The sequence below is a fragment of the Schistocerca gregaria genome, chromosome 6, assembly GCF_023897955.1.
Source record: "Schistocerca gregaria isolate iqSchGreg1 chromosome 6, iqSchGreg1.2, whole genome shotgun sequence".
NCBI lineage: Eukaryota > Metazoa > Arthropoda > Insecta > Orthoptera > Acrididae > Schistocerca > Schistocerca gregaria.
This window is the reverse complement of record NC_064925.1, coordinates 451,701,987-451,846,165: the sequence shown is the minus strand read 5'-3', so window position 1 is coordinate 451,846,165 and position 144,179 is coordinate 451,701,987. Positions and strand designations below refer to the sequence as shown.

Below are 144,179 nucleotides of genomic sequence, written 5' to 3'. Positions count from 1 at the left end.
TCAGAACGTAATTTGCAAGTTAATTTTTACGTTGCGTCTAGACGGAGTGAGTTCTGTGAAGTTGCATATAGGACACATTAGGGGTCATTTACTTGGCTAAGTGATTATTAAACTGTGTTTCCAAGGAGTGACTTATTTAATGCATATCGTTAAGTGTATATCCCTATCATATTACGAAGCAGTGCGTAAGCTGGTTTCAGACACACGGTAAATTCAGCAACCGTCTGTGCACCCTGATGTAATCGCCAATCCTCTTCTCTCACTTGTCCGATAGCTTAGAGAACTATTAAATTAAAAAAGGGTGGTTACACAGGAACCAAAGTCGAGTTTCACCCCTTGTGAGTCAGAACCGGTGTCGAACCAGACAGGAATTGCTGATGTCAGGGTATGCACGTCCACTTTAAGCAGTATCTCAGCTAACATTACAAAGGGAACTGCATGCAGCGGGCGTTTGGAGTTCGGTACCTCACAATAGGCCGTTGCTCACAGTGGCACATTAAAAGCTGCACGCGTTGCGTGGGCCAGACAACACGAAAACGAAAAACACACTGGTTGACTATAGGCGACAGAGTGGTCCAACGAGTTGCGATTTTTCCGCTTTTCTAATGATGCAAGATGTCGAGTGGATCAATGAGACGTTCAACCTGCAGTGTGTGGAGGGTAAAGTTTAGCCCTGAAGCGGTTCTGTTGTGTTTTCAGGCTGAACAGAACCAGGACGTTCATTTCCCCATACTCAGTGTCAAAGTGTTGCATTTTTCTAAATTTTCGTGATGAGTACGCTGTGGACACTCCTGGTTTCCAATACGATCACACCTGTGTTCACGGGCCTCCACGTATATGTTCCAGGTGCGACAAACACGCATTCACGCCGTAGCGCCACCTCTGGCCCGATATTTCCAGATCTAATCCCATACAAATGTTCGAGAGTATTTGGAACAGCAAGTAAATCACAACAGTCAACATATCCGTAATTTGGTGACTCTACAGGATCTAATCATCAACGAGTAGCTTCAGCTGTATATCATACACATAAAAAAACTTATTGAGTCCCTTCCTCGCTAAACAGAGGTTATTACCAGGGCTAGAAGTTGTGTTACGTAGTGCTAGAGTGATTTATCATGGGCGTCACTGTATGTTCTGCAGTGTTCTTAACAACAAATATAGACAGACACATACAGACACACTCGAACAAGGACACATCTGCCCAAAATAAGGTACATAATCTGCCTCAATTTCGATTTCAAAAGACTATCCGCGGGACTTGCCATTTTTCAATTCGTGAACCAAGTTATGCAAAATGTAAATGACAAAACGCTGCCAACTGGTATTTTCTGTGATTTGTCAAACGCATTGGAATGCGCAGCTCATCATTTCTCCTCTAGAAGCTCAAGTATTGTGCTATTAGACATCTTACCGTTACCTTTCAGCCTAAATAAATTTTTGCACTAAGAACTCAAACGGGGCACACAACGAAACAGTATCTTTGCAGAGTGGAATAATCACCACGAGTGCACCACACGGGTTGATATTGAGTCTGCCCTTGTTCTTATTTTATATTAATAATCTGTCACCATACATCCAAGTCCCTGTAAATAGAATATCAAATGGTTCAAATGGCTCTGAGCACTATGGGACTTAACATCTGTGGTCATCAGTCCCCTAGAACTTAGAACTACTTAAACCTAACCTAAGGACATCACACATATCCATGATGAAAATTTCCTTTTTAAATAAATCTTTTTTTAAATTAGTAATTTTTAATCGGATAATTTACATTGGTTTGAAATATTGCGTTATTATAGAAAAGCAATCAGTGCTATTTTGATGAAAATGGCGCCATAAACGAGCAACAAACGTATGACAGAACAGTTGGTACATCACTGCTGAGACAACGATGTCCTCCCTGCGACTCGCCCCCACCTGGTCTGTACGGCAGTGTCTCTCTGTCGCCGTCGGACATCCGCTGTATTGCAGAATCGCACCAACACTAGTCATTTTTACAAAATCACGTACCAATGAGGTACACTGCTTCATTAGCCTTTAAAGATTAAAGATTTGTCTGCCATTTCTATGAAATAATGAAAAAGAAAGGAAATTATGGCGACAGTAATAAATTAAAAACTTAGCAGCAGTTCATTCACAGAATACAATAAAAATGTAAAGTAGATGATCTGCTGCCTGTGTTTACGTAATATACGTTTATCTGCTTGCAGCCCTTGAAAAACGACTAATTAATGTGACAAACAGAGTTCTGTTCCCTCAGTTTTCACCTTTAAGCACTGACCATTCATAATGCCCAAATAGTGTGTGATCCCCACTTAGAACATGATTTTTGAATAGAGTTTCAAAAAATTAGAACCAATAAGAGAATATTGGTATTTTTTGTCGTATTCATCCATTTACCACTTTTCGAGGAAAGCAGCGAACGGTGGACGGACAGTGTTTGCTTTTATTTACCTATTAAATTTCATATTTTGATTCGATGTATTTTGAAAACGGACAGAACCCAAATTTTTCAGTCTTTGTTAAATTTCTACGTTTATAACAGGAAATAAGAGGAATAAAAAATCAAAAATTTCAGAGACTGGTTATTTTGAGCGGTTTTAACAATCAAGTTAAAGTGCCTTGGAACCGAGAGCCGGTTGTTTAAGCGACAACCGCCATCCTTTACTGAAATGAGTCACGAATTCAGCCCTAAAGAGTTTTGACCACCTACCCAGTGATGTAAAGAACATAACAGACAGTGAAACGTCAAACACAAACTGAAATCATTTTTGTCTCAGAACACATTAGCCTTGGATTATAATTGCATTCTCGAGAGAGAGAGAGAGAAAGAGAGATTAACACAATAGAAATGAATAGATATTAATTTTCAGCATATAATTCGTTAGGCTGGCAACATGTACGTAAACAAACCAAACAGGACGAGACTTAAAGTGAAGTTCCAGTAGTTAGGACTGCAAATCACAGTTTTCGATCATATATCTAGAACTAGTGATATAAGACTAGCAGTGCTCTACAAATGGCTCTGAGCACTATGAGACTTAACATCTTTGGTCATCAGTCCCCTAGAACTTAGAACTACTTAAACCTAACTAACCTAAGGACATCACACACATCCATGCCCGAGGCAGGATTCGAACCTGCGACCGTAGCAGTCGCGCGGTTCCGGACTGCGCGCCTAGAACCGCGAGACCACCGCGGCCGGCAGTGCTCTACAGAAACAAAGGCAAGCAATGTGAAAATTGAGAAGAAAAAAGTTCGAAACATGAAAACGTGCTTATGTTTCGGAAGTGAACTTACAGCGCAACCTCCAGTATGTGACCAGATGAGAGAAAAACAGATGCCACCCAAAAACGCGAAGAATTGTGAATAATGACTTATTTACATAAAAAAACGAGATGTGAACTGTTTGATTATTTGCAAATATCAGATATCAAAACAATACTGTATCGTTCTAGACCCCACCGAAGATGCTTTAAAGTAAGAGGCAAAACTCATCTGGAAGAAATAAAATACATTGTAGCAATAAAACGTGGTTCTTAATTACGGAACGAATATTTCTGTGCTTGCTACGGAAGATTGCCAAGCAAACTTGTTAAAAACTGAACACCCGTCACAACGGGACCATGGAATGCCTCCAGTCAAAACTGATGACCAAACACGTTTAGGCATTTACCCCACTGGGAGACGAGACGTTCAGTTCCTGTTTTGCAGAACTCCGTCGGCCGCTGACAGATCCACAACCGCACCCGCTCTTGCACATCCTCGACCATCTGAAGTCGATGTCCTTCTTCAGGTCACCAAAGACGTGAAAATTACACGGTTAAAGATTTGGGCTCTAGGGAGGATATTGCAGTATATCGTTCAAGTGTAGCCTTCGTCCCATTTGCAGTATACGGGTGGATGGTACCGTGCAAATGGATGGTTTGTCTGACAGCATTCCGACAGGCCGCGGCCCAGTGGCCATCCCGTAACGCCTGTCCCCACACTGCAAACCGGACGAAGGGTACTCTTCAGTCATTTGGTTGTGAAACACTGCGACATCCTCCGTAAAGGCCGTATCTTTCGCCGGGTGAGTTTCGCATCTTTGACGACCTGAAGAAAGACACTCGCGGACCAAAATTTCAGTCAGACGAGGAAGCGCAAGAGCGGGTGCAGTTTTGGATCCGTTAGCGGCTGACCGTGTTCTACGCAACAGGAACAAAGCGTCTCGACTCTCAATGCGATAAACGTCTTAAAGGACGTGGTAATTACTTTTTAATGGCGCCATCCAAGGTCCAGATGCGGCTTTTCATTTGACTGTCCCTTATAAATATCGCGATTTTGATAAATCGGTTGTTGCCTAACACAGTATCAAGTTTATCGAAACGAAAATTTTGTTCCATACATCTACCTACTGGGGATCTTCCACCAAAGATGCCTTGAGGTGGCAATTTCCACAACAGCTTTAACTGGGACAGCGTCTTTATCCTTCGTACTGCGTGGAAATAAGTGCTACGTGCTGAAAAGCTATAGAGAAATGTGCTGAGTTATCTAAAGGACTCAACATCGCAAGTAACATTCCTCCATCAGAGACATCGGCACAATATCTGGTAGTATAAGTGATTTCCTCACATGTTAATGACAAAACTCGGTCAGCTATAAGGTTCACTCAAATGAGAAAGAGACAGTTGGAAAAAAGGAAGTAAATCGTTTATTATTTGCGCATTAATTCCCATAACTGTTAATATATTTATCCCAGTGTGAGACAAGACGGTCAATACCTTCATGAATAAAACAGCCGCCTATGCAGCTGTAGCCAGGATTCACCTCTATTTCCGAAGCAAATCGACAGCCACGAATATCTTTCTTCTGGGCTCCAGAAATATGGAAATCACATGGGGAGAGAGTAGTGTAAAGGGCTTCCCAGCGAAACTCCTGCAGCGTAATCCAAAAGGCTAGGAATGTCGACGAACGGCATCATTCTGTTACCGACACGGTGCTATGGTGGTTTCGACTGCAATGCAGAAGCTTCGCTGGAAAGTCTTACATATCTTCCATACAGTCGCGATCTCTTCCTGTGCGATTTCCATGTACTTGGAATCCTGAAGAAAGACGTTCGTGGCCGTAAATTTGATCCAGATGAAGAGGTGCACGGCTGGGTAGGAATCATGGTTCCGAAGCCAACCACAAACATCATTCAGTGAAGGCATTGACTGTCTTCTCTCGCAGTGGGATAAATGTATTAACAGTTATTGCGATTACTGCGCAAATGATAAACAGATAACTTCCTATTTTTCCAACTGTCTCCATTTCATTTGACTGCACCTTTGTATACAATGGCGCCGCACTGCCGGTTAGCAGTACCCAGCGGATAAAGTAGTTCAGAATATCCAGGATGCCCTCCTCCAACTGCAACGACTGGGGAAGGAGATGTCTTAATTTTGGGTACCAGGGCACGGCGGGGAACGAAGGGGTGGATCTAGCAGCCAAGGGGGCGTGTCTTCATCCTCAGTTCTATCAGTGTGACATCCCCCTGCACGCTATCACCTCACGGTTGAGGTCCAAAGTCTCGCGTCAATGAGAAGACGTGCAATAAAGCTCCGTGCAATAAAGCCCACAACTCGGCCGTGGCGTACCTCTTTCCAATCACGTCGACGGGACGAGCTCCTTCTTATTCTTGTCACAGGCCACAGTCCTATGACGCCTGGCTTCTTACTCGGGAGACAAGACCCTCCAATGTGAGGTGCTTTTGGCGTACAGATAACTGCGCGCCACATTTGATTGGACTGAGTTTTATTTTTCGACCCGCGGCCCGGTCGATCTTGACGATGGCAGCAGAGATAGGCGTTGAAATCTTGAGTCAAACAAAACTGACAAGAAAACTGGGAAACGCTTAGCGAAGAACAACGCCACAAAAAGCTACGTCCACTTAGTTCATGTCGCTGTCAACAAGGTTCATCTCTAAGAACATTTACCGAGCAAGGTAGATCAGCGTTAAGGTGCTAGGCTTGTGTACCGGATGTTAATGGTTCAGGTCCACCCTCTTGCAATCCAGATTTCGGTTATCCGTGATTTTTCTAAAGGGCTTGGCACGAATTTCGTGTTGATTCCTTTGAAAAGCCACGGCCGATTTCTTTCGCCATCCGACCCTAATCTGAACTTGCGCTCCATGTCTGGTGACGTCGTCTTAGACGGGACGTTAAGACCTAATCCTCTCACCCTCCTTCCTTCTTTCCTTCCTACAGATCAACAGATTTCAGACAAAATTTTGTAAAAATCTCTGCCATTAACTTTGCTTCATTATTTCAGTCAGGTTACTGCTATTCTGGAAATTTCTCCATGCAAACTGCTGAAGTTTAGATGAAATCTCATACAGGATGTTTACTGTTTGTCATCATGCACGCGCAACTGTTTTGGATTGGACTGTTTGGGGGAAGAGACCAAACAGCGAGGTATTCGGTCTCACTGGATTAGGGAAGGACGGGGAAGGAAGTCAGCCGTGCCCTTTGAAAGGAACCATCCCGGTATTTGCCTGGGACGATTTAGGGAAATCACGGAAAACCTTAATTAGGATAACCGGAACCGGGATTGAACCGTCGTCCTCCCGAATGCGAGTCCAGTCGCAACTGTTGTTCTTAAACATTTGAGCCACTTGACTCCTTATACTTCTTATTATTTTTCCCACCGAAGGTTTTAATCAAAGTTTTTCCTGTTATCGAACTTACACTTCTTAGGTCTTGTCCACACTTAGCTGTGCTGAATGTAACTTTATTCGAGTACTTTATTCTGCCTATCTCCCTTCACAGTGTGGTCTATTGCCCCTCTTTGTCTCTCACTTTACCCTGACTTGAAAAACGCACGTGTGCTCAAATCGGAAAAGTCGCTTGTCAGCACGACAAATGTGTACCTCCGGAAGAAGCTGACCTCTTGTAGATACAGCATCGTTAAAATCCTCATACCATTCATGCATTACCTACACAATAATTCTTCACAAAGTCTCTCGCACTCTTGAGCACATCCGCTCCCACGCAGGTAAGTCCTTCGTCATCTGTAGTGACTACTTAAGCAGCCTACAAGCTCTCGACCAGTGCTTCCCTCGCCATCCTTTGGTAATGGATACCGAGGAGTCTCTTTAAGCCCCCTGAAAACACTGGATGTTCAGTGTCCTTCATTTGGACCCCAGGACGTGTCGGGATCCCGAGCTTTGCTGACAAGGTGGCTAAACGGGCTACCTTTAAACCGAGCCTAGAGATGGGCACACCGCAAACTGATCTCCGATCGATCTTACGCCATAAAATTTTTGGAATCTGGGATAATAAAAGGCGCATCCTCAGTACACAAAATAAACTACGTATTATCAAGGAAACAACAAGTGCATGGATTCATCCATGCGACCACTCGCAGAGACACCGTTGTCCTTTGTCGGCTCGGCATTGGCTGACTCACGGTCATCTCCTACGTCGTGAGGACCAACATCAGTGTCGCTGTAGTTCCCACTTGACTCTGGTCCACATCTTGCTGGACTGTCCGACTTTAGCCACCCTGTGGCGAACTTCTAATCTTCCCGCCACATTGCCTACGGTGTTAGGAGACAAAGCCTCAATGGCTTATCTAGTTTTAGGTTTCTTCGAGGGGGAGGATTTCATAACTCAATCTGAGGGTGGGCGCCTGGCCTTCTCTCCGAGGTCTTCATCCTCCCTCCTTTTTTTAACTCTTCCTCGCTCTTACTTTGCTCTTTGTTCACCTTGATGTTCGTCTTTTCCCTGTTTGTGCTTGTCTAGCCTTGTGTTTTTCGGCTAGAGATTTTAGTGTGTTGCAGAGTGGCTGCCTTATCCCTTTTTATTCTTGTGGTCAGCCAGCCCACGCCATCTGCTATGTTATTTTAATACTTTCCATCGCTCTTTCTCCGTTTAGCGCACGTTTCCCATTTTGGTTTGCTTCTTTCGCTATCTCTTTCAGTGTGATTCCCGGTTAGTTGTCCGCCTTTTTGCTTTCCTCGACTCCTTTTGGGGAGGGTGTTAACCTGAGGCCGGTTAGCGTGAAGAAAAAGGGGCTGATGACACTGTAGTTTGGTCCCTTACTCTCCAAACCAGCCAACCAACCACAGTACTCGGAACATGGAAAGTACCCGTTGTCGTGTATTTACGGCGGCCTGCGCAGGATGGATGTAGATGTAAATTCCGAATTCTGATAAAGAAGTGTCCAAAACAAATTCGATCTCTCCCTGTCTGTGGCTGGCCGTTGTTGCCGAGAGGTTCTAGGCGCTTCAGTCCGGAACCGAGCTGCAGCTACGGTCGCAGGTTCGAATCCTGCCTCGGGCATGGCTGTGTGTGATGTCCTTATGTTAGTTAGGTTTAAGTAGTTCTAAGTTTAGGGGACTGATGACCTCAGATGCTAAGTCCCATAATGCTTAGAGCCATTTGAACCATTTTGAACCCTGCCTGTGTGTGGTTTATTTAACAAATTAAAACCTAGAGGTAATTCAAAACACAACTTACTTATGTAAAAGGATCAAATGTAAATATACAGTGTATAATATCACAAAAAAGTACTACACGTGAACCAATTCTCACCTTCTCATCATAACGAGACGGTGCCACTAATGTGACGGCGATTATCGACATTACGATGCGTCCTGTTAACGCAGTTCTGGGTGTTGTAGGCGGAGCAGCAGCGCCTGAAGTATGCTGCCAGGATGGCTGTGATGGTGGGGGGCGTGGTGCGGACCCATCAGCTTTGGTTCCTGTGCACCACCAAGGCAGCCACCGGCAAGGACAAGAAGAAGAAGAAGTAGCACGAAAAACTGGCCGATTGACTGCGTATAGCGATTGTTTGTGGTCTACTCCACAATTAATGACTATGTGTGTTTTTGTGCTTACAATATAGTTTACACATTTCTTCAACGAATTTCTGTTTCATTATTGTAAGGAAAAATTTAAATCTTACGCTGCATTCATCTACAAAGCAGTAATAAATGCGTCTCTTAATACTTAAATCGTCTTCTTCTTCTTAAAATATTACTGGCGGGAACATGTCGCTTGTACACCATTTACAAGGCGTTTGGCTTCATACCTATCAATTACAAATATTTATTTCATTAGTTAATAATGAGAACTTTTCCTTGGTACGGAGGTATGATAAATAATGTCTTAAAACGTTTTTGTGTTGCTAAGAAATACGGTATTCGTATAAAATTACTACAAATAATAACTGTATGCTGGCCAGTACTTAATCACTAGTAGGCGAAACATTTAGAACTGCCCATAGACACACAGAAAAGTATTAGGCATTAGATAAATTTTGGGGCTGTTTGGTTCTTCTTACACTCCTGGAAATTGAAATAAGAACACCGTGAATTCATTGTCCCAGGAAGGGGAAACTTTATTGACACATTCCTGGGGTCAGATACATCACATGATCACACTGACAGAACCACAAGCACATGGACACAGGCAACAGAGCATGCACAATGTCGGCACTAGTACAGTGTATATCCACCTTTCGCAGCAATGCAGGCTGCTATTCTCCCATAGAGACGATCGTAGAGATGCTGGATGTAGTCCTGTAAAACGGCTTGCCATGCCATTTCCACCTGGCGCCTCAGTTGGACCAGCGTTCGTGCTGGACGCGCAGACCGCGTGAGACGACGCTTCATCCAGTCCCAAACATACTCAATGGGGGACAGATCCGGAGATCTTGCTGGCCAGGGTAGTTGACTTACACCTTCTAGAGCACGTTGGGTGGCACGGGATATATGCGGACGAGCATTGTCCTGTTGGAACAGCAAGTTCCCTTGCCGGTCTAGGAATGGTAGAACGATGGGTTCGATGACGGTTTGGATGTACCGTGCACTATTTAGTGTCCCCTCGACGATCACCAGAGGTGTACGGCCAGTGTAGGAGATCGCTCCCCACACCATGATGCCGGGTGTTGGCCCTGTGTGCCTTGGTCGTATGCAGTCCTGATTGTGGCGCTCACCTGCACGTCGCCAAACACGCATACGACCATCATTGGCACCAAGGCAGAAGCGACTCTCATCGCTAAAGACGACACGTCTCCATTCGTCCCTCCATTCACGCCTGTCGCGACACCACTGGAGGCGGGTTGCCCGATGTTGGGGCGTGTCCGGAAGACGGCCTAACGGTGTGCGGGACCGTAGCCCAGCTTCATGGAGACGGTTGCGAATGGTCCTCGCCGATACCCCAGGAGCAACAGTGTCCCTAATTTGCTGGGAAGTGGCGGTGCGGTCCCCTACGGCACTGTGTAGGATCCTACGGTCTTGGCGTGCATCCGTGCGTCGCTGCGGTCCGGTCCCAGGTCGACGGGCACGTGCACCTTCCGCCGACCACTGGCGACAACATCGATGTACTGTGGAGACCTCACGCCCCACGTGTTGAGCAATTCGGCGCTATGTCCACCTGGCCTCCCGCATGCCCACTATACGCCCTCGCTCAAAGTCCGTCAACTGCACATATGGTTCACGTCCACGCTGTCGCGGCATGCTACCAGTGTTAAAGACTGCGATGGAGCTCCGTATGCCACGGCAAACTGGCTGACACTGACGGCGGCGGTGCACAAATGCTGCGCAGCTAGCGCCATTCGACGGCCAACACCGCGGTTCCTGGTGTGTCCGCTGTGCCGTGCGTGTGATCATTGCTTGTACAGACCTCTCGCAGTGTCCGGAGCAAGTATAGTGGGTCTGACACACCGGTGTCAATGTGTTCTTTTTTCCATTTCCAGGAGTGTAGCTAGGTTTAGGTTAGGTAAGGTCACAGACCCAGAGATGAAGGGGTCCATCTTTTGTGATAAAGCACATGCAGAACTGTCAAAATAACGTGCAACGTGAATGTGACTATGGAACTCGGTAGGAGTCGATAAATGAAGAACTTTCGAGACACCTTTTTGTATTTTCTCGTACTTCGTCGTTTTCGTATTATAGCATGCGTGTTATGACAGTATGCCGTCTGAAGGCAGCTATACATTGAAGATTTATCACAAACATGTCACTCATCGCACGATTTCTTATGATTAAATGTCAGTTAATTACACGTTATTAGTACAAGCCTTCAGGAAATCCCAAAATTAACAACACTGTTGTTGAAAGTTGTGTGTGTTCCTTGTGGTGAATTGGTTAGGGAGGCAGAGAGATGGAGAGGAAAAATGCAAGTTCAGGTCAGGGTATATACTAATCTTTTTTCATCTCTATGTTTGTAACACATTCTGAGACTTCCTTCTTACTGTAATAGAAGTATGTTCTGCAATATTCGATATCATTTACGTACAACAGCACTCTCTCTCAGGAGTGAGTTTGTTCCATTTTGTGGCTTTATTTTGATCAAAACACGACAGATTGAATTGCTGTGAGTGAAATGAGCAGCAATGACATTTATATTTTTGCTTGTCACAAGTATTTGGTGTTTATTTCCGAATGTGTCGCAATTTCAGATGGTGTCGAATGAAAGAGAACAGCTTAAATACCTGTGAGGAAAATAAATAGCAGTGACATTTATATTCTTCCTTGTCGCAAATGTTTAGCTGTTTTTTCGAATATGTTCCGATTTCCGAGGGTCCACTCACGCACAGCTCACAACGTCGACTGCTGTCAAATTTCGAGGTCGCACTGAATGAGGCGTCATTTTGACAGTACTTCACAGTACGCCAGGAACGAAATATCTTTTCCACAAGTAGGTCCCTAGTGTTACGAGAAAGAATATCACGTTGAATGGCTTAGCAGAAAATCTGGGAATGGTTCCCAAAATACACTTTTCGCTGTGTGACAAACTATGTGCAGTTGTGGAAGTCACTCATATACTGGACTGTTTGGAAGTTTAAAAAAAAGATGAAATAAATTTAAATTATTTGCTCAGCAAGTAATAACTAAAAATAGACAAAGCAACTGCGGACGAATAGCAGCATGTTTCTGTGGTTCATGATAGAAATGCTGATCAGGTCTCTCAGCGACATCTTCTTATTACATCTTTAGAATTGCAGGTATTTAGAGATTATGCGTAAATTTTGCTCTTTGGTTCAAAATGCTTCAGGAACGAACAAATTAATTTTTTAAAATTCTTGGATGGGCGAAATGGAAAAGTAATGGGTCTCAACATAAGGTAAATACTATTGAGCAGTCTGTAACTGCTACAGGTCTCATGTACAAAAACATCTGCTTGTAAATCGTAAGTAGGCCTATTGAACATTGTCTTACAAGTAACTGATAGACCTGCAGTACCTGTCAACAACGTGAATTAGACAATCTATAATTATTCAGTACAAAACTCAAATGATTTATACTGAAAAAATCAAGAACTTAACAGCAAAATAGAAAAAAACTTTAGGAGAGTTGACATATCACCACGTCATAAATAATAAGTTACACATTTTCCATCGATCAACATGGGAAAAAACTGTAATAATTTAGAAAAAGTCAGAAGCAAGGTAAATGTTTTCATTGAAATTCATGTGATAGGCACCACACGGCTCTTGCTACAAAACATTATAGTTTTCTTACAACCAGGAAGTCATCAACAAATAGCGTAATTTTCTTGCCACTAATAGATCTACATTTCGTATCAGTTGACTCCAAGATGCATGTCATCCATCCTCACACCACTTTTAGAAACACTCATATGCTTAAACACACATAAACGAAAAATGATGAAATACATTCTAGTTGCACCTTAGCCAACTCGAGAGAAGTTTTAAACGTGTAATCTTCGTCATCTATCAAAAATACAGTGACGGCAAAACATTCGCAACGCCAAAAAATAATTAATGTAGAGTAATGAAATTTCGGGAATGCATTTATCTAGGTAACATTAACTCTGCAAGATCACAGATTAATGTAAGTGTGAAATAAGCCATTGCAAATGTGAAATACTGGAACATTGATAACCGATGTAACAGTCACGCTGACTGCAAGCATGCAAATGTACATACACTGTGTTGTACATGTGCTGGGTATCAGTTTGTGGAATGGAGTTTCATGCCCGTTGCACTTTGTTGGTGAATTCAGGGACAGTTGATGCTGTTTGTGGATGAGGCTGGAGTTGTCGTCCTATGATGTCCCATCGTTCTCGATTAGAGACAGATCTGGTGTTCGAATGAGCCAAGGCAACCTGTCGACATTCTATAAAGCATATTGGGTTACGACAGTGATATATGGGCGAGCGGTATCCATTGGAAAGCAACCTCTGCAAGTCTGTTCACGAATGGCAGCACAACAGCTCGAATCACCAGACTGACGTATGAATTTGCAGTCAGGGTACGAGAGGGCTCCTACTGTCGTGTGAAATTGCACACCAGGCGTTAACCCCAGGTGTAGGTCCTGTGTGTCTAGCATGCAGACGGGTTGTTTGCAGGACCTCAGCTGGCCTCCTGCTGACACACTGTATTCCGTTAGAACTTGTGCAAAAAAATATATGGATGACAAGAAGTATGAGAAACTCTTCTGAATGTCTTATGTATTTGGTATCCATGGAAAATATAAACAGTGACTTAATTTTTTGCAAAATAAATAAAATAAAATAAAAATTAAAAAATACAAGAAAATTTACAGATAGGTACTGTTAGTTGCAAAAAAGCTTTCAAACAACAAAATGTTATTGAAGGCAGAAAACAAGAATAAAACAGCCTAGAACATTATCAAGCAGGATACAACACTGTCGAGGATATACTCCTGATGATGAGAAGGAAAAAATGATAAACAAAAAAAATATTCGTGAATAAGTCCATTTACTTATGTACAAACGAATAAATATTTTATTCAGTCTTCGGTAGACTATGTTTTGCGGAAAAAATCGCTCACTCGATCGCACGATAGTAGAAGAATGCCAACACTGGAGTTGGGTCACATACACAACAATGGCAGTTTCACATGAATCAATAATACCACCAGTGACGCCGATTACACTATTCCAAACACAAAGACAATAAAAGAAAATACGTTGCAGCAAAAAGTTTCAGAATAGATAAAAGAAAATTCCCTCTGGCCATTTTGATCCATCGTGAGTACTAATCCGTCGTAATTCCGGCTGTGAATGCTTCCAGAGAGAAGCAGAACGCGACTAATTAACGCACACGCTATTACTAAATATGGAAACACAGAGAAATGTGTGTGCACGAGGCAACTGATTACAACAAACTGAGAGAGTCAAAGATGTTCTCCTGTGGAGGCCAATCTCGCTGCTAGAGTGGTTTTTTTTTTAACATTTTATATCATCGATGGTGAGGTCCCCAAAGAGCTCTCCCCCCCCTCCCACCCCTCCACACTCTGTGTGGAGGGTAGAGTGTGGAGGGTGATCGCCAAATATCGCAATTACTGACGCCATCTTCGCGCAGTTGTGCATGACCAGCCAGGTGGCATAGCTGGCTACAATGCAATAAATAGTTCAAATGGCTCTGAGCACTATGGGACTTAACTTCTGAGGTCATCAGTCCCCTAGAACTTAGAACTAGTTAAACCTAGCTTACCGAAGGACATCACACACATCCATGCCCGAGGCAGGATTCGAACCTGCGACCATAGCGCTTGCGCTGCTCGAAACTGTAGCGCCTAGAACCGCTCGGCCACCCCGGCCTGCGACTACAATGCAGTCCACGACTGAACAGTCTCATCGAGAAGAAAAAATATATAGTGCCGGTGTCCCTCTCTCCTTCTTAGTAAATGAGTAATGGCTAAGGTATGGATGGGGAGGGAAATGGATGTCGTCGAGGACGACGGTAGTGGGATTCCTGGTCGGCTTTGAGATTATCAAGTTGTGGTGGCGGAGTTTTCGGCTGTGGAAGTGAGTCAAGGGGAGGTGCAGTATCACCTGTCTCTGTGTGTTCGCTGGCAGCCGTTTTCCTCTAGAAACAGTGATCATTAGGAAACTACTGGCTGATAGCCATGATGTCTTCGCTGCAGGTTGAAGTCTGTTGGATAGTTTATAGCATCGAGTGAACTGTGTGGAACGAGAAGTGTTTTTACCTGTCATTTCTCATGCTGTCCTTCATGCTCGATGGAGTTGTCTACCAGTTTCAAATGTCGCTGGAATTGTTGCACATCAGAACTCACCTTGAACGCATTGTCAGTAGGCTCAGTGTCTGATGTTTTGTCGGCAGCAGTTTTAGCTGATTGTAGTCTGTCTGGTGCCAATCTGCCCTGTTTGTAGCAGACTGACGAACCTGGTGTATTATTAATTTATGTCTGGGGTATTTGGGGGGGGGGGGAGGGAGGAGGGATGAAAGGAAATTGTGGGTGATGTATTTTTGATGAGTCATGTACTGCAGTAAGCCCGAACGTATGTGCATGTCATCCTCTTTCATCACGGCAAGTGCTGTCTCGTTCACATTGGGGGTTTAAAGACCATAATTCTGTTCCTGTTTTTAGTGGCATCCAGTTCACTTCCTAATGAAATTAACTTTTTTACAATTCGAGATTTTCTTCAAGAACAGTGAGATTCTCCTTTCTCACTGCTTTACAAGTCGTTGTCTTCAAGTACAGTGAGATTCCCCGTTCTCCCTGCTTTACAAGTCGTTGTCACTTTTTGTAGTTCCTGTTCTATTGCCTGACAATCATCAAGCAGTTGCAAACGGGTGTTGTGTCTAGAGATTGAGAGAGGTGCTCTCGGAATAGTTTTTGCGGTCAGCCAGAAACAAATCAAGAACATACTGACTATAGTTTCCAGTCTGCAAGTCCACTTTCTTGTCTTGCCCACTGAAAGAAATGTTTCTACTCTCTATTTACTCAGCGGGATCAGGATCTATTATTGTAAATAAAAATTTGGAGTCCTAATTGATAAATATGTTTGATAACTTTCACACGCACAACATAGTAATATTCCTCATGATAATAAGAGTAATGTTGTCTCTATCATAAACAGCACCATGAGCAGTACACAAGCAACCTCTATGGCAAGTTCCCAAGAAATGATTGTTCGCCCTGGCTTCTAATAATCTAAGTTAATTGCTCACCACAAAAGTGGAAAGTAACCTCACCACTTGGCACGCAGTTTTGGTATCATTACAGGTGGCACACAGACAGTTACTTCCATGAAATCGAATTATCCAGGACAGTGCTCAGTCCTCTCGAGTTCACATCCTATTTGTACCGAAAACATGAGTTAAGTTACAGTCTAGTTGTGACGGCACCCGAGGCAGCACGTAAAGTGAAGAAATCACTACCTCTCAGGCAGTATTTATATTTGGGCGCAGTGGACGGCCAAGGGAACACCTGCCGTCATCCAGTCTATGCCCCGGTAGTAGCCTCTAAATGGCCACTTTCTCGGACACACAATATTTTATAACACTGTTGTGTACTGATTTTGAATTTTCGTAATTTCTGTATGAATGTAATTAAGTTGGCTATAATCACAGAAAAAGATTTAGCTCTACTGCATTTTAACTTTGCTGTCTACAATTTTTAGAACAGAACAGACAGTAGAACATGACCTCTGAACCACAGCTTTAAGATAACTTGTATTGATTGTTTTAATAATAATCAATACAAGGTTCTTAAAGTTGTAGTTCAGAGGGCATGTTCAAGGTCTTGAAACTTGTTATAGTTCTATTATTTCATGGGTCCTGCTTCTTCCATATCCAAATGAACTGTGCCATGTGACTCTATAGGCTGCAGCATGCTCTTTGCTTCCACAGATGCTACTTCAGCGAACCACAACGTAGCCCTACTTTCTATGCCTTTCAGAAGTCTTGTTCACAAGAATCGGACGATAACTAACCAGGGAAATCCGTAAATCGTCAGGAAGACATTCCAGAGCGACGGCTACAGTGACACAGAAAATAAGAAGGCAATGTGAACAATGTGCAGCGCCGAAATAACACAAGAAGAGGGTGGAAAATGGCGTTTCTTCCAAATGTAGGGCCAAAGACAGCCAAGATCGCAAGGATTCTAAAGAAATATGACTTAAAAACACTCTTTCGACCACTACAAAAGATTATACATGATGTTGGCTCTGCCACAAGCTTGGGGCATAGTACATTAAGCATGAAACACTGCTACTTGGATCACACCAGATACGTTCATCTCAGGCAGGAAGGTAAATTACACAACAACATATGATGACTTTGAAAACTAAGAAAATGTCTACCAACTGAGCTCTACATAGAACCCATTACTGGCCATGGTACTCTGGAGCACTCCAAACTGAGAGACATCCACGCTACATCTGAGGTGCAACCTGCAGGAGGACATTAGTGTTTATTGTCCCATCGATGATGAGGTCATTAGACACAGACCACAAGCTATGACTGGGGAAAGATGGAGAAGGAAATCGGCTGTGTTTCTTCAAAGGAATCATCCCAGTATTTACCTCAAGCGATTTAGGAAAACCATGGGAAACCTATATCAGGATGGCTCAACACATGTTTGAACCATCATCCTCCTGGATGTGAGTGCATTGTGCACCTATATACGCTGTTTCGATTTCGTATCGGTTTTTCACATTGCACCTAGATATATGTGACTGTGTCAAGCAGCATGCCATCAATGCTGTATTCGAAAATAATATTTTTTCTAGTCTTAATTAACTTACATGTTTTTACTTTTAGTGGAAGATGGCATTCATCACACTAACTACAAATTTTGTTTAATATAATATGGTGTTTTCACTTTGTGTTGTAACAGCACCACCACATCTTCATCTGATATCTCATAGTCTGGCTGTATGACCGTAATTTCGTGAATATTTGTAGGTTCATCTAATTTAAGGAGGATTATGGTAAACAAATTAAACTCCTTTTCTATGATCAGTTTCATAAATTGTAAAATTCAGTTATTGAGTTTCTCCATTGTCCAGAGACCAGCAATCCTGTTTAAACATATACTCAAACAAATCAGTGAATTGTTCATTTCTCTAATGTACACTTGAACATAATTATTTTCAGTCTTAACTCTCACGCCTGTGTACCTGAGTATAAAGTGCGCCAGTCGCAAATAACTTCGTCTTGTGCCATTCAGTTGTCGTTTAACTATTGTGATCACATACCTTTTTCTTCATTATTGCCTCAGTTAGCACAATAATATGCTGTGTCATCACATGTGCAAATGAGTAACAGTAATATAAAATAAACAGCAAGCTAGGTGAGAAAAAATTTGTACCTGTGCAAGAAAATGATTCAGATTTCGAACTTGCACCACAATCCCACTGTTGTTGTTGTTGTGGTCTTCAGTCCTGGGACTGGTTTGATGCAGCTCTCCATGCTACTCTATCCTGTGCAAGCTTCCTCATCTCCCTCTACGATTTTTACCCTCCACGCTGCCCTCCAATACTAAATTGGTGATCCCTTGATGCCTCAGAACATGTCCTAGCAACCGGTCCCTTCTTCTGGTCGTCCATGTTTCACTTCCATACATGCCTACACTCCATACAAATACTTTCAGAAATGACTTCCTGACACTTAAATCTATACTCGATGTTAACAAATTTCTCTTTTTCAGAAACGCTTTCCTTGCCATTGCCAATCTACATTTTATATTCTCTCTCCTTCGACCATCATCAGTTATTTTGCTGCCCAAATAGCAAAACGCCTTTACTACTTTAAGTGTCTCATTTCCTAATCTAATTCCCTCAGCCTCACCCTACTTAATTCTACTACATTCCATTATCCTCGTTTTGCTTTTGTTGATGTTCATCTTATATCCTCTTTTCAAGACACTATCCATTCCATTCAACTGCTCTTCCAAGTCCTTTGCTGTCTCTGACAGAATTACAATGTCATCTGCGAACCTCAAAGTTTTTAATTCGTCTCCATGGATTTTAATACCTACTCCGAATTTTTCTTTTGTTTCCTTCACTGCTTGATCAATATACAGATTGAATAACATTGGGGAGAGACTACAACCCTGTCTCACTCCCTTCCCAACCACTGCTTCCCTTTCATGTCCCTCGACTCTTATAACTACCATCTGGTTTCTGTACAAATTGTAATGGGGCCCCTTAGGGATATGGCGGCTAAGGAGGGGAAGAAATCCAGTGTGCACTCCGTGTGCATTCCGGGAGGAGTCATTCCTGATGTGGAAAGGGTCCTTCCGGATGCCATGAAGAGCACAGGGTGCAGCCAGCTGCAGGTGGTGGCACATGTCGGCACTAATGACGTGTGTCGCTTTGGATCTGAGGAAATTCTCTCTGGATTCCAGCGGCTATCTGATTTGGTGAAGGCTGCCGGTCTTGCTTACGAGATGAAGGCAGAGCTCACCATCTGCAGCATCGTTGACAGAACCGACTGCGGACCTTTGGTGCAGAGCCGGGTGGAGGGTCTGAATCAGAGGCTCAGACGGTTTTGCGACCGTATTGGCAGCAGATTCCTTGACTTGTGCCATAGGGTGGTGGGGTTTCGGGTTCCGCTAACTAGGTCAGGAGTTCACTACACTCAGCTGGCGGCTACACGGGTAGAGGAGGCTGTGTGGCGTGGACTGGGCGGTTTTTTAGGTTAGAAGGCCTCGGGAAAGTGCGGGATGGGCTGCAATGTCAAAGGGTGCTTGGCAATTACAGGACGTGCTTGGATCAAGGAACAGTCGGAATTATAGTTGTAAATTGTTGTAGTTGCGCTGGAAACGTCCCTGAGCTTCAAGCGCTAATAGAAAGCACAGAAGCTGATATCGTTATAGGTACAGAAAGCTGGCTAAAGCCTGAAATAAGTTCTGCAGAAATTTTTACGAAGTCTCAGACGGTGTTCAGGAAAGATAGATTAGGCAGAATTGGTGGTGGAGTGTTTCTGTCTGTCAGTAGTGGTTTATCTTGTAGTGAAGTCGAAGTAGATACTCCGTGCGAATTGGTGTGGGTGGAGGTTATACTTAACAGCCGAATTAAGTTAAAATTGGCTCCTTCTACCGACCCCCAGACTCCGATGATACAGTTGCGGAACAGTTCAGAGAAAGTTTGAGTCTCGTAACAAATAAATACCCCACTCATACGGTTATAGTTGGTGGGGACTTCAACCTACCCTCGGTATGTTGGCAAAAATACTTGTTCAAAACCGGTGGTAGGCAGAAAACGTCTTCCGAGATTGTCCTAAATGCATTCTCCGAAAATTATTTCGAGCAGTTAGTCCACGAACCCACGCGAATTGTAAATGGTTGCGAAAACACACTTGACCTCTTGGCCACAAACAATCCAGAGCTGATAGAGAGCATCATGACTGATACAGGGATTAGTGATCACAAGGTCATTGTAGCTAGGCTCAATACCATTTCTTCCAAATCCATCAGAAACAAACGCAAAATAATTTTATTTAAAAAAGCGGATAAAGTGTCACTAGAAGCCTTCCTAAAAGACAATTTCCATTCCTTCCGAACTGACTATGCGAATGTAGACGAGATGTGGCTCAAATTCAAAGATATAGTAGCAACAGCAATTGAGATATTCATACCTCATAAATTGGTAAGAGATGGAACGGATCCCCCGTGGTACACAAAAAAAGGTCCGAACGCTGTTGCAGAGGCAACGGAAAAAGCATGCGAAGTTCAGAAGAACGCGAAATCCCGAAGATGGGCTAAAATTTACAGACGCGCGAAATTTGGCACGTACTTCGATGCGAGATGCCTTTAATAGGTTCCACAACGAAACATTGTCTCGAAATTTGGTAGAAAATCCGAAGAAATTCTGGTCGTATGTAAAGTACACAAGCGGCAAGACGCAGTCAATACCTTCGCTGCGCAGTGCCGATGGTACTGTTATCGAAGACTGTGCCGCTAAAGCGGAGTTATTGAACGCAGTTTTCCGAAATTCCTTCACCAGGGAAGACGAATGGAATATTCCAGAATTTGAAACACGAACATCTGCTAGCATGAGTTTCTTAGAAGTAGATACCTTAGGGGTTGCGAAGCAACTCAAATCGCTTGATACGGGTAAGTCTTCAGGTCCAGATTGTATACCGATTAGGTTCCTTTCAGATTACGCTGATACTATAGCTCCCTACTTAGCACTCATATACAACCGCTCGCTCACCGATAGATCTGTACCTACAGATTGGAAAATTGCGCAGGTCGCACCAGTGTTCAAGAAGGGTAGTAGGAGTAATCCATTTAACTACAGACCTATATCATTGACGTCAGTTTGCAGTAGGGTTTTGGAGCATATACTGTATTCAAACATTATGAATCACCTCGAAGGGAACGATCTATTGACACGTAATCAGCATGGCTTCAGAATACATCGCTCTTGTGCAACGCAGCTAGCTCTTTATTCGCACGAAGTAATGGCCGCTATCGACAGGGGATCTCAAGTTGATTCCGTATTTCTAGATTTCCAGAAAGCTTTTGACACCGTTCCTCACAAGCGACTTCTAATCAAGCTGCGGAGCTATGGGGTATCGTCTCAGTTGTGCGACTGTATTCGTGATTTCCTGTCAGGAAGGTCGCAGTTCGTAGTAATAGACGGCAAATCATCGAGTAAAACTGAAGTGATATCAGGTGTTCCCCAGGGAAGCGTCCTGGGACCTCTACTGTTCCTGATCTATATAAATGACCTGGGTGACAATCTGAGCAGTTCTCTTAGACTGTTCGCAGATGATGCTGTAATTTACCGTCTAGTAAGGTCATCCGAAGACCAGTATCGGCTGCAAAGCGATTTAGAAAAGATTGCTGTATGGTGTGTCAGGTGGCAGTTGACGCTAAATAACGAAAAGTGTGAGATGATCCACATGAGTTCCAAAAGAAATCCGTTGGAATTCGATTACTCGATAAATAGTACAATTCTCAAGGCTGTCAATTCAACTAAGTACCTGGGTGTTAAAATTACGAACAACTTCAGTTGGAAGGACCACATAGATAATATTGTCGGGAAGGCGAGCCAAAGGTTGCGTGTCATTGGCAGGACACTTAGAAGATGCAACAAGTCCACTAAAGAGACAGCTTACACTACACTCGTTCGTCCTCTGTTAGAATATTGCTGCGCGGTGTGGGATCCTTACCGGTGGGATTGACGGAGGACATCAAAAGGGTGCAAAAAAGGGCAGATCGTTTTGTATTATCGCGTTATAGGGGAGAGAGTGTGGCAGATATGATATGCGAGTTGGGATGGAAGTCATTACAGCATAGACGTTTTTCGTCACGGCGAGACCTTTTTACGAAATTTCAGTCACCAACTTTCTCTTCCGAATGCGAAAATATTTTGTTGAGCCCAACCTACATAGGTAGGAATGATCATCAAAATAAAATAAGAGAAATCAGAGCTCGAACAGAAAGGTTTAGGTGTTCGTTTTTCCCGCTCGCTGTTCGGGAGTGGAATAGTAGAGAGATAGTATGATTGTGGTTCGATGAAACCTCTGCCAAGCACTTAAATGTGAATTGCAGAGTAGTCATGTAGATGTAGATGTAGATGTAGATGTAAATAGCCTTTCGCTCCCTGTATTTTACCCCTGCCACCTTCAGAGTTTGAAAGAGAGTATTCCAGTCAACATTGTCAAAAGCTTTCTCTAAGTTTACAAATGCTAGAAACGTAGCTTTGCCCTTCCTTAATCTAGCTTCTAAGATTAGTCATAGGGTCAGTATTGCCTCATGTGTTCCAAAATTTCTATGGAATCCAAACTAATCTTCTCCGAGGTCAGCTTCTACTAGTTTTTCCATATATCTGTTAAGAATTCGCGTTAGTATTTTGCAGCTTTGACTTATGAAACTGATAGTTCGGTAATTTTCACATCTGTCAACACCTGCTTTCTTTGGGATTGGAATTATTATATTCTTCTTGCAGGCTGAGGGTATTTCGCCTGTCTCATACATCTTGCTCACCAGATGGTAGAGTTTTGTCAGGACTGGCTCTCCCAATGCCGTCAGTAGTTCCAATGGAATGTTGTATACTCCGGTGGCCTTGTTTCGACTCAGGTCTTTCAGTGCTCTGTCAAACTCTTCACCCAGTATCATATCTCCAATTTCATCTTCATCTGCATCCTCTTCCATTTCCATAATATTGTCCTCAAGTACATCGCCCTTGTATAGACCCTCTATATACTCCTTCCACTTTTCTGCCTTCCCTTCTTTGCTTAGAACTGGGTTTCCATCTGAGCTCTTGATGTTCATACAAGTGGTTCTCTTATCTCCAAAGGTCTCTTTAATTTTCCTGTAGGCAGTATCTATCTTATTCCTAGTGAGATAAGCCTCTACATTCTTACATTTGTCCTCTAGCCATCCACGCTTAGCCATTTTGCACTTCCTGTCGATCTCATTTTTGAGATGTCTGTATTCCTTTTTGTCTGCTTCATTTACTGCATTTTTATATTTTCCGCTTTCATCAATTAAATTCAATATTTCTTCTGTTGCCCAAGGATTTCTACTAGCCCTTGTCTTTTTACCTACTTGATCCTCTGCTGCCTTCACCACTTCATCCCTCAAAGCTACCCATTCTTCTTCTATTGTATTTATTTCCCCCATTCCTGTCAATTGCTTCCTTATGCTCTCCCTGAAACTATATACAATCTGTGGTTCTTTTAGTTTATCCAGGTCCCATCTCCTTAAATTCCCACCTTTTTGCAGTTTCTTCATTTTTAATCTACAGGTCATAACCAATAGATTATGGTCAGAGCCCACATCTGCCCCTGGAAATGTCTTCACTATGAGGCAATAACAAGCAGTTGGCAGGGATCTGATACAACTGTGCTGCTTAATGCTTCTAGTGGGTTATTATTGTGGGGTAACACTTGTATGCAGCAGTAGAGTGATATAATGAAAGGTTTATTTTATTATTGTTTTATTAAACAATGATTTATAATGTAAGTTTATTTTACCATAGTTTGATTAAATTAAAAGTAAACTGTGATTTTGCTCATACATATTTTCCTTGGTAACATAAAGACAGCTATTCTTTACATGTGTACAAAGTGCGCCACGTGGCTGCATATGTTATGAAAAATGGCGTCTACTCGAGTGTTAATAGAGTGGAGGATTATTTCCCATGTAATTGGATTGTGTACTTTCCATCAACATACAGTTTGTAGCTTTTTCCTGTCCTTGAAACACCAAAATATTGTTCTGTAAATTTATGATGTCAGAGCATTATAAAATCAGAGCTATACTTCTAACTCTTAGTGCTTCCCAAAATCAAATAACATTTTCAACTGCGCATAACCAGTTAATTAAAATTTCATGAGAGTCACTACTGAAATATTATTCTTTGATTATGAGGTAGACTGTATCATTCAGTGAACATTATCTATTTTTCATAAAATATTTTCAGATGACATATTTTCACCTATGATATACAAGGGTAGGCCATGTAATAAAATGTCTTAACTTGTTCCATAAAATGACCTCGATTCAACAGTGGCCAAGACGAGACTGAATACTATATAAAAGGAGATAAAATATACTTCAGGTTTCCTCTTGAGGTGGACAGACATCAAACACTTGTGTGCTGTACCCTCTGATGTGAGAAATTATAGCCATATCACTGTGATGTGTACATACAACAAGTAGAAACAAACCAACAAGTAAATATAAGCAAAACACTTTGTAGTTTAAATTAAATAAAACGATTATTATTACAAATTTAGTAGGTTAAATGAAATCAGTACCAACCATTATGTAAGTGTCAAATTTCACTGTGACACTGTACAACTTCTGTATCACTACAGTATGCAAATGACAGTTGCCTCATATAAAATACTGATTCAAGCAAAGAGCTGCAACAGAGTTTTTCAAAATATAAGGCACAAAAAACTTTTTTCAGTCAAAATAATCCATTTACAAATGCTATGAAAATTACACAAATGTAGTGCATATTGAGTCATTACATACAGATGTTTCCGTGATTTCCCTAAATCGCTCCAGGCATATGCTGGGATGGTTCCTTCGAAAGGGCACAGCTGACTTCCTTCCCCATCCTTCCCTAATCCTATGAGATCGATGACCTCGCTGTTTGGCCTCTTCCCACAAACAACCAAACAACCAACCAACCATACAGATGCGGCTAGGCATTGAGGCAGTAAGGCAGGCATTACTAGATGCGTATAATCCGTTTTGGCAGTTGATAGGGCACAACATGACACAAATGAGTGTCACTCACAAGAGGTAGGGACCAGAGTCATCTGCTTCACATAATGGACAACACTTTCTCTCTGTGCAATTGGTGTAAATGAGAGGCCACGAAGTAAGTTGGCTGAGAGAAAGACAGCAAGTAGCCTGTAGCATTAGTAACAGAGGGGAAAACCCATGTGGTTGACAGTTGCAGATTCTCAATGTGATGAAGAGCTGACATTGTGTGGATTCAGAGCCCGAAATCCCATTTCACAGCTACAAAATACACAAAATCCCATCTATAATAATTGCAGTTATTAATAGCACATTATGACAAACTATCTCACTAATTAAAATCTAAATAACAAGAAAAAATTAAGGACCACAGCTAAAATCTAAGGACAGCACAGAAATGCTAGTGAGATTCTGATTGTGACCAATATGTAATATGCACAGTAAGAATAATTTAAATGTAAATTTGGGGAGTTCTCAACAGATCTCGTTTGTATAAAGTTGGTGACAGTTCAATTTGAGAGTTGACCAAGGTCAGATATACGAATGAATGTGAGGCATGTCTGTTATAGTTTTAAGTGACAAATGTTTCGTGAAACTGTAAAATTTTATGTAGGTGTTGTGAAAACTTAGAGAAGTTCTGATAGTTGATTGTAGCTGTAAGTGTGAATACTTACGACTTGGCCTTGCAAATATTTTGGTTCCTAATCTAATGAATTTTAACTTTTATACAGAATAACATTGGCACCTTTAATGTTTTAGATGTTAGTGTCTTGGACTGCAGCTGTGAGCTGAAACATTTGGATTTCTAAAATGTTTATATCAGATAGTTGATGAATTTATAAAAAAAATTTGACAGTTACTTTCCAGAACATTAACACTGAACAGTAACTAGGTGTGCCACATTCAGTATTTTTATAATTATGAGGGACTCCATCTCTCATTGTGTTAATTATACAATCTTCAATGATTAACAAATATATTTTATCTCTAATCATGAGCCATTTGGTTTTTGGAATATTACTATTTTTCACCACTGGCCACATCTGGCATGTATTTATTAATTATAAAGAAGTTCACATAACTCTTTATTGGGTACTGTGATAGGTGTGCGACCAATCTCCTAGTCATTACAGTATCCAACGAACATTAAGTAGAAGGGAAGATCTTTATCAAAGGGAGGTGTGTTCACATTAGTTGTTTCATTAACCCAACATCACTGCAGTTAATCTGGTACTGAATGGCGATAATGAGTTTATGAGATGCTAGTTCAAGATAAAAAAATCTGAGTATTACATCAGAATTGAGGCTCACACTAGACAGAATGTCAACATATCAGTTTTCTTAGCCTAATTTCAAAAGGTGAAAGCAAGGTTGTGTGATATCATCCACGATACAAAAAGTCAGAGAACACTGTCAGAACCAATGAAAAAGTTTCTTAATGGTCCAATCAACTTCATAACACAAGTGATTGATCAATTTTGTGAAGTATCTGTAAACTGCTGAGAAATGAAACAACATTTCAAAACATCAACAGTTGTTTGCTAATGAAAATATATACTACAGCAGGGTGGGTTACAAAAATCGTTTGGCATACTGTTCAAAATAAACGTCCACCTACCTCAGTATGGCTTCTGCTCGATGTCCCTTCACTCTGCTAGCATAGATACTTACTAGATGGTGAAAAAGCAGCATTGAAGAAAACGCCGCCTAATATCTGTCCTGCAAAGTTTGCGTAAAATCTAGTAGTATTTCAGTTCCTGCAATCCCACATATATCTAGATTTCGGGTAGTGATATGATGCATTTTTTCTCACTGTAAATGTTCAAACAATTTTTAGATAAGCCTTTTTATTGCTTTTAGCACACAAGAAAATGGTCTATCAAGTCCGCTTGTATCTAACTAACGTATCTATTGTTCTCTGTTCACAGTTCATACAACCAATTTCACACTCAAAGCAGCCAGAAATGTATACAAGTGTGACCCGACTGATGATGCGATCTCACAGTCACAGGTCCGCTATTATAAATGAGTTTACTCTCGGTCCTTCTCAGTGGGTTTCTTTAAAAGAAACTGCTCGCCAGATACTCCATAACTGAATACAGAATACGCCACACGGAATTTTCATAAAGGCTGAAAGATCACACTTGACTAACTTTCCAACAAAACACTCCCGAAACTCCAAGCTTTCATCAAACTATTCGTAACTACATCACCGTTAGTCACAACACGTATTAAATGTGAGGAACTCAATATTCCTTCGTTTTACACATAATAAGAATCATCACATTTAACATGTTCTTTTGCGTTTGAAGCTGGTGAGTGACTCTCCCGATACTGCCTCACTCACAGCATATCTAACTAGCTGTGTGTGGGAATTACGTAATTCTGATTGGCTGATCAGTCTGACGGACCAATCAGAATGATCATTCTCACGGAAAAACTCGCTTAAGCCAATCACTGTTCAGAACGTAATTTATGTCATCCCAAACTGCAAATACTAACACAATGTTTAATAAAACAAAACGAAATAAAATTAATCTTGATAATAATTTAGAAAACGATTGCACTTTAAACTGATATTCTGGCTGCCATCTTACAAAAGCAATCCACCCCTAGACATACATCATCATCAATGTGGGTAAATTACATCTTTACCACATTCTAATAATGTAATGTTGTTCATAATAAAATATTGAATTTTTTCGTATGAGCCACACACACCATCTCACTCATTCTCATTTATTCACACAACAACATATTAAACAGATACTATTTTTTCTGAATTTTTATACTACAAAATGAAGAATAACTAAAATTTTGGAAATAAAAATCCAAACTAATTGACTTGGTATATTGAGAACTGTGATTTCAAATGGTAACAAAAGACAAACGGTAATCGTTCCTAACTGAATTTTTCACACTGAGTGACGGTTTGGTGGATTTTAGGTAATTTTCTGAACCTCCAAAACTATTATATGTACAGCTTTGAAATTTGGAGATCTTCTGAATAAAAATATTAGTATACCATATTTGAAAATGTTTTATTTAGATTCGTAGGGGGTATGAATATATGGTCGTTCTAAGTGTCACAGAAGCCCGTTCTCATACTGGCTAGTAGAGACAGATGTGCTATGAGTCATGGCTAAGACACAAGTTTTCAGCCTCCTGTACGTTCGCCAGGCTCCAGGTTTATGTATCTTACTGCAATAAATGTTATCCTATAATAACTGCGACATCACAATATCAAGCACAATTTCTGAGGGAATATGTAGAGCCTATTTACATTATGTTTTATTTTTCATATATAGCAAATAACGTCATAAACAACTGTATTTTGCCCTTCAATAAACTGACTGATTCACTCAATAAAAGTTTATTTAATGAAAACTGCTTCATCAATTTATGTTGTCATATATACACAATGTAGGCATCAGCTTTGTTCAGATATTGTAAAACGTAATTAATTTTTGGCATTAATTATCTAGTCTCTAATATGGAAAAACATTCAACTGAGAAAATGTTCATGTCGTCCTGAAACATTGACAATTGGTCACGAAAACAAAGCAAAATAATAAAGCAAAGGCTAAGAAGAAAAAAAAGCGCGATATATACTATTATAATATTAGTGTGCGTGGCGAAAATAAATTAAATTCAGATGTCAGCAAACGACGACACAGTCCCCACACAAATATCAGTGTCTGACCTTTCTTTCTCAGAAATCTTGACGTTGGTGTTCCATTGAGTCCCTTCCCTTTCTGTTCTGTTAACGGCTTGTGTGAGTACCTCATTGTGGAATATTAAGATGTTCCATTCCATCCTGTTCCATTCTTTCAAAGGGGAATTGACCTTTAAGGAACTAGCAATGGTAGTAGACTTTATTAACAGAAAAATCAAAATTCATAAACGAAGTTCTTGACAAAGGTGGTATAGTGAACTTTCCACACTACTGAGAATCAAAAAAATACGAAAGTATCGTCCAATCATTAAAAAACCTCAAATATATTTTTTTTTCGAAAAAATATACATCATACATATCAATACATAGAACAATATTTATATGTTGCTTTTTTTGTGAGAAATTGCAAGTGTTCCATGACGACTTGGATATTTTGCCATTGAGTGCTCTTCTGTAAGAGAGGTCTGATACTGACAGTGAAATATAATTTACATTTTACAATACCTGTGCAGAGCTGATGCCTACACTTCGTGTAAATGGGAATATAAGTTGATGAAACGGTTTTCATTAAATAGCCCTTTATTAAGGGAAAAAAATCAGCTCTGTTGAAGGAGAAAAATACTGTTGGTTATGACGCTGTTTGCTTTGTATGGAAAATCGAACATAATTAGAAGGTAAACAGGTTCTATGTATTCCCCTATAAAATTTTGTTAGATGTGTTTAAGTATACAGTATATAGTTTCGCTAACGAATAAATGTCGATGTTTTGAAATGTTGTTTCACTTCAATGCAATTTACAGGTGCCATACAAAATTGAGCAGCCACATCAGTTATGAAGTTTTATTTGATCATCAACAAATTTTATCGTTGTTAGTTCATTAACTCCGATACTATTCTCCGACGTTTTGTATCACAGATGGTATCTTATAATTTCAATTTCGCCTTTCAGTACTGGGCTAAGCAAATCGACATAGTGTACACGTTCCATCTAGTGTGAACCAACGACTTACAGTTGAGTCGGCAAAGTTGATCTCTGGCAGCCAGCTTTCAACGACCAAGTGCTGATGGTAAAGAGTGAAGACAGTGGCTGTCTGTAGAGCCCCAGCAACACTGAGCCGTTAGCATAGAGACATTAACAAAACTGTGTAACGTGATTGGTTGAAGGAGGTATGCGGAGCTGCTGCGCCCAGACCACTGGAACTTTTTACTGCAACACACACACACACACACACACACACACACATATATATATATATATATATATATATATATATATATATATATATATATATATATTCCTTTTTGGTCTGAACTTTATGCACAGTGTATGATTTTTTGTTGTTTGGCTGTTATAAAAAGTAAATAATTTTTCGATCTAGACGTTTCACCTCTTTATGGAATAACACTCGCAGGGAAAAAAATGAAACTCCTCCTACACCCTTGGCAATGTGTCCCGAACGCAATTACCTTTGGCACACTGTGCGTGCGTTATCTTTGCAACACTTGGCATAGTAACTTTGATGAGCCCTTATCAAGATTAAGCCAAAGATATAGTTGTACAATATAAATATGTCATATGCCTAAACGTGTAATAAACATTAAATTATTTGCCGATATGAGTGATGTCGTGCATCAAATAAGAAAAGCTTTTTTTTTGCCCCCTAACCTGCTTGTATATTATTCTCCCTTTTCTGCGCCTAATTACGTGTACCGAGCAAATAAAGTACGCTTGATGTTGCCCAACATGAGAAGACAGCGTATTGTTTAAAGGTTCGCCGGTTACCAGGAAACGTTAAAATGCTAGCGAAGCAAGTAGTCAGTTGCAGATTGGTGACGTACGTACAGGAAGTCAGAAACACTCTGGCTTTACGGCTCTGTGGTAACAATGCCTATACGGGTCTTTCCGTAGTTAAACGCCGTAGCACCGAGCTTGTGAAACACGTCAGGGCTCACGAAATGCTCTTACCGGTGCCTACCGTTGCCTTTCGATTGACGTTTGTGTAAAGGTGATGAACTAGTAACAATGTCGTTGCGAATTAGTTGGAATGAACTGTTCCCCACGAAATGGAGCGTAGTGATATTCATCGCGTACATGGTGTTGTTTATAAATCAAGGTTGGTGATAAAATCAATATGAAATATGCTTTACGTGCAGATAAATCACTCTGGAATTAGCTGGCAGTCATTTATGCGTGAGGTGTGCGTGCTTGTGTGAATGAAGGCCGTTTGTGTCTCTTGTTCTAACGAAGTCTGTGGCCGAAAGCTTATGTGTAAATGTCCTTTTACTTGTGCCTGTCTGCAACTAAACGTGTCATCTTTTGTTAAAATCCATATTATTACTACTTTTTCAAGACTGTATACATTTTATTGAACTGCTCCTCTTAATTTCTTTGTTGTCTCTGGCAGATTTACAATGTCGCAAGCAAAACGTAAGCTTTTTATTTCTTATACGTGAACTTATAATTCCTGCTCCAAATTTTTCTTTAGTTTGCTACTTTGCTTGCTCATTGTGCAGATTGATTAACGCCAGTGATAGGTTACAACTTTGCGTCACTCCCAACTCAACCACTGTTTCCTTTTCATACCCTTCCACTCTTGAATTGCAGTCTGGTTGCTGTACAAGTTATAAATAACAATTTGCTCCCTGTATTTTATTCATGCTGTTTGTTGTTGTGGTCTTCAGTCCAGAGACTGGTTTGATGCAGCTCTCCATGCTACTCTATCCTGTGCAAGCCTCTTCATCTCCCAGTACCTAATGCAAACAACATACTTCTGAATCTGTTTAGTGTACTCATCTCTTGGTCTTCCTCTACGATTTTTACCCTCCGCGCTGCCTTCCAATGCTAAACTGATGATCCCTTGATTCGTCAGAATATGTCCTACCAACTGATCCCTTCTTATAGTCAAGTTGTGCCACACAGTTCTCTTCTCCCCAATTCTATTCATTAATTCCTCATTAGTAATGTGATCTACCCATCTAATCTTAAGCATTCTTCTGTAGCACCACATTTCGAAAGTTTCTATTCTCTTCATGTCCAAACTATTTATCGTCCATGTTTCACATCCATACGTGGCTACACTCCATACAAATACTTTCAGAAACGACTTCCTGACACTTAAATCTATACCCGAAGTTAACAAATTTCTCTTCTTCAGAAACGCTTTCCTTGCCATTGCCAGTCTACATTTTATATCCTCTCTACTTCGACCTTCATCAGTTATTTTGCTCCCCAAATAGCAAAACTCCTTTACTACTTTAAGTGTCTCATTTCCTAATCTAATTCCCTCAGCATCACCCGACTTAATTAGAATACATTCCATTATCCTTGTTGTGCTTTCGTTGATGTTCATTTTATGTCCTCCTTTTAAGACATTGTCCATTCCGTTCAACTGCTCGTCCAAGTCCTTTGCTGTCTGTGACAGAATTACAATGTCATCGGCGAATCTCAAAGTTTTTATTTCTTCTCCATGGATTTTAATACCTACTCCAAATTTTTCTTTTGTTTCCTTTACTGCTTGCTCAATATACAGATTGAATAACTTTGGGGATAGGCTACAACCCTGTCTCACTCCCTTCCCAACCACTGCTTCCCTTTCATGTACTCGACTCTTATAACTGCCATCTGGTTTCTGTACAAATTGTAAATAGCCTTTTGCTCCTTGCATTTTACCCCTGCCACCTTTAGAATTTGAAAGAGAGTATTCCAGTTAACATTGTCAAAGCCTTTCTCTAAGTCTACAAATGCCATAAACATTAGTTTGCCTTTCCTTAATCTTATCTTCTAAGATAAGTCTTAGGGTCAGTATTGACTCGCGTGTTCCAACATTTCTACAGAATCCGGACTGATCTTCCCCGAAGTCTGCCTCTACCAGTTTTTCCATTTGTCTGTAAAGATTTCATGTTAGTATTTTGCAGCCATGCTTTATTAAACGGATAGATTGGTAATTTTTACATCTGTCAACCCCTGCTTTTTTTGGGATTGGAATTATTATATTCTTCTTGAAGTCTGAGGGCATTTTGCCTGTGTCATAGCTCTTGCTCACCAGATGGTAGGGTTTTGTCAGGGCTGGCTCTCCCAAGGCTGTCAGTAGTTCTAATGGAATGGTGTCTACTCCCGGAGCCTTGTTTTGACTTAGGTCTTTTTGCAGTTTCTTTAGTTTTAATTTACAGTTCATAACCAACAGATTGTGGCCAGAGTCCACATCTGCCCCTGGAAATATCTTACAATTTAAAACCTGGTTCCCGAATCTCTGTATGACCATTGTATAACCTATCTGAAACCTGTCAGTATCTCCGGGCTTCTTCCATGTATACAACTTTCTTTTATGATTCTTGACCCAAGTGTTAGCTATAATTAAGTTATGCCCTGTGCAAAATTCTACCAGGCAGCTTCCTCTTTCATTCCTCACCCCAATTCCATATTCACCTACTATGCTTCCTTATCTTCCTTTTCCTACTGTTGAATTCCAGTCACCCATGACTATTAAATTTTCGTCTCCCTTCACTATCTGAGTAATTTCTTTTGTCTCATCATACATTTCATCAATCTCTTCATCATCTGTGGAGCTAGTCAGCTTATATACTTGTACTATTGTGGTAGGTGTGTGTTTCGTATCTATCTTGCTACCTTCAGAATTTCAGTGATTGTATTCCAATCAATGCAGTGAAAATATTCTGTTTCGTCTGTGGCATTTGTCTTGCAAGGATATCGACAATTTTGAGGGTCGTTGTCTTCATCTTCAGGTGCGTTGTGTCAACTTGGGTATTTCAGTGCTGTCAAGATTCCTCTGCTGTCAAGATTCCTCACACAGTATTGTATCTCCCATATCATCATCGTCATCTACTTCTTTGTCCCTTTCTGTAACATTTGTCTTCAAGTTATCGTTTCCTTTTGTTTTCCCATAGATAGCCCCCTTTTTTCCTGTAGTCATGCATGTTTCTATAGTCTTGCATTTGTCCTCTGCCCATACTGTTTAGCAATTTTGCTCTTTCTGCCAATAAAATTTTTAAGCTACTGTACCCTATTTCCATTAGCATGTTGCATTTTTTGTATTTTCTCCTTTTGTCTGTTAAATTTGGTTTCTTGTGTGTTACCCAAAGATTTCTCCTGAGCTAGAGCATTTACAGTTCTTTGAATTCCTCTGGCCAACAAAGCAAGCTGTGATTTGCAAGATATCTCAGTAGGGAATCTGTGTTGATTTTCAGTGAGGAGATGTTCATTCACCAAAAAGATCATAATGTGTTAGCATGAAACACATTATGTAATTGTACAACATATTGATGTCATTAATACAGGACTACAATTATGTACATCTGTCTGATGACACTTATTGAAAACTGGATTGACCTATGCTTTTTTTCCCTTACCTGATACTATTTCAGTGCTCCTTCGGGGGGGGGGGGGAGACTGCTGCTAGAGGTGAAGCAACTTCTTTCATGTGTTCTCTGTAGAATTCAACAGATATCTCATTTCTCAATATCTGCTACTTTGGCTTTCACGCAATGATTGAATGAGGAAACCTATCGTCTTCTGTAGTGAAACTGGCGGTTCAATTCTCTGTTGTGCCTTTCAATTTATGTTTTCATTAAGTTCCATAAATTCCATAAGGTAAATGATGGGATGGTTCCTTTGAAAAAGACGTAGCCAGTTTCCTTTCCCAGCCTTCTCAAATCCCCCTTGTCCTGTAAAGGGCCAGAGAAGATATAGGCCCTATGTTATAGTTGCTTCAAGCATCTGTCACTACCAATCACTTAATGATCTTAATGATTTTTCTTTTACAATTCTCTGGTAACACTTCACAACTGCAAAGGCCTGCATTAGCAACCTCGGCTACGGAGATGGGTGAAGCATCAAGTGATGGTTCGTCTTACAGGGAACCCTACCTTTGATCAAGTCCTACCAGTGATGATTCCTGACTAGTTAGTGGTTGGAAAGTTACGTTCATAAGAGTGGTATGAACTACTTGGCAGGGAAAGTGACCTAGACAATAGTGCAGGGACTGTTAATTAAAGATACTGTAGCAGCTGTGCTGGTATCGAAGAAGTTCTTATGGTTGTCTGAGATGTGCGAGTTGGATGCCTCTAATTTCATAGACTAGATTTAGGCAATTTTAGCCCTTATAGAGAAAGTAGCATTACAGGCCAGAACAGCTCTTTAATGTTATGGCACATAGTATAAAAATACAGAAGTTACTAGTACGAAAAGTATGCAGCCAACTAATGGAAAATGGTTTCAGTTTCATATAGTAACGAGAAAAACTGGTATGAAGACTATCTAAAGTTCACTGGAACTTATTCTTTATAGATTTTCTGTTAGATTTTACTGACTCAAGAATGTAGAATTTTGTTTGTGTCTAGCATTGGATACATTCTACAGCCAAATTGAGGGGCATATGTTGAGCACTTATCAGACCCCATTTCGGGAAAGCGCCGGCAGACAGGCACATGAACAAAACACACAAACGCACACACAGAATTACTAGCTTTCGCAACCGATGGTTGCTTCTTCAGGAAGGAGAGGGAAAGACGAAAGGATGTGGGTTTTAAGGGAGAGGGTAAGGAGTCATTCCAATCCCAGGAGCAGAAAGACTTCCCTTGGGGAAAAAAAGGACAGGTGTATACACACACACACACACACACACACACACACACACACACACACACACACACATATCCATCCGCACATACCATATTTGCCCTAAATATGTCTTGCTTGTGTCTGTGTATGTGCGGATGGATGCGTGTGCGTGTGTGTGTGTGTGTGTGTGTGTGTGTGTGTGTGTGTGTGTGTGTGTGTGTGCGCGCGCGCGAGTGTACACCTGTCCTTTTTTCCCCCAAGGGAAGTCTTTCTGCTCCCGGGATTGGAATGACTCCTTACCCTCTCCCTTAAAACCCACATCCTTTCGTCTTTCCCTCTCCTTCCCTCTTTCCTGAAGAAGCAACCGTTGGTTGGGAAAGATAGAAATTTTGTGTGTGTGTTTGTGTGTTATTTTATTGTGCCTGTCTACCGGCGCTTTCCCACTTGGTGAGTCTTGGAATCTTTGTTTTTGGTATATTTTTCCCATGTGGTAGTTCTAAAAACAAAGATGATGTGACTTACCAAACAAAAGCACTGGCAGGTCGATAGACACACAAACAATAGTAGTTACCTAGGCCTACTTCAGATTGCAACATTCAGACTCTTAATGATATTACTTGGAAAACATTTGATTCTGCATTAAAATGGCTTTTAACCAATATACATGTTTGTAATTCAGACGAAACAGCCCAAAAACTTTGCCTAAGCACACGAAATACATGATTTACAAGTAAAGATAACAACTCGCCAAACAGTGTGTGGTAGTGTCTCCCCATCCCCCACAAAAAGTGCAAGTTGAGAAATGTGTTTTGTAGTAATTTTCTTCATTTGCATGAATCTGGATGCTTTCTAAACACTGTGAAGTTCATGGTGGAGGGTACAGGGTACATCCCACTGTACCAGTTATTAGGACTTTTTCCCTGTTCCATTCACATATTCAGTGCATAGAAAAATGATTATTCCAATGCCTCTTGTAAGCAGTCAAATCATATGCTTACAATTACTGTGGCAGCTTTATGTAGAGGGTTGTAATGTATTCCTAGAGTCATCATTTAAAGCCAGTCCTCAAAACTTTGTCTGTAGACTTTCCTGGGATATTTTCAGTCTATCTTCAGGAGCCTGTAGTTCCATTCTTTCAACATCTCGGGACACTTTCCTGTGGGTCAAAAAAACATGTAACCATTCATGCTACCCTTCCCTGTGTAAGTTCAATATCCTCCTGCTAGTCCTATTTGGTACGGATCACACACTCTTGAGCAGTACTCTAGGATAGGTTGCACAAGTGATTTACGAGTGTTGGAACTTAAATAGTGGCAACTATTTATTCACAACTGATACAAAAGAGTTACATGTTTGCACCTGTTACTGTCCTTCAAAGTATCACCAGCATTGTGTAGAATCCATTGCCAGCAGCGTGGAAGGCTTAGTATACTGTTAGCAGAGCCTGTTCTGTTGATGGTGCGAATGGAGTGGTCTACTGCCTGTCAGATCTCTGGAACAGTCCTGAAGAGAATGCCACAAAGTGGTTCCTTCACCTTCAGAATCAAATCAAAGTCGCAAGGACTTAAGTCCGGGGTGGATGGTGGATGCTACAGTACTTCCCAGTCCCATCGACTGAACAGAGCAGCCACAGCTTGCGCTGTATGTGCCCCTGCATTGTTGTGCAAAATGATGGGTGGGTTGCACAGAAAGTGTCGCCACTTCTTCTGCAAATCTGGTCACAGGTGATGCTCCAAAAATGAACAGTAATACTGTGCACTGACGGTCTGCCGTGGAGGAACATAAAGTGTTAGGATAATACCATCACAATCGTACACAGGAATCACCATAACTTTAGACCACTCCATTCGCACCATCAACAGAACAGGCTCTGCTAATGGTATACTATGCTTTGCACATCGCTGGCAATGGGTTCTACACAACACTGGTGACTACTTTGAAGGACAGAACAGGTGCAAACATGTAACTCTTTTGTATCAGTTGTGAATAAATAGTAGCCACTATTTAAGTTCCAACCCTTGTATAAGCAAACTACTTCGTAAAATGATTGTGTTTTTGTAGTTTCCTCCAATAAACTAAAGTCTGATACTTGCTTTACCCATGACTGAGCCTCTGTGATCATTCCACTTCATGTCTCTACTAAGCGTTACACCCAAGTATTTATATGAGTTTTCAGATTCCATTTGTGACTCACTAATATTGTATTCATAGTATACTATGTTTTTTAGTTTTGTGAAGTGCACAATTTTACATTTTTGAACATTTAAAGCAATGTGCCAATCATAGCACCACTCTGAAATCTTATCAAGGTCAGAGTGGATATTTGTACAGTTTCATTTAGATTGTGCTTCATTGTAGGTAACTAAATCATCTGAGTAAAGTCTAAAGTAACTATTAATATTGTCTGCGAGTTCATTAATATACAACTAGAATATCAAGGGAAGCAACACACTTCCCTGGGGTACAGCCGAAGTTACTTCTACATCTGTCAATGACTCTCCATTCGAGACAACATGCTGCATCCTCCCTACCAAGAAATCCTCAGTTGTGGCACATATTTCTTCCGATACCCCATATGATGATAATTTTGATAATAAGCGTAGGGGTAGTACTGAATCAAATGCTTTCCGGAACTCCAAAAATATTGCGTCTACCTGACTGCCTTGATCCGTAGCTTTCAGGATGTCCCATAAGAAAAGTCCAAGTTGGGTATCACATTATCTATGTTTTTGAAATCCATGCTGGTTGGCATGGAGAGGGTCATTATGTTCAAGACACCTCATTACATTTGAGCTCAGAATATGTTCTAGGTCTCTACAACAAATGGATGTTGAGGCTTTGTTCAATTTTAATGGTTTCAGTTGTTCCTCAATGACACTGGCACTAACATTTATTTCACTCATCTTTTCAGTGGTATGAGAATTAAATTGCAGTAATATACCTGAGTTTTCCTTTGAAAAGGAACAATTGGAAACAGATAAGCATTTCTGCCTTTGCTTTGCTACTCTCCGTTTGTTCTTGTTCATCCATGAGTGCCTGTTTGGTGTCATTAACAGCCTTTACATATGACCAAAATTTCTTTGCCTCTTGTAAGAAGAGAACACCACTTGATAATTGACACAAAAAGCTTTATTAAGTCTTAAGAACAGTTTATTATAATGGGTACGCTAGCCACAAAGTGACTCGCAATAACAATCTCATAACACATATGGGTAGAGGTAAACATGTAACTGAGTTAGAGCTGGCTGGGCCCGTCTCTAAAAGGCATAGTCCATATCAATTCAGGCAGGCCTTATCAGAGGCTGCCGCATATTGATTTACAAGCAGCCTCTCCTCTGTGCACTCTACTGTCCGGCTGACAGTTTTTGGCATAATCCATATCACTTCAGGCAGGGAGTTACCTTCATAGTCTTGGATGTTATTGAATTTAGCCTATGTTAAAATGAAGGTCTAAGTAAGGAACACACACATTTTTATTTTCTCCAAAACAGTTTCTGCTCCGAGCTAAAGCCTGCCAAAGATGACACTGTGCATACCATTCCTAAGATGCGAATTTTGGAAAAAATTTTAAAATCCTTTATCTCTGGAACACTGGCTTTTCTTTCTTATTTTCTTTTTTTTTTAAGATAATTGCTTTATGATCAAAAACAAATCCTCCATGTGGACTTATCTGTCAAAGTTCTTTTACTATAGTGTTCTGAACTTTTTTACAATTTATGGATTTTTTTTTTTACAAAAATGCCAATCCCTAAAGTTTTGATTTTTTTATTAGTACCATATAGTTCTACATTCCCTGAAAAGGAGAGCTTCCACCGTTAGGTTGGACAGGTTTTATAACCAATTGTAATTGTTACCAATCATAGAACCTGTTTTATTATCACATAACAGGCTCATAAAAATCAATACATTTAACAGAATTTTAGTTTTAAAAGATGAGGAAGGGACTCATTTTTTCAAGCATTTTAAATGGTTCCAAAATGTAAGTGAAAGACCCAAAGACTGAAATGTTTCAATTTATACAACTTCCATGCACTGCGCTTTGTACTGAAATTAGCCAGTAAAGTAACTAAAAATGTGTTCTACTGCTTCAGTATCTTCCTTTGATATACCGGGTGATCAAAAAGTCAGTATAAATTTGAGAACTTAATGAATCACGGAATAATGTAGTTAGAGAGGTAAAAATTGACACACATGCTTGGAATGACATGGGGTTTTATTAGAACCACCCCTTATTGCTTGATGTGTGAAAGATCTCTTGCACGCGTTGTTTTGTGATGATGGTGTGCTCAGCCGTCAGTTTTGTCTTGCTTGGCCTCCCAGGTCCCCAGACCTCAGTCGGTGCGATTATTGGCTTTGGGGTTACTGGAAGTCGCAAGTGTATCGTGATCGACCGACATCTCTAGGAATGCTGAAAGACAACATACGACGCCAATGCCTCACCATAACTCCAGGCATGCTTTACAGTGCTGTTCACAACATTATTTTTCGACTGCAGCTATTGTTTAGGAATGATGGTGGACATATTGAGCATTTCCTGTAAAGAACATCATCTTTGATTTGCCTTACTTAGTTATGCTAATTATTGCTATTCTGATCAGATGTCTGTCAGACATTTTTTGAACTTTTGTATTTTTTTGGTTCTAATAATACCCTATGTCATTCCAAGCATGTGTGTCAGTTCGTACCTCTCTATCTACATTATTCCGTGATTTATTCAGTTTTCAAATTTATACTGACTTTTTGATCACCCTGTAGAATGATGCCTTCCTGTTGAACCATTAGGAACCGGAGCACTTACAATCTTCAAAACATTGTGAACAGGAAGTGAGCATTGATGGTGTTGTTGCTGTCCTTCAGCTGGAAACCTATATCCAGCAGCTGGTCCATGTGGCAGCATAAAGTTCACTACAATTTCGTTTAACTCGTAACTGGTGTCTGTAAACTCTGCAATTCAGTAGTCACAGTCATACACACATGTCATAAACATCCCCCTTCTCAGGTTGTGAATCTGAATATTATCCTGCTGTTTCTGAGGTGTTGGCTGAAAGAACGAAATTTCTTTTCTTGCTCTTTAAAGTGCGTGCAATATGAGAAAGCCAATCATTTTGAGTCCAAAAATGTGGCTTCTGAATTCCTTTCACAGGAGTAGTTTGTTTGGACCATTCTTCCTTTTTCTGCTCGTAGAATTCTTCAGTTTCCTCTTTGGACAAAATAATGAGTGCTGTGGATGTGTAAAATTTCACGACTCTAGTAAAATCCTCAGCATTTCGAATCACAGCTGTATTTGGTCTGGAAAGATGTAGCAGGGGGCTTCAGCAGGCCTCCTACACCATCACAAGGCCCCTTCCCATGACCAGTAGCTTTGTATACCCAGTCAGTTGGCACAAGTGACTTACTCAATTCAAACAGCTGGTAACGATTTTTAAAATAACTAGGAACACAATCAGAAATAATGATCATCTTCTTTGACCCTGTTTGCAGTTGAAGAATTTTGCACATTGCTAGTGAAGCATTTGCTAAGTCATGTCCTGCACCATCACTTTTAATTGCAACACTTGTGGTCTTGTTTTGAAAATATATCACTCCTGTAAAAACTGAAATTACAGATCATTTGCCAAAAAGCACTAAACATAGTTCTTCATCCTGTACACACACTTTCACTTCTGCAATGTGTTGTTGTTACAATTTCTTCAGAGGCTGGTGTGTTAAAGCTTTCACTGACCATTTACCAAGTTCATCAATGAAACTGTCAAAGGCAACAGTTTTCTTGATTAGTTTATTTTCCACTCATGTCATGTATGTAATTTCTGCAGAGTTATCTGCTACGTCTTCTAGGCCAAGTGTCTGTAAAGACAGTTCTCCCTTTCCAGGGCAGTCACCACATTCTTGAAACAAACACGTCTCTCACTTTACGCCACAGACTACTAATGACTTCACATGCCCAACCAAGGTGTCATATGTCACATGCTCCAGTAAATTCTCAAAGTTACCACACAAAGTTCAAAATTCGTGCAGTACACACATAAATAGATATCTGTAGGTGAGTGTAGAACTACCCACTTAGGTCATAGTGCATAAAATTTTGATCTTCCAATATGTGAGGTTGTATAGCTGCTCTCATAAATTGCAGAAGTTTCTTTAATTCTGCAAGTCATGCACCTCTTCACTTTCACAACTGTTTGACCTTCAACTGTTACATTTATAGTATCTTTATTGTTGGCATTGTGGCGAGAACAGTACCATTTATCTTCGAGATAAAATGACTGTGCTATTTGAACTTGAGCTACTTCTACAGGATGACCATAATAGGGATCTGGTCATCCAGAGACTCCTTTTACAGACCTCACATTTCTTGATTTGTCTATCCTGTGCTTTGATACTGATGGAATGTGGTTCAAAATTGTTTTCTTTGAAAATGTCTTTGGAATAATAGTTAAAACTTGTACCTTTTCACTGTAGGGTGCACAGTACTCAAAGGCTGATTGATATTTGTGAAAAATTCCTGACAAGAGGTGCAAGACTGCATTGGTTCATTTTCGTCTGAAAGTGGAATTTCTACTTTGAAGAGTGTGGTCAGTTTTGTGGTTGGGTATTCATCCATAGCTTTAGTATTTTATCTGCGCTTTCTTGATCCTAGAGTGTATGTCTTGAGTTCACTGACCACTGTTTCTTAATAGGATTAACACCTACTTCTGTAGTTGACTGATTCAGGGTATTTAATTCTTCCTCTATTGATTCAAATGGGAGGCTTCACCTTGTTCAGATACTATCATTATTGTTATTCTGTCAAAACATTTAGAACACAAAAAGTCGTCAGTGGAAACAGCTTCAGTTTGAAACAGTCATCAAATGAGAACACTTATCCCCAAGCTGAACAAAGTCTGTTTTTTGTTTGTGTTACATTTCTTTCTTTTATGGATATGCAAGTAGTCAGTACACCTCACTCTCTTGAGGCCCCAGTCAGAAGACATTTCAAACAGTTCTTTCCATGAAACACATTGCAACTGTGTCAACTTGCAAATGCCTCATGAAAACACAGAGCTCACTGGATGGTCTCAGATTTCTTAGAAGCCTCTTCAGCAGAAAAATTAGCACTGAACAACTACAATACAGAAACCTGCAATGAACAACCACGACATGGAAATGACAAGGAACTACAACAAAGTGTAAGAAATAACTGCAGCAAAGACAATGGAAATAAACATTGTAACAAAGAAATTAGTTAGAAACAACTCCAGTGAAGACACACATTACCCTTGAAAATTAAATTAAAATTCAAATAAAACCTGTCCAATTTAAAAGTGGAAGCTCTCCTTTACAGAGACTATAGTACTACATGGTTCTAATCAACAGAAAAAACTAACTTTCCTGGATTGGCATTTTTGACAAAAAAAAATTGTGTGTAAATTATAAAAAGAAAATCAAAAGGCATCAGTAAAAGACCTTTGACAGGTGTGTGCAAACAGATACCAGTGCAATCATAAAACAATTATCTTTAAAATACAAACAAACTCAAACAAAATATCTATAACAGTTGCAGAGATACAGCACTTAAAATTTTTTTCCGAAATTTGCCTCTTCAAAATGGTGTTTGCAGTGTCATCTTTGGAGGCCTGTATCTCGGGGCAGGAAAATTTTTGGAGAAAACAAAAAAGATATGTTCCCTACTTACTCCTGAATTTTAACATATGCTAAATTCAATAACATCCGAGGCTATGGAGGTAACCCCCTCTGCCTGAAGTGATACAGATTGTACCAAAGGCTGTCAGCTGACTAGTAGAGTGCACAGAGGAGAGGCTGCTTGTAAATCCATGAATGGTGGCCTGTGATGATTGTCGAACTTCTAGCTCCGTCTACCAACTTCTGTGGCGCACCTTTCAACTGTGCGCCAAAATTTCGGGTGTGGATATGTGTGAGTCGACTATATAAATCCTGCAAAGAGTCACAATCAAAATGCTCAGATATGACTAAAGACATTACAAAAATCGTATGGATGCTAAAAAATGATAATTCTTCAGACTATTTCTTGACAGATTGAAATATTCAGTACTGATTTCTGTAAAAAGTTGATAATTTAGTTATTGATAACCATCAAATATGTGTGACAAATTGATGGTGTCAGCCGTAACCATCATATCGGATAACAGTAGTCTTTGAAGCCTTTCTCTTTCTTTAGCAGTTATGCTGTTAGTTAGTTACCCTTAAGCACTATAGATCATTTGCATAATAAATCATAATGATATATGGAACAAGTTACATTCAAATAAGAAATTAATTTTTTAGATATCACTCCTTGCTGACCATTGTCTCTAAATATACAGATGTAACTTAGTAATTCCTACCCACCATCATCTACATGTTACAGTAATAGAAATTATTCTAAGGAATAGAAGGAGCTGTCAAGGAAAAGCCCTCTCTGTTTTCGAAGTGCTATCTGTCAAGACACCTTACATGAGTAGAGTGCACAAATTTTGGTTGCAGCATTGTGCACTCCTTTTCATGCTAAGAGCAACCTTAATGTGGAGTAATGAGTGTCTTTTTTTCTTCTGGTATTGTAACTATGTGCATTATTGTTCTTTTGAACTGCAATGGATTACTTATAGTAAACTTCATGATGGAATACATATGCTGTGAAGCAGTGGTCAGAATGCCTGTCTCCTTAAACAGATGTCCAGAAGCAGATTGTGGGTGAGCACCACATATTATATTCCTATTTAGCAATGACCAGCTCAAGTGACCAAATCTTCACTCAACAGCAGGTACTACTTCTTGTTGAGCCTTTACATTCTCTGTATGTGATAGTTGAGATATGAGCACTTGAAGCTAGTTCATGACTCCCCTTAACATGTGTTTTCTGGTCCTTAGCAAATCTTTTTTTTTCATTGTCCACACATATTAATGTTTATTTGAACCTCACCCCTTGTTTATGCAATTGACATGATTTATGCCAGTCAATAAATATAAAAAGCATAGTGGTCATTCAAATGATTTGGTAGTGTTTTACTAATTCTGGAGTAGTAGTAAAGAATTTGCTTTGGTATAACCAAACCATTAAGGAAGCTCCCAAATGGTGCAATATATCTAATGAATCAATATAAGAATATGTAGCAAAAATTGAGACTTGTCAAAAATTTTGGGAAATGTTATTTCTTGAAAGGTTCTGAAAAAAAAAAGCATATGATGTAAACTTTCTCAGAATCACTGGTGATTATAACACACACACACACACACGCACACACACTAAAAGCAGCTCACATGCACGACCATACCCTCTGGCTGCTGAGGTCACACTTAAGGCAGCAGTGCATAATGGGGACACAACCGGATGGTGGGGGTAGGAAGGAGGCTGGAGAGGGAAGGAGGAAGAATAGAGGGACAAGGATGGGGATGGTTAAGTGCTGCTGTGGGAGCATACAGGGACGATGTGAACAGAGGGTAGTGCAGCTAGGTGCAGTAAGGGAGTTAGACGGAGGGCAAGGGAGGCTTAGTGTAAAACGAGAGAGGTGAAAAGACTATGGGTGCATATGTGGAATAGAGGATTGTGTAGTGCTCGAATGGGAACAGGGATGGTGCTAGAGGGTAAGGACAAAGACTAACAAAGTATGAGACCAGGAGGGTTAGGGGAACAGAGGTTATATTCCAGTGAGCAATTCTGAAAAGCTGCTGTTGGTGGGAAAGATTTGGCACAGGGTGTGAAGCAGTCATTGAAATCAAGAACATTGTGTTGGCTGGTGTGCTCAGCAGTGGAGTGGTCCAGCTGCTTCTTGGCCACAATTTGTTGGTGGCCATTCATGCAAGCATACAGCTTATTGGTTGTCATGCCAAAATAGAATGCAGCACAGTGGTTGCAGCTGAGCTTGTAGATCACATGACTGGTTTCACCGGTAGCCCTTCTTTTGATGGGATAGGTGACACTTATGACTGTACAGGAGTAGGTGGTGGTGCAAGGATATACACGACAGGTCTTGCATCTAGGTCTGTTACAGGGATATGGACCATAAGGCAGGAGGTTGGGAGCAGGAGCAGTGTAGGGATGGACGAGGATATTTTGTAGGTTCGGTGGGCAGCAGAATACCACTGTGGGAGAGGTGAGAAGCATAGTGAGTAGGACATTCCTCATTTTAGGGCATGAGGAGAGGTAGGCGAAACCCTAACAGAGAATGTGATTCAGTTGTTCCAATCCTGGATGGTACTGAGTCATGAGAGGAATGCTCTTCCATGGCCGGACGGTGGGACTTTGGGTGGTGATGGGTGACTAGAGAGATATGGCACGGAAGATTTGTTTTTGTACAAGAATGGGAGGGTAATTATGGTCAGTGAAGGCCTCAGTGATATCCTCGGTGTATTTGGAAAGGGACCGCTTGTCACTACTGACGTGACAGTCACGGGTTGCTAGGTTGTATGGAAGGCACTTCTTGGTACGGAATGGTTGGCTGTTGTCGAAGTTGAGCTATTGCTGGTGGTTGGTAGGTTTGATATGGACAGAGGTACTGATGTAGCCACCTTTTAGGTGGTGGGCAACATTTAGGAAGGTGGCTTTTTGAGTTGAATAGGACCAGGTAAGGCGAATGGGAGAGAACATGTTGAGGTTCTGGAGGAATGTGGTTAAGGTCTCTTCACCTTCGATCCAGATAGCAAAGATGTCATCACTGAATCTGAACCAGGTCAGGGGTTTGAGATTTTGGGTGTTTAAAAAGGATTCCTCCAGAGGGCCCATGAATAGGTTGACATAGGATGGTGCAGTGCGAATGGCCACAGCTGTACTCCAAATTTGTTTGTAGGTAATGCCTTCAAAGGAGAAGTAATTGTGGGTGAGGATATAGTTGATCTGGCAACTATGATGAGGTTGTAGGTTCAGTATTCGTCAGGTGTTGGGAAAGGAAGTGTTAAATAGTGATACAGCCATGAGCATTACGGATCTTAGTGCAAAGGGAGGTGGTATCAATAGTGATGAGCAGGGCACTGTGTTGTAAAGGGACAAAACTGTTGAGAGTCAGTGAAGGATATGTTTGATGTCTTTTACATTGGATGGTATGTTGTGGTAATCAGCTGAAGGTGTTGGTCTATGAGAGCAGAAATTCTCTCAGTGTGGGCACAGTAACCAGCCACAATGGTGTGTCCAGGTGGTTCGGTGTATGGACTTCAGGAAGCATGTTGAGGGTAGGAGTGTGAGAAATGGTGGGGGGTGAGCAGAGAGATGGACTCTGGGGAGAAGTTCTGGGATGGGGCTAAGGATTTGAGGAGCGACTGGAGATTCTGCTGGATTTCTGGAATGACATCACTGTGACAGAGTTTGTAGGTGTATGAAGCTGACAGTTTTCAGAGTCCTTCCACCAGGTAATTCTTTGCAGTTCAAAACAAAAGTGGTGGAGCCTTTGTCAGCAGGCAGGATTATAATGTTTGAATCAGTTTTAGGTGGTGGATTGGGGTCTTTCTGTGAATGTAAGGTTAGTTTACTTGTTGAGGGGTTTGGGGAATGATGGTAAGTCAAGGTTTGAGGTTAAGATGATTCTGGAACTGTTAGTCGGGGGGGAAGGTCTTTATTTGGGTGCAGTAGGAGTGGATTAGGGTGGATGGAGGAGTTAACTGAGTCATGCTGGGTCCAACATTGGTCTTTGGTTGAATCTGAGTGGCAGGGCTGGTGGCGAAAAAGTGTTTCCACTGTAGGGACTGGAAGAAGGTGAGAAGGTCTTTTACAAATTCTGCATAATTTAATTTGGGAGTGGGCCAAAAGGTGAGGAATTTCGAAAGGACTGAGACTTGCTAAGGCTTTTCGAGGAAACCTCTCCCTGCCCCTATAGTGGAAACACTTTATCGCCACCAACCCTACCAATCAGATTCAACCAAAGATAAATGTTGAACCCTGTCTGACTCAGTTCACTCCTCCATCCACCCTGATCCACCCCCACTGCACCCAAATCACCCCCCCCCCCCCCCCACCCCCACTCAAGCAGTTTCAGAAACTTCTTAACCTCAAACCTTGCCTCACCATCATTCCCCAAACCCCTCAACATGTAAACTAACCTTACATCCACGGAAAGAACTGCAATCCTCCACCTAAAATCTGATCCCAATCTTTTAATGCTACCTGCTGACAATGCACCACCACTGTTGTTTTGAACCACAAGGTTTACCTGGCAGAAGGGCCCTGCCCACTGTCAGATTCATCCAGCTAAAAGCCCTGCCAAAGCAACCCCATTCCAGAAACCCAAAAATCACCAGTCTCTCTGCAAATCCTTAGGCCCATTCCGAAACCTCTCCCTGGATTCTCTCTCTCTCTCCTCACCCCAAACACTTCATGCACTCCTGCTTTACCGAGCAGGGTGGCGCAGTGGTTAGACACTGGACTCGCACTGGGGAGGACGACGGTTCAATCCCGCGTCCGGCCATCCTGATTTAGGTTTTCCGTGATTTCCCTAAATCACTCCAGGCAAATGCCACGATGGTTCCTTTGAAAGGGCACGGCCGACTTCCTTCCCCGTACTTCCCTAATCTGATGAGACCGATGACCTCGCTGTCTGGTCTCCTTCCCCCAACAAACAAACCAACCAACCACTCCTGCTTTCTATGTGCTTCCTAAAGTCCATAAACGTAACCACCCAGCATCATGGCTGGTTACTGTGCCCCCACTGGGAGAATCTCTGCTGTCATAGACCAACACCTTGAGCCTATTACCTGCTACCTATCCTGACTCTCCGAAGTTCTTGTTCCTTTACCATGTGGTGCCCTGCTCGTCACTATTGATGCCACCTCCCTTTACACTAGTGTTCCTAATGCCCATGGCTGTACTGCTATTTAGCACTACCTTTCCCGGTGCCAAATGGATACTGAACCTACAACCTCATTCTTAATCACCATGACCAACTATATCCTCACCCACAATTACTTCTCCTTTGAAAGCATTACCTACAAACAAATCTGGGGTATGGCTGTGGGCATTCGCATTGCACCATCCTATGTCAACCTATTCATGGGCTCTCTTGAAGGAATCATTCCTAAACACCCAAAATCTGAAACCTCTCACCAGGTTCAGATTCATTGGTGACATCTTCACGATCTGGATCGAAGGTGAGGACCCCCTATCCAGATTCCTCCAGGACCTCAACACCTTCTCTCCCATTCGCTTCACCTGGTCCTGTTCAACTCAAAAAGCCACCTTCCTCAATGGTGCCCTCCACCTAAAAGATGGTTATATCAGTACCTCTGTCCATATCAAACCTATTAGCCATCAGCAATAGCTCCACTTAAACAACAGCCACCCATTCCATGCCAAGAAGTACCTTCCATACAACCTAGCAAACCATGGCCATCACATTTGTAGTGATGAACGGTGTCTCTACAAATACACTGAAGAAAAAAAAAGAACTTCCATGAATTATCTTTCCAGTCACTCGTCGTCTGACCACAGAGGAGCATTCCCTTTGTGACTCAGTACTGGCCAGGCTGGGATCAACTGGACCACATTCTGCACAAGGGTTTCAACTACCTGTTGTTGTGCCATGAATTGAGGACTGTTGTAGCCACTATCCTTCCCACCCCTCGCACTGTTGTATTCCACCACTCACTGATCCTACAAAATATCCTCATCCATCCCTACACAGCTCCTGCTCCCAACCTTCTGCCTTATGGTTCATATCCTTGTAACCTACCTCCAGTACAGTCACAAGTGTCACCTATACCTTCAAAAGAAGGGCTGCCTGTGCTTTGCCATCCCCCACCCCTACCCACTATCCCTCCCCTCCCTGCCACCCGGTTGTGCCTCCCATTATGAAGTGCTGCTTGCAATGTGGCATCAGCAGCCAGAGACTGTAGCTGTGTGTGTGTGAGTTGCATTTGCATGTGTGGTTTTTTTTAAATCTCTGAAGAAGGCCTTGTTGGCTGAAAGCTCATTTTCTGACAGTCTTTTAGTTGTGCCTATCTGAAACTCAGCATATCCACTATATAGTGAGTGGCAATTATCCCTTTCATAATATTGTTGCGTTCCATGTGGGATTTTCTATTATAAAATATGATCTATGAACAAAAATAAAGTAAATAAAATTAATGCTCTACTAGAACGCTCAACGACTGATAACAGTCTGATGTTCCTGGCATGGAATTATTCTACTTCTTTCCAGTGCTTACACATTGTAGGTGGTGTGCTATCTTATCACTGTAGCTACAACAGTGTAGATGTCCCCGTATCTCCCAGATTTAGACTCACATTCTGGAGGCTTGTAGTCAAACCCACATACAGCAGTCTAATGTTGGATTTGCAGTGGCTTTTCTAATGCATGTAAGGGAAATGCTGGGATCATTCCTCTGAAAAATGACAATGCTAATTTCCTTCCCCATCCTTTTGTAGTCTGAAGCTAAGCCTGTCTATATTATGACCTTGTCAGTGATTGGGTGTAAAGCCCTAACCTTCCCTTCTCCTGAAAAGCTGCATTAAATTTCGTGTCCAATCTTACTCAGTTTTAGCTTGGCTTCATGTGTAATTTTTTCTTATTTACAGTATCCTGTTTCTCTTGTTCCTGATGAATAAATCACTGAATCACCTCAGAAGTCTTTCCTTTGTTATTTGTCTGTTGTCAAACCTGTTTCATTTTTGTTTCCCTTTCACTGTATGTTGAGTAGATACTTATCTCCCGTCTCAAATTGTAGTATTTTCCATATAAACAACAACTGCTGTCCTGTAGTCCTGAATAGTTTCCTGTTCTGAGATAAGATTTTCAGAACACTGATAGTCAACATAAGGCAGTAAAGTGGCAGCTCACATATCTCCAATAACCTGGCAGATATTGATCACAATATACTTTTTCATAAATTGCTGCAAATAAAAGAAAAAAGAAAACATTTATGCTCATTGGTAGGGTTTCAGCTAAAGTATAAATTTAATCACATACAAATTATATATTTTTTTTCAACCAACTTGTCCTTGTGCAGAAGTCTATGTCAATCCATTATGGCTGTCCAATGGTCTTTGTAATACTATATTTTATATATGAAAATTGTCCTTTAGTTGTCAGATGACTTTAACATTTGACTTCTCTTGATATATTGTTCTCTTTACCTTCAAATGCAACTGTTCCTGATCGCAACTTTATCTTTGTTGCAGGGATACTTGTCACAGCATCACAAAGTTCAACTAGTACATACAGCTATAACACAGTGACTGTTGTGCTGCTCACAGAGGTGGTAAAGTTGGTGGTCTCTGTCTCCATTTACTGCAAAGAGTAAGTTATACATGTATTATGTTGCGTAACTTCCATTGGTACTTCTGTGCTTCGATGAAATCATTTTAAGAACATAATGGGCATGACACGCATGTTCACGACCTCTTGCTTACCATCTCTCCTTAACCAGTTGTTTGTAACCCTAACATAGTGTAGATTTGCCATTGCAGTGGCATGTCAAAATATGAAAACTTAAGTGCGATGCAGCATAAAGTAGTTAACCCTTGCCAAATAAATCTTCTCCAACGATATACTTTTAAAGAAAATGACAGTCCTGTATTTAGTTGCTCTGATACTTGTATCAAATATTTGATTGTGAATGACTAAAAGATGTTAAATTATATGATACTAGTCACTGGCTGGTCCTTCTCGTGGCTAATTTGTCAAATAATTGGAAAATCTAATATATTGCATATGGGCCTAATTGAAGACTGTAGTGCACAGAGAAATATGGAATGGGTCTTCATGCAGTAGTCTCAACTCTGTGATGACTGCTGAGGAGTTACTTGAGTGCGAAGTAGTGGCTATAAGGTCTAGAAAGCTGACAGTGATGAGGAGTGCAGTGTATTGACCCCACACTTCTCTATACCGCTTCAGTGACGCCATTGGCAGAGGGTGAACTTCAATCAGTCAGTTCTGGATGGCCCACGTGGACTAGAATGTGGAGCTTTGCTTTTATGGAGCAGTGACAGTCAAATGGCTAATGTTGAGGCTATGTAGATTTACTGAACATTCCAGCAGGCCGCTGTCCGTAGTGACAAAAAATACAAGGTAAATGTTTGTTGCTGGAATCTTTGAACAGGAAGCAGATGATGGTTGGAGCCACCCCTGCTATCACAAAAGTCTTTGCTTCTGTCAACAATTGATAAGGCTAAATAAGAAAGAATATGTGATAAAGTAGGAATACTAACTTCAGTTTTTCCTTCAGGACAAAAGACATTAATTCTTGATAGTACTGATTACATTCATGTGCTTCATCTTCATATGAAATTGCAGAAGCACGGTTCTAGACCCACTTTTGTCTTATTGTTGTTAGTAACAAACATGCTTTGAACACCTAACTCATAAATCCACCATTTTTACAGATACTACTATTGGTATGATTGAGCAATGAATGATGCAATGAGAATTTTGAAGAGAATGTAAGCAGTGTTCTTACTGAGGTGGTAAAATTATTTAGTTTCAGCTAATTTTCAGTACACTTCTGTAAAACATTGTGCTCATTTCCATACAAATTTCTAAAATGGGAAACTGATAGATAGGGACTATAAAATGTTGAATTGCTAAAAAAAATTCTGTGTACACAGACTGAGTCAGTCTCTACATGTGATCTGCTTGCAGACAATGAGGATGATGCTACTATGAGGGCAGATCAAATGAAAACTCAAAGTGTTTAGTAATAATAATACTAATAATGAAATAGTGCTAGTTGCCTCTAAGTCAGTATGCATGTTCCTAATTGTGTGCTATATGTTTACTTAGTGTCAGTATTGTACAAATGCACAAACACCCTCACAGGAGCAGTGCATAAATGGCTTGCCCACTGGTACTAGAGAGGAAGTGTGTGCTGTCTGTAGGTGCTTCCAACCGCACCTAGCTGCTGTATCCTCTCCCCAGCTCGTCCCTGTATGCTCGCACAAGCAGCCGTTTACTGCCCTCCATCCTCACCTTGCTATCCCTCCCCCTCCCTGCCCCAATCCCCTCCATACCACCACCACCACCTCGTTTGCTTCTACTGCTACTTGCAGTCTGGCTTTGGGAGCCAGAGACTTTTTGTGTGTGTGTGTGTGTGTGTGTGTGTGTGTGTGTGTGTGTGTGTGTGTGTGTTTTGTCCATTCAGATGAACACCTATTTGGCTGAAAGCTTCATTTGACAGTCTTTTTGTTGCACCTGTCTGTGACTCGGCATCTCCACTATATGGTGAGTAGCAATTATCCTTTTCACAATGTTGTCATTAATGTAAATAAATGTGTGGATGATGCCCTTCGAATCAACATGCCTGAATTCCTCTCCTACCCCACCTAATTTGATCTCGTGATCCCTCTCTAATGACCATGTCTCCTTCCTTCCTTTGGCAGAGCTCGTTTTCCAGTACTGTTGATGTGTTTTTAAATTAGTCAGTAAAATCCTTGTTGTAACTGTACTGAAGATGTATATCATCATAATTTTAAACCAAGCTGCTGACAATTTTTTCTGTATATTTCTTGCCCAAGTTCTGTTTAAATATTTGATGTTACTAATGTTATACTTCTATTTTATTTTAAATATATGTTTATCTTTGTGCAGTGCATGGATTGAACAAGATGATGTAAACACCCACCTAATTGGACACAGGACCAGTGTTAGTAACCAAAATAGCACAATCTCTCATAACATTCAAAGTATTTAAATTCTTAAGGCATCAGTGGGATGTGATACCCTCATTTATTAATAAAATGTTCAAATTTGTTGAGAGATGCTGAAAGGGGCAAGGAAGGAGGGGGCCAAGGATCCTTAATTGTTGTTCCAATATCCCCACTGGTTGACAATCCAGCATTTATGCACTTGCCACCATCTCCCCCTCTGTAATAAAACAAGGATTTGTCCAAAAGTCAGTGAGGTTCTATCTTCTTTATGTGCATTTTGAGAAGTTCTGTTCAGTGAGATGTTACCCAAAATTAAATATGAAATATAGGTTGAGAATGAATGTAAAAATATGTAACAGGAACATAGACCTATGTTTTGCATTTTCTGTTTGATCTCATAATACTTAGATAATGCAGATTTGCAAGTTAAAATAACCCAAAAATCTGAAGGAAAAGTAAATATCTGTTGGGAAGAAAAACAAAAGGCTATTCATTTAAATTACTTGAACAATAGGTAGTGATGTGAACAATTGCTGACATTAACATTTAGGAATAACAACACTATTAGGAAAAGTATAGATTTCTACTAGTGTAACAATTGATGACAACTCCAGGTTGAAATATCAATATTAGTAAAGGAATAGATTGCTACTCACTGTAAAGATGGCATGTTGAGTTGCAGTCAACCACAATGAAAAGGCTGTTACACATTCCGGTCTGTGTTGCCAGTGATGGTGTGTGTGTGTGTGTGTGTGTGTGTGTGTGTGTGTGTGTGTTTCCTTTTCTGAAGGAGGCTTTGGCTGAAATAACAGTCTTTTCGTTGTGTTTGTGGCATCTGTTCTTTTCATCTTCATGGTGAGTAGCAATTATTCCTTTCCTAATATTATTGCTGTTCCAACATGGAGTTTCCATAGTTTGACGTTTAGGAATAATCTTCACATATTCTTGATCTTTTTAATAGTGGATTATGTTTTTTTTTTTTTTTTTTTTTTTTTTTTTTATAGCAATGCAGTGTCTTCCCTGCTTCATGAGACAAAGCTACACATTAGAGGTAAGTGAAATCACCTAATCAGGATGAAAAATCAATAGTTATGAAAAATCAGAAAAAGGACGGTCAAAACTGATAGATCATACCATAAGCATCCACAGATGGTAAACACATTGCCTATAGAGGGTGTTTGTTTTATCTTGGAACAACTAAATATTTCAAACAAACAAAAACGTATCGCATGATATATTTTCAAGGGGGACTTCTGTCTTTGCTAAAACTGTTCTGGCCCCACCCACTGCTCATGGGTAAACAGATTTTTATTTTTGGGTGGGAATCCCCCAGTTTGATCAAATTCAGATTATATGCCAAAAATACCTTTAGTTTACCATAAACATTTTTTTTCATTCGTGGTAGATGATGCTGTAACTGACAAAGTTCAATTTTTTGCAGTTAAGAACTGAGTCATTTGATATGACATTACATTTTCAATAAAAATGTCAACTTTTTTGTGCTAAATAGTTGATATTATTGTTAAAATTTTAATTTAGTTCTAAAAATTTGATGGAAAGAAAACTTTTATGTTTAGGCATTTAAAAGTCTGGCAAATAAGCTTCTTTTAAAGTTACATAGTTTATAGTTCCTTTTGGGGCTGATTTGGGTGAGTCTATACACCACATTGCTTGATTTCAGTGAGTACCCCTTAAATCTAACTATAAGGGTGACTGATTTTGGTGTGTTTTTCCATTCAACTGCCATAACTCTCACGCTGATTGCAGTGCAATCTGCCACAAATTGAAAAAAAAAAAGTTTCAGATAAACTGCAGATATTTTTGGTGTAGAATTCGAATCTGCAATAAAAAGAAGGAAAGTTGCCATGTGAAAATAAGAAGTTGATCCTCCCTTGGGGTGGATTAGGGAGAGGCCAGTTTCAGCAGTCAGAAGTCTCCTATGAAAATATTAAATCTTTATGTGGAACATTCTTTTTGTACAATGCATAGTTTTTGAGATGTTTAATTGTTCCAATTAAAAACAAACACCTTGTATCTACAAAACGTGATGAAATCACAAGCTTTCACAATCATAGCTTCTTTTTCATTTAATTATAGAAAGGAACTGTTGACTGTGGTGGAGGAATTGAAATGTTCCTTCTGTCTCTCACTTGGAGCTTCAGTGCTTGTGTGACACAGTGTGAAGTTCCCCCTTTGTCGGAGTCTGCGCACTCTTAATAATGTGTGGGACAGTAGATAGATTACGTGATGCTTTGTTTTGTAGATTTATTCAAAAACATTTATTGATCGACCCAGATTAATCATCTCCATTACTAAATCAGTGTAAATAAGGGTCACCACCAGTGCTTTGACTTGGGAGGAGACAGGACTGAACTTGTCACTACTTCCAAACCAGTGATAGAAGACCTTGCAGCAATCTACCTACTTTCAGAAAGATTCTGAGAGCTGATCACTAAACTAGAAAATGTACACTGCTGACAGTTTATACACTGCTTCCAGATGGTTTCCAGCAACTGCTAATGATAATTGCCTTCAAAAGCAACACAGCATAATAGTTCAACACAAAAATGGAAAAGACAGGCAAAATCATTAAATTTCAAGTTGCCACCAGAGTAAAAGGACTCCTGCCAGCTGGTGACTCAACCCATTGCTGTGAAGCCTCTTTGTACCAAGTTGAATGCTGTCGCCAAACCACAGCACTAACCAAACCAGAACATAAGGCGGAATTCTATGTTGCACATGGGAATGCGCTTGTGAACTCTTACTGACAGAACAACTTTATTGCTCACTGACGGTCACTCATTTCTGATTTCATACATGCAATATAGGTCTGCAAATAGGGCATTTTACTCACTCCAGCCAATTGCACGAAGGCTTCCTGAAGTACATATGGTTGAAGCAGATGGGCTGTGGGAAGGGTAGAGGCTGCCTGGTCCAGTGCATTCTCTATGCTGTTGCTGTTGTGACTGTTTAAGTCATAACTCTGTGTGTCTGTAGGCTGGTGCTGACATACTCCCACCAGCTGATGGAACTACTGTCATATCAGTTTGGTTATGCCGCTGACGTAAATTCATAGGTGGTAGTGCCTAATCGTGACATCAGTGTGATCCACATGAGAAAATAGCCTGATTTATGAAATAACAAAAATTTGGAAACAGTTTGAATTTTACAGAAAAACTATGTAACTACCAACTTTTGTAATGATGCTCACTCTTGCAATGAAAAAATCACATTGGTGTTTTTTTAAACTCCATCTTCATTATTGATTCATGTGTACACACCTGAACTTGACAGTCTAAAAAATTAGAAATCTGACAGGAACAAAGTTGTCTCAAAATTATTCCCTGTTGGTGTAATTACACTGAATTGGATTGTCTGGATCAAGTTTGCTTCATACATCCAATATAAGGTTCCCTGCTGTACTGAAATTTCTTTTACTGGAAATCAAAACATTCCTCTTTCGAAATTTGATAGCTTGGGGAAGAGACTGTGGTTGTGCTTTCACCTCTCAAGCATATCAGCAGTATCCATTTAGGTTAAATACAAGTCAACATCATTGATAGATTGAGTATGACATAGGCCACAGTCTAGTTACTGTGAAAAAGAGACTTCATTTTTTTGGATGCTGAGCGCAGCTGGCATTCTCTCAATCCGCAAACATGCCTTCACCCTAGCCAGATTACGCTCCCATATTTTATTTACTCAGGTTTGTCTGACATTTGGCATTACTCCCAAAGGCCTCACTCTTAAAGTTTCCATCTCTGGCTGCAATCCTTCTTTCCATCAGTCCTTATACCAGTTCCAAACAGCACAATCCATAGCCCTCACCCGCCTAATCCTTCACCTATACATTGACTCGGCCAATGAACACACCCGTCAACTCCTATCCCAAATCAAAGTCCTCAATCTTTCCTCTCCCACATCCACACCGGCTGTACGTAGCATCCTCCTACAGGCCAACCGCAAATTAGAACAACATGCCACCCTCCACCTCAAAAAACTATCCAGTTTCCTGGTTTCCCACCTCCGGCAAGGCAACTCACTCACCCTCCACAACCTTTCCAACAAACCTCAACCTCCTCTCATTGCACACAGACCCAGTCTCTCCCATCTACTCAATCTCCCACTTCCAGCTCCACTCCCCCCAACACCTCAAATTTCTAGTCAACACAATCTGGAACCACAACACCCCAATTCAGTAGTTAACCTTTCCTCCAAACCCCTCTCCCAATCCGAAACCTCTGTCCTATCCAAAGGCCTCACCTTCAGCCCCACTCCCAGGTTCAACCAAACTGCCCTTGTCAAAGATTTACTGTCCTACACTCGTAGTCTCTGCTGGAAATATCACTTTGCCACGAAGAAAAACAATCCTGATCCCACTCCTAATGATCCAACTCCCCAAGACACTATCCAAATTGAACCTTGCCTGCAACAGTTCCGTCCTCCATCACAGTGGGACCCACCTCCTCTTCCTCAAAATCACCCTCTCCAAACCTTCCAGGAATTTCTCACTTCCAGCCTTGCCTCTCAATCTTTCTTGAAAAACCTTAATCCTACTCCCAACATCACCACAGCCGAAGCCCAGGCTATCCGTGATCTGAAAGCTGACCGATCCATCATCATTCTTCCGGCTGACAAGGGTTCCACGACCGTGCTACTTGATCATCGGGAGTATGTGGCTGAGGGACTGCGTCAGCTTTCAGACAACTCTACATACAAAGTTTGCCAAGGTAATCCCATTCCTGATGTCCAGGCGGAGCTTCAAGGAATCCTCAGAACCTTAGGCCCCCTACAAAACCTTTCACCTGACTCCATCAAACTCCTGACCCCACCAACACCTCGCACTCCTACCTTCTACCTACTTCCTAACATTCACAAACCCAAACATCCTGGCCGCCCCATTGTAGCTGGTTACCAAGCCCCCACAGAACGTATCTCTGCCTACGTAGATCAACACCTTCAACCCATTACATGCAGTCTCCCATCCTTCATCAAAGACACCAACCACTTTCTCGAACGCCTGGAATCCGTACCCAGTCTGTTACCCCCGGAAACCATCCTTGTAACCATTGATGCCACTTCCCTATACACGAATATCCCGCACGTCCAGGGCCTCGCTGCAATGGAGCACTTCCTTTCACGCCGATCACCTGCCACCCTACCAAAAACCTCTTTCCTCGTCACCTTAGCCAGCTTCATCCTGACCCACAACTTCTTCACTTTTGAAGGCCAGACATACCAACAATTAAAGGGAACAGCCATGGGTACCAGGATGGCCCCCTCGTATGCCAACCTATTTATGGGTCGCTTAGAGGAAGCCTTCTTGGTTACCCAAGCCTGCCAACCCAAAGTTTGGTACAGATTTATTGATGACATCTTCATGATCTGGACTCGCAGTGAAGAACAACTCCAGAATTTCCTCTCCAACCTCAACTCCTTTGGTTCCATCAGATTCACCTGGTCCTACTCCAAATCCCATGCCACTTTCCTAGACGTTGACCTCCAGCTGCACACATCTGTCCACATCAAACCCACCAACAAGCAACAGTACCTCCATTATGACAGCTGCCACCCATTCCATATCAAACGGTCCCTTCCCTACAGCCTAGGCCTTCGTGGCAAACGAATCTGCTCCAGTCCTGAATCCCTCGACCATTACACCAACAACCTGAAAACAGCTTTCGCATCCCGCAACTACCCTCCCAACCTGGTACAGAAGCAGATAACCAGAGCCACTTCCTCATCCCCTCAAACCCAGAACCTCTCACAGAAGAACCCCAAAAGTGCCCCACTTGTGACAGAATACTTCCCGGGACTGGATCAGACCTTGAATGTGGCTCTCCAGCAGGGATACGACTTCCTAAAATCCTGCCCCGAAATGAGATCCATCCTTCATGAAATCCTCCCCACTCCACCAAGAGTGTCTTTCCGCTGTCCACCTAACCATCGTAACCTCTTGGTCCATCCCTATGAAATCCCCAAACCACCTTCCCTACCCTCTGGCTCCAACCCTTGCAACCGCCCCCAGTGTAAAACCTGTCCTATGCACCCTCCCACCACCACCTACTCCAGTCCTGTAACCCGGAAGGTGTACACGATCAAAGGGAGAGCCACATGTGAAAGCACCCACGTGATTTACCAACTGACCTGCCTGCACTGTGACGCTTTCTATGTGGGAATGACCAGCAACAAACTGTCCATTCGCATGAATGGACACAGGCAGACAGTGTTTGTTGGTAATGAGGATCACCCTGTGGCTAAACATGCCTTGATGCACGGCCAGCACATCTTGGCATAGTGTTACACCGTCCGAGTTATCTGGATACTTCCCACCAACACCAACCTATCCGAACTCCGGAGATGGGAACTCGCCCTTCAGTATATCCTCTCTTCTCGATATCCGCCAGGCCTCAACCTCCGCTAATTTCAAGTTGCCGCCGCTCATACCTCACCTGTCTTTCAACAACTTCTTTGCCTCTGTACTTCCGCCTCGACTGACATCTCTGCCCTTACTCTTTGCCTTTAAATATGTCTGCTTGTGTCTGTGTATGTGCGGATGGATATGTGTGTGTGTGCGAATGTACACCTGTCCTTTTTTTCCCCTAAGGGAAGTCTTTCCGCTCCCGGGATTGGAATGACTCCTTACCCTCTCCCTTAAAACCCACATCCTTTCGTCTTTCCCTCTCCTTCCTGAAGAAGCAACCATCGTTTGCGAAAGCTAGTAATTCTGTGTGTGTGTTTGTGTGTTTTGTTCATGTGCCTGTCTGCCGGCGCTTTCCCGCTTGGTAAGTGTTGGAATCTTTGTTTTTAATATATTTTTCCCATGTGGAAGTTTCTTTCTATTTTATTGACTCTAAATAAATGTTTACATATATCACCTTTAAAAGAGTAAGATGTTACAGTCGTGTTATAATTTTGTTCAATTTCATCACATATTTAAAGACTGTATTTAATGTCTAATCTGTATTAGAACCAGATATCAGTTCCAATAATTGGAAGGGCAATCACAGAATTGTTACTATTCTGTGAAACATCCGGATTTTAACTTTCTCACCTGGGAGACAAAGACAGCAATTTTTTCGTTATTGGATGATAATACGACAGTTGTACTGTACTGCCAAAATAACAGTCCCACTGAATCTGACATTTTGCAGTTGAGTGCAGTTTTCGTCGCTGCTCACACAGCATGTATTAAACCAGAAAACTTAATACACATTAATTTAAACATACTTCTGTGTCTTCAATCCCTGTGCCCTGTATTACAATGGCTTTTTAGTTTGTGCACTAATAATAATAATAACAACAACAACAACAACAGGAACAAAATAATGTGCAATCAGAAGAAGAAGAAAATACAGTAATGGACTCACACATCCCAGAGCAAACAAACAAAGAACAACACGCATCAATTAAACAATCAGAGGAAAACAAAATCTTAAGACTGCCACCAGAACAAGTACAAATAGAACACGAAGTGACATGCATGTTAGATATAGAAGAAAAATTTCAGCTGACATATACAGAATACAAAGACACAAATACAGACATTAGACCATTCTTCCATAGACCGCCAAATAACCCACAAGTCGAAACAACAATAAAAACTATCAACACAACAAAATAAATGAAAACACAACTATGCAAGAGTTACAACTACTGGTTTATATAGGAGCACTCACTACACTAAATATACACACTAGGCAGAGATCAGAACCACCCAACACACAGAAGAAACCCACAAAACCAGCATGGCAACACAGGCTACAGATCAGAATAGAAAAACTGAGAAAAGACATTGGACAGCTAACACAAATTAGAAGACATCAAATGCCAGAAAAAAATGAAAAAGGTTAGGTAAAATCTCACAACAAGAAGCAATAGAGCAATTAGATGAAAAGAAGCAGAAATTACAAGCATTGGCCAAACGACTTAGAAGATACAAAAAAAGTGAAAATAGAAGGAAACAAAACCAAACATTCAACACAAACCAAAAGAAATTTTACCAGACAATAGATAACCCACACATTAAAATAGATAATCCACCAAACATAACAGACATGGAACACTTCTGGAGCAACATATGGTCAAACCCGATACAACATAACAGACATACACGGTGGATACAAGCAGAAACGGACTCGTACAAGATGATACCACAAATGCCTGAAGTGATAATTTTGCAACATGAACTCACCAAAGCAATTAATTCTACTCACAGTTGGAAAGCCCCTGGAAATGTTAAAATAGCAAATTTCTGGCTAAAGAAGTTCACCTCAACACATTCACATCTAACTAAATTATTTAACAGTTGCATTGCAGACCCATACACATCCCCTGATACACTTACACATGGAATAACTTATATGAAACCTAAAGATCAAGCAGACACAGCAAACCCAGCTAAATACCGCCCCATAACATGCCTACCAACAATATACAAAATATTAACTTCAGTCATTACACAGAAATTAATGACACATACAACACAGAACAAAATTATAAATGAAGAACAAAAAGGCTGTTGCAAACAAGCACGAGGATGTAAAGAGCAACTGATAATAGATGCAGAGGTAACGTATCAAGCTAAAACTAAACAAAGGTCGCTACACTACACATACATTGATTACCGAAAAGCTTTTGATAGTGTACCCCACTCATGGTTACTACAAATATTGGAAATATACAAAGTAGATCCTAAATTGATACAGTTCCTAAACATAGTAATGAAAAATTGGAAAACCACACTTAATATCCAAACAAATTCAAAGAATATCACATCACAGCCAATACAGCTTAAGTGTGGAATATACCAAGGAGACTCATTAAGTCCTTTCTGGTTCTGCCTTGCTCTGAACCCACTATCCAACACGCTAAATAATACAAAGTATGGATACAATATTACTGGAACATACCCACACAAAATCACACATTTGCTGTACATGGATGATCTAAAACTACTGGCAGCAACAAATCAACAACTCAACCAATTACTAAAGATAACAGAAGTATTCAGCAATGATATAAATATGGCTCTTGGAACAGACAAATGTAAGAAAAATAGCATAGACAAGGGAAAACACACTAAAGAAGAAGATTACATATTGGATAACCACAGCGACTTCATAGAAGCGATGGACAAAACAGATGCCTATAAATATCTAGGATACAGACAAAAAATAGGAACAGATAATACAAATATTAAAGAAGAACTAAAAGAAAAATATAGACAAAGACTAACAAAAATACTGAAAACAGAATTGACAGCAAGAAACAAAACAAAAGCTATAAATACTTATGCTATACCAATATTGACCTACTCATTTGGAGTAGTGAAATGGAGTAAAACAGACCTAGAAGCACTCAATACACTTACACGATCACAATGCCACAAATATGGAATACATCACATACTTTCAGCAACACAAAGATTCACATTAAGCAGAAAGGAAGGAGGAAGGGGATTTATCAGCATAAAAAACCTGCATTACGGACAGGTAGACAATTTAAGAAAATTCTTTCTAGAACGAGCAGAAACTAGCAAAATACACAAAGCAATCACTCATATAAATACATCGGCTACACCACTGCAATTTCATAAACACTTCTACATCTACATCTACATCCATACTCCGCAAGCCACCTGACGGTGTGTGGCGGAGGGTACCCTTAGTACCTCTATCGGTTCTCCCTTCAACAAATAGAAACAGTAGATCACATCACAAGCGGATGTACAATACTAGCAAATACAGAATACCCCAGAAGACATGACAATGTAGCAAAAATAATACATCAACAGCTTGCCTTACAACATAAACTTATAAAACAACATGTTTCCACATACAAGTATGCACCACAAAATGTACTGGAGAATGATGAATACAAATTATACTGGAACAGAACCATTATAACAGATAAAACAACACCACATAACAAACCTGACATCATACTCACCAATAAAAAGAAGAAATTAACACAACTAATTGAAATATCCATACCCAATACAGCAAATATACAAAAGAAAACAGGAGAAAAAATTGAAAAATACATCCAACTGGCTGAGGAGTCAAGGATATGTGGCATCAGGATAAAGTTGACATTATACCAATTATACTATCAACTACAGGAGTCATACCACACAATACCCACCATACATCAGTGCAATACAGCTACATCCAAACTTGTATATACAACTACAGAAATCCGTAATTATTGATACATGTTCAATTATCCGAAAGTTCCTAAATGCAATATAACATATACCGTACAGTTAAAAGGAAGTCACGCTTGATCAAGGTCCGCGTCACTTTCTACTTCTGACCAGACATAACGTTTGAGATAAGAAAGAAATAATAATAATAATAATAATAATAATAATAATGAACTGTTGGGAACTTCTCGCCTTCCAACACTCTTCATTGTAACTTTCAGTGGCTCTAAAAATGCCATTGCAGTGTTGTTGTAGGTATTAAGTTTTTGAAAGATGCCTCTCGCCGGAAGCATTTCCATGATTTTATCATATTTACTAACTACAGACTGTAGCATTATAAACAAGCTGTTCCACCTGCTCTTCATTTATTGCTTCAAGTATGTCTGTATTGAATTCAGGTTACCAGTTTTTTTCATGAAATGGACAGCATCTGTGGCAGCATAAGTCCTGGAATAAACCACTGCAAAATAATTTATCCAATAATCATCATTGAACATGCATTTCAGGGCTGTGTTCAAAATGTGTGTAATGCATGTATAATGCTGAAAGGATTGCAATGCCTTTTATATATTAGCATCTTGGTCAGTGACAGTGAAACCTCTCTGAAGTGCTGGTGATTTATTCCTAGGACTGTGAATAATGTTTCCCCAATGTAGATCAAAATAAATTCTCCAGATTTTTCTCTTTTCAGAAAAGTGAATTGTCACCAGTACAGTATTTCACAGTGCCTAATTTTGAAAAACGAAATTCTCAGTAATAGATAAATAACACATTTCCAATATGTATCAGTCCCTATATCTGCTGTACATCCACATGCATTCACACCCATGACCTGGATAAAGCTGTGTATCATACTTGCCTGTTGTCTTTCACTGTTTCTTGCTACTGTTGTAGGATGAGGAGAAGTGTTAGAGACGTCGGTATGTCCCAATTCTGAACTGATGCTTACAAGCTTCTGAAATAAAGCACAAAATTCTACACCTAATATTACTGTAAATGAACATTTCTGCACACCTTTTTATTTACTCCAGCTTTCACTCAAACTAGTAATGCTCTTGAACTTACACTTTGTCGTGTTCTGCACACATGTGCCTTCTGGTGTGTGGTGGCAGATCTGCGAGGCAAGAGAGCAGAGTACTGGGTGATCAAAAAGTCAGTATAAATTTGAAAACTTAATAAATCATGGAATAATGTAGATAGAGAGGTAAAAATTGACGCCGATATGTTACAGAATCGCATCATCTCCAGCCTGGCTGATAAACACCTGCTGGAACGTACGATGTTTGTGTAGGAAGGTGCTCCATCCATATTGCTAGACGCGTGAAAGATTTCTTGCACGCGTCGTTTGGTGGTGATCGTGTGCTCAGCCGCCACTTTCGTCATGCTTGGCCTCCCAGGTCCCCAGACATCAGCCCGTGGATTATTGGCTTTGGGGTTACCAGAGATCGCAAGTGTATCGTGATCGACTGATATCTCTAGGGATGCTGAAAGACAACATCAGACACCAATGCCTCACCATAACTCCGGACATGCTTTACAGTGCTGTTCACAACATTATTCCTCAACTACAGCTATTGTTGAGGAATGATGGTGGACATATTCAGCATTTCCTGTAAAGAACATCATCTTTGATTTGTGTTACTTTGTTATGCTAATTATTGCTATTCTGATCAGATGAAGCACCATCCATCGGACATTTGTTGGACTTTTGTATTTCTTTGGTTCTAATAAAAACCCATCTCATTCCAAGCATGTATGTCAATTTGTACTTCTCTATCTACATTATTCCATGATTTATTCAGTTTTCAAATTTATACTGACTTTTTGATCACCTAGTATTTGCCACAGTGCATATAGCCAACATCCTTATCGGTACTAATAAAAATCTCTCCCAACCATCGTTACGATCATTGTCTTTTGCACTGAAGTGTTGCTTTAACAATCTCCTTCATCTCGTGTTCATGCACCATGATCCTACAGTGAGCAGCTTGCAGTGTTTGGGTAACTGTAGCAGACGTCTGGACAATTCGAGCATGAAATGCTCGAATGAGTGTCAGTGAAGTCAAATATAGTCACTCTCAATAGCCAAAGTGGCTGTATTGACATCTGCCAGACTTAAGCAGAACTACATACACACAGCAATTCGAGCAAGCATAAATTTCAGATGCAGGCGTCTAATGAAGAACTCTTCTAAAACATAGCCTCCACCCGTAAGGTCCATGAATTGCCTCCCACACCAGCATGGGCTCTGGCTGACCCCAGGTTTTGTGAGCTCCAAACTGGTCTACAAAATTTGAAAATAAATAAGTCGTTTCATGTCCAGATGGTATCCCAGTGTGGTTTTACAAAGAGTACTCTACAACATTGGCCCCTTACTTAGCTTGCATTTATCAAGAACCTTTCACCCAGTGCAAAGTCCCAAGTGACTTGAAAAAAGTTCAGGTGCCTCTGTATGTAAGAGGAGTAAAAGAATGGAGCCACAAAATTACAGACTGATATCCATAAAATTGGTTTGCTGCAGAATTCTTGAACATTCAGTTCGAATGTAATACATTTCTTAGAGGCTGAGATGTCGACATCAGTCAGCTTTAGAAAGCATCACTACTAAGAAACTCAGCTTGCCCTTTTGTCACATGATATACTGCGAAGTATGGATAAAGGGCAACAGACAGTTGCGTATTTCTATATTTCTGAAAATCATTTGACATGGTGCCCAACTTCAGACTGTTAACAGAAGTATGAGCATACAGAATAGGGTCCCATATATGTGAGTGGCTTGAAGACTTCTTAAGAAATATAACCCAGGATGTTGTCCTTGATGGTGAGTGTTAATGAGAGACAAGAATATCATCAGGAGTTCCCCAGGGAAATATGATAGGGCTTATGTTATTTTCTACATACACTCGTGTTCTGAAAAAAACCGAACACCTTGAGTGACTATAAATGAGGCTTTCATATTTACAAGACATGTACATTAGTATGTTCTGTGGAAATGATTAGCATTTGAAACATGTGAGCCCATCAGTTCAAAATCAACATAGATATCATGGTGCAGCACCAGCTACTGGTAAAATGTGCATGCAGTTCTCTTTGTCACTACAAACCAAAGGTAATTGATTAGTGTGACTTGAGCAGACGTGCAGGATGCCTTGCAGATGTGTGCGCGAACTGTACTGTCAAATCAGTGAGTTTGAGGGAGGGCACATTATTGGCACGAGAGAATGTGATGCATCCATCTGGGAAATTGCCGCTCATGTGGGATGAAGTGATCGGGCAGTGCATTGGATGTGTGTAGAATGCTTCACGGTAGGCCGTAGTACTTGATGAGATGGGTCAGGTTGCACCACCCAGACCACCACCCGAGAAGATTGACACCTCATCGGAAGGACACTGCAGGACAGATCTGCATCTTACTTGACTATGGTGCAATAATGGAACAGTGTAACACATCGTACACTATCATGGGTGACAGTCCATTGCCATTTGTTTTGGCATGGGTTATGTATGCATTGTCCACTTCTCTGCCTACGTTTGACAAATGTTAGAAATATGCCAGGCGGCTATGGTGTATGGAACGACATCACTGGGGTCAGGAATGGGATCAAATAGTGTTTTTGGATGAATGCAGGTTCTGTTTCTTTGAAAATGATGCCTGCCTTTTGGATTGTCGCAGACAGAACGAACAGCATCACAGTGACTGCATTCACACAAGACATACAGCACCAGCTCTAGGCCTTAGGTGTGGGGTGCTATTAGGTACAGCCATAAATCACGGTTGTGTTCAGGACAGTGTGACCAGTCTGACGTATGTGAATGATGTTCTGCGACCTGTAGCCATACCCTTTCTGCACAACACTCCAGACACCAGTTTTCAGCAAGACAATGCACAAGTATTGAACATGTGCCTCTTGGTGTCACAGGATGCCAGCTTTTTGCCCTGGCCCGCCAGATCACCAGACTTGTCACCTATTGAAAATGTGTTGGATATGGTGAAATGACAGGTACAGCGCAGTGACCTAGTGCCAACAACCACAGATGAACTTTGGAACCAGGTGAATGCAGTTGGTAGCTATAACACAGTACACCATTCATGCCTTAAATGCTTCGATTCCATAATCCATGGACCAAGTTATCAGAGCCCATGGCAGACCCTGTGCCTACTAGGCAACAGGACACATGCTGAACCAAGATGACTGAAATGCTAATTATTTGTGCAGAATATGCTAATATAAATGTCCTGTGAATATTGTTCATATCCTGCAAATATGAACATCCTGTCTCTAATCATTCAAGCTGTTCTGTTTTATTCTGAACATGAATGTACATTAGCGATTTTGGTAGATAGGATGGGCAGCAATCTGCAGTTGTTTGCTGATGATTCTGCAGTGAATGGGAAGATGTAGAACTTGAGTGACTGTAGGTGGATACAGGATGGTGTAGGCAAATTTTCTAGTTGGTGTGATGAATGGCAGCTAGCTCTGAATACAGAAAATAGTTAATGGAGGGGAGAGGAAAAACTAGCCTGCAATGTTTGGATACAGTGTCCTGTGTGACACAGTCACGTTGTGGCGATGTTCCCTGCTAATTCTTTGTTTGTAGTACTTGCTGTTGATGTACTGGCTGAAAAATTGGGAGTGGGAGTGCAGTACTGTCTACCGTAAATTATGTAGCTGACAGGTACACATTTGCATTTCGCAGTTGTTTATTTTCACTTTTCACAACCCCCCATATACACATTTAATATGGCCAGTGCACTATTGCTTAACTTTCTATAAGCCTCATTAACAGGTGTCAGGAAAACATCCACATACTGCTACAATAGATTACTGTTGAATATCTATGTGCAGTAAAAACATAACCACAAAGTTCATAGTTCTTGAAGAATAGAAAGGTATGTATGGAGCAGACACTGTCATTGTTTTAACAAATGGCGTAACTGTGCAACACTTGTTTCACAGTTAAGTTGAAGCATTGTTGTTGTTCTAACCAACACAGGTTTCTCATCTGAAACTTGGCCGTGGACTGACTGTCTCGGGACCAAAATTGGGCCCTTGTACATCCTCACAATAATAGGTGCTGAAACTTCACATTGTTCGAAGTTTAATTGACAGAAATTACAATTAAAACTTAACTCATTAAATTAGGTGAATACATCGAAAGACTAGTTCTTTTTAACAGTTTCTTCCACTACAAGAGTTAAGTCAAATTATTTGCTTAAATCATGAACTTAACAAATATTGTTATGCAATACTTTTGACAAAACAGTTAATTACTTTGGTATTAATTAAGAGCCAGCTTTGCTAACATATTTTTGAATAGATCCTAATAGATCCTTTACGAATACTATTAGTTGTTCCTCCATATGTTTATAGTTAGTACAGAGTTTATATTTGTTTATGCATCAACAATAGAATTTAAGTTACAAAATAATTACTGATTTCACACCATAACAAGAGATACTAACTAGGAATAGTTGAAATAAATTAGAAAATCAATTACATACATAAACCTAACCACAAAATTAGATCTTGTGTTATATTCTTTAAAACTGAGGGCCAACCTTTCTCTTTCATGAAAATTCAGATTATACTCACATATGTTAATGGTAATTAGTTAAAAGTGTAAAAAAAGAATTTAAGGAGGCAGACGGTAAAACAAGAGGGGAAGTAAAAATATCTCAGCTTGCTTCAGCACAAAGTCGTTTAAATATCTGGATGTAATGTTTCAAAGAGATATGAAATGGAACATGAAATGGAATGAGAGGATTGTTGGGGAAAAGCAAAGGGTCAACTTCGATATATTGGGAACATTTAGGAAAGTGTGGTTGATCTGTAAAGGAGACCGCATATAGGATGCTAGTGTGACCTCTTCTTGAGTACTGCTCAAGTGTTTGGTATCCACACCAGATTGGTTTAAAGGAAGACATCAAAGCAATTGAGAGGTGTAGTGCTAGATTTGTTTCCGTAGGTTTGAACAACATGTAAGTATTACAGGGATGCTTTGGAAACTGAAATGGAAATCCACGGAGGGGAGACAATATTCTTTTCAAGGAGCACTGCTGGAAAAATTGTATAAGCAGCATTTGAAGCTGACGGCAGAATGATGCTATTGCCAACATACATTTTGTGTGAGGACGACAAAGATAAGATACAAAAAATTAGGGCTCATAAAGAGGCATATAGGCAGTCGTTTTTCCCATGCTGTATTTGAGATTGGAGCAGGAAAGGAAATGACTAGTAATGGTGCGGGGTACCATCTGGCATGCACTATATGATGGCTTGAGGAGTATGGATGTAGATGTAAATGTAGATTTAACATTTAGCTCTTTTAAACAATTAACCTCAGGAACAAAATACAGTCATTTTCATTGGCCATTTCCTGTTTCTGTCAGTAGTGTTCAGCAGAATGTGGCTTCCTGCCCAGGCTTTTCAAAAGTTTATTTCCAACAAAGGATGAAAAATGCCTTCCATCAAGGAAGTTCAATTTTACACAGAGTACACAAAGGAACTTGCCCCCCTTCTTGCAGCGGTGTACCGTAGGTCTCTAGAAGAGCGTAGCATTCCAAAGGATTGGAAAAGGGCACAGGTCATCCCCGTTTTCAAGAAGGGACGTCGAACAGATGTGCAGAACTATAGACCTATATCTCTAACATCGATCAGTTGTATAATTTTGGAACAGGTATTATGTTCGAGCATCATGACTTTTCTGGAGACTAGAAATCTACTCTGTAGGAATCAGCATGGGTTTCGAAAAAGACGGTCATGTGAAACCCAGCTCGCGCTATTCGTCCACGAGACTCAGAGGGCCATAGACACGGGTTCCCAGGTAGATGCCATGTTTCTTGACTTCCACAAGGCATTCGATACAGTTCCCCACAGTCGTTTAATGAACAATGTAAGAGCATATGGCCTATCAGACCAATTGAGTGATTGGATTGAGGAGTTCCTAGATAACAGAACGCAGCATGTCGTTCTCAATGGAGAGAAGTCTTCCGAAGTAAGAGAGATTTCAGGTGTGCCACAGGGGAGTGTCATAGGACGTTGCTATTTACAGTATACATAAATGATCTGGTGGATGACATCGGAAGTTCACTGAGGCTTTTTGCAGATGATGCTGTGGTGTATCAAGAGGTTGTAACAATGGAAAATTGTACTGAAATGCAGGAGGATCTGCAGCGCATTGACGCATAGTGCAGGAAATGGCAATTTAATCTCAATGTAGACAAGTGTAATGTATTGCGAATACATAGAAAGATAGATCCCTTATCTTTTAGCTACAAAATAGCAGGTCAGCAACTGGAAGCAGTTAATTCCATAAATTATCTGGGAGTACGCATTAGGAGTGATTTAAAATGGAATAATCATATAAAGTTGATCGTCGGTAAAGCAGATACCAGACCGAGATTCATTGGAAGAATCCTAAGGAAATGCAATCCGAAAACAAAGGAAGTAGGTTACAGTACACTTGTTCGCCCACTGCTTAAATACTGCTCAGCAGTGTGGGATCAGTACCAGATAGGGTTGATAGAAGAGATAGAGAAGATCCAACGGAGAGCAGCACGCTTCGTTACAGGATCATTTAGTAATCGCGAAAGTGTTACGGAGATGATAGAGAAACTCCAGTGGAAGGCTCTGCAGGAGACACGCTCAGCAGCTCGGTATGGGCTTTTGTTAAAGTTTCGAGAACATACCTTCACCGAAGAGTCAATCAGTATATTGCTCCCTCCTACGTATATCTCGTGAAGAGACCAAGAAGATAAAATCAGGGAGATCAGAGCCCACACAGAAGCATACCGACAATCCTTCTTTCACGAACAATACGAGACTGGAATAGAAGGGAGAACCGATAGAGGTACTCAGGGTACCCTCCGCCATACACCGTCAGGTGACTTGCGGAGTATGGATGTAGATGTAGATGTAGATGTAGAAAGCCCCTAGCCCTTGAGCTAGGATAGTAGGTCCTAATGACAACCCATTTAGAAGTGCTACGCAGAAATCTGGCTATCCTTTCAAGAGTGAACAAAGCCTCCTTCTTCCAGATATTATTAGCTGGATCCAGGATACACAACAGCCAGAGGACAAGGCTGTGAACACAGGCAGGAATGATATATTACAGACTGATGTACCCTGATTCCTGTTAATTTTTGTACGCATATGCCACCTGCCAGATACAGCCCATGAAGCTGTAATTTTTATTACTCTGTCAACCGCATGGTTCACTTAAACTATATACAGTGTAGAAAATTAAACCTTATTTAAAATAATAATGGGAGCATTAATGGTGAAGCTGTATTTCAGAAGTATTTTGTGCAAGTAACAGTAAATAAATATATTTCATTAGCAGCTTGCCACTGTATATTTATGTGAAAATTCAGGCTAGGTCAAAACCTCTGCTCTGAGAGCTCGAAATTCTACCATATTTGTTATGTGTTTATCCTGCTACAGTCAGTTCTACAAACAGACGTAGCATGTTCTGAACATGAGTTGTTCATGTGTCATATTTAATATACAAATTATATTCTATAGAACTGTCACCAAAGCCAAGTGGTCAACTTTGCTGCCTTTGGTGCAGAATGATCAGTTTGATTCCCTGCTCCTCCTCAGATTTTTTGTGAGCTAGGTAGGTCTTGAATGGGATCCACTCAGCCTTTAGAGAAAAAATGAGGAGCTGCTTGAATAAAGAAACAATTGCATCAGAATTAGTTACATAAAGATCGTGTGTCCCATAATCCTAGATCATAGACCATTCCTCGTACTGCCTTGTAGGCAGCAGTTGGACAATTGGAACTGGCATAAGGCATAATCTGTAAGGGGTGTGTATGTTTACTTTAGAACTTTCTCTTATCTAATTATCCTGATTACATTGGGCAGACTCCTGTTGTAGTAACCAATTGACCACTTGGTAATGGCCTTGGGGCCTAGATTGGTCATGAGACGGAATATATTTTTATGCAATTGTGTCTACTGTCAAATACAATTGGTAATGACAGTTTCAGATGCCCAGGGTTGGAGATGAAGAACATGCTAGACAGAATAATAAAATAATTTAGCTGAGTATAAATTCATGCTCCAGGTAGTTGATCTTTTTCTCAGATTTCAATTTATGAAATATTACAAAATATGTTCTTTCTGATTGGCAGCAAATCAATAAATAAGCAACATGTTAGTAGAGCTATTTACATGACCTTTTGTAACTAGAAGTTCCTCCACCTGGCAAAATGGATGAAAGGCTTTGAAAAAATGAGACCAAACAGGGATTAAATAGGAGCACAGGTAATCCCAGTCTTCAAGAAGGGTCATCGAGCAGATGCACAAAACTATAGACCTGTATGTCTGACATCGATCTGTTGTAGAATTTTAGAACATGTTTTTTGCCCGCATATCATGTCATTCCTGAAAACCCAGAATCTACTCTGTAGAAATCAACATGGATTCCAGAAACAACTATCGTGTTAGACCCAACTCGCTTTATTTGTTCATGAGACCCAGGAAATATTAGATACAGGTTCCCAGGTAGATGCCATATTCCTTGACTTCTGGAAGGCGTTCGATACACCTGATAAACAAAGTAAGAGCCTACAGAATATCTTAGCAAACAGAACACAGCATGTTGTTCTCAGTGGAGAGACATCTACAGACGTTAAAGTAACCTCTGGCATGCCACAGGTGAGTGTTATGGGACCACTGCTTTTCACAATATATATAAATAACCTAGTAGATAGTGTCGGAAGTTCCATGCAGCTTTTCGTGGATGACGCTGTAGTAAACAAAGATATTGCAGCATTAGAAAATTGAAGCGAAATGCAGGAAGATCTGCAGCAGATAGGCACTTGGTGCAGGGAGTGGCAACTGACCCTTAACATAGACAAATGTAATGTATTGCGAATACATAGAAAGAAGGATCCTTTATTGTATGATTATATGATAGCGGAACAAATGCTGGTAGCAGTTACTTCCGTAAAATATCTGGGAGCATGCATGCGGAACGATTTGAAGTGGAATGATCACATAAAATTAATTGATGGTAAGGTGGGTACCAGGTTGAGATTCATTGGGAGAGTCCTTAGAAAATGTAGCCCATCAACAAAGGAGGTGGCTTACAAAACACTCGTTTGACCTATACTTGAGTACATCAGTGTGATATCTGTACCAGGTCGGGTTGACAGAGGAGGTAGAGAAGATCCAAAGAAGAGCGGCACTTTTCGTCTCAGGGTTTCGGAGATGTTTAGCAAACTTGAGTGGCAGACTCTGCAAGAGAGGTGCTCTGCATCACAGTGTAGCTTACTGTCCAGGTTTCGAAGGGTGCGTTTCTGGATGAGGTATGAGATATATTGCTTCCCCCTACTTCTACCTCCTAAGGATATCATGAATGTAAAATTAGAGAAATTCAAGTGTGCATGGAGGCTTTCCGGCTGTCATTATTCTCGCGAACCATACACGACTGGAACAGGAAAGGGAGGTAACGACAGTGGCACGTAAAGTGCCCTCCGCCACACATCATTGGGTGGCTTTCGGAGTATGTAGATGTTGATAGGAGTTTCCTCCTTTTATGTGGTACAAGTTCCATTTGGGAGGTAATTTTCCATACAGTGATTTTCATTTATGCATAGAATATTCAAAAGTAGCAAGATAATTCCACTAAATGGCTGCCCCACCTAATTTAGGTTTATCCATTTTTAAAAAAATAGTGTGTTTTATCTTATCACAATTTACTACTAGGCATGACTAGCATCCAAAAAGTTTCCATATTTCTTTTCTTTAATATAACTGCCAAACAATGGAAAATTCATGATGCAATGTAACAATATTATGAAAAGAAAGTTGCTTCTCGCCATATAGCGGAGATGCTGAGTCACAGACAGGCACAACAAAAATACTGTTACAAATAAGCTTTCAGCCAACAGGGCCTTTGTAAAAAATAGACAACACACACACACACACACACACACACACACACACACACACACACACACACACACACAAAAAACGACAAACAAACGCAACTCACCCACACATGACTGCAATCTCTGGCATCTGAAGCTCAATGGCTTCAGTTGCTAGAGACTGCAGTCATGTGTGTAAGAGTTGCATTTGCGTGAGAGAGAGAGAGAGAGGGAGAGAGAGAGAGAGAGAGAGTGAGAGAGAGAGAGTGAGAGAGAGAGAGGAGTGTGTGTGTGTGTGTGTGTGTGTGTGTGTGTGTGTGTGTGTTGTTTGTTTGTTTGTTTGTTTGTTTGTTTGTTTGTTTTGTCTGTTTTCGGCAGAGGCCCTGTTGGCTGAAAGCTTATTTGTGACAGTCTTCTTGTTGTGCCTATCTGCGACTCAGCAGCTGTATGGCAAGTAGAAACTTTCTTTTTCATAATATTGTTACAAAATATAAATTGTGGTGTTATGTTTCAGATCAACATATGTTACTGGAAGCAAGAAGACTTCACTGAAAAGCATTGGGACAAAAAATGCTAATTATTCATGTTGTATGGTAATGATTTTCAAAATTTCAGTAGATAACGTCAAGGAAAGGATGTACCAATAACTCATTTGTTAATTCCTTTTTTTAATGGGCTCATTGTCCTCCCAAAATTTTTAACATGGAACTGGAATCTGATATTTACTTCTCCTACAGTCAGATGTATGTGCTCATTTAGCTCATGTACCCTCAACAGTAAACTCTAGACATTTCATTTATGTGACTGAATTTTTGACATCTGATTGAATTCATATGTTAGGTAATCTCCTTGGTGCAGTTTTATAATGTTCAACTAATGCTTTCACCATTTGGTGCCAACCACAGTGATCCAGTGTTCTGTCTCTGATGTCTTGGTTGTTTACAGAATACTAAATCCAAACAACAACATGTTTGCAATCTGCTACAGTGCTGACACGGTTTCCACATGCTTTTATTTTGTGTACACTGTCTCTACTGTGATCTAATGTCTGACAGATAAATCAGTTACTTCCAATAACTAAAAATCCATTGTATACTCTGAAGTAAGTCTACAAATTCACTGGAAAAAAATCATTATTGTTAAGCACGTGATGGGATACTCACCAGAGTTATCGAAACTGTTTCTAAAACAATAACAGAACTCTTGTTGACACTTATAAGAATATTGTGTGAAGTTGATAGCTGAACATCTGGCAGAAGCTTCTTCAGGGACCTAAAGATTCTTAAACCTATATGCAAATATGCCAGTACATGTGCTCCGTAGTAGTATTTGTGGTTAATAACAAGAGTGAACTCAGTTAGTTCGTTAGATGTTACATAGATAATTCGAACAATTCATTTATCAAGATGATGACTTCAGCAATTGGCAACAACAGTACTAGAAGTGGAAATAAATATGTAAGGAAAGTCCCGGCAGAATGCAAATATTTTAGGAATAAAAGAGACTACTCACCAATTCGGAGAAGTGTTGAGTCCTCAACAGGAGGGAGAAGCATTGAGCCGTTGACAGGTACACACAAAAGAAAATGAAAACTTTGCTGGTTATTGGACTGCGTGGGGCTTGCATTGGGTGGAGTGGATAGAGGGGGAGAGAGTCAGGAAGCAGGAGGAAAGGTTGGGGGCAAATAACTAGTGGCTGAGACAGAGGCAACAGGTTGCTGGATAGGAATAAGTGGGAGAGCGGTGGCATATGCACAGGCTTGGCCTGTGACATACCAGTTCTGGAGCCAGTGAGGAGTGAAGCCTGATGAAGATGACGGGGAGGTGTGGATAGAGATGGGGTCACAGGACAGAAAAAGTGAAAACTGTTCATTTGAGAGTGTGGATTAGTAGAGAATGAGTGAGGTGGATTATGGGAGCAAATGATGTGTCAGGGATAACGCCTATCTATGTACACTGAGGGGACAAAAATCTTGTGATAACAGTATTTACCTATACAGGTAGTAGTAGTATTGCGTAGACATGGTGTGAAAGGGCAACGTATTGGTGGAGCTATCATTTGTTCTTGGGTAATTCATGTGAAAAGTTTTCCGATGTGATTACAGCTGACGATGGGAATTAACTGACTTTGAATGCGGAATAGTAGTTGGAGCTAGACATATGGGACATACCATTTCAGAAATCTTTAGGGAATCCAGTATTCTATAATACACAGTGTCAAGAGCATGCCAAGAATACCAGCCTTCAGACATTTTCTCTCACCATGGACAATGCAGTGGCCGATGGCCTTCACTTGACTGCGAGGCGCAGTGTTTGCTTAGAATTGTCAGTGCTAATAGACAAGCAACACTGTGTGAAATGACAGAAATCAACGTGTGACTTACACAATGATATCCATTATGGCAGTGGGGTGAAATGTGACTTTAGTGGACTGTGACAGCAGATGAACAAGTAACAGCACAACATCACTCGCAGTGCCCCTCCTGGGCTTGTGACCGTATTGGTTGGACCCTAAATGACTGGAAAACTGTGACGTGATTGGATGTGTACTGATTTCAGTTGGTAAGAGCTGATAGTAGGGTTCAGGTGTGGTGCAGACCCCACGAAGCTATGAACCTAAGTTAACAACAAGGCACTGTGAAAGCTGATTGTGCCTCAAAATAGTCTGGACTGTGTTTACATGGAATGGACTGAGTCCTCTGGGTCAACTGAACTGATCATGATTGGCAATGGTTATGTTTGGCTACATAGACCATTTGCAGATATTCATGGACTTCGTATTCCCAGGGAATTTTTATGGATGACAATGTGCCTTGTCACCAGGCCATAGTGTTTCATGGTTTCTTTGAAGAATGTATTGGGCAATTTGAGTGAATGATTTGGCCACCAGATTGCCTGACATGAATCCCATTGAGGCTTAATCAAGAGGTCAGCTCTGTCATCTCAGTGTGGTGTAGAGAATCTGGTACTGGAGGGAAGGATCTAGATGACACTGGCTGTGAAGCAGCATGTTGTGCCACTGGATAGTCCACTTTTTTCCTGGACACAGTCTGATTATGCACTTTAGATCATCACAGGATTTCTTCCGAAAGCTAGTAAAGTTTTCATTCTCTTTTGTGTCTGGCTGTTGGTGAATCGACTGCTATGCCCCTACATTATTTAGAAGTTGAAATAATTTCCTTATTGATTATGCATGCCTCTCTAGGTTTCAGAATGAGGTTTTATATTCTGGTGCAAAAGTCTATAAACAGTTGCCAGTAGACATCTGGCAGGAAATTGAAAATCCCCAAATATTTAAACATAGTGGGAAAGAATACTACATTTGTCACTCTTACAATTTATCTGAAGACTCAGACTCAGGAATGTAACTTGTGTCCAACTCTAATATGTATTGTCAAAACTGTCTATTTCAACAAATGTGGCTAATGACAAGTAATAAATAAAAAAAATAAATAAATGAATAATATTTGTGGTAAATATATTCTATTTTGGCATTACATAGACAGCTAATAATGGTCCCTGTGAAGTTGAAATACTTTGAAGTATTAGACAGTAACAGCAGCCGAGTAGTGAAGGGTTAGTGTAAATGAGTCATAAGGTTCCAAAGCACTTTTTATTGGCAAGTGTGTGAGAGTTGATGCATGAAAAGATTGATTCACCAAGTTTAAAAAACATGCCTTGTGGCGTGACTTGCATGCATGCTGTCTAACAGGCCTGTGACGGCACTTATGAGACGGCAGTAATGCAGGAGGAAAGTTTCTGTGTGTTAGAATATGGGAAATGTTAGTCCATTATGGGCATACACGTGCATTTGTATGCAAATACGGAAAAGCTGCACCTGGCCGCTAGAGTGTTTTGTGTTTGTTTCGCCAGTTTAGTGGTACTGGTTGTCTGTGTAAAGAGAAAATCATGGGGTGACCACATGTCTCAGAGGGAAACTTGGAGCATGTGAGACAGAGCTATGTGCGCAGGCCACAAAAATCAGCCATTTGTGCAAACTGTGAACTGTACATTCTTTAGAAAATGACATGTAATGTTTTGCAGTGGCATTTGCATTTTAAATCCTACAATTCTTAACTGTTAAAACACCTGACTCCAGATGATTACACCCACTAGTTGGAGTTTTGTACCAAAATGCAGCAGGTTGTGGATGTGATTATGATTTTGTGGGAACATTGATATTCAGCGATGAAGTGGTTTTTGATCTATCGGGAAATATGAATCATTACTGTGGGAGAGTGTGGGGTATGTCTGTATGGAAAGGGGTTCACAAAAAGTGAATGTCTTCTGTGTTGCCTCCTAGACAAAGATGTATGGCTCCTCTTTCATCATCAAGCAGATGGTGATATGTTCCATATACATAGATATGTTGCAGATGTGGGTCATGTGGGTCTTGCTGACTCCTTGACTTTCATCTTTCAATAGGATGGTGCTGCACCTCACTGTAGTACAATTGTCCACACCTTTCTCAACATGTGATGAAGCAGTCTGGGATAATTTTACTTCCCCTCTTGTTTTACCATCTGCCCCCTTAAAATTCATTTTTTCAGTTTTAACTAATTGCCATTAACATACATGAATATAATATGCATTTTCATAAGAGAGATAGGTTGGCACTCAGTTTTAAAGACTTTAACACCAAATCTAATTTTGTGCTTAGTTTTATGTATGAAATTGATTTTCTAATTTATTTTGACTATTCCTATCGATAGGTTGCACTGGTCTGGGTGATGTTCCTCTGTTGCCGTAGGCTGTCAGGTCACTAGACCTAATGCCATGTGGTTTCTTCCTGTGAAAATATGTTAAAATACAATGCGTATGTGCCCCCAAAGCCAACAACACTGCAAAAACTGTAGAAACGCAGTGCAGCTGCTGCTATGGATGTTGGTGGAAATGTTCTAGTGAAATGAACTGTATTACTGTTTGGGTGTGTGCCAAGTGACAATGGCACACACATTGAGTATTTGTAGAATGTACCAGAAACTTGGTGGGTGCATCTATCTTTTCATGTATCAGCTGTCCTCCTGCATCAGGTACTTGTAAATAGACAATGGTTTGAGACCTGATGAATCATTCAGGCTAACCCTGTAGCAGCAGCAGCAGCAGCAGCTACTTTTAAATGTAATTGTTTTTCTTATAACATGTATAAAGTAATGCAGAAATAATTGACAGTTATCAGCTTGAGTGAATTAATTCTATAGTCGTAATTGATTATTGTTATACTGTACGGAAGTAGCTAACAGTGGCTGTTACTTGACTTGTTCCACATCCAGTAGCACCCGCATGATAATTTGTTGGAGGGGAGGGGGGGGGGGGGCTGTTAGACCTGGGGGTAAGGAGTATTTGTAATATTTTAGAAGATGAATATTGACTTGTAAGTAGCCATAGGAGTTCCATTTCTGACCCTATTAAAAACCAATGTACTACCTACTTTAAAATCATTTTCTTGAAAGGAAACACCTAACTACACTACATTTTCTTCCTTTCTCTGAGAACTGGGAGGCGGGGCTCTCTGTCATGATGAGATTGACAGAGCACTCGATGTGGGACTGAATGTAAGAAAAAGATAGAGATAAGATAGAGATAAGAGAGGAGAGAAGAAAAGAGAAGAGAAGAGAAGAGAAGAGAGACAGAGACACAGACAGACAGGTGTGTGTGTGTGTGTGTGTGTGTGTGTGTGTGTGTGTGTGTGTGTGTCAGTGACTAGTTTCATGATCTCTTACCTGTTCATGTGCAGGTCACCATTTTATTGCATCCTTAAAGAAAGAAAATAAACAATTCAAGTTTGAAGCACACTTACAAGGAGTTGAGAAGGGGACAGGCAACAAAACTAGTTACCAGATTTCTCTGCTATTTATGCGCTGCCATGATTTTTTGGAAGAACTCTTGTCTTCTCTGTAACAACTGCAGTCAAATATGTTTTAAGAATTAACATTTGTTTCTTTTATTTTTACAGTAATGCTGTTATATTTCGTACCGGCCTTTTTATACTGCTTGTATAACAATTTGGCCTTCATAAACCTGTCAGCCTTTGACCCTACAACTTATTACCTCCTGCTACAGTTCAGAGTTGTAGTGACAGGTATTGCCTTTCAGGTTAGTATATTTTAATTTATCTTTTCTGATTACTAGTTGAGAAGAACGTTTTTTCCATACATGTTGTAGAAGACAGGATATGGGGTTGCTGTCAAGTGAAACTGGAAGCAACCCAGCTACTAAATGAACAAAAAAAGACCAATATTAAGTAGGCTCAATTTAGGAAGAAATTAGTACTTGAACCCTTTTAATGAAATTTAGTGTATGTTGATAAATTATTCCATTATTGAAAAAATGCATCTACAGTTGTCACTATTATCATATGAAACATTTATGTATTGTTGCTAATTGGATCCTGAGACTTTGAGGATAAAGAGTAAATCAATATTCAGAATAGCGCATCCCATCAGTGATTTTATTTAGCTCATATTTGGAATAAAATTCGTCAGATTAGCTCATACAGAACGGTGTTGAGTTGATAAAATTCTCTGTGTTGCTACATGTTAATTTTTGGCTCTCAGTGAAAAGACTAAATTTTCTAAATTATGAAATTTGCTTACTTTGTTCAAAAGTTCATGTTTCTGTCATTTATATCCCACAAACCATTATGTGAGACAAAGTACAATCCAAACCTACAGATATTATATGAATAAGTGTTTATTTGGAAATGCCTAGCTTATCATAAAAAGCTTCACATGTTGGTATATGACCCTATCCATTAAAGCTATGATTTTAGAGATATTTTCTCTAATTTAAGATAGTAAATGTAAACGTTTTTATCTTGAAAGTATAATTATGAACTAGATAAAAGTGTCACGTGCATAATGTACACACAATTTGTGCCATCTGAAATGATTAATGAGGAATATGTGCTATAATTTATTACATGCTCTCACTCTTAGAGTGACATGTTATGTCCACAAACTCATGATTTTTCAAAATTACTTCCATACTAGTAAGTTTGTCTACATCATAAAGGAGCTATGTCATGAAGGAAACACTGTGCTTATTTCTTACTATACAATCAAAATGTATTTTAGAAGTGGTAAGTATTACCTGCACTTCAAAAAAAAGGAAGGAAGGAAGACTGAGTTAATTATTATCCCATCGACATCATTAGAGACAAAGCACAAGCTCGGATTGTGTTGAAGATTGGAAGTAAATCATCTGTGCCTTTTCAAAGTAACTATGCCATGTCAATTGCCTGGAGTGATGTAGGAAAATTGCAGAAAACGTAAATCTGGATGGCCAGACATGGGTTTTGAACCAATGTCGTTGTTCAGAGTGTTGCCTACCTGGGCTATAAGAATGAACAACTGATTGTAGATTGCCTGGATTTTGCAGGTGACATGGCACTGATTGCTGATTGTCTTGAAATGGCAACAATGAAAGTAAACTGCCTTAGGAAACAGCCGAAGTGGGTCTCAAAGAAGCTAACAGAGAGGTGTTACGAGACCAGGGTAACATCAGAAGGACTGAAAAGTTTAAGTATCTCAGTGAATGGATTTGAACTCATGTTATCAGGTAAAACATTATTATCCATGAGAGTCAACAAATTGGAACAAGCCTATTGACTGACTATGAATATCTACAACAAAAAATGTCTGTCACGCAATCTGAAACTTAAGACTACACATCAGTCATACGACCAAAAGCCTTGTATGCCATGGAATGTCTTTCCATGAACGGGAGAAGTCTGATGGAGAACTTGGAAGACAGAGAGAGGAGAAGCCTCAAGGAGATCCTAGGCCTGGTAGAAGAAAATGGGAAATTCAGAAGGTGACATAACTCAGAGCTCTACGAACATATCGAGAGGCTCTCTGACTGGGCAAGAAAAAGAAGGGTAGCTTTCTATAGCCATGTTGCAAGATTTCCTCCAAACAGATTGACCAACTGTGTGTTCACCTTCTGGCAAAACAAGAAGGTTCGCACCACCTGGCTGATAGAAACTGAAAAGGAATAATTGATATCCAGAACAGTCAGTCTGTGATACATACCCTGAAGGAAGTCCGAGGATTTCAGGAAAAGCCCTGAAGGAAAGGTACCCCCTGGACAGAAGAAAGGAAGGAGTGGCATCAGCAGAAGATGTGACAGTACTGGGCAAATATCAAAGCCCAACAGCTGAACAAACATTGTCCGAAGTAGGCACATTCGAAACAAGAAGAAGAAGCAGAAAAAGAAGAAGAAGAATGGGGATGGTTTTTGGGAAAATAATTTCTAGCTTGAATCACAGAAAGCAAACAAATCTGGAAAGGAAAAGTACTCAGTAATAAGCTGTAATTATTTTTAAGAATAAAGTAATAAATCTAGAAGAGGCAGAGAATGTCAATGACCAGTAGCAGTGTGAGTGATATAAAAAAAAACTGATGACATGGGAGAAGATAAGAGTGTTGGGTATGGTGGTAACAACAAAGAAGAGGAATTTGAATTGAAATGTGATCCTTGTCATTGTGATGTATGGAAGAATTTGTTTATTGTTATAATGGAGAAATAATATTCCTGGGAAGGGGGGGGGGGGGGGGCTGTGTATTGAGTTGAGCTGTCTCCTACCATGAAGAAGCATACTTTGCAAGAAATTTATTAAAGATGATTCTTTCAGTGGCATATTTTAATGTTTGTAAGTGCTGCCCCCTTACACAATTCAGTATTCTAATAACTGAAGAGTGTGCACTGCCAAAGAGGTAGAAAATTTGTACATCCGGAACACTGTATGAAATTGTTGTAACCATTCTTTTGGGGCACGTTTATTAACAAAACAACTTCAGTAATCAGCAAACAACAAATTAGTCCTTGACTCGACCAGAAATTGTTTTTAAAGAAATGTTCACCAGAGTCACAATAGAAACTGCTTAGAGATTGCCCCAGAGGAGCAGGTCTAGGTTGTAGCGTAAATAGCCAGTAAGCAAGTATTTCATAAGTAAGGTTCCATCTAGGCACGAGGTGGTGGAAACTGTAAGTTCAGAATCCATTGCACTAAGCACACACTAATCTAGTGCTATTTAAGAGTACACTTGTAGCCGCAGTTGAGTAGCAGTAAAATGAGACAGAGGTGGTCAGCATTTTGTGTCCTGCAGTAGTGGCTACATTCCCACCATTGGTGCCCTTGCTGGATGCTCTCACCAGACACATGAGATGTTACATTTATCAGTCATTCATTTGCACATCCAGCACAGTTACCATTTCTCTCCCTTCTTGAATCGGCATATAGGGCCAGTACCTGCTTGGGCAGTGGGATGTAGAGCATGGTGGAAGTGGTTGACTGTGGCATGACAGAAGGCTCATAGGAGACATTCAGTGACACCGGAAACACTGGTGCTTGATCTGGAACTTTTTGCTTAGTCCAGAGACATCTGAGAGTGAAGGCCTCCCACCAGGATGAGATGAGTCTGATGATTCAGTTGTCAGTGAAGCAGGATTGACGTCTACATGTATGTTTGCATCTCCTGCTAAGGGAGAACCAGACAGCTATTTTCTGTGATATGAGAGTGGAGGAGACTCGGAGGGAGCTGCAGCAGTGGACTCCCTATCAAAAGAGGCCACTGCCCAGGGTGCCGCAAGCAGGCACTGGGCACTCCTGTTTCTCCACGGACCTCTGATCCTCTGCAGGCTCTCCCAAATGTGTATGTCCACTCCATGGCATGCGTACAGAATGAGTGGGTGCATCTGTTTCATGCAGGAGATTCGGACAGGAGTTTCAGAAGCATCCTGTGAGGGTGCCCATGAAGGAGCTTTTGATGGATGTGAATGTGTAAGAAGCTAGGAAGATTATTCCGTCATCTTTCAGGCATGCATACAAGATAGAACATACCACCATCTTTCAGCATGAAATAATATTATCTGCCAGGATAAACTTGAAGAAACACAACTAGAACTTGATACCAATTCGATTCTACACACAGTAAGCAAAAGAACTTGCCCCTTCTAACAGCCGTGTACCGCAAGTCTCTTGAGGAACAGAAGGTTCCAAATGATTGGAAAAGAGCACAGGTAGTTCCAGTTTCCAGGAAAGGTCGTTGAGCAGATGTACAAAACTATAGACCTATATGTCTGACATCGATCTGTTGTAGAATTTTACAACACATTTTTTGCTTGCGTATCATATCATCTCTGGAAACCCAGAATCTACTCTGTAGGAATCAACATGGATTCCAGAAACAGTGATCGTGTGAGACCCAACTCGCTTTATTTGTTCATGAGACCCTGAAAATATTAAATACAGGCTCCCAGGTAGGTGCCTTTTTCCTTGACTTCTGTAAGGCGTTCGATACAGTTCTGCACTGTCGCCTGATAAATAAAGTAAGAGCCTACGGAATATCAGACCAGCTGTGTGGCTGGATCGAAGAGTTTTTAGCAAACAGAACACAGCATGTTGTTCTCAATGGAGAGACATCTATAGATGTTAAAGTAGCCTCTGGCGTGCCGCAGGGGCCCTGCTTTTCACAATATGTATAAATAACCTAGTAAATAGTGTCAGAAGTTCCATGTGGCTTTTTGCGGATGATGCTGTAGTATAGAGAGAAGTTGCAGCATTAGAAAATTGCAACAAAATGTAGGAAGATCTGCAGTGGATAGGCACTTGGTGCAGGGAGTGGCAACTGACCCTTAACATAGACAAATGTAATGTATTGTGAATACATAGAAAGAAGGATCCTTTATTGTATGATTATATGATAGTGGAACAAACACTGGTAGCAGTAACTTCTGTAAAATATCTGGGAGTATGTGTACATAACGATTTGTAGTGTAATGATCATATAAAATTAATTGTTGGTAAGGCAGGTGCCAGGTTGAGATTCATTGGGAGAGTCCTTAGAAAATGTAGTCCATCAACAAAGGAGGTGGCTTACAAAACACTCGTTCGACTTATACTTGAGTATTGATCATCACTATGGAATCCGTACCGGGTCGGGATGACAGAGGAGATAGAGAAGATCCTAAGAGGAGCAGCACATTTCCTCACAGGGTTATGTGGCAACTGTGATAGCGTTACAGAGATGTTTAGCAAACTCAAGTGGCGGACTGTGCAAGAGAGGGGCTGTGCATCGCGGTGTAGCTTGCTGTCCAGGTTTTGAGAGAGTGCGTTTCTGGATGAGTTATCAAATATATTGCTTCCCTCCACTTATACTTCCTGAGGAAATCTTAAATGTAAAATTAGAGAGATTCGAGCACGCACGGAGGCTTTCCGGCAGTCGTTCTTCCCGCGAACCATACACGACTGGAACAGGAAAGGGAGGTAATGACAGTGGCACATAAAGTACCCTCCGCCACACACCGTTGGGTGGCTTGCGGAGTATAAATGCAGATTTAGATGTAGAAAGATGTTTAGTGCTGAAACCAACTTAGCAATCCTTGATTTTTCAGAATTTGCAGGTCATTTGGGGCTAAATGAAAAAGGGGTGTGGGAAGACAATAAATTCCACTGCCGGTATAAAAGCCTTTGAAATCGGTTGCTATGAATTTGAGATCATTGTAGGCCACATGTCCTGGGTGCAACCTCTTTTGCGAAGATCCATTCCGTGGCTCCACAGTGGCCGCCATAGTTGATTAGTGGAGGCACGCAGCATACGGGAAGTGGGAGGAGGAGTCCACAGTGGTTAACCACATGGACATCAAGAACCTGTTGCACCACCTGTGCAGTGTAATCATCCGTTCTTGTCAGTAGACATAGCAGCATGTTGTTTCATCCCAGAAATCCCTCAGTGTGGCTGATGCATGAGCTGAAGCACCTCATGATGTAGAGAGGACGGTACCACCAACCAGCACCATTTGTCATCTTCTGTAAGAAGCACCATACACTGCTGAACCTGAAGTTGGTGCCACCAATGAAAAAATCAGCAAAAGTTGGGTGGATCTGCAACCCAAAGGTAGGGAGGACAAGCCAATCAGACAAGTTGCAGGACTCACCGACAGAGTGGGTTTTTACCCATCCTTGTGTCATTTCTAGCAGCTGTTCCCATGCACGTTATTCACATGCAGAACCCAAGACAGGAGTCAGCAGGCTCTCTGTCAACAAGTGGCCATGAAAGTACATAACACGAAAGTACTAACGATTTTGTAGTCCAGTGATAGTTTGCTGTTCTATTATTAGTGCCCATCATTTCCACATAGGACTATTGGCTACACTGGCTGGAGTAGCTCTCTAGTGCTAGACTAATAGCAAAATACAAGACTATTAGGGAAAATGTCCAACAGTTATCGACGACACTGGCTGGAGCCACTCTCTAGCACTTGATCAATGGCAGCTATGAGAGATACTATAGCAATATTCTGAGAATTTGTAGGGAACTCATTGATGAATGCTCCAGTGCACTATCTAATTTTAAACAGACTGTGTCCTGGCAAATTGATGATCCAGACCTGCCAGAAGGTAACATAGAGAATCCATAATTGAATAGTGAGTCGAAGAGCAATTATAAATTGAATATTAAAAATTTTCTTTATTGAGACCCCAACAATGCAGATGATGCACCATGTGATTTGGTGATTTAACCTTGAGTCCAAAATGTAACACAATTGGTTTATCAATGAGATAAGAGGAAATGTAAAACCATACAAATAAAAGGACCTCAGAAATAATGGCGAACACCTACTTTCTGATCCGAGAAACAGGCTTCTGAGCTGGAGTAAGTGTCTTCGGCATAAACTTGATTGGTCTGTGTTCCATCCTCAACCTTATGAGCGATAGCCACCCTGACACCATCTGGAGATGCATTTATGGCTAGCACCAATGGCCAGTGGGGGCTGGTAAGTCAAAGGGCAGGGTGCTGCTCGGAGTGCCGATTTCCTTTATTATGGAGACAATTTAGTCAGCAGGCAATGGAGGCTGTGAAATAACTGAAAGTCATTAATGGTTGCACAGGTGTATTATAAATAGCCTCTGCATATTCTATTGTGGGTCCAAGATGCCCTTCACTGAGGATATAATGTAAATGAGCAACTGATAGCCGAAAGAAGGCACTTTTGGAAAATCTGTACTTTAGACCTTCTTGTGCTAGGGTCACAAAGACCAGTCAGATATTGTTTTAGGACCAATGACCAGAATATCTTGAAGGTACTTTACACAGTACAGAATCCCAACAACAGTAGTCTGTTCAGCGAACCTCTGGAATATGCTGGGGACATTAGACATGCCAAACAGCAACTTGTAATATTGATATAGTCCAAATGTTGTTTCAAGACTAATTGTTGTTGTTGTTGTTGTTGTTGTTGTTGTTGTTGTTGTTATCTGCAGTCCAGAGACTGGTTTGATGCAGCTCTCCATGCTACTTTATCCTGCACAAACTTTTTCATCTCCAAGTAACTACGGCAGTCTACATACTTCTGAATCTGCTTACTGTATTCATCTCTTGGTCTCCCTCTACGATTTTTATCCTCCACGCTGCCCTCCAATATTTAATTGGTGATCCCTTGATGCCTCAAAATATGTCCTACCAACCAATCCCTTCTTCTAGTCTAGTTGTGCCACAAATTCCTCTTCTCCCCAATTCTATTCAGTACTTCCTCATTAGTTAAATGATCTACCCATCTAATCTTCAGCATTCTTCTGTAGCAGTACATTTTGAAAGCTTCTATTCTCTTCTTGTCTAAACTATTTTTTGTTCATGTTTCACTTCCATACAGATACTTTCAGAAAAGATTTCCTGACACTTAAATCTATACTCGACATTTACAAATTTCTCTTCTTCAGAAATGCTTTCCTTGCCATTGCCAGTCTACATTTTATATCCTCTCTACTTCGACCATCACCAGTTATTTTGCTCCCCAAATAGCAAAACTCCTTTACTACTTTAAGTGTCTCATTTCCTAATCTAATTCCTCAACATCACCCGATTTAATTCGACTAAATTCCATTATCCTCGTTTTGCTTTTGTTGATGTTTGTCTTATATTCTCCCTTCATGACACTGTCCATTCCGTTCAACTGCTCTTCCAGGTCCTTTACTCTCTGACAGAATTACAGTCTCATTGACAAACCTCAAAGTTTTATTTCTTCTCCACAGATTTTAATTCCTACTTCAAATTTTTCTTTTGTTTCATTTACTGCTTGCTCAATATACAAATTGAATAACATCGGGGATAAACTACAACCCCATCTCACTCCCTTCCCAACCACTGCTTCCCTTTCATGCCCCTCGACTCTTACAACTGCCATCTGGTTTCTGTACAAATTGTTAATAGCCTTTTTATCCCTGTATTTTATCCCTGCCACCTTCACAATTTGAAAGAAAGTATTCCAGTCAATGTTGTCAAAAGCTTTCTCTGATTCTACATCTTGCTCACCAGATGGTAGAGTTTTGTCATGGCTGGCTCTCCCAAGGCTATGAGTAGTTCTAATGGAATGTTGTCTACTCCTAGGGCCTTCTTTTGACTTAAGTCTTCCAGTGTTCTATCAAATTCTTCATGCAGTATCATATCTCCCATTTCATCATCAACTACGCCCTCTTCCATTTCCATAATATTGCCCTCAAGTACATCGCCCTTGTATAAACCCTCTATATACTCCTTCCACCTTTATGCTTTCTCTTCTTGGCTTATAACTGGTTTTCCATCTGAGCTCTTGATATTCATACACGTGGTTCTCTTTTCTCCAAAGGTCTCTTTTATTTTCCTTGTCCCTAGTGATATATGCCTCTACATTCTTACATTTGTCCTGTAGCCATACCTGCTTAGCCATTTTGCACTTCCTGTTGATCTCATTTTTGAGACGTTTGTACTCCTGTTTGCCTGTATCATTTACTGCATTTATATATTTTCTCCCTTCATCAGTTAAATTCAATATTTCTTCTGTTACCCAAGGATTTCTACTAGCCCTAATCTTTTTACCTACTTGATCCTCTGCTGCCTTCACTATTTCATCTCTCAAAGCTACTCATTCTTCTTATATTGTATTTCTTTTCCTCATTCTTGTCAATCATTCCCTAATGTTGTCTCTGAAACACTCTAAAACTTATGGTTCTTTCAGTTTATCTAGGTCCCATCTCCTTAAATTCCCACCGTCTTGCAGTTTCTTCATTTTTAATCTAGAGCTCATAACCAATAGATTGTGGTCAGAGTCCACATCTGCCCTTGAAAAAGTCTTACAATTTAAAAACTGGTTCCTAAATCTCTGTCGAACCATTATATAATCTATCTGAAACTTTACAGTGTCACCAGGCTTCTTCCATGAATACAACCTTCTTTCAAGATTCTTAAGCTAAGTGTTAACTATGATCGAGTTATGCCCTGTGCAGCGTTCCATCAGGTGGCTTCCTCTTTCATTCCTTACCCCCAGTCCATATTCACCCACTATTTTTCCTTCTCTTCCTTTTCCTACTATCAAATTACAGCCCCAATGACTATTAAATTTTTGCCTCTCTTAAATACTGTATCTAAATAATTTCTTTTATCACATCATACATTTCTTCAGTCTCTTCATCTGTGGAACTAGTTGGCTTATAAACTTGTATTACTGTGGTAGGCATGGGCTTCATATCTATCTTAGCCACAATAATGCATTCACTATGTGGTTTGTAATAGCTTACCCGCATGCCTATTTTTTATTCATTATTAAACCCACTCCTGCATTACCCCTATTTGATTTTGTATTTATAACCCTGTATTCACCTGACCAGAAGTCTTGTACCTCTTGCCACCAAACTTCACTAGTTCCCATTATATCTAAGTTTAACCTATCCATTTCCCTTTTTAAACTTTCTAACCTACCTGCCCAGGTAAGGGATCTGACATTCCATGTTCCATCCATAAAATGCCAGTTTTCTTTTTCCTGATAACGACACTCCCCTGAGTAGACCCCACCCGGGGATCTAAATGAGGGACTATTTACCTCCTAAATATTTTATGCAAGAGTCAGTCGTCATCACTTGACCATACAGTAGAGCTGCATGCCCTCTAGAAAAATTACAGCTGCAGTTTCCCCTTACTTTCAGCCATTCACAATGACAGCACAGCAAGGCTGTTTTGGTTAATGTTACAAAGCTAGATCTGTCAATCATCCAGACTGTTGCCCTGCAACTACTGGAAAAGCTGCCGCTCTCATCAGAAACCATATGTTTGTCTGGCCTCTCAACAGATACCTGTCTGTTGTGGTTGCACTTATGGTATGGCTAACTGAATCACTGAGACACACATGCCTCCTCACAAACGGTAAGGTCCATGGATCGGGAAGGGTGCAGGGAGGGGGGGGAGGGGGGGAGGTGTCAAGACTAATATATTCTGTATATCTAATGTCTTCTGTAAATCTTAGTCAAGGAGCAACTGAAAATACATGTCTGTGAGATCAATTTTGGAGAATAGTTTACCTCATGAAAGTTTAGAAAAGATTTCATCTGAATGGGGCAAGGGGTTAGGATCAAAGTCCCCCCAAGTTTCCTTAAAGTCTCCTCACAATTGAAGATAGCTCCTAGGTTTCCTGATGACCACTAACAGTGACGCCAACTGACTATAGAAAACGGGGGACAAAACTTGTTGTTCTATTTTATCCAGTCCAGTTGATGGCCTATGACATCAGGCAAGCTGTGAAAACTCTTGGGCTTGCCATTGGCTTTAAGACAATGTGCATCTGAAAGTCAACTGCTTTCCCCAAACCAGGTTCAGTGGCACTATGAAGCACATCAGTGGCGTCATAAGGTACTGAGGGAACATACTGCGTGATGTAATGAAAATACAGTAGGGAAACATGCATCCAGGTCAAATATATTGTCAACTGATGGATCTGTCAAAACAAAAATTATATTCAGATCTAAATCTACATACATATTCTACAGGCCACCTTGTGGTGAATGATGAAAGATACCTTGCAGAACTACTAGTCATTCTGTGACCTGTTCCACAAGCAAATGGAGTGAGAGGAAAACAGCTGTCTATATGACTCCATACAAGTCCTAATTTCTTTTATGTTGTCTTCATGGTCCATATGCAAAACATACATTGGCGCTAGTAAAATTATTCTTCAGTCAGCTGCAAATACTGGGTATCTACATTTTCTCAATAGTGTTTCATGAAAAGAACATGAAGGTCAGTCCAGGGATTCCCATTTGACTTCATGAAACATCTCCATAGCACTCTCGTGTGATCAGACCTACCAGTAACAGATATCTAGTTTGCTTTGATATCTTTCTTTAATCCAACCTGATGAGGATATTAAACATTCAAGCAGCACTCAGGAATGGGTTGCACTAGTGTCCTATATACAGTCTCCTGTATAGATGAACCATACTTTCCTAGAACTCTCCTGATAAACCGAAGCTGGCCATCAGGCTTCCCTACTAATGCCCCTGTGTGCTTGTCACATTTCGTATCACTTTGCAACATTATGCCTAGATATCTAATTGACAAGCAGCACACCAGTAATGCTGTATCCAAAGATTGTGGGGTTGTTTTTTGTACTCATCTGTATTAACTTACACTTTGCTGCACATATTGCACCAAATAGAAATTCTGTCTGTCATCTTGTACACTCCTACAGACACTCAGCAATGGCACTTTCCCGGACACACATGTAAGTGACTGTTAATTGCTCAAAACTTAGAAGTGGCACATCATAGTGGCTGTATGCTCACAACTCTGATAGCACTACACTGAGTGAGGGCGCACCCATACTAAAGTACATTGACTGGTTTATTGTTGAGACCAGTGCACCAATGTCACACAGAAAGTGTCACAGGAATGTTTTGCACTGCTGCATGTAACAAAATTTTATGCAATGCCAGTGCCCAATCACTGCCAGAAATGTTATTAATTTACAGCAGCCTGGCTCACTACCTTGTGCCCACTGTGTTAAGCCATACTTCTGCTGCTAGATCTTTATGTAAACTCTTATAACACTTGCCTCATAATATGAATGTTTCTACCTTGTGTGCAAGGCTAGCTGAGAAACAAGGTGCATCGCCCAAACAATACTTGATAGTCGCCTGGGTTTGTGCAGAACGTAGCCGGATGGCTACCATGGAACAGATCTTCTTTACCACTTTAGTCTCTGCTACAAAAACCCACTGAACTCTGTCATTATCTGGGCCACTTGTGAAATATCAAAGTCTGCTGAAAAAATTTATTGTGCCTCTTGCTGTAATTCAAATGTCTACTCTGTTCGCAGCACTTCTCCTATGAAGGGGTCTAGCTGACTTAAAGCTTGTGTGCAATCCTCCTTATCCATGGCTAAGTGAATCACTACTACATCATGAATTAAAATTTCAGCATATGATTTACTGCATTCACACTTGAATTTACATTTTCCACCCAACCCCTGGCATTCTATAACCCACACTGCATAGCTTACAGTGTGTGACTTGCGGTGTTGCAAGAATTATAGCCTTACTCCTATCATGTGCATCTTGTTTGAAAACTGGTTAGACAATAAAATAAATTTGTCAGGCAGTAGTAACATCTGTGGACTGGACAATGGGGCTAACTTTTGAACTGAGGAATATAAATGAGGAATCGTAGAAACCTAAAAGGCCTGTTGGCAATCTAGACATTTAACCTCATTAGCCTGAAAATGCAGCATGAGGCATTTTTTATATACTTTCCGTTCTTCTTCAGTTTCATTCAATGGCTGGAATGCTGGCATGGGTTGCTGGTGCTGACACCCCTGTTGTAGTTTTCGATGCTGTTGCTATTGTTGTTAAGTGTTTTCAAGCCCTGGTGCTATTCCTGTTGCTGCCAGAGATCGAGAAATTGACATCTATGAAGGCGCATGGTGAAGCAAATTTTCAGGCTTCTCATCAGTAATGTTATAGCCCACTCTTCAGGCCACAATTTTTATTAACATAAACAACTTCGTTAAAATCAAATAATGAATTAGTCGACTCAAGCAGAAAGTATTCTTGAAGGAACTCATTGAGTGCCGATAGAAACTATTCAGAGACTGCTACAGAATAGACAGATTAGCTTCATTGTTAGTAGCCCATATTTCTGCAGATTGAAGGAAAGAATATAAATTTGTATCATGGCTGGTATTCGAACCCTGGTCTCCTGCTCACTAGACAGATGTGCTAACCACTGCGCCACCCTGCCACAGTGGCTTTGCACAACTGCACGGAGTACCCTAGCCCACCTCACTCCTCAATTCCCATGCATGCCTCAGCCCACTTGGTATACTCCCTAAACTCAAACAGTACTGCAGATGCTCTTCAGCTGTATTGGTAGGGGGAATACCAAGTAGGCTGAGGAATGAATGGGAATTAGGATTGAAGAGGGAGGCATGCTAGGGTAGTGTGTGGAGTTGTGCAAAGTCACTGTGCCAGTATGGCTTAGTGGTTAGTGCATCTGCATAGTGAGCAGGAGATCCAGTTTAGAATCATAGCCCTGGTACAAATTTTGATTCTTTGCTTCAGTCTGCATGTATACATCATAGATATTTGAGACTTTCTCCATACAGTTTCATTTGAGCTAGTATTTCATAAGTTAAGTTCCATCTGGGCATATGCTGGTGGAAACCACAATTTCAGTGTTCTGCACTGAACATATTGTAATCAGTTGGTGATTCAGAGTGCACTGTAGTGGCAGTCGTATGTAGCTCTTACTCTTCTGGTTAACATTGACGACTCTAAATTATAGGGCCCTAGTTCAAATTATGATTGAGTCAGGGATTTTCTTCCCTTGAGACTGTGTGTGTGTGTATCATCATCATTGATGCACAAGTTGCTGAACTGGGGTCAAATGAAAGTCTTGCACCATGTGGCGGAACCTCCAGAAGGGGATACCTGGCCAAAGCTGCAGTATAGTGGCAGCTGAACAACAGCAAAATGAGGCAGAACCAGCGAGTGCCTTGCCTTTTGTTTGGTCCTCTATGGATGCTTTTGTGAGTGGCCCTTCATAGTGGCTGTGTTCTCACTCTAGGGAGCCTTGCTGGACACAAGTGACATTACACCTGTTGGTCGTTTATTTATACATGTGGTGGAGTTGATAAAGAATTGATCTGTTGGATGACCAGAGGATCTTGACAGGTGTGAAAATTACCAAAACATCAGTGTAATAAGTCACAGCTGCAAAATACTGACACGAATTCTTTCAGATGAATGGAAAAACTGGTAGAACCTGACCTCAGAGAAGATCAGTTTGGATTCCGTAGAAATGTTGGAACACGCGAGTCAATACTGACCCTACGACTTATCTTAGAAGATAGATTAAGGAAAGGCGAACTTATGTTTATGGCATTTGTAGACCTAGAGAAAGCCTTTGACAGTGTTAACTGGAATACTCTATTTCAAATTCCAAAGGTGGCAGTGGTAAAATACAGGGAGCAAAAGCTATTTACAATTTGTACAGAAACCAGATGGCAGTAGTAAGAGTAGAGGGGCATGAAAGGGAAGCAGTGGTTGAGAGGGGCGTGAGACGGGCCTGTAGCCTATCCCTGATATTATTCAATCTTTATATTGAGCAAGCTGTAAATGAAACAAAAGAAAAATTTGAAGTAGGAATTAAAATCTGAGGAGAAGAAATAAAAGCTTTTGAGGTTTGCCTATGACATTGTAATTTTGTCCGAGAGAGCAAAGGACCTGGAAGGTCAGTTGAATAGAATGGACAGTGTCTTGAAAGGAGGATATAAGATGAACAACAACAAAAGCAAAACGAGGATAATGGAATGTAGTCGAATTAAATTGGGTGAAGCTGAGGGAATTAGATCAGGAAATGATACACTTAAAGTAGTAGATGAGTTTTGCTATTTGGGGAGCAAAATAACTGATGATGGTCGAAGTAGAGAGGACATAAAATGTAGACTGGCTATGGCAGGGAAAGCTTTTCTGAAGAAGAGAAATTTGTAAATGTCGAATATAGATTTAAGTGTCAGGAAATCTTTTCTGAAAGTGTTTGTATGGAGTGTAGCCATGTATAGAAGTGAAATGTGGATGATATATAGTTTACACAAGAAGAGAATAGAAGCTTTTGAAATGTGGTACTACAGAAGAATGCTGAAGATTAGATAGGTAGATCATGTAAATAATGAGGAGGTACTGAATAGAATTTGGGTGAAGAGGAATTTGTGGTGCAACTAGAGCAGAAGCAGGAATTGGTTGGTAGGACACATTCTGAGGCATCAAGGGATCACCAATTTATGATTGGAGGAAAGCATGGAGGCTAAAAGTCATAGAGGGAGATCAAGAGATGAATACACTAAGCAGATCCAGAAGGATGTAGGTTGCCGTTGTTACTTGGAGATGAAGCAGCTTGCACGGGATAGAGTAGCATGAAGAGCTGCATCAAACCATTCTCTGAACTGAAGACCACAACAACAACAACAACAACAACAACAACATGAATGTAAATTTGTCATGACCTTTCCTTCAGGAAACTTCGTGTTTCCAACTGAAACCAACAATTAACAGTGTGTGGAAGTTGCTACCCCATTCCGCTGTTGTTTTAAAGATGATGCTAGAGTTAATTTGCGCTGACAGTGAGAACTTATCACCGTGATGCACACAGCAAGTAACAATTTATGGAATGGAGACATGTGTTATTTCCACTTAACAAAATTGAGTATTCCACCATTAAAATCTTGCCAGCATTGTTTTGAGACATGAAAGGACTGATTATTTTATATCGACAGTAAACCTTGTAAGTTGCTGTGCAATGTTACGGAAAATCTTAAGGACTTAATCCACAAAAACTGAATTGGAATGCTGTTCAAAATAATATTGTTGTATTGTGATGACAACACACAGTAGCTAGAATGTTGGAATCAATCCGGTGACTTGGTAGTAGAAATTACTGCACATATATGTCTCGTCTCAGATTTAATGTCAAGTGACTGTTTCAGTTTTGTTCAACTAGAAGGGCTGCACAGAAGCAGATTCTTCAGAGATAGGGAAGTTCCAGTTGTGGCACAGACATTGCTTGAGAGTCAGCTGCAAATGTTCTCTCCTATTATACACAGTAGCTCATTGTCAGTGCTTGTTTTGCGGATAGATTACACAAAAAGTTGACATATTGTACATTATTGACATATTGTACATAATTAACACTTACTGTTATTGTTTGAAGTGTTACGACAAAATTTTCATTGCAGTTTTGTTTGCTATTTCAGTTGGAATGCCTTCTAGTGCATTCATGTTTGTTTTTCCGAATTGGTGGTTGATATCTGCCAATCTTAATGTAATAACTTACAACAGTGCAGAAAATTTAGTTGATGTGAGTACAATTACCTTACATTATTTCTGACCCTGACAGCCTGCTGGTTGAAATTCAGTACCAAAGGACAGTTATCCAGCAGAACACCTATACAGGGAAACAAATTCAGTAGGTAAAATAAGTCCAACTCATTGCACTAAATGAATAAACAGAAACATCCAATACCACTCCCTTCTTGTCATTCTTCAGCACAAGTAGTCAAGAATTGAAACAATTCTTGTGTGTGTCTTTTGCTCACCTGTGAAACTGAGAAAGAAATGATTTCAGCCTTAGGAAAGAAGACCCAGTACCGAACCTTGCGAGACTTCCCATGTTGTGTACCCTCATTCTATGTTTAATGTTGTTACTACGGTATAATCAGTAAATGTGGCTGTGTACTTTTTGTCCATGTCAGAGGGATGTCATTGATGCCATAACATTTCAGTGAGCAGAGGAGTATTTTGTGGTCCATACAGTCGAAAGCTTTGAGGAGACCCTAAAGTATGCAAACAAAATCTTTTTCTTGTTTATCTCTGCCCTGACATGAGTTTTTAGGTCTTGCATGATATTGTCTGTGGAGTATCTTTAATGAAAGCCAAAATGAGTAGTAGTTAACATGTTCTGCTCAGAAAAATGAGCCAATATTTTATCTTAGGCCACCACCTCAGACACCTTTGAGAAGACTGGAAGAAACAAAATAGGTCTCAAATAAGAACTTGGTGGTTTATATATGATTTTATAAATGAGTCACTAGACCATATCTACGTCTCTCAAGGAGTATGTCCTGAATGATTAACTGCTTACAGATAAATTTGTTTTTGAATGGAATCTGCCTCCAGCAAAACACAATTGTTCTTCATTGATCGATATATGTTTCAATGAAGTTAAAGTGTTGTCAGTGGGTTTTTATTTTCTTTCTATTAAACACAAGGAAAAATTTTCTTTACTAACTGTGTGTATACAAATTTGAGTTGTTAAGGAATTATTCACAAATTTGAAAACAGACATGATTTTTTTGTGTATACTTTGCTACTAAATACTATGGTTTTTGTGGCTTTTATGTTTTGCATTACAGTTGTTTATCTTCCACAGTTTGTCATCTGCAACCACATAGAGCTGAAAATAAAAAAAAAACATCATTAACATCATTTTTGACTGGTAATGTTATGGTTAGGCTTAATATTCATTAATTTTATGTGGAAGTGTGTGTGCATGCATGCATTTGTGGTTCACTTTTTTTTTGTTTTCCCCATTATCTTCAGTGTGAGAAAGTGCACTTCTTAAACTCTCAGTGTCACTGTTTACAGAAGTGCAAAAACAAAATGATGGGCAGCTGAACAGTTGAATTTGTTCTAGATGAGGATTTTAAATCTTTGTAAGGTGTATCTATCACTGTACAAAAAATTATGTCTGTTTTCCAAATTGTGAATACTTTCATAAAAACTTGAATTAATATATGTATAGGTAGTAAAGTACATTTTTCTTGTTGTTTAATAGAAAGAAAATAACTGTAACTTCAGCTAAACTTGTCTGAGTAAAAGAGGAAAAAGTGTGTTTTACTCGAGCCACATCCAACCCAAAAACAAACTTATTTGTGAGCAAGTTTGGACACAAGAGCTTCAACATAAAGAGGAACTGCTTACAATGATAGATCATGGCTAGTCCTGTAAACTGTGCATACAATTTCAATGTTTTTCTAGTAAAATCGTTGTGGTGACCTAATTAATTTTGTAATCTTCGTAGAGTTTGTATGTTTCAAACTAATGTCTTGGAAGCATTGAGTCGGAGATAGGCACAATGAAAATACTGCTAAACATTTACATTTTCCACCAAAAGGCCTTTTTTTGGAAATAGAAAACACACACACACACACACGCCATCTCTGGCAACTGTGGACTGCTGTGTATGTGTGATCATGTAGCCATGCGTTGTGCACGTACAAGACTGTTGATAGAATGTGGTTTGGAAGTCTGAGCATATGAGGTTTGGAAGTCGACAGTAAAACACAAGAAAGATGAGAATGAAAATGACAGACACTGAATAAAGCATGAGTTAGATGCTAGTAACAAAGAAAAACAGCATTAGAATGTGGGATGGAAGAAAAACCATTAGGCAAAATCAACTGTGGAAAGTCGAGGATAATATTGTTTTTATTCCATCTTCCGCTATGCATTTTTTGAAACGAATGTCTGTCAGTGTGCATGCTTTGTCTGCCAAAGTAAATCTAATAATCTTTATTTGGTTGTTAATAGTAGGTGCAGTGTTCACTGTCACTGCAACAAGTAATCAATGAATTTAGTGGTGATCAGATTTTTGTGCCTCATCATTACTGCCACAGCTCTTTCTGGGGAGTCAGTTTCATGCACATAAGTATTTTTGTTATTGCCTGTTTACTAATGTTCCAGATTGTTTATGCTGTATTCTTCGAATGTTTTAATGTTTGTGAATAGTGGATGTGTTTTTCTTCTTTGATGATAGACTGAAGAATTTTACAGTACTGGTGGTAACAGGGTTCCAAATCTTGGGTGCAGCTTGTGCTCTGAGTAAGATAGTACAAGGTACTTTAATCCAGAAGTTATGAATGTCCCATATCTGATTTTATTTAAATTTTGCCGTGTTTCTTTTAGTGGTAAATAAGGCTCAAAGTGCTGTAGGAATACGTTTTTCACAATGTTAATTTCTTTTATGTTCACATTGGTGTGTACCTGCAGTTGCTCCCTCCTTGAAGCTGTGTCTGTGTGAACAAAGACCAACACACTTACTTGTTGGTGGTAAACACTTATGAGATAAGTTATAATAAGATATTTTCTTTGTCAAAAAGTTCAGATTTCTATAACCACGGAATTTTCTTGGTTTCAGTTATGGTCTACAGTTTCCTTGAATTCTTGCTACCAATACTGTCACCATCTTTCTGTTTGGCTGTCCAGTTTCTTTCATCCTCTCAACCATCTTCCTCTAAAAATTCTACTAGAGTTCATTCATTCATTCATTCATTCATTCATTCATTCATTCATTCATTCTCCTTCTTCTTCATCTTCATCTTCTCTTATTTCTTTTTTTAAAAGAAAAAATGCTTAAGAGTATCTCTAGTCAGATATACATAAGGTTCTAAATTGGTGGTAAATAACTGCACAGTAGTTAGCATTTTTGCTGGAAGGCACACATTTGTCAGTTGTGTAATTTTCTGTAACATTTGTACTTTTTGTTTTCAGTCCAAATGCTGTACCATATCAGAGTTCATTAAAATTTCTTTTGCATGTATAGTCCATATGTTGTGGTTCTCTATGAACTAAAAATGACACAATTGTTAATGGAACTGGTTATTTCTGATTTTTTCAGGTGCTGTTTAAGAAGAAGTTAAGTGGTAAACAGTGGTTGTCACTAGTTCTGCTTACAGTTGGTTGTATGATGAAAGAGACTGATATGAGCAGTGATAAGAAAAATTCACTTACTTCTACCAGTACACCAACTGCCTCCCAGGCTGGCTTCCATTTCAGTTTCAACGCTTTGCTTATTGTAATTCAGGTAGGTTATGTTTCACATAAAAAACTGTGATGTCAAAACAAAGCAGTAAGTATTCTTACATTATATTTGACTCACCTCTGCATTAGTGAATGTCATGGCGCAGGTCAAGAGCATTATTCTGAAACTTTTTGAATGAGTGACTACAATCCATTGTTATACTCCCAAGAAATGAATGAATTTGTCACATTCACTCTACGAAAAACAGGGTGTCTCTTAATTGCTTTTAGATGTTTCTAAAAGTTGTAGAAGAGAGATGGTAGAAGTAGTATTGCATATACACCCATATGTTCAAATCACAGTGAAGTGTGTGGCAGAGAGTAATTCCCATTGTACTATGTATTAGGGTTTCTTCCTGTTCCATTTTCCTATGGAGTTGGGGAAGAACATTTGTGTGTGCACACTGTAATTAGTAAAATATTGTCTTTACAATTTCTACAAAAGTGATACATACTGGTTCTTGAAAATCTGAGTCCTTACAGTGTAGTAGACATCTGTCTCCAAGAGTCTGCCAGTCCAGGTTTTTCACTTTTCCATGATGCTTTCTCGTGAGTCAAACAAACATGCTACCGTTCATTATGTCCTTATTAGTATGCTTTCAATAACCCCAGTGGTGTAGACCCCACACAGTAAGCAATATACTTTATAGACTGAATTTTCTAGTGTCCTACCAGTTAAAACTGAAGTCTCCCAACTGCTTTACGTATGATTGAGTCTCTGCTTCCATTTCATCTCCACAAATTGGTACATGTAGGTATTTGTATGAGTTCACTGATACCAATTTTGACTGATTTATATTGTAGCTCAAAGGATGGTACTCTATATTTGAATTTGTTAAGTGTAAAATTTACATTTCTGAACATAAAAAGGAAGTTGCCAATCTCTGCAACATTTTGATACTTTATCAAGATCTGACTGGATATTTGTTCACCTTTTTTCATTATAAATAACTGCATTAAGTGTCAGGTCATTACTTTCACGTTGAACAGTAAGAATTATAATAGATTTCCATGAGGAAATGTTCCAGTTAACTCCAGATTTGTCAAAAACTCTCTGTGCAAGATAACATGCTGTGTCTTGCATCCTGAAAAATCATCAATCCAGGCACAAATTTGGTTAGAAAGACATGTCCAGAAATGATAATTTGCATGTTACAGATACAAACACAATCAACTTTCTTCTTTATTCTCACTCTAAATATTGATTCTCTAAGTATAGTTAAGTACAGAAACTGCTTGCATCATGACCACTGTATTCAAATCCAAGTGTTATCTTCAAGAGTAAAGTGTGATATGCTTAGTCAGGAATATGTATTGTACAACGAATTACTTGTGCATTGTCCCTAATCCATGTAGTGTGATTCATCTGTTATTGTACAGGGATGATGAAACCACGACTCCTCGTGTAGACAAGAAAAAGTCCAAATCAAGGGCCTCATCGGCTGAGCATGCGGACTATCTCGTCATACCCATTTTTATCTGAATGTTACAATGAACTGATCTGGGTGGGAACTAGAATACTGATGTGCCATTGTGTTGAAAATATGATTTCAATTATATTTCCTCATGATTGTTTACTGCTGGCATATCTTCAAACAACTTTACGAACACTTGTTACAAGGAAAATCTGCCATGTTATATTGGGAGAACTGAATGATGTCACGACCATTAATACCTGTCTCTCTGGTAATCATATTTTGTATGCACTCACTGTGGGTAGCCAGTTACACAGGAATACTATATGAGGAACTTGAGTAGAAGAATGAGAGTTAAAAACCTGAGACAATGTTACTTTTCATTGCAAGACAAAAATTGACCCTTGCAGGATATGCCTCTGTGTAAAATTAATTCATTAAGTCCCTAGGAGAAAGAAAAGCCTAGTTTATGATGAGATGAATACAAGCAAAGGAGCATAAGTGAGCAAAGCATACTCTGGGGTGAGAAACAGCATTTGGTGGCATTAAGTTTGTAATTGCAAGTGCTTGCCTGTGTTCTACTGTTTGTCAGTTTTGCAGAGAAAGGTCAAAGGAATTTCACCTGCTTTCTGCTTTGAGACTGTGCTTAATGTGATCATCACTGAGATGATTTGCTTTCACAATCCATTATTTCTCACATGTGAACTGTTGTAATTATGTCACATTATTGCTATTATTTTAGGAGCAGGTTATTTGTATATTTTTACATTACAATAATAGTAGTCTTGGACATTATTTTCCTTACCCTTACCTTGGTAGAATGCTTGAGTGCTTTGTGTTTGGCACTGCAGATATTGGAAACTATCTATAGTATAGCAGTTGTTGAAATGCAAAACAAGTTCATAAGACAAGCATAACTGTATCCAGTTACTAAGAGGTGTATACAAGTTCTAACCTGTATTCATCTAAGAGCATTCATTGCTATTTAGTATCCTGCTTTGTAGCTTTCTGCTCAATTGTAGTGAGCAGCCATTAGAACTTGTGTATCAATGTACTTACAAAGTTTTGTAACTAGGCTAAGGAAGGCTAGAGCTGGAGATCAGTGGTAAGAGAACTACCACCACATATTTAACCCTCGTGTAAAAATTCAGACAGCCATATGTATTGTTTCCTATGATGATTTGCTGACTTAATTGTCAATTCATTCCCGTACAAAATAATCCTGTCTGGAGATCACAGTTTTGTCTCATAACAATAAACAGCGTTCTGACAAATTAAACCTGGGCACTTGTCAGCATTCACTTGGTTCAAAGCTCATTCTCTTGTTTTTTCATTCCCTCCTTTGTAAATGCTTGTTTGCAGATTAAAGTGATTAGTAATGAGCACTAGTGAATTGCTCTGTCCAGGCTAGGCTCACTTCTGTTCACTTCACTGTAAATTAGATATAACAGTAATTTCTACAACATAGGCAATGATAAAAAGTAGCAAAAGAGTGTCTTTCGTAATATTCTCCTCATGATATACAATTGTCGTCAACAACAGTGGCATTTCATTCCATGATTTTGTGCAGTTTTATGTTGCTTTGAGTTACTTCTTGGTACAGAGGTATAGTGGATACCAAAGACAATAAAGACCCTTGTGGTTTTAGAATGAGTGAAGGTGATGCCCACTGCACATGCTCCCACATTCAGTGCATTCTTGTCATTGAGTGAGTGGCTCTACGTGCCTCATACCGTGATACCTGAAAAGAATGCATTCATGTGTTGATGATTTGCATGTTGTGGATACCATGCGTGCCGAATGAGAGACATAATGTTCAACATCTGGTGTTTTCTGTCAGCTGCTTTTGGTAACTTGTAGAATTTGTGGGTGTCCTCCCAGGCCACTTCATAATTTTTCCAAGGTGTTTTGGCAAACAGACTTGTTGCCATCTTCAGATGCTTCCCGATGACTGTCGCTCTACTCTTGTCAGTGCCCTATATATTTTGCCAATAACCTTGCCATCGCTCCACTCCTGTCACTGCCCATGCAGCCACCGTGGTGGTGGCAGGAGTGTTGCCCAGTTCTGAACTCTGACCTCAAGTGTCTGCATTATTGTTGTTGGGTACGGACCTCACTGTATGGGAATGCTTCTCTTTCTAAGCTCAGTGCAGGCTTCTGTGCCTGACTCGGTTGTAGGCTGCAATCTTTGTCGATTAGACCATCCTGGCCCCTAATTTCAGTGCACTCTTTTTTAATCACCCATTCCTAGAAGTAGGGTGATTGCCAAAGTATTTTGGTGTTATTGTAATCTGCAGTATGGCCATATTTTAGACCATGGTCAGCCATGGCTGTTTTGGTGGTCCAGCATTATTCATTGTGGCATCAAAGTTCAAGGCACCTCTCTTCTACCACGCTTCACACTTATAGTTTCCTCACTGTTTGCTTTGCCACATTGGCAGGGGATTTCATGGACCCCTGATTTGCAAAGGCCTGGGACATCCTTTACTGAACCTAGTAGATTCAAGGTTTTCGGGGGCGGACCAAAGAAGCATTTAACATTGTGTTGCTCCAAGATTATGTTGACTTTTCTGGACAAGCAGGATACACACTATTGACTTGTTCTCTTCACATTCCTCCTGATGTTTTCTAGGTGTAGTGTATCTAAATGAACTCCTTATCTGCTTGCTGCTGTACCCATTTCTTTGGAATGTCATCTCTGGGTGATTCAGCTCAGTTGGTTGCAGGTGGATTGTACCCTGTGAACAAGCATGTGTAAAATGTCTTCACGCTGTGAGTTGGGGTGATCACTGCAGACATGTAGATACAAATCAGTGTTTCTAGGTTTTCTTTACACACTGTGGCCCAACATGCCATCTGGTTTTCATTTCACCTGGACATCAAGAATGGAAGGTGGCATCCTGTTTACTTCTGTGATAAACAGTGTGTTGGAGTGAAGCAAGTTATGATGGAGACATTCACCTAAATTATCCTTGCCCATGTAGCAAAATAATAATTGTGTTATCCACATATCTGCAGAAACAAACTAGTTATAGGTGTGCTTGCTCCAGGACTTTCTCCTCGAAATCTTCCACGATCAAATTCACTGCAACCAGTGATAAAGCATACTATGTGGCAATGCCATCCATCTGTTGCCAATAGTTTCCATTGAACAGGAAGTATGTTGAAGTGAGCACAAACTCAGAGTCTCATCAGGTTGATGTTGAATTTGTTGCTTAACAATTCTATGGAATCCTTCAGTGGTACCCTGGTGAAGAGGGACATTACATCGAAACTCACCAAAAGGTCACTATTATTGAGGCATAGTTCTTGTAGATGGTGTAAAAAGTGAATGGAATAGCTGATATGATGTACGCATTTCCACACAATCAGGAGAATAGTCAGGTGTATAGCCAAGTGACATGTTGTTGCTTCTGTAATGCTATTTATGGGGTGAGTTGTAATGCCCTCTTTGTGGATCTATGGCAGCCCTTATAGTCATGGTGGTGCAGCTGCTTGTGAATGAAGTTTCTTAACAATTTTCATATCAAAACTACCATAACGAAGTACAGTGGTTTTTCTCTGGAGGCAACTTGTCAAATCTCCTTCTTTCTTCCTGTATGCTGCATCATCAAGATCATCATTTTCTGTTGATATTTTGCGTGCAGGAGCAACACAGTAGCACTCCATTTACCAGTGGGCAGGGTGACCAGCTCTGGATCATAATGTAAGTCATGGATAGCCACTCTTTCTGCCTAAAATGTTGCTCTTCAGTGATGTGGCCCTGGTGAGCATGTCACATGTTTCATGGTGCATTTCTCCAGCCTTGTTGACACTGGAAGCCAGAGATCAGAGGAAGGTGCTGCCCACACCACCACCACAATCATCCACTGCAGCAACCACATGGACAGCAATAGCAGCAAAGTGGTGGAGGGGATAGTGGCCAACACATATAGGCTGCTGACAAGAGTGCAGCAGCAGTCATCAGGAATCACCAGAAGGTGGCTACAAGTCTGTTTCTGTTTGCCAAAACATCATGGATAAATTACGACGTGACTCTGTCTGATACCCGAGCTTTATAGAAATTAGTAACACACTGGGAAAACATCAGGTCACATAGCTTTTCGATAAGTTTTCTTTTGGCAATTTGTATTCAGCATTGTAACCATTGAAAAGGGGTGGCTTTATTGAAACTTCCTGTAAAGTTAAATTTGTATGAATGACTGGGACATAAATTCACTTCCTCCTAAGCTCAGAAAATCAAATCTGCATGTTTCTTGCACTGTGTAAGTGCTGTAGTGCGAACAGACATGATTGTGATCATAGTACTTTATAGAGCAACACGTAGGTACAGGTTGTGCTTGAATACTTTGGCTGGACAACAGTAATTCAGATTACAGAGTAGGACAAGCACTTGTTTGTGATTACTTAAATCCTACTGTTTCTTTGGTGGCTCACCAGAGCACATCAGGGGGCTGATCCAGATGGCCTCTATAAACACATCTGTGAACTGTATAGATATCCAATCTTGGAAAATTGTGTGCATCATGAGTGAGGGTACATCAGTGTTTGTATGCTTTCCTGCTAGAAATTTATCCCACCATTTAAGAGGTAATTGACAATAGTAACTGGAAGACAAATTATCTGCAATTCTGCTATCACAATGAAACCTTGGCTAATTGTTGAAAATCAGTGGACCTATTCTATACCAAAAAATGACAGACCACACATATAAAGAATCATCTTCAGCACACAAAATACCTATTGGCCACATGGTTGCAGCTTACACACTGGGTGTGTACTACATTAATGACAAATCGGGAATTCCAAAATGTTTGCACAAACAGTCATTAAATGCACAGTATACACACCAATAAGAAGAGTTTGAATCATTTGGGAACAAAAAGAATGCCTATCACCTGTGCTGTAAAGTCATACTTGGTCTCTCTAGCCAGTAGCAGATAAAGTGGACATGAGCAGTATTTTTGTATGAGGTTTTTTATGAAGCTCACAGTCTGCAGTGTTGATCATAAAACAAACTAAATTTTTTTGGCATTTAGCTGTGTGTGAAGTCTGAGCTAAAGACTTCAGTGATTTTGTGACATCCCAAGTTATATTTTGTCAGTGACTTGGGTGCGTGAGCTCGGGACGTTACAGACCTTTAATTTGTAGTCTCTTCCTCATTGACAACTCGTGATATCATCAACGCTGAAAGTTCACATTGGTGCAGAATTATATTTGTTCAATATTGTGTATGACACTAACATTCCAGCTGACATTAAAATGCATTTTATTTCTTTCAGCTTTTGATTATTAATAATGGTGACCAGTACATTTATTATGAATGATAATTAGCGTGAGGTTACATGTCAGCACTCAGAATTTCACAATTTTGATAGTGAATTTGATGCTTCAATTGTGGCACAAAATAATCTGTTCACTTTTGCATAAAATCACAGTTCATAAATTGTTAAAACCCTGCTATACTAGTTAGTTAAAGAAGATCACAACATAGTAGTTCATTTAAGTCCATCCTTTATCAAATTCATCATGTTCAACAATCAGTAATTTCAGTGAGAATAACCTAATAGACTTTTCATAATCACTACACAGGTTACACAGGATACTCATTAATTATACATACTGAATTCACCCAAAGTAATTAAACACTGAAGACTGAGAGTGTTGCTCTTTCAGGTGCACATATTCTTGTTTGCAGAATATACATACTTGTATTGTGAGTCAGACAACAGCAAACTGATCACAGATGTTACTCACTGTATTTCAGACTGTGTAAGAATAAACAGCTTTTTTGAAAACTGTATTATTCTTTAAAATTCAGCTAGGCTGAAATTTACTGTTTTTTATTGAAAGAACCAATAGAATTTTTGATTATGGAAAAGTTACTGTTTACAAAATTTAATAAAAGAAGGAACACTATTTTTCTTCTGCAGTTTGGATCTCCTTGTTTACATGAATGTATCTTATATTGTCTGGAATACTCTGAAGGTGGCGGGGGTAAAATACAGGGAATGAAAGGCTATTTACAATTTGTACAGAATCCAAACGGCAGTTATAAGAGTCAAGGGGCACGAAACGGAAGCAGTTGTTGAGAAAGGAATGGCACAGGGTTGTAGCCTATCTCCGATGTTATTCAATCTGTATATTGAGCAAACAGTAAATGAATAATGGAATGTAGTTGAATTAAATCAGGTAATGCTGAGAGGGAATTAGATTAAGAAATGATGCATCCAACTGTTCGCAAACTGCAGCCGTCTCCTCCTATATCCACACATCCTAACCATGTGGAAGTAAACTGAGAAAGTAAACTATAAAAGCAGACAGAGTCCCAGATATGCAACTTACTACCCTCTAGATGTGTTACTAATGGACACTGATGCATTAATGATCTGTGTACCGGGTTGTTTAGCGAGCAACTACTGCACTACAGACTGAATGCATTTGCCTGCACAAAAACATGAGATAATGAGATTGAACCTCTTAAACAGAAAACATGAACGAAATTTAAGAAATATGCAATGAGGGAAGTACAGGAAAAGATGAACACTTAACTTGCTGCTCTGTAGGTGTACATTAGCTGAGAGTTGTGGTCTGACTGACAGGCTTATTAAATGAGTGGACACCTATCTTTAAACAAAACAAATGAGGAACTACTGTGCAGCAGACTGAATGAATTTACCCTTACAAAACTACGAGATTAAACCTCCTAATCCTCCTCCTACCTCTCCCTGTCTGCCCATCTCCCCCTCCACTCTCTCTGTCTGTCTCCTCTGTCCCCTCTCTGTGCTCAGTCATGCCTGTCCACAACGTATACCTCCAGGAACACATTCCGATACTACCTGCACAACACGCCATTCATGCAGAGAAGCCTACATGTCAGATAATACATCCATCTTCACTCTCATCCCCAACCTCTGCTCTCATAGACCAACATCTTCAACCTATTACCTGGAACCTATCCTCCTACATAAAATGTACCAACTATTTCCTCTACAGTCTCTCCATAGTTCCTGTCCCTTTACCACACAGTGCCTTGCTCGTCACTGTTGATACCACCTCCCTGTACACTAACATTCCTAACGCTCATGGCCTTACTGCTATTGAACACTACCTTTCCAGACACCCTATGGATTCCAAACCAACAGCCTCTTTCCTAGTCACAGTGACCAGCTATATCCTCACACACAATCACTTCTCCCTTGAAGGCATTACCTGCAAACAAATCCAAGGTACGGCTATGGGCACCCGCATGGCACCATCCTATGCCAACCTATTCGTGGGCCATCTAGAAGAATCATTCCTAAGAACCCAGAATCCGAAACCCCTCATTTGGTTCAGATTCATTGATGACATCTTTGCTATCCGGGTTGAAGGTGAAGACACCCTATCCACATTCCTCCAGAACCTCAACAACTGCTCCCCCATTTGCTTCACCTGGTTCTACTCAATGCAACAAGCCACCTTCCTAGATGTTTACCTCAACCTCAGAGATGGCTACATCAGTAACTGTGTCCATATCAGACCTACTAGTCACCAGAAATACCTGCATTTCGACAGCTACCACCCATTCCATACCAAGAAGTCCCTTCCGTACAGCCTAGCCACCCATTGTCGTCGCATCTGCAGTGATGAGCAGTCTCTCTCAAAATATCCTGAGGGTTCCACTGAAGCCTTCACTGACCGTAATTATCCTCCCAACCTTGTACAATAACAAGTCTCCTATGCCTTTTCTTTCCAGTCACCCACCATCTCCCAAAGACTGACAGTCCGGCCACAGAGGATCATTCCCCTCCTAACTCTGTACCATCTGAGACTGGAGCAAGTGAATTACATTCTCCGCCAGGATTTCGATTAGTTCTCGTTGTGCCCTGAAATGAGAATTGTCCTGCCCACTATCCTTCCCACTCCTCCTACAGTGGTATTCCGCCGTCCACCGAACCTTCACAATATACTCGTCCATCCTTACACAACCCCTACTCCCAATCCCTTACCTCATGGCTCATACCCTTGTAAAAGACCTAGATGTAAGTCCTGTCCAATACATCCTCCTACCACCACCTACTCCAGTCCGGTCACTAACATCTCCTATCCCATGAAAGGCAGGGCTACCTGTGAAACAAGTCATGTGATTTACAAGCTAAGCTTCAACCACTGTGCTGCATTCTATCTAGGCGTAACAACCAACAAGCTGTCTATCCTCATGAATGGCCACCGACAAACTGTGGCCAATAAACAAGTGGACCACCCTGTTGCTGAACACGCTGCCAAACATGATATCACTCATCTCAATGACTGCTTCACAGCCTGTGCCATATGGATCCTTCTCACCGACACTAGCTTTTCTGAGTGACACATGCGGGAACTTTCCCTGCCATACATCCTACGCTCTCATAACCCTCCTGGTCTCAACCTTTGTTAGTTACTGTCCTCACCCATCCAGCCCCTCCTGTTCCCATTCCAGCTCAACACAGCCGTCATTTCATTGCCACATCCAGTCTTTTAATTTCTTTTTATTTCTCTCCTTTCCGCTACTTCCTGCCCCCCTTCCTCTCCTCCCCACCCTCCGCCCCTCTTCCACTTTCTGTCCTGTCCTCTGTCTAAACTGCAGCACTTCGCTCTCCGCTACCTCCACCATACTATCCCTTCCCCTCCCTGCCTCAGTGTTCTCCTTACCCCCAACCACTCGCCTCTCCCATCATGCACTGATGCTGCTGCTCGCACTGTGGTTTCAGTTATCTGAGACTGCAGAGGTGTGTGCAAGTTGCATTTGCGCCAGGGAGTGTATGTGTGTTTGCGTGTCTATTGCTGACAAAGGCCTTAATGGCCGAAAGCTACATTTGTGTGAATCTTTTTGTTGTGCCTATCACGTCTCAGCATCTCTGCTGTATGGTGAGTAGCAACTTTCTTTCTCTAATCTAGCTACTGTTATTTTATACAATGTTCTTACAGCTTTTCTTGATAATTGCTTTAGGTGTGTTTAGCGTAGTTCTTGACTGATCATTGCATGTACTGCATCCAAACTGTGTTAAGGATGAGCTGTGCACAAATTTTTATATGTGTGACTGTTTCCCAGTGCAAAATAAGTATTCCATTTCTGGTCTGGTTGAATGAATTATTTGCTAAAACATGTCCTGTCTGTAGTCCGGTTGGCAAATCAATGCTGAGGTTGGACACACATTAAGAAGACAACTAAGGAAATGTGTTGAAGCATTGAGTAAAATTATGGTATTAACTTGTTCATCAACTTGAAAATATGGAAATTATCTCATAGATGCTGAAGAGCCATCTTAACTAATAAAAAAACTACTTTAAAAATTTAAAGATCTTGTTTCTAGAAGAAATGAAAGAACGATATATAACCGCAACAATAGTGCTCCTGCAGTTGATCAGAGAATTGACTAATGGCAGCTCACATGAACAAACAGAAACAGTCTTCTCAGGCTTCAGCTGTGAATGGAAGATACGTAATCTTGATATATTGTGCAATTAAAGCTTTCTCTGCCACATACCTCAGTGATTTATGGAACACAGCTGAAGGTGTTCTTACAACATTAACAATGGGATGTCTTCTTCTTCTTTTTTTTTTTTTTTTTTTAGGAACTCAGTAATGATAATGGCTTTGTAACTTTTTAAGCTCATTATTATTTTTTTGTTTCAGACTGTGTGTTCCTCATTTGCTGGTGTTTACAATGAATACCTTCTGAAGGCAGATGGTGCAGATGTCAATGTGTTTGTACAGAATGTGTTCATGTATGTGGATTCAATTATATGCAATGGAGGTATACTTCTGGTGCAAGGACAACTTTATAGTGCTTTCACATGGGAAGCACTTTCATCGGTGTTTACATTTAAAGTAATGATTATAATGTTCAACAATGCAGCTATTGGTATTATTACTAGCTTCTTTTTGAAGAACTTAAATTCTATTTTGAAAACATTTGCAAGTGCGCTTGAATTAATGTTTACAGCAGTACTCTGTCGGTTAATATTTGGAATACCAATATATGTGAACACTGTTATTGCCATCTCCATTGTGTCATATGCTGTTATACTCTATTCTCAAAATCCAGTTGTAAATCAGTCACAGAAAGAAGACAAGCAAACAGAGGAAGAGGAAGATCTGTTAGATGTTTCTTCTGCCTAACTTACTAATATTTTCAGAAATGGCCCATATGAATTTAAAAGGCTGCACCTTTATACTTGCAGAATGTACCAAGGAGTTCTGTAGGTTAACTTGTGTTGGCAACTGGCTTTTCATTTCTGAATTTAAGTCATAATTATAGTCTGTGATATTTACATAGATTTAACTTTTGTTATTTATTGATATTATAAGAAATGGTCCACGTAAATTTAGAAGCCTGTATCTTTATACTCATGAATTTTATAAAGGGTTGCTGTAAGTTAACTTGTGACCATAATCAATGGCACATAATATACAGTTGTTATGGTGAACATAAATGTGGAACATTTTATACACTGAAACAATACAAGTGCAAGAAACAATGAGAGCAGAAGAATTTCCATACTTTTCATGTTTTCCAACCATTTCTTGTGGTGTACTCTATTCTGTTAAACAGAAACTTTAAAACATTATCTTTGAAATTGGGCAATGTTAGCAACTAATGTCAAGATTTGTATAATCATCATTTCACCAGAATCTTTACTAGTTTATATGCTACCAAGCAGACAAGTATAAGCTTTTAAATAAGTTAGGACATGAAATGATGGAACATTTCCACGAACTTGCCCAAAGATTGATAAGCATTTAGCTTCTGTTGTACTTGATCTTTTTAGTTATGATAGTTATAATGTGTTTAAAGATTATCATTTCAACATAATTTTGCATTGATATAAGGGCTCAGTGTGTTCATTTGCTGTGTACTGAATAGTTACATAACTTACACCGGTGCATTTTTTTAATTCATGAATTTCCTTCAGCTCTATTCCAAAAACTTCGAATAACTTGAAATAGTAATTATAATAGTAACAATATCAGAGAACTAATGAAAATTTGTGGCCTTGTTGAAATGAAGTTATGAAAGGTGCTGGATACTGTCTCGGCATATACTTGTTTCTTGAACAGAAATGTCAGTGGACTCACTAATAGAAGAGCTTTGTTTTTTCTTTGAACCCTTGTGCTGTGAAATAAATATAATTGCCTAAAGTTTGTAACATCAGAATAACCCACAAAGTATGAAGCCATAACATAAAGATATCACCTTCAAACCACTTTTTGGTGAGTATTTTTACAGTACAGAATTGTCATTTAATGTTGTACTCCAGAAGTATGTTTACATTTAATATTTCACAGTTTTTGGGAGACTCTTCCCAGAGTTGGTCACATTTATTATTTGTTTTGATCAAAAGAACAAAATGTTCCACTTTTGATAAGGCTTTCTTTGAAATTTCTTCTCTTTGTCTGATTTTACATGGATTTATTCTATGATTTTCATAAAATAAAACAAAATAATATGCTGAAAGTGCTGCCTTGTGAACCACTGTAATGCAGCAGATTAAAAATGATATTTTCAGATTGTTCTTGACATGTGTATAATCTAGTTCCTGCTGAATCCTAGTTCCATAGATTTGCACAGAAGCAATCTTTTACTTTGTGCCAAGAGATGGTAACACTAAAAAGAATCACTAAGAAGTGAACTTGGCTGACACGCTTAACTTCACTTGTGGATCTGTACCTTGTGATAATGTCAGATAAAAATTTAATTATTTATTTTAAATTTCGTATATGGTCAGTCTTGCCATTCATTATCTTTAGTATTGTAACAACAATCAGGAAGCTTTAGGAGATTCTATTGCTGTAGTAATTTCTGTAGGTATGCTACTTAATCGTATTTTACCATTGAAGTGTATGTTTGGTGCTTAAATGCTTGTTTTGCTGTATTGGCTTTGTGAATATCTGACTTTTTTCTAATTTTAGCAGTTTTTGAAAATTTTATGTGTGCTGTGATTGCTATAGTTATTGTGCTATATGTGTCTCTCCTTCCAGAACACTTAAATCATGTGTAAATGTAAGAGTAACTTATGAGTAAATTAATGTTAATTTCTATTTATGTGTGATGTATTTATATATGCTTTTTCCTATCATCTCATATATTTCTAAAACAGCCAAATTATAATTTAAAGAATTGTTGTATAAAATGAAAAATTCAATTCAAAAAATTGGTAAAATTACAAGGAGACATATGAAGACTACCCAGTGTACACCTTCAAGATAGGCAAAGCCCAGTACTGCCTATAGAAGCATGTTCCTAGCATTAGGACAAAAGGTTCCTTTTTGAGCAACCTAAGTTTCAAGAGAAAAAAAAGACAAAGACAATGAAAATGTAACTGTAAAGTGTAAGAGGTAGCATTGTGCTACCTTCGGATCAGAGATTATTGGCATTATAGAGTGAGTAGTAGGGCCCGAGGAGGGAAAAGAGGAATGGAAAACAAAATGTGGCCAGAGTAATGCAGTTAGTAAGGGGGGAAGGGGGGGCAGTGGTGTGATGCATCTGTTATGGATGGCAGAGGCAGGGCAGGGTGAAGGGGGGGGGGGGTGAAAGTGTGAGAAATTTTAAGACATGATAGCACTGAAAGTAAAATTCACCTTGGAAGACTAGAATTATGAGACAGAATGGGTGCTTGGTAGTTACTTTTATGAGGCAAAGTTATTAGTGCTGCTGACACATATAAAAGCACAAGAAACTATCCTAGCATTTGTAATGATTAGTTTATTCTTTGAGAAGGTAAGATGGGGAAAGAGAGAGACAGAGAGAGAAAGAAAGGGCAAGTCACTCGGGGGCTAGGATGACAGGGACCACCTGTTCATTCTCCCTATGGAAGGAATTAATAGTTTCAAAGCTAGGATAGTTTCTTGTATTTTTGTAGGTGTCTGTCAGCACTATTATTGAGGTAAGTGCAGGCCAATCATTCTGTCTTGCAATTTTAAGTAAATAGTAGGTAGGATAGAACTTTAAAATTCAATAATATGTGCAAGGGCTGTTTAGCGTAGGAGGGCATGAGGGCATCGAGATGAGAGGATATCTTAGAGAGTGAGTTCTTGTCTCTGGGTAGAGGGATCCAAATGAGGTATGGCAGGCATTCTGGTCCTCTGAGTGACACTTAGTACTTGACATTCGCAACACAGATAGTTTTTCGTGTCCATTTACGCCATCTACCATTTTGGTGTTCGTCATCCCAATATAGAAAGCCATGGCAGAACATAATTAGTGACACACGTTTCCCTGCTTTTTAACATTGTATGATTTCCCAGAGATGGAGCTGGAGAGGATGATGGTGAGTGGGTGCAAAGAGCAGATTAAGCAACATGATTAATAGTAGGAGCAGGAACCTTGAGGTGGTATTGGAGGTCTTGGAATGATGAATTTTTTGATAAGAATCTTGTAAAGGTTAGGAGTGTGGCAGGAGGTGACAAGTGGATTGTGTGGAAAGGATATTTGTGAGAGATGATTATATTTCAGTGCCTGATGTGAGAAATTAATGTACTGAGGTATTCAAGCCCTAGCTGGTACTAGGTATCCAGAATAGTAAGAACAGCAGTCAGAGCCGTGCTGTTTGGAGGAATGGGGAAAAGGGAGGATGGGTGACTGTCTGCGAGATTTGACCACGAAACAGTTCAGGGGTGGGTGTGCCTCCTGAAACAATGTACTTGCCAGTCTTTCTGTTTCCCTGTAATTTTAACGATAAGTGCTGTGTGTCTGTCATTGTATATTTGAAACTGTTATGTACTATTTTCTCTGTGATGTTACAACTGTGATATTTTTTCTTGTTGCTTTTCATTATGGGATGTAAACAGATGTGAAATTATATGCACTCTGTAACCATATTGTAATTTTATAATTAGTTGTTCTGAATGTAAGACTAAATCAAATTTTCTTCAGTTACTCAGCAATGTTGAATCCTCTTCATCTTCACAGAGATATTCTGGTTCTCTCTTGTCTCACAGTTGTATCCTGCTCTAATCAGTGCTGCCTTTAAAAATGAGCTCCATGTTTAATTATATAAAGCTGGCACACAGTCAACATGAAAATATAATGTGGAGTCATTAGTTCCTTGTTTTGTAAAGAAACATTCAGACTGTCTGTTCTTAGTGACAGAAATGGCTTTTCATCACAGTCATAAATTTCTGTGAAACATTTATTTTTTAGTAGTATTTGACAATGTATAGAGTTGCTGCCAAATGTTTTTGCACGGGAATCTCTCTTTGCTCTATGATATGTATTTGTTTTGCCAGCATTGCTCCTTATTATAGATTTTTAATTGATCATCAACTCTGTCTAGACATTACCTTGTTAAGTAATCACATTATGTGTACTACAGGTACTGCTAAGAATTAAGATGATCTTTTCATGTACATTATGAATTTGATATAAGGCCAGTATCATCTGAAACAGTTCTAATTAGACTGATTGCTACCACTGTTTCCAACAAGTAGCTATGAACAATGAAAGATAAAGCAGTGCTAGTAAACTACCAACTACTCATATTGCTGTTGACTTGCCAAATGACATTAATAACATTCAGAAATAATGCCCCAAACATATAGGGAACTTCCTTGCATTGTTTTCTTCATATAAATTTTTATAAGCTAAAGACTCACACCTCTTTGTCTTGTTCTTACATCAAGGTATGTTAATTGTTTGCTCTGTGGTACAAATACAAGTGTGCCAGCAGATGCAACTAATGAATGATATCATTTCCTTTGTTGTGTAAGGTTTTGTTATGTTAGTCTTTCATGACAGGCAGAGTTGCAGCAATAAACTCTGCCTGGCCACACTCCTCTGAAGTGCACAATCTCTGATGTGAATTGCTAGGTTAAACAATGTAACAAATTCTCAAAGTTATTCTTATCAGTGGATAAGAGATATCTCATCATTTCTTACATTGGAATGATTTTTGCTTTAAGTAACAGTGATTGGCACCGAAGCTGTGATCTGTTAGACATCTCTTTAAGTTCATTTTAAGTTCATTAGTGTTTTTCCTTTTGGTAGTGTAGCAGCACATCTTGCATTTAAACCATCCTCATCATTTCTCTTTTCTATTTTGCATGATTTACTATAGCGAGTTACATTTTATTAGACATGTTGTATATAGCCCATTCTTGTTAAAGCACAAAGAAGTTAAATCTCTTGCAAAACTTGCTGCTTTAAAATAACACTGCAGACAATAGAGTTACACATATATTTTGTGTCTTCTGATTTGCCTGTAAATTCGGCCTTACCGTTATAACTTACTGGTGTTACTTCTTATGTGATTCACTCATAATCAGTTACAGACATTTTCAGGTCTAAATGTATATGAAACTACATGAAGGTTCCTGGTTGATGATGGCCATCCATGTGTTGCTCTGTCGTATCCAGACCTTTCCAATTTCCTTGTAAGCAACTTAAGCACATGGGGCCACTAGGAAAAAAATCATGCCGTCTATTTCATTTTATTTAGTGTCATATCACAAATTCCCTTCATGAAAAAGAAGGGACCACACACTGTTTATGGAACAAAACGTGTGTATTGCTTTTCATTTGGCACCCGTAATGCTGCAATGTCTACTATTAAATCTGTATTCTAGTCTTGACAGAAAATACCTTACTCAGTTTGACCAAGAGCAGAAAAGATCAAAAATCAAATGCATATATTGAATATATTTGCACAGCTATTTGTTGTTTGCTTTTGAATTCTCTCTCTCTCTCTCTCTCTCTCTCTCTCTCTCTCTCTCTCTCTTTTGCCTTCGGACTAGTCACCGCAAAAGGTTAATTCCCAATAGGTGTACTTTACCATCCAATTCATTATTATCCTAATCACTAACTTAAATTCTGTGACAAAATAAGTAACCAAGTAAAATATTAAATAAATGGAAACTACATAGCACTGGTTATGATAAATGAAACAAAATGTGCCCCCTTGTTCTCAAAGTCACAGGTAACTACAATATAAGTCTTAAATTTCTTTTTGTTCTATTACCAGCTAAAATCATTGCAATTCACATTTGTTTCATGTATGTTACTGATTACTGTATTTATGTACTGCAGACAACAAGTGGCATCTCCTCTTGTAAAGAATAGTATTGAAAAGTTCTGAAATGTTATCTACAGAGATGTTGTACATACACAACAGCTATTAAATTGTTAAAAATCAAGACAGGGTATGTGCCACAGCTGAAATAAAATCTATTGTTCATAGCCCAGATTGTTCAATTTCTTTTTTTCCCCTTCGTGTAGAAATGTAATTCACCAGTGTGATGTTTCTTGTGTGCAACAGTTAAAATATTTTTTCCTACTTCTTGACCACTTTAATTTCATTAAATTGTTGAAACCAAAACTATGTAATATATGCATTGTCCAGAATGTGGGGTTGTATTTCTATACAAAAAAAAAACAACCTTGCCTTTTAGTTAGCTGATGGCTTGGGTATGATAATTGGATCAGTGCAGAAAATGTGTTACACAATCTACTATACTGTGAAGCTTTTGCTTCATTTTTCAAACCTGTAAATACAAAAAAAGCTAAGGAAATAATTTGTCTGTTTACAATTTCCTATTTGTGTTTAAAATCTTGTCAATTAACAGCAGTTTCCTAGTCAACATGTAACATTTTGTAATAATTACTTTTGAAAGATGATTTTATATGAACACATTGTTGTTACCAGATAACTATGTACAAAGTTTGTATGTATGTAAATACTATTTTGAAATATTTATTCATCAAAAAATTTGAACCAATAAAGAATGGGCATAAAATATGTGCTGAAAATTCTCTCACTTGTAATTTTTCAGTAATGTTCCATAATTACTCTCTGCTAAAATCAGCTTGCTTTTACAAAAATTAATTCTAAAATTAAGTGGAATGCATATTCCTCAGCTGTGTTTCATCACAAACAGTTGTGACTGTAATACTATGCAGTAATAATTGTGAAATTTGCTGTGGCAAGAAGGGATATATATACTTGAAATAAAGAAACTTTGTGCTAAATTGTCACAGTCCACATTATTACAAAGTGTCGTATTCATGATCTGTGGATCAAGTATTAATCGAACCAGAGGTTATTTATGTGACAGAACAAAAGTTATTGCAGAACTGTACGTAATCTCCAACTCAGGATTCACTACGGCGTGTAGACCCCTTATTATATATTAAGAGCCTTTAAATGTTGTGACACGGAATCAAGGCACCCTTTTCTCACTTTTTAAATGTCTATGGGTGATTCTGCTACTGCTTGGCTAAATAAATACATAGTTAGCTATTAAAATACTTGTCTTATGAACCAGTTTCCAGCTTACTGGGCTGCCATCGGATGGTAACTGACTATTGACTTCAAATATGATTGCAAATGTGTGAGGAAGTATGAGAAATATTACATGTGACATGTGTGTTGCAAATCTCCGAGTTATAGTGCAATTCTGACATAGCAGAAAACATGAAAACTGAAAATGAATGAATGAATGAAGAATTGTTGCATTATGTGGAGACAAACCAAGTTAACACCCCCCCTTACCCCTCCCAAATGTAGTCCACAGACAGACTTTCAATTCATTTAAATGCTATTTCAAACCCTGAGATTATGATGATCAATTGACGACACCCCGCCAGCTTGGGTGGTCTGTATCTACAACAGACGATGTTAAGCTTAATATTTACACAAAAGAATGATACATCACAGAATACTAAAACTAATTAAAATACCTTACCTTTAGATGCTGAATTTGGTCTCATTGTCTTGATTCTCGCCATGGTGCGTTCCATCCATCTAACATTGTTAATAATAGGTCCGGGTCTTTCTGTGCTAATGAAAACTGGTACTCACTTTTTGTTTTACTATTGATTCTTAATTTTTATTAATTTAACTTTTTCACAATAATTTCCATCTTCATACTATTTATAGATACTCTCTATATAAGACGACAGACTTCCTTCCTTACTTCCATTAACAGTCCACCTCACAAAACCACACTCTCCCCACAACAGTCCAACTAACTCACCCCAACAGTCACCTTAACAATGTCCGACTCTCTACCTTTCACACACGAATGTCTTTGGCTCACACTGGTGCCAACATATTCTCCAGAAGTAAACAAATAAATTTCACATTATAGAATAATATAATAAAAAAGATTTGGGCAAAATTAAAAACTACATACAATAATATTAAATAAAAAAATCATAGAAATTAAATTGGAGCCCTTACCCTGCAAGTGCAGAAGCGACTATAAGGGTGGTATCGCATTCTTCAGTAGTCCGTTACATTACATGCTGTAACTGTTGGTTGGTAATATTTACTGACGAAATGCAACCTAACGCTAGATCGCATACATACGGCTATCCTGTGTGGCCATTTTTTAGTACGACTTTAAAAGAGAGAGGAATTATTAATTGATCACTGATGCGTTGGTTCTCGATTGTGTTCAGGAGACGTACAGATTGATTACGCGAATAATTGGCCTTTTGACCCGGATTGCCTTCATGCAATCATAATCTTCGATCAAAATACCTAAGGGACCTATTTGAATATAAAAATGGAAATGAAAGCAAATTAGTGGAATTTCGTAAGAGAAAGATTAACAGATCAGAAGTTGAACACATTAGTGATCTCCCAAATACAATCGTGATAAAGAGCGAACCTGTAACAAAGCTCATATACAATTTGACCATCATTTTTGGTTAGAGAAAGAAAAGAATAAGAAGAAACTTACTGCATCATAAAATATTAATATATTTTGAACAAATTGGCTTTAAACTTCTCCACATTGACAATTACACAATAAATGCATCTTATATTTCTTTTGTAAATGATGCAGTCCAATAATTGCTGCTTTGTCTGTCCATTCCTTCTTAAAATTAAATGTCCTTGCCTGTGCGTAAGTACATTGTATCCACGCCCGAGTTACTGAAATATTTGTTCATCGTTTCACATAGTTTTTACACAAAATAAAAATACAACCTGTAGCAATGTTACATAGTACGTCTTAACGTGTCAGTGACCAAAAGTCCAAGGGTAATGAAGTCTCTGAAATATTTCTTAACAAAAGATAGATTGTTCTTTCATGTTTCCCAGCTTCTTGCAGCAATGATTTTAAATATCTGTGCCCAGTGGGTCATAGTGTTTATTTAGAGTATTTAGAGACTGGATGTGCATCTTGGTATAGGCACACATTGCTCTCGCACTGTGATGCTTAGCTTCTTTACAAACTACATCTCATGGGCTGTCCTTTTCTTTAATGACAAATATCTCACATGCAAAGTAGCTGAAATCCAGTAATATTACAGCTTCCACCCTTCCAAATTGGTGTGCACCCACCCACACAATATATTCAATCTCCTAATCCACCCTTCTACCACACCCACACTCAACTTCTTGCCAAGTGGGTCATTCTCCTGTGGAAGTACCAGCTGCAAGACCTATTCTGTACCCCCACCCAGCAAATCCTATTTCCATCCCATCACAGTTCTATCCTATCCTATCCTCTAAGGGACAGGACCATCTGTGAAAGTGCTTCCATTGTATACCTGCTCTGTTCTAATTTCTGCATGCCATTTTATGTGGGCATGACCACCCATCCACCCGATTAAGTGCCCACTGCCAGAGTGCAAAGAGCAGAGTTGGACACTGAATGGCAGAATGCACTGCTGAGCACAACATACTCAGTTTCAGTGGCTGATTCACAATCCATGCCATCTACATCTACATGATTACTCTGCAATTCATAATTAAGTGCCTGGCAGAGGGTGTATTAAACCACCTTCAAGTTGTTTGTCTACTGATGCACACTCTAAGAGTGTGCAGGAAAAACAGACACGTAAATCTTTTTGTGCAAGCTGTGATATCTCATATTTCATTGTAATGATCATTCCTCCCTATGTAGGTGACTGCCGACAAGATATTTTTACACTCGGAGGAGTAAGTTTGAGATTGAACTTTCATGAGAAGACCCTGCTGCAGTGAAAAACTATTTTGTTTCAATGATTGCCATGCCAATTTGCATAACATATCCTTGACATTCCCTTCCTTACTTCACAACAGAGAAATTGAACTGCCCCTTTTTCAATATCCTCCATCAGTCCTATCCGATGAGCATTATTGTGAAAGGGTGCAGACAGGTGTAGTGTAAGCAGTCTCTTTAGTAGTCCTGTTCCATTTTCTAAATGTTGTGCCAGTAAATCAGTCTTTGGTTCCAATTCAAGTTAATCATAATTGTAATTCCTAAGTATTTAGCTAAATTTACAGCTTTAGATTTGTGTGTCTTATCCTGTAACCAAAATTTAGTGGATTCCTTTAATACTCATGTGCACAGTTTCACACCTTTCATTATTTAGAGTCAATTGCCACCTTTCCACCATACAGATATCTTGTCTAAATCATTTTGCAATTGGTTTTGATCATGTGATGACTTTATAGACAGTAAGTGACAGACTCATCTGCAATCTCATATGGGTACTCAGATTGTCTAGTAAATCTTTTATGTTGATCAGGAACAGCAGAGGGCCTGTAACACTTATTCAGGGAATGCGATTGGAATAACATGGCCATGGGCAGAACTTGTGTATGCATTTCTGCTGCTAGGCATGTATAGCGCAACTTATTGCCAGTCCAGTGCTGCCTGTGTTGTTGACCTGACTTGTTATGTTCAACAGCAGTGACTGTTTCTGCTAGCACTGTTTTGCTCTTCTTTCATTTTTATCATGACAAATTTAAGTGAACAATGTGTAGATGTGCAATTTTGTTTTCCACTCAGTAAAAATGGTGCTGAAACTGTTTTAATGTTAAAAATGTTTCCAAAATGACACTATGGGAAAAACTCAAGGGTACAAATGGTTTACTTGATTTAAAAATGGCGACATGCCGATTGATGACAAACCTCATTCTGGATGCCCATCAACTGCCTGAATTGATGAAAATATTGAAAAAAATTTGAGAGCTTGTGCTCACAGACAATTGATCAACTGTCAGAGATTAGTGGGTTATCTTGGAGCTCACTTCAGCAAATGTTAATGGAAGATTTGGGAATGAAAAAAGTTGCTGCCAAGTTTGTTCCTCGGTTTCTCACTGACAATCAAAAGGAATGAAACTTCCTAGCAGATTAAAACTGTGTGCCGGACCGAAACTCTAACTCGGTCCGAGTCTCAGTCCGCCACACAGTTTTAATCTGCCAGGAAGTTTCATATCAGCGCACACTCTGCTGCAGAGTTAAAATCTTTCTGGAATCAAAAGGAATGTTGAGCTGAAACATGTCATACTTTGAAACAACAGCTTGAAACTGATTCAGATTTTCTGTTAAAGGTCATTACTGGTGATGAGTCATGGTGCTATGGGTACAACACAGAAACAGAGCAAACAATCAAGCAAATGGTAGATGTCATTGTCACCCCATTCAGAAAAATATCGTCAAGTCAAACAACCACCAAAACAATACTGGTTTGCTCTTTTGATGCTATGGGCATAGTTCATTTGGAGTTTTTAACCCCACGTCAGACCATCAATGGAACCTTCTATTTGTAACAATGAAAACCATTTTTGATGATGTAATGAATGTGGATGAATGAAAAATTCTCTATTCAGCAAGTGGCGGCAGAAAACACACATAAAAGAAGGTTATAATTAGGCAAATTTTGGAGCCAGTGGCTCCTTCCTCAGGCAGAAGGGTTGATGGGGAAGGAAGAGGGGTGAATGAGAAGCATGGGTGTGGTTTAGGAAAAGGGGTAGAGATCGGAAAAGTCACCCAGAATCTCGGCTGTGGACAGACTTACCGGACAGGTTGAGAAGGAAAGACTGATTGCTGGGGACTGCACAGGATGGGTTTTGGAAACCTGATAGCTTAAATGTGGAATAGTAATAAGCGTGGAATGTCAGATCCCTTAATCGGGCAGGTAGGTTAGAAAATTCAAAAAGGGAAATGGATAGGTTAAAGTTAGATATAGTGGGAATTAGTGAAGTTCGGTAGCAGGAGGAACAAGACATTTGGTCAGGTGAATACAGGGTTATAAATACAAAATCAAATAGGGGTAATGCAGGAGTAGCTTTAATAATGAATAAAAAAATAGGAGTGGGGGTAAGCTACTACAAATAGCATAGTGAACGCATTATTGTGGCCAAGATACACACAAAGTCCATGCCTACTACAGTAGTATAAGTTTATATGCCAACTAGTTCCACAGAGGAAGAGACTGAAGAAATGTATGATGAGATAAAAGAAATTATTCAGGTAGTGAAGGGAGACAAAAATTTAATAGTCATGGGTGACTGGAATTCATCAGTAGGAAAAGGGAGAGAAGGAACCATAGTGGGTGAATATGGATTGGGGCTATGAAATGAAAGAGGAAGCCGTCAGGTAGAATTTTGCACAGAGCATAACTTAATCATAGCTAAGACTTAGTTCAAGAATCATAAAAGAAGGTTGTATACATGGAAGAATCCTGGAGATACTGAAAGCTATCAGATAGATTATATAATGGTAAGACAGAGATTTAGGAATCAGGTTTTAAATTGTAGGACATTTCCAGGGGCAGATGTGGACTCTGACCACAATCTATTGGTTATGAACTGTAGATTAAAACTGAAGAAAATGAAAAAAAGGTGCAATTTAAGGAGATGGGATCTGGATAAACTGACAAAACTAGAGGTTGTACAGAGTTTCAGGGAGAGCATAAGGCAACATCTGACAAGAATGGGGGAAAGAAATACAGTAGAAGAAGAATGGGTAGCTCTGAGGAATGAAATAGTGAAGGCAGCAGAGGATAAAGTAGGTAAAAAGACGAGGGCTGCTAGAAATCCTTGGGTAACAGAAGAAATATTGAATTTAATTGATGAAAGGAGAAAATATTAAAATGCAGTAAATGAAGCAGGCAAAAAGGAATACAAACGTCTAAAAAATGAGATCGACAGGAAGTGCAAAATGGCTAAGCAGGGATGGCTAGAGGACAAATGTAAGGATATAGAAGCTTATCTCACTAGGGGTAAGTTAGATACTGCCTACAGGAAAATTAAAGAGACCTTTGGAGAGAAGAGAACCACTTGTATGAATATCAAGAGCTCAAATGACAACCCAGTTCTAAGCAAAGAAGGGAAAGCAGAAAGATGGAAGGAGTATATGGAGGGTCTATACAAGGGCGATGTCCTTCAGGACAATATTATGGAAATGGAAGAGGATGTAGATGAAGATGAAATGGGAGATACGATACTGCATGAAGAGTTTGACAGAGCACTGAAAGACATGAGTCGAAACAAGGGCCCCGGAGTAGACAACATTCCATTGGAACTACTGACGGCCTTGGGAGAGACAGTCATGACAAAACTCTACCAGCTGGTGAACAAGTGTATGAGACAGGCGAAATACCCTCAGACTTCAAGAAGAATATAATAATTCCAATCCCAAAGAAAGCAGGTGCTGACAGATGTGAAAATTACCGAACTATCAGTTTAATAAGTCACAGCTGCAAAATACTAACTTTACAGATGAATGGAAAAACTGGTAGATGCAGATCTCAGGAAGGATCAGTTTGGATTCTGTAGAAATGTTGGAACACATGAGGCAATACTGACCTTACGACTTATCTTAGAAGAAAGATTAAGAAAAGGGAAACCTACGTTTCTAGCATTTGTAGACTTGGAGAAAGGTTTTGACAATGTTGACTGGAATACTCTCTTTCAAATTCTGAAGGTGGCAGGGGTAAAGTACAGGGAGCGAAAGGCTATTTACAGTTTGTACAGAAACCAGATGGCAGTCAAAAGAGTCGAGCGATATGAAAGGGAAGCAGTGGTTGGGAAAGGAGTGAGACAGGGTTGTAGCCTCTCCCCGATGTTATTCAATCTGTATATTGAGCAAGCAGTAAAGGAAACAAAAGAAAAATTCGGAGTAGGTATTAAAATTCATGGAGAAGAAGTAAAAACTTTGAGGTTCGCCGATGACATTGTAATTCTGTCACAGACAGCAAATTACTTGGATGAGCAGTTGAACGGAATGGACAGTGTCTTGAAAGGAGGATATAAGATGAACATCAACAAAATCAAAACGAGGATAATGGAATGTAGTCAAATTAAATCGGGTGATGCTGAGGGAATTAGATTAGGAAATGAGACACTTAAAGTAGTAAAGGAGTTTTGCTATTTAGGAAGTAAAATAACTGATGATGGTCGAAGTAGAGAGGATATAAAATGTAGACTGGCAATGGCAAGGAAAGCGTTTCTGATGAAGAGAAATTTGTTAACATCGAGTATAGATTTATGTATCAGGAAGTCGTTTCTGAAAGTATTTGTATGGAGTGTAACCATGTATGGAAGTGAAACATGGGCAATAAATAGTTTGGACAAGAAGAGAATAGAAGCTTTCGAAATGTGGTGTTACAGAAGAATGCTGAAGATAAGATGGATAGATCACGTAATTAATGAGGAGGTATTGAATAGGATTGGGGGGAAGAGAAGTTTGTTGCACAACTTGACTAGAAGAAGGGATCGGTTGGTAGGACATGTTTTGAGGCATCAAGGGATCACAAATTTAGCATTGGAGGGCAGCATGGAGGGTAAAAATCGTAGAGGGAGACCAAGAGATGAATACACTAAACAGGTTCAGAAGGATGTAGGTTGCAGTAGGTACTGGGAGATGAAAAAGCTTGTACAGGACAGAGTAGCATGGAGAGCTGCATCAAACCAGTCTCAGGACTGAAGACCACAACAACAACAACAACAGTAATAAGCAAGGCAGACTAATAATAGGAAAGACAGAGATACTGCTAAAATGTCATGTACGAGTTAGTAAGACTGAAAAGCTAAGTGCATTATATGTAACAGAGGTGCAAGGGTGACAGCAAAAAATAGACAGGTAAGAAAATGAAAGATGTAGAAAAGTAAACTATAGTGGAGAAAAAAATGAGTAATTACTGTGAAGAAATGTTGAGCTGGAAGAAAATGTAAGTTAAGGTTGGAAGAGTGGCGAGAACCAAGGACATCCTTTAGAGCTAGTTCCCACCTGTGGAGTTCTGAGAAACTGGTGTCTGAGGCATCAAAATGGCATGTGTAGTGAAACAGGCACCAAAGTCACAATTGTCATGTTGTAGAGCTTACTATGCAACAGGATATTGTGTGTTGCCAGTATACACCCTCTGCCTATGCCCCTTCATTCTAACTGATAATTTGGTGGTAGTCATGCCGATGTAATAGGCTGAACAGTGTCTACATAACAGCTGGTATATGACATGTTGTTTCACAGGTGGCTCTCCCACGGATAGTATATGTTTTGCCAGTTACAGGGATGGTATAGGCAGTGGTAGAATGGTACATAGGCAAGTCTTGCAGCAGGGATGGTCACAGGGGTAGGAGATATAGGGCTGGGAGATGGGTGCAGAAGGAGCATAGGGTGTGACAAGAATACTGTAGAGAATACTGCTATATCAAAAATACCAATAGTTTCCTAGATCATCTGAAGTCCATGCCCATCCCACTCCCACCACACTATTGTCACTATGGATGCCACCTCCCTCTACACCAACATCCCCTACGCACATGGTCTGTCTGTTGCCGAACATTTTGTCAGTCAGTGCCCACCTGATTCCAAACCTGTGACATCCTTAATCAGCTTTATACTTACCAACAACTACTTCAGCTTTGAGGAGCAGACATACAAACAGATCAGGGGTATGACCATGGGAATGAGGATGGCTCCTTCCTATGCCAACCTTGTCATGGGTCATTTGTAGAGCGCTTTCCTGGGATCCAGGTCTTCAGCCCATGGTTTGGTATAAATACATTGATGATATCTTTAACATATAGACTCATGGTGACACTGACCGGTTAAAATTCCAGGTATCTCTGAATACCTTCTCCTAATTAAATTGTACATGGTCCTATTCTGAGACCTGTGCCACTTTCCTCGATATTGATCTCGTCCTCACCAAAGGCCAGCTACACACTTCTGTCCACATTAAACCTACTAACAAACAACAGCACTTACATTCTGACAGTTGCCGTGCTTTCCATGTCAAATGTTCCCTCCCACACAGCCTTGGCATTTGAGGCAAATGTGTTGGTTCAAATGCAGACTCTTTACAGCAATACACCACCATTCACACCTCAGCCTTCACTGGACATAATTACCCCATCAGCCTAGTTCACAAGCAGATTCCCCAAGCCATCACATCTAATCCTGATACTACTGGTCCCTCCTAAAAACAACTTCAGAGCACACCATTGGCCACTCAGTGTTTTCTTGGTCTAGAATGTGTTAATCAGCTATTTCAACAGGGCCATGAGTTCCTCAAATCATGCCCTGAAATGAGATCCATTATGTCTGAGATTTTGCCCACCCGACCTAGGATAGCTTTTTGTTACCCTCTCAATCTCCAAAATATTCTTGTCAGATCCTATGCTCCTTCTGCACCCATCTCCGTGCCCTATGGCTCCTACCCCTGTGACCATAACTGCTTGCAATACTTGCCCTATGCAGCCTCCTACCACTACTTATACCAGCCCTGTAACTGGCAAAACATATACTGTCAAAGGGAGACCCACTTGTGAAACGACATGTCATATACCAGCTTTTATGTAGACACTGTTCAGCCTTTTACATCAGAATGACTACCACCAAATTATCAGAATGAATGGGCATAGGCAGAGGGGTATACTGGCAACACATAATATACTGTTGCACAGCAAGCTCTACAACATGACAATTGTGACTTTGGTGCCTGTTCCACTACACATGCCATTTTGATGCCCCAGACACCAGTTTCTCAGAATTCCACAGGTGGGAACTAGCTCTAAAGTATGTCATTGATTCCTGCCACTCCTCTGACCTTAATTTACATTAATTTCTTCTGTCTCAACATTTCTTCACAGTAACTACTTCTTTCTTCATTCCATTTTAGTTTTCTACATATTTCATTTTCTTAGCTGTCTATTTTTTGCTGTCCCCCTCACACCTCTGTTACATACAATGGACTCAGTTTTTCACTCTTATTAACTCATACACAATGCTTCAGCAGTATCTCTGCCTTGTGTATTATTATTCTGCCTTGCATATTATTATTTAATCTTTAAGGTATCAGGTTTCCAAATCCCATCCGGTGCAGTCCCCAACAATCAATCTTTCCTTCTACATCTACATCTACATGGATACTCCGCAAATCACATTTAAGTGCCTGGCAGACGGTTCATCAATCCAACTTCACAATTCTGTATTATTCCAATCTCGTATAGTGCGCAGAAAGAATGAACACCTATATCTTTCTTTACGATCTCTGACATCCCTTATTTTATCTTGGTGGTCATTCCTCCCTATGTAAGTCGGTGTTGACAAAATATTTTCACATTCTGAGGAGAAAGTTGGTGATTGGAATTTTGTGAGAAGATTCCATCGCATCGAAAAATGCCTTTCTTTTAATGAGTCCATCCTAAATCCTGTATCATTTCTGTGACACTCTCTTCCATATTTCTCGATAATACAAAACATGCTGCCTTTCTTTGAACTTTTTTGATGTACTCCATCAGTCCTACCTGGTAAGGATGCCACACAGTCCAGCAGTATTCTAAAAGAGGATGGACAAGCGTATTGTAGGCAGTCTCCTTAGTAGGTCTGTTACATTTTCTAAGTGTCCTGCCAATAAAACACAGTCTTTGGTTAGCCTTCTCCACATTTTCTATGTGTTTCTTCCAATTTAAGTTGTTCATAATAGTAATACCTAGGTATTTAGTTGAATTTACGGCTTTTAGATTATACTGATTTATCACGTAACCGAAGTTTAACGAGTTCCTTTTAGCATTCATGTGGATGACCTCACACTTTTTATTATTTAAAGTCAACTGCCACTTTTTGCACCATTCTGATATTTCTTCTAAATAGTTTTGCAGTTTGTTTTGATCTTCTGATGACTTTATTAGTTGATAAATGATAGTGTCATCTGCGAACAACTGAAGACGGCTGCTCAGATTGTCTCCCAAATCATTTACATAAATAAGAAACAGCAAAGGGCCTGTAACACTACCTTGGGGAACTCCAGAAATCACTTCTGTTTTACTCAATGACTTTCTGTCAATTACTACGAACTGAGACCTCTCTGACAGGAAATCACAAATCCAGTCACATAACTGAGGTGATATTCCATAAGCAAGTAATTTCACTATGAGCTGCTTGTGTGGTACAGTGCCGAAAGCCTTACAGAAATCCAGACACATGGAATCAATCTTAAGTACATTGTCCACAGCAGTCAGTATTTAATGTGAATAAAGAACGATGTTGTCTGAACCCATGTTGACTTTGTGTCAATAGACTGTTTTCTTCAAGGTAATTCATAATGTTCGAACACAATATATGTTCCAAAATCCTGCTGCATATCAATGTTAATGATATGGGCCTGCAATTTAGTGGATTACTCCTACTACCTTTCTTGAATAGTGGCGTGACCTGTGCAACTTTCCAGTCTTTGGGTACGGATCTTTCGTCGAGCGAACGGTTGTATATGATTGTTAAGTATGGAGCTAATGCATCAGCATACTTCAAAAGGAACCTAATTGGTACACAGTCTGTACCAGAAGACTTACTTTTATTAAGTGATTAAGTTGCTTCACTACTCCGAGGATATTTACTTCTATGTTACTCATGTTGGAAGCTGTTCTCGATTTGAATTCTGGAATTTTACTTTGTTTTCTTTTGTGAAGGCATCCTATCTGGTAAATTTCTCATGACCTGCAGTTCTGGGCGACTTTTCCAAACTCTACCCCTTTTCCTAGACCTCTCCTGTCCTTTTCCTTCACCCCTCTTCCTTCCCCATCAACCCTTCTGCCTGAAGAAGGACCCACTGGCTCCAAAATCTTGCATAAGTATAACCTTCTTTTATGTGTGTGTCAGCCACCTTTTTGAACTTTTTACTTGGAACTTTTAAGAAGATTGTGCAACAGAGTTCATCAAAAAGACACAATTTGTGACAGACAGGAACCGGCTCTTCCACCATGGCACTGCACCTGCATACACAGCCATGTCTGCTAAACAGTTTTTGGCAAAAATGGCATGGTCCCACCACTGCCTCATTCACCTTACTCAGCTGACCTGGCTCTGTGCGACTCTCTTTCATTTGCAGACATGAAAAGGAGCATGAAAGGCCACTGATTTGGAAAAATCAGGAGGAGCAGTCAGCCGTTTCTAAAGGTGACTACAAGAATGTTTCAAACAGTGGAATCACCAGTGGGATGAATCTATTATTTGTAATGGAGAGTACTTTGAAGGGGAAAGGTTGTTATGTAAGCAGTTTGAAAATATATAGCGTTTAAAAAATAGTTTTGGTTTTCTTTGGGTAGCCCCTCACATTACTTTTGTTTTACTTGTTGACTTTCAGTCAGTTACTATAAGCTGTGATGTTTCCGACAAGAAATCACAAATCCAGTCGCACTACTGAGACGATACTCCATTGGCAAGCAATTTGATTAGAAGTCACTTATGAGGGACAGTGAGAAATGTGTTATGAAAGTCTAAAAATATGGGATCAATTTGACATCCCTTGTCAATAGCACTCATTACTTCATGAAAATAAAGAGCTAGTTGTGTTTTACAAAAATAATATTTTCTGTATCCATGTTGGCTGTTTCTCAATAAGTCATTTTCTTTGAGATAACTCATAATGTACAAACATAGTGTATGTTCCAAAATCCTACTGCAAATCAACATTAGTGATACAGGTATGTAATTCAGTGCATCACTCCTATTTCATTTCTTCGGTAACATTCATGTGTAGCTTTCCAATCTGAAGGTACAGATCTTTTGATGAGTGGGTGGTGTATGTGATTGCTAAATACAGAACTACTGTATCAGTATACTCTGAAAGGATTGTGAACTGGTGTATAGTCTAGACTGGAGGCGTTGTCTTTATTAAGTGATTTAAGCTGTTTTGCTACACCGAGTTCTAAGTTATTCATTTTGGCAGTTGTTATTGATTTGAGTTCTGGGATATTTACTTCATCATCTTCGCCATTGATATCATGCAATGAAGGTATTGATTGTGTCTTCCTACTGGTGTATTCACACATGACCAGAATGTCGTTGAATTTTCTGGCAGGTTTCGAGAGATTTCATTGTGGAAACTATTAAAAGTAGCTTGCATTGTAGTTCACACTAAATTTCAACCTTCTGTAAAACTTTGGCAATCTTGAGCTTTTGTGTGCTTTTAAATTTTTCGTGCTTTTTTCATTGCTTCTGCAACAGTGTTCTTGACCTGTTTTGTGGACCATGGGAAGTCAATGTCATCTCTTATTGGTTTATATGGTATGTGTCTCTCAACTACCATGGATACTACTGCTTTGGATTTCAATAACATCTGGTCTACACTTATTTAGTCATATTTGAAGAGTGGGGACTGTCTCTTAGGAAGGCACCAAGTGAATTTGCATTTATTTTTGGTGGGTCTGGATGTTATGGTACTCAGTCTTATTACAACAACCTACTTATTCATCATGATGCTCACTATTTGCTCAAGGAAGTCACCTGGAATGGCAAGTGGCTGGTTTGGAAACAAGCTTGGGAGTTGTTATCTCAAGGTCAACCTTGTGAGTGATACAGAGACCGGGAAGCACCAGCGACAATACAGCAGTCCACCTGTTCTTGTGGCAGGCGAGGGCGGCCTTCAAGGTGCAATGTAGCCATTCCACCATGCCGTTGGTGGCTGGGTGGTTGCTTTATGTCAGGTGCATGCCTCACACAGAGCTCTCAGTGCACAAAAAAAGAACAATGTAATATTGTGCCCACAGTCTGCAGTGATGTGGCATGGGCAGCCGAAATGGACAATTCACTTTGAAGTGAAGGCAGCTGCCACCATGGTGGTAGTAATGTCGAGCACTGGTGTTGCTCCAGGCCAGTGAGGGGACCGGTCCACCACGGTAAGAAGGTAGTGGCAGCCGTCAGGTGAAGGTAAGGGGCCAACAATGTCCATATGCATGTGGCCAAAGCAATGCCTGATGTCCGGGAAAACCGTGATGGGGGCGCCAACCTTAGCACACTGATAGGCGAAGCAGGTGCTGGCCCAGGTCCTGCTGTCCCCCTGAATACCTGGCCACACAAAGTGCTGTCTTACTAGAGCAGCAGACACACACACTCCAGAGTGTGCCAGGTTGTGTGGTCTGTCAAATGGGGCCTTGTGGAAGCCAGTGACTGGGATGGAGCATGGTGAGTCAGTGGATACGTTGCGCCAGATACTGCTTTCAAGGTCAGGAGCCAGCGAGAGTTGAATGTGGAGGTCAGAGGTGCCATCCTGGTGGAGTCAGGCGAGTTCTGGGTCGTGCTCCTGGGCAGTCCTAAGTGCCTCGTAATCCAGTGATGAAGCGATGGCACAAATGCGTCTGTGACAGTCAGCGAGAATGTTGTCAATTCCGGCGATGTGATATATGTTAGTCGTAAATTCTGAGATGAACGACAGCCGCCAGAATTGAGGTGGGAGCACTGGTCATTGTATTTCGTAAGGGCAAACGTTATTGGTTTGTCGTCAGTGAAGATCGTGAAGTCATGGGTTTCCGCTAATGGCCGAAAATACTTGATAGCCCTTCAGATGGTGAGAAGCTCTCTATTGTACGTGCTCAGCACCGTTGAGGGAGAGAAAGTTTCCTGGAGAAGAAAGTGAGTGGTTGCCATGTGTTGCGCACGTGCTGCTGCAGGACATCATCAATGGTTGGCGTCAACCACCACAGCAAGCAAAGTGGTGGGGTGGGAGTGGGTGAGCAGGGTGGCGTTTTCTAAGTCGTGCTTGGTGGGCAAGAAGCTGTCTTCCATTTGGGGCATCCACAGCACTGGGTTGTTGCCCTTTGTTTTGATACTGCAAAGGGCAGCGGTGAGCGGCTCCTGAATGGCAGCAGCATTCCTTAAATGGCAGTGGAAAAAGTTTAATATGCCAAGGAAGCGTTGGAGGTCGTTCAATGTCTTTGGGCGCAGGAAATCGAGTATAACTTGTACCTTGTTGGGCAAGGGACATGAGCTGCCGGCGGAGATGGTGTTGCGCATGAATTCCACCTCGCTGGTGCTGAGCACTCATTCTTGCTATGATGATGATGGAGACGTTCAGAAATACTGCAAGAAGGGCTGCCATGTTTGGGCGGCATTATGGAGGCCCAAGTTCATAAAGGTGCTCTTGTGGAGACTGAATGGCGTGATGATGGCTGTGTCCTGGATGTCCTCAGGTGCAATTGGAACCTAGGCAAAAGCCTTGGTGCAGTCGATCATGCTGAAGATCGTAGCCCCAGCAAGTGCATTGTTGTATCTGCGTAGGAATGGCACTGGGCACCAGTCAGGGATTGTGCTGGCGTTTAGCTTCTGGTAATCCCAGCTTGGGCACAAGGAGCAATCCTTCTTCTTGGTGAGGTGAAGGATGGATGCCCACAGGCTCCTCAAAGCAGCAAGCAGCTCATCAAACTGGGCCTTGGCGATCTTCAGTTTATGAGGTGCCAGCAGTATGGCCAGCAAAATATAGGTGGTCTAGGGACAGCACTGATGTAGTGCACAGTTGCATGGTAGACTTCCCAAGGCGTGCTTGACAGTCGTATGAGACCAGGGAGTTATGGCAGGAGGTCAACTTATGGCCCAGAATACGGCACCTTCTTCACATCAAACAGAACAGAAAAATAAGTAGTGCACTTTGTTGATCTCCCAGTGTCATTGTCAATGAGGGGCCAGCCGGCAACATTACGGAGCAGGCGGTGGTGTCTGATGAAGTCCGCTCCAATAATGGGGTCAGTGATGTCGGTGACAGTGAAGGTCCTGTTGCAGACTGGGACAGAGGACACTATGATGAGTGCTGTATGAAGCAATGGTGGAATTATTCACTGCTGACAGGAGAATGGCTGAGGTAGCACCAGCATTCTGTAAGACACGCTGTGGCAACATAGACAACTTGGAGCCATTGTCTAAGAGGAATGGCGTTGTGTAATGGGTGTCACAAACGAACAGGCACAGGTAGACCAAGCGGCAGCTGAGTGTGCCTAACCCCGTGGTCATTGGTGTTTGGATGCAAAGGACAAGGTTCTCTGCAGTTGCTGGCGACTGGGCCAAAGCACTCGTGATAAAATAGTGGCTGTCCATCCCACGAGGGGCATCGGCAGAGCAGCTGGAGCTGTGACATCAGTAGCAGTTGTTGCGCCATCGGCTGGGGCTGCACGGACTGTGGCAGTCAAGAGCTGAGTCAGGCCACGGTCGCTTGCAAAGTTGCCATGTTCTTGTTAAGGTGGGCGGGCATGCTGTACACTCCTAGCTGCCGAGAACTGTGCTGTGGGCCAGCTGGGAGCGGTATGGATGGTGACATGATTAATGGCACATCGAGCAGCAAGGGTGAACATGTGGCAGGATGGCTGACAAGGTGACAGCCAGCTGGGTGTGCCAGACAGGGGTGAGGTTGGCGCATGATGGTGGCAGTTGTAGGCAGAGGGACCTGTGTCTCATGCACCCTTTCAACACTACTGGGAATGTCAATGATGGAGAGGTCAGAGTGCAACGCTACTGCTGTCTGTATTGGGGCCAGGAGCCAAGACAAAAAATTTTTATAAGGAAATCCATCAGAGACCATGTGCAGAGACCAGGTGGTGCAGGAATTGAGTGGGTAGTTGGTCCCCACAGTGCTCGAGGGAAAGGTAGATCCAGATGTGCTGTATTTTGGAAGGGGTGAGTTGTGTCATGAGGCGGCGCCAGAGTGTCTCGTGGCGGTAGGTGCCTGGGGGCGACGAGATCACGTTGTGGACTGTCATTGCATATAACAGCTGGAGCTGGCTGATCTCCATGGTGAACTTTGTGGTGTCCTGGGTGACGCAGCAGCTGGCGAAGATGGTGTGCGGCAAAGCAAACTGAATGCGTGGGTCCTGCAGGTTGAAGGGAGGCAGATGAGCCATGGCATAGCTGTATGGAGTGGTGGCAATGTGTGGTGGATCAGACGGTGGCACTTCGAAGCCCGGAGGAGCGGTGGTGGAGGCGACGGAAGCCAGGGTTGGTGCAGACAGAGGTGTGGAGTCTGAAATCTGGGGCTGGGCCACTGGCAATCATGCTACTGCGAGTTGGTGCACAGATCAGCATTGCAGCGTTCTAGTTACGCGGGGCGCGTGGTCAGCTCAGCCATAATGTCGTGTGGCATTGGCATGGCAGCTGAGTGCAGTGGGGTGTCAGTTTGGATGGTAGCAGCAGGCATTTGTTGCTAGGTTGCACATGAGGTGGCAAAACACACGTAAAGGAATGAGATCATGACGCCAAGCACACTAGGGTCCATAGCACGAAAATAGAAGTTGCTGGAACTTGACTGAGTTCATTGTTGTTTCCAGTGTAGAAAATTTCCTTGCTTTATCAAAACAAATAACATGGTGTAGGAAGGTTCGTTACTTTCGCAGGAAGAGATCTCCTAGGAATATCGATGACCTGAGCGCCCGACGGACAATAATGTCAACTGCATTGATGTTTTTTGTAATGACGTTCATTTGATCACTAGTACGTTTGTCCAAGTCAGTCACTGTATGATAAGAGAAGATTGATTTCTGCATTTATCTTCAAGTTGTCGGATTACTCCTTTAGTAGAACTGCTGACTTATGGATAACTAAGGAGTATCTGTTGGGAATCTATCGACTTTTACTGAATGCACAAGAGTTTGACAGCCGCGGACTCTCGCACTTGGCGACCGCTTTGAGAAGAATGCTGCTACAGAGAACGAGGTTCGAACAGCAAAATAAATAAATGTGTGATGTCGGAATTACCGTCGCATTAACGTCAGCCGCAAGACGCAACAAGAAGAAACAGCCAAGACTTTGACATCAACCAGTCACTACTTCCAGAAAAACTAATAATCACAAGAAGAAATACGGAAAAACTAATAATAAGAAGATGTTTGCACCGCGTAATTACGAGCAGTGAAGCGGAAATCTAGTACCAAAAGTGTGCAGCTTCAAAACACAGGATTGTGACATCATTATTAGAACATCACGACAGTGACATAAAATTCTTTCAACAAAACATTTGACCATTCAAAAAAGTTTTAGGAGACTATACCTGAAAAAATACAGCTCGGCAACGGATTAAGCGATAGATTGCTTAGCAGCTAAAAATCAAGACACGAGAGCTATTCGGGAAGTAACTTCCGATCCCTCACGAAATGGAAACCACAGTGAAAATCAAATGAACATTGTCCCTAGTATGCCCATCTGTCGCGTCTAACCGATCTTTAGTTTTGAGCGCACGGTGAGCACGTGAAGGTGCCCAGAAATCTTTGCCAAGTATAAGACAGAGATATCGCCTGATGTCATGTAGCCCACATCACTTTAAGTGTCATACGGTTCCTTCTTCTTGACAATTCTCGGGCGTGCTCTGCAGGTGCAATGGAGATGCTCCTGCGACGTTTTCGATGTGAAGTGTTTCATCACCCACAATACAGCCCATAATCGACTCCCTCTGAGTTTCATCTCTGAAACTGTAGATCAGTGTAAAGCTCTGTTGAAAACACAGGCGGCTGCCTTCTATGGGGAGGGTATTGGAAAGTTGGTACAACGCTACGACATATGTCAAGTCACAGCGGTGACTATATAGAGAAGTGGGTGGAACGTGTAGCGGAAAAGAGAGAGAGAAATAATATAATAATAATATTTTGATTTTAAAAAAAGCTCTCGTAAATATAATATATTGAGCTACACCCTTATATGTACGCATCATCTCATCACCCAAAAACTAACCAGCGAGATAAAAGTCGATTACTGAATCAGGCGTTTAGAGCATGTCAACGCGGACGGTCTTACGGCGGGTTTGGAGTACAGAATATCACTAAGAAATGGCAGGAGAAGCAACAGACTGCCTCGCTACAGACAGCGCCAGCCGCACTACACACTGGCAGCGACAGCCGATAAAACACACACACACACACACACACACACACACACACACACACTGCGACTTAAATCTAACGGGTGCATTTTTGTGTGCAGTGGTTTCTGAACGAAAATGCATTTGTGATACATACACGAAGTTTCATTAAGTCAATACAACAGTTTTAACCACAATTTGATTTCGAGACTTAGGTGAAATTCAGTGACAGATGATATGTACCTAGTAATGTAAATAGTCACCTACGGATTTACCTGCATAATTAAATAGCGTGACATGGCTTTCGTAGAGGATAATATGAACATGGAAGGGTTTATGCAGTCGGTATTAGACCAGTTTTCTCAAATGAATAAGGATTGACGCAAATAGACAACAATTTTGCAACGATTGACAACATTTGTATTCCGTGACCAGTCAACCACAGGACTCCACGGCCCTAACTTAATGGTGGAAGGGTAGGACAAAAATTCAGTTAGATCTACGATTCAGTCGTGTTGCAGAAATACGTAAACGACTAGAATTTTTTTTAGGAAAAGCCAGACTATAAAACATATACGATAAAATCTGAACAATACATTTTAATTCAAAGAGTTCAAGTTTTAGAGAGGTATGAATCCCAGTCTCGCACAAATTTTCAACTGTCACTACATATTCGTTACACTGCAAATGCAGCACACGTGAACGGTATGCTCTGACATAATTTCCGTCATTGCATCCGCATCGATCCATTAATTTCAGTCAATGCATTTCATTTGTGGTTGCTCGAGCCATGGTTATTCTCCGTGTTACACTGCCCCTGTTAATACACGTAGCCAGACAGAATATCACGCATGACTAGTATGAAACCACTCCATCGAATGCACTCATAATAATCCACTTAAAAATCATGTAATAGATAACGATGTACGCGGTGTTTTACGGAAGTAATGGAACTGATTTCTGTGTAGCCGTGACCTTTATGCGTTTTACACATCAAAGTTATCCCTCGAAGTTAGCGTCCTTCGGCAGTCACTCACTGACGGAGGCTTTGTTTCCATGGTTCATAGCAACTCTGGACGTATTCAACAGTTTCCTTTCCAGTGGGCTCGCAGCTTGCATGACATTGAAGAAAGACATTTTATTTTAAGTACACATTTTTTACTTTATTTTATTATTATTTTGAGCTTTTCCTATTGCAGAGGTTTATCTCCAACATAATAATTTACTTGGAAATTACAATATAAACAATTACCGTTCTTAAACTATATTCTCAAAATATTTCTCCAGGTGTTTCGATCTTGTGCGTCTTCTTCCTCTTCACCCATTCTCCTCATAGTGTGCTGTACATTTTGGATCCAGGTGGTCATAGGGCGTCCTCTTCTTCTTCTCCCCTCCGGTTCCCACTCCAGTATCAATTTTGGTATTCTGGTTTTCTCCATCCGTCGTACATGGCCGTACCACTGTAATTTCTTCCTATCCATTACGTCATATATTCTTTCTTTTATTTCCATTCTCCTTATTACTTCGGCGTTCCTTATCTTTTATATCCTGGAGATTCTTACCGATCTTCTCCAAAAGTCCATCTCTAGAGCTTGTAATATTTTAATGTGCTTCATGTTAATTGTCCAGGTCTCCGTTCCATACAGAACCACACTCTCTAATATGGATTTGTATATTAATTTTTTAGTTCCGCTCATCACATTCCTGCTCCATAAGACTGAGTTAAGCATCCCAATGACCCTCCGTCCGCTACTAATTCTTTTATTGATTTCTGATTCTGATTTTCCATCGATTTCTAAAATGGATCCCAAATAACAGAAAGTGTTTATCTTTTTGATTTTCATTCCTTCAATGTATAGCTCATCTGAATCATTAGTCAAGTATTCTGTTTTTTGGTAATTAATCTTCAAACCCCAAGTTTTGTATGCTATTGCCAGTTGATTGCACATATAGTTAGCATCCTCCCCATCTTGTGCTACGACTACTTGATCATCAGCAAATAATAAATGATGTAGGTAATGTGGTGTCACCGCCAGACACCACACTTGCTAGGTGGTAGCCTTTAAATCGGCCGCGGTCCGGTAGTATACGTCGGACCCGCCTGTCGCCGCTTTTTAGTGATTGCAGACCGAGCGCCGCCACACGGCAGGTCTAGAGAGACTTGCTAGGACTCGCCCCAGTTGTACAGCCGACTTTGCTAGCGATGGTTCACTGACAAAATACGCTCTCATTTGCCGAGACGATAGTTAGCATAGCCGTTAGCTACGTTATTTGCTACGACCTAGCAAGGCGTCAGTATCCGTACTATTGATATTGTGAATCATGTACCTTAAAGAGCGACGTTCTCCATGAATGGATTAAAGTTAAGTATTCCACCAGCTACGTCCGTTTTTCTCAATTCTAATTCCCTTGTCATGTTCCAGACCTCACGCCAGCCTGCGTGAGCTGAGACGCGTGCATTTCGGCTTCCTTTACTAACAAGGTTGGCTCTCCTGCCAACCACAACAGGTAAACTCCATCTCTTATTTCTAATCCCATACTATTACATTTACGAGACCATGTTCTAAGGCTAATATCTATATAGATTTTAAATAATGATGGTGACATGGGACAGCCCTGTAAAAGGCCTTTGCTTGTTCTAAATTTCTGTGAAAGTTTATTACCAACTTTCACTTGGCAAATGTTATCTTTATACATCTGTTGTATTATTTTAATCAAGGAAGGGTTTATGTTTGCCATACGTAGTGCTCTCCAAAGTAATTTTCTTGGAACAGTATCATACGCTTTTTCTAGATCTACGAAAATTAATCCTATATTTTTTGATTTTTCCCTATGTTTCTCCAAAATCTGTCGTAATGTGAAAATATGGTCTACACATGATCTCCCAGCCGTGAATCCACATTGTTCTTCTTGGGTTCTAAAATCTTTTTCCAGTTTGTTTTTAATTACTTTCGCAAAAATCTGATTAATGTGTTTGTAACACAAATTCCTCGATAGTTTGAACAAATTTTGGGATCCCCTTTCTTAAATATTGTATTAACGTAACCTAGCTTCATCTCGTTGGGTACTGACTCTCCATGTATCATTTTGTTGAAGAGCTGTGCTATCAGTTTCACAATTTTGTCACCACCGTATTTCAGACACTGCGCTATTTATTTGTTTACTTGTGGTGACACATGCTACACGACGAACTCGTTTCGGAAATTTGCCATTATCAAGTGTACCTGTGAAGCTGATACGACAGATATAATACTGTTCCTTACGTCTTTGTTAGTCTATGTCTATAGATGGCATCTTATGCTTACGTCTTAGTTGGTGCGACATGATCCACATGGCATCTTTGAGCGTAAATGTCGGTTGTCTTTTTGTTATGATACGATAATGTTATTTATATATTTAATTTTTATTTGCGCGATCTTATAAAGCTATTCTTTGGTAACTTTTTGGAGGTATGACTCGTTTCACAGTACTTCTTGCGGAAGTACCGTCATACTGACGTCACGCTAAATTTCGACGTCCGCATGTTCGCCTATTGACTTTGTGACAAGAAACAATATGAATGATATAGCTTCTCGATTCACTCGCAGCAATTTAAGCTGTCCACTTAGTTTACTTCGTAGCCACCCTCTCAGAAGTCGCCACGTATTGGGAAATAAAGAGCCGACCAAATATTTGTGAGAAGAAAGAATATTATTTTATTGCAGCACGTTTTAGTCGCAGCATTCAAAGCCGCCCTCTTACATTCCTGAATAACCACACACAGGGAAATTACCACATATTCGGAAATAAAGAGTCAAGTATTTGTGAAAAGACAGAATATGAATTTTATAGCTGCTCGTTTCATTAGCAGCAATTAAAGCTGCCCTTTTAGGTTCCGGCCTAACCACACACTCGGAAATGGCTAAATATTTATTTCAACCTTTGTTCTCAAATGACACGGAATGTAAATAACATCGAATATTGCTGAACATACTTATATTACAATCATAAGGAAGTCGCAGAACATGTTAATAACGCTAAGACGCGAAAGAAGAAATGCGAATGTACCAGCAAGTTTCAACTCCAGAAAACACGGCGTTATTCATTATGCTAGTACTTAAACATGTGATGTTTAACTCCGGTCTTAGTTATCATATCCTATCTTGAAGGCTTGTATAGTTGATGCGTTATTAAGTGACATTTAATGTTAATGGTGTCCTGTTTGCGATAAATTTTCAGTGCTCTCTTACCGTGAAATGGCATACTGCATATTACGAAACAAGCGTGTTTCATGTTTAATTTGTAAATTATTTACGATAACAACTCATTCCTCAGACAGAACCCTTATGCGAAAGTATTAGCAATTGTAGCAATAACTGTAATAAATTATTCCAAGAATGACGTTGTTTTTCAAATCTTCGGTACGCGCCCATGAAGTCTTATGAAAAGCCCGCATCTAATGCCAACGAAAATCGATAGCCATCATGCGATCGTCGAAATTGCGTGTTACGTCAGCATGACGTCACATTTCCGGGAAGTGTTGTGAACAGAGTATTTACGCAGTTATTTGACAGCTTCGACTCCAGCGACGCTATATGTTCGGAATGGAATTTTCACAAAGGTAAAAAAGGAACAGAGTTATCATTACGTCACAAACTTGAAGCCAACATACGAGTACATAGCCCAAAACATTAGGTTCACGGCATTTATATCTACATGCCCAGTTTCCACCATTGTGCATATCCATCGATTTTTGTGGCTGTATCCCAAGTAGCATCTGGTGCTTTGATTGTATGGAGATGTAGTTGTTTCATCAAAAATGCCAGCTTGCATAGTTTACGGGTTTACTAATCGATCCGATCGCAGCCTAAAGGAATTACACTTCATTCGCAAGTGGAGTCGATCAAGAAATATTTTCTTTTGTATACCTAATTTCTGCTTGCGCTGGTTACTTTTATTCTTTCTGTATTTTTCATTGCCTTCTAAAACTCAGCGCTCCGACGTGCTCAACGGTCTCGTCCCCACACGACACACGGCTACATGACCGTGCTGATTGATGGTGCAGCACCTCATGCCATAAATTCCTCCCGTCGATAATAATTCATTGTTCACATTTCCTCCCTGTTTAAAAAAGATTCTAGCTAGAACAGCTGGAGACAGCGGTCATGTATATGTGTGAGTTTTTGGGCGTATGAATCTGTCTGTCTCTGTGTGTGTTTTGCTTCCTTTCTGAAGAAGGCTTTGGCCGAAAACTTAACGGCTGCTCGGCGTGTGAATTGTAGCCTATCCGCTTCACAGTATAGTTGTTCCTCTGGAAGTTTGTTGTAAGCAATTCATTGCACTTCAGCAGGAACAATGGTGTATAAAATTACAATACTAGAAGAAAAATGACATTCATTACGCCACGTTAAGGATGTTTGTAGCTCAAACAGGGGTTTATAATGCTGCAACCAAAAGTTTTGATCATTTACTCACTGATTTAAAACGGCTGACAGAAGGCAAAGCAATATTTCAAACTACACTGAAAACGGATTTCTCTGTCAACTCTTCCTATTCCACAGAAGTCTGTCTATTATTATAAGGTGCGAATAGAGACCATAAAGAAATGCTTCATACACAACAGAAAAGTACCTGTCATTGAAACGCATGAAATAATAAACCTGTCGCAGTTTACATTATCTCGAATCTACTTTTAATTTGAAAATAAAATTCTTATACAATCAGATGGATTGGCTATGGGAAACCGCATCGCAGGTACCATAGGAGACTTATTTATTAATACGTTGGAAGAGAAATTCTTCGATTCAAACTGGTCAATAATAAACAAAATTAACTATTAGCTCAGATTGTTGATGACACGCCAGTACGAGGGGTGCATCCAAGTTCTAAGGCCTCCGATTTTTTTCCTCAGACTGAAAAAAGAGAGAAACATGCGCATTGTTTTAAAATGAGGCCGCGTAGTTTGTCAATACGTCCCAGAGATGGCAGCACCTTACTTGAACAGCGTGCAATCATTCATTTTCTGAATTTGCGTAGTGTGAAACCAATTGAAATTCATCGACAGTTGAAGGAGACATGTGGTGATGGAGTTATGGATGTGTCGAAAGTGCGTTCGTGTGTGCGACAGTTTAATGAAGTCAGAACATCGTGTGACAACAAACCGAAACAACCTCGGACTCGCACAAGCCGGTCTGACGACATGATCGAGAAAGTGGAGAGAATTGTTTTGGGGGATCGCCAAATGACTGTTGAACAGATCTCCTCCAGAGTTGGCATTTCTGTGGGTTCTGTGCACACAATCCTGCATGACGACCTGAAAATGCGAAAAGTGTCATCCAGGTGGGTGCCACGGACGACCACATGGCTGCCCATGTGGCACGTTGCTAAGCAATGTCGACGCGCAACGACAGCATGAATGGGACTTTCTTTTCGTCGGTTGTGACAATGGATGAGACGTGGATGCCATTTTTCAATCCAGAAACAAAGCGCCAGTCAGCTCAATGGAAGCACACAGATTCACCGCCACCAAAAAAATTTCGGGTAACCGCCAGTGCTGAAAAAATGATAGTGTCCATGTTCTGGGACAGCGAGGGCGTAATCCTTACCCATTGCGTTCCAAAGGGCACTACGGTAACAGGTGCATCCTACGAAAATGTTTTGAAGAATAAATTCCTTCCTGCACTGCAACAAAAACGTCTGGGAAGGGCTGCGCGTGTGCTGTTTCACCAAGCAACGCACCCGCACATCGAGCTAACGTTACGCAACAGTTTCTTCGTGATAACAACTTTGAAGTGATTCCTCATGCTCCCTACTCACCTGACCTGGCTCCTAGTGACTTTTGGCTTTTTCCAACAATGAAAGACACTCTCCGTGGCCGCACATTCACCAGCTGTGCTGCTATTGCCTCAGCGATTTTCCAATGGTCAAAACAGACTCCTAAAGAAGCCTTCGCCGCTGCCATGGAATCATGGCGTCAGCGTTGTCAAAAATGTGTACGTCTGCAGGGCGATTACGTCGAGAAGTAACGCTAGTTTCATCGATTTCGGGTGAGTAGTTAATTAGAGAAAAAAATCGGAGGATGGAGATGGAGAGGACCGTGCTGCAAAAAAGTTTGTGGAGGACAACTTTCTGCACCATAAACATGTGGTAGCATACATACCAAACCACAGAACATATTGGCAGGGGGTTATTACAAATGGATAAGCGGAATTAACCGAGTTAGAGCTGAAAGACGCTATTCAATCTACAATTACAGTCACTCATGTACGCAGAATGATCAACAGAATATGTAATTTGGAAACGACGAACTACATATCCCAACAAACGTGTGTAGTCACATTTGCATCGCATTTCCTACCAGAATGTGTGGTAAGTAGATGGCATGAAGTGTATTATTAGACCGTACATACCCCTAGTGAGCCAGTGTTTTAGATGCATTCGATATGGCCATCTTAGTTCAAAAATGGCTCTGAGCACTATGCGACTT

At 40.3% G+C, this 144,179-nt stretch overlaps 1 protein-coding gene across 1 annotated transcript; it reads left to right on the top strand.

The window, feature by feature from the left end:
• Positions 1-30,163: 30,163 nt before the first annotated feature.
• LOC126278232 (UDP-galactose transporter senju) lies at positions 30,164-117,688 on the top strand. The gene is made up of 6 exons (XM_049978211.1): positions 30,164-30,733; positions 50,294-50,411; positions 53,761-53,807; positions 79,801-79,940; positions 99,323-99,508; positions 110,578-117,688. The coding sequence occupies exons 1-6, from the start codon at positions 30,643-30,645 to the stop codon at positions 111,061-111,063; spliced, it is 1,068 nt and encodes a 355-aa protein (XP_049834168.1). The 5' UTR covers positions 30,164-30,642; the 3' UTR covers positions 111,064-117,688.
• Positions 117,689-144,179: the final 26,491 nt, after the last annotated feature.

Excerpts from the sequence above, each read along its gene's own strand:
- LOC126278232 (XM_049978211.1), top strand. The coding sequence starts at position 30,643 with ATGTCGTTGCGAATTAGTTGGAATGAACTGTTCCCCACGAAATGGAGC. Across the intron at positions 30,734-50,293 it reads GGTGTTGTTTATAAATCAAG|GGATACTTGTCACAGCATCA; the intron begins GTTGGTGATAAA and ends TCTTTGTTGCAG. Across the intron at positions 99,509-110,577 it reads CTTTGCTTATTGTAATTCAG|ACTGTGTGTTCCTCATTTGC; the intron begins GTAGGTTATGTT and ends TTTTTGTTTCAG.